This window comes from Helianthus annuus, chromosome 10 (assembly GCF_002127325.2).
Source record: "Helianthus annuus cultivar XRQ/B chromosome 10, HanXRQr2.0-SUNRISE, whole genome shotgun sequence".
Lineage (NCBI taxonomy): Eukaryota > Viridiplantae > Streptophyta > Magnoliopsida > Asterales > Asteraceae > Helianthus > Helianthus annuus.
Window position 1 is genome coordinate 26,535,675 of NC_035442.2, and position 144,179 is coordinate 26,679,853.

Here is a 144,179-nt window from a genome sequence, read left to right on the forward strand (position 1 = left end):
ATGTATATGTATGTATGTATGTATGTATGTATGTATGTATGTATGTATGTATGTATGTATGTATGTATGTATGTATGTATGTATGTATGTATGTATGTATGTATGTATGTATGTATGTATGTATGTATGTATGTATGTATGTATGTATGTATGTATGTATGTATGTATGTATGTATGTATGTATGTATGTATGTATGTATGTATGTAGTATGTATGTATGTATGTATGTATGTATGTATGTATGTATGTATGTATGTATGTATGTATGTATGTATGTATGTATGTATGTATGTATGTATGTATGTATGTATGTATGTATGTATGTATGTATGTATGTATGTATGTATGTATGTATGTATGTATGTATGTATGTATGTATGTATGTATGTATGTATGTATGTATGTATGTATGTATGTATGTATGTATGTATGTATGTATGTATGTATGTATGTATGTATGTATGTATGTATGTATGTATGTATGTATGTATGTATGTATGTATGTATGTATGTATGTATGTATGTATGTATGTATGTATGTATGTATGTATGTATGTATGTATGTATGTATGTATGTATGTATGTATGTATGTATGTATGTATGTATGTATGTATGTATGTATGTATGTATGTATGTATGTATGTATGTATGTATGTATGTATGTATGTATGTATGTATGTATGTATGTATGTATGTATGTATGTTATGTATGTATGTATGTATGTATGTATTGTATGTATGTATGTGTGTGTATGTGTGTATGTGTGTATGTGTGTAAGGTATTACATTATGTAAGTAAATGGGACTTGTATGTATACACGTATGTATGGAATTTAGATGTAAAGGTGTATGTGGCTAGAACTTGTATGTATAAATGTGTTATGATGTAAAGTGTATGTGTATGTATGTGTATGGATAGAAAGCTATGTATGCTCATGTTGGAAATTAGTATATGGGAACGAATGAAACTTGTATATATGTATACATGAGTTTTAATACAAATGGGACTTCATGTCACACCCCAACCGATGGCGGAAACATCGGAGTGAGACGAAAATGAGACTGCAAGAGACTTCATGACATTAAAAGTGACAAGTATTTAATAAACAATATTTCATTTCATTGCTAACATCAAGTACATTGTTCGAAAAAAAAATTACAAGTTTGAAACAAATAAAATAAAACAAGTACTAAAGTTTAAAGTGGGTTTCTAGTCCATCCTACTAGATTTCGTTCATCATCATCATCAAATTCCTGCAACACGTATTAAAGTATAGATCAATACAAAAGTATTGGCGAGTATACTAGTTTGATTACTAGCATAAGTATAAGAGTTTAAACAAATCCACATGGCATAATTGTTATCTAGAATTAACGTACAATACTAGCATGCAACTATAAATGTCAACCCAAAGATTCCCACTAGCGTAATCTTGTCGTAGCAACGACAAGACCGTTATGATTAACTTACCATGACCTCAAGAATACGGGCGGTGCGTTACTCCTATAGCACTATACATGTTAAGGGAGGCGTGTACGAAGTTAATGACAAGTATAAAGTATAAGAATAGTCTAGCATATACGAATTCAAGCATAATGTATTAAGCATGATATTGGATTTTTTGTTTATGTTTTAAGAATAAAGTATGTGATTGTGTGAGTTTGATAATGTATACGTATGCACCCGAAAAGTGTTAAAATAAAAAGGGTCATGTACACTCACGGTTTTACAAGCTTTCCGATTTAAACCGCAAAGTTGACAAGTTGTTGAGATTAGAACACCGAAGTTACCCTACATGGGGGAAACGAAGGTGTATGAGTATTCAGAGTTTGTAGAAGATTCGGATTCAAGATTTAAGTATATAAAAATATAAGTACACGAAAGTATATCTTACCTAAATACTCGTTTTGACACTAAGTTCGTATGTGATTTCGTGGGTCCTAATTTGCCCATTAGAATCATAAATGTTAGGCCCTAAAGTGTGAGACTGACGCATCAAATTAATACAACGGGCTGTAGTTACGAACTGGGCCTTACCGGGTTAGTTTATATTAGGTTTTGGACCTTTACAGGTCACTTGGGCCAAGCAGGCCCAAGGGGAGCCCATGTAGGGAAGTGGGCTTGAGTTAGTATAAAAACAAGTTTCTAACTTGTTTTTAGGTTTGAACTTTTTGAACCTCTTGGAACTTCATTGTTACAATATTCTAGAAAGCTAGAGAGGGAGGCGATTGATTGGTAGTGGTGTACTCATACCAGACGTTTTTGCTTGTTAAAGTAATCGAAACGTGTGTGAGTTAAAAGTTATTTCGGTGTTTTTGATTGTTTTCATCTTATTTCTTGAATCACCTATTGATTGGATTCCGCACAATCAACAGGTTGTTTGATATCATTGAAAGATCCGGTTTACGGGACTTACAAGTGGTATCAGAGCCATTAGAACCTGTTTCTAGGCTCGGTGTGATATCAAAGATTCAAGATTTTCGTAATTTTTGGGTTGGTGTTCTTCGTGTTCTTCGTGTTCCGCACAATCAATAGGTTGTTTGATATCATTGAAAGATCCGGTTTACGGGACTTACAAGTGGTATCAGAGCCATTAGAACCTGTTTCTAGGCTCGGTGTGATATCAAAGATTCAAGATTTTCGTAATTTTTGGGTTGGTGTTCTTCGTGTTCTTCGTGGTGTTCATCGAAAATTTATCAAAAATCACTATATTTTGGTGTTTTGATTTTTTTTAAAGTTGTTAAGATTTGAAATTTTTGATAAGTTTGAAAGAGGATTTAATTAATCCCAACATTTACGAAAAATCTGGTTGATTAGTTTGTTTGAAAATTATTTGTTTCCTTATTTAAAAAAAATAAAAATAAAATATATTATCAGTTATCATATTTCAGTCTCGAGTTATCTCTTTCATAGTCTCGAGTCGCAACCACCGTTCTGACTCGTCCGACTCGCAACCAAACTTTTCAATTCTGAGTTCTCGAGTCGCAACCTCCATTCATCTTCTACAAGGTCTCGAGTCGTATTCTCCGGAGTCGCAACAAAGGTCTCGAGTTGTATTCTCTTTAGTCGCAACCGTCATCATCATCTTCATCGTTCCGGTCACTGTTGTACGAGTTGATCATCTCCAACAACGACCTGTTTCATCTTCTCCGACGTGACGTCCGCCACCATCACCGTGAACCATCGTTTCGAGTCATCGTCGTTCTTCATCACCTTTTTCGTCCGCCGATATCATTCTCCGTTCATCATCTTCATCGTCGTATGGTCCGACACCGCTCATCTGATCACCGTCGTTCAACGTTCCTCCGTAGTTCTCCACTGTCGCCGTTGTCGTTGATTATCGATTTGCAGAAGACGGGTAGTAGTTGTTGTAACTGCGGCTGATCTTTCGAAATTAGGGTTCGGTGGGTTTTGAACGAAGAAGACAGACATACAGACGTCGTTTAGGTTTTAATATATAATAATATTTTTTATAATAATAATTATAATAATCATTGAATCATCATTACTTAATCATTAATAATAATAGTATTAATAATAATAATAATAAGAAGTATTCTTTTATAATAAAAAAATATATATATTATATTCTTATTTAAAAAAAATTCTATAAATAAATAAAAAAAAGTTTTGTTTGGCTTGCGATAACGGTTTTGACATATTTTTTGAGGTGCGGTTTAGAAAGTGGGTTCGTTCTTTCGCGTGCAAAGGGTTTGAGTTAGCGAGTACACGGGTTCTCGTTTGGTTTGTGTTTTGAGGAGAAAAAGAAAAGTAACAGCCACCCACTGAAATTATGGCATTTATGTTTCACAAACCAGTGGCTCAAGAAATTACCAGAGAAGAGATACTTTCTGTCTTTTGCACTCCTGAATGTAGAGAAAGGATTGAGGCATATCATTCACACAACGCTGAGCTAATACAAGATTATCAAGACATAAAAAATAAAAACTTTGCTTTATCGAAAAACGAAAAACTTTATAAAGAAAAGATTGAAGCTCAGCGAAAAGACATCATCAAACTCAAAGATGATGGAAGTGTGAAAACAACTCAACTCTTATATGCTCAGGAGAAATTATGCAATGTGACTAAAGAACTGGAGGATATCAGAGATAGATATCAAATAAATGAACTCAATATAAAGAAATTTGATTCTTCCAGCAAATTAGTCAAAAACTTGTGTGATCAACAGCTCGCATACAAGGAAAAGAAAGGGTGTGGTTTGGGTTACAATCAGGCTCCTCCTCCCTATAATGATAATTATAGTTATTTACCTATGACTGAGGAGGAGATGATGAATGAAAGTAAAATGACTTATGGTCCCAAAAACAATAAGTCATCATCAACTGACAGACCAATTGAGAAGCAGAGGTCTACTCAAACAAATTTTGTTTCTAAAGGCTCAATTGATCCTAACACTTCATCTTCATGTGCAGATAAATTTTCTGAAGTAAAGTGTGGAGATGTTCTTGGGAGTGAACCGGTTGTTCATTCTAATATTTCTAAAAATTATTTTGAACAAACTGAATCTGATATTGCTTTTGGTAGAACTTTGTTTGAGTCGTTTTGTGCTTATGTGTCGTCAAGTGAGCCTGATGGTTGGGGCAAAACTGATGATGTTTGTGTTGAATCTTTGAACAATAATTGTGGTGATGATTGTGTTTCAGTTAATGCACGTGATTGTGATGTTTCTAATATTTCAGTTGTTGACAGTGTTACAGGTGAGGTTCCTCAGGACACATTCAGTGAAACCACTAAAACTTATTCTCAAGAAAATCAAGAGTATCCTGATTCTTCTTCTGAACCTGTCTCAGTGGGTGTCCCTAATGTTGAATCTAGTGGGACCCCATTGGAAACTGTAGATGAAAGCAAACCTAAATCGGATTCACATGATACATGTGTTAACAAAACATGTGTTGATGAAATTTCAACTTGTTCTAAAATTGAAACTGAATCTAAATCTATTAAAGAAGAAAAAGGAGTTGAAATAAATGAACAGTCACCGAAAAATGTTTCTGAAAATAAAGATAAAATTGAAACACCAGTTTTTCAAAATGATCATGATAAAAGTGAGAAGGATGAATCTCATCATCAGTCTACATCTCATGCTTGTGCTAGTTCTGATCAACATGTACAGAAGAACTCAGAAAAGGCACATGGAACACAGGCAACGCAAGCTCGGTCATCTAGACCCATCAAATCAGATAATGTTGCTAGCTCTCAGAATCTCCATACATTGAAACGACAGACATGTTTCAACTGTGGAATTCCTAGACACATTACTAGAAATTGTGTTCATTGTCCAAAAGTGCAACGAAATGCCAACACTCACTCGTGTGCTAATGTTTCTGAGCTGGTTCACAACACACAAAAGGAGCCAAAACGAGCAGATAAACATCAAGGATATAAGAAGTCTGCTCATCAAGGGCAATCACGATCTCATAAGGCTCGTGACAAGGTGAATGAAAGATCCAATCAGGAAGAAAAGACGAAGAATGGTGCTCATAGCAACAAGAGTTCTGCAAATAGCAAATATAAGCACCCAAATTCGTCTTCGTCTGAAAGTCATGTGCAGGCGCATCCAACACGGAGAGGACCGGTTTGTCCTTCAGGACCTGCTAGAGCAAATCAGGCTGCTCAAAATTTCTTTCCGATGAAAAGACAAACCTGCTACAATTGTGGCATTGCGGGTCATATTGCAAGAAACTGCACACATCGTCCCTACGTATCCTATTATATGCAAAATCAGAGAGTTACACCAAAGGGTAACTACCATTCCAAGCCGATGAAGGTATCTTCACCTAAGGCAATGAAGAATGTGAATCCCAAGGTTAAACCTTCTGATGGGGATTGGAATGCTGCTAAAGCAAAAAGAAAACAAGCTTTGAAACCTACACAAGTTTCGAAAATAACAAGGTTGATAAGCCAACTGTTTTGCCAAAGGCATCTAAGAAACTAGAAAAGGCTAAACAAATTTGGAGAGCAAAACAAAAAGCAGCTACATCTCCAATTCTTGAGACAAAAGGGGACTTGTGTTTAAAGGAAGTGTCTTATTTTGATGCTTTAGGAAATCCCAGGACCACGATGGCCTGGGTACCCATGTCTTACTAATATCCTTATTTTTCAGGAAATCCCAGGAGCTGTTGACAATCTCTGGAATGTTGATAGCAGTTGTTCCAGAAATAAAACGGGTAACATTTCACTATTGCAAAAAGTTCAATTTTTTTTACAGATGATATGTTTCCTTTGGAGGAGATAAGAGAAGTAAGAAATGATCAGCAACAGGTACCGTTTAAATTCAGTACTTTGATTTGAATATTGATTAGTCTTCAATCTGATGACAGAACGGTTAAGCAAAAATATTTTTCTCTCTTTTTCTTAGTTTATTACTTTGTACATAAAGTGTCCTTTCTCTAGTAAATGGTAAATTTGCGCAAAAATACAAGATTTATGCACAAATTTAGGGGGGGGGGAGAGGGACATATAGATAGATATAGAGTTTAGGGGGAGAAAACTCAGAAAAGAAAAATACAAAAAGAGTTTGCTGTATATATATGCATTGTTTTAGGGGGAGAAAATGAGAAAAATACAAAACCATTTGAAAAATGAAAAAGCCAAAAAGATAAATTGCATGATATGGGAAGTGAAATAAATGTTCGTGTTAAAGGGTTTGACTAACACATGTAAGGTGCCATAGCTGAAAAGACTAGGATCTACTGCGATATGTCGATAGGCTTGACTCTCAAAATGATAAAAGATATTAAGTGATATAAACATAACGAACTATGTACCATGTGGGTAACATACCAACGGCGTATGATTTTATGGTCTTAAATCTTGCGTTGATAGATAGCCAACATCTGAGGTTTCGGGTCTTTATATTGTTGAATCATCCGAGGATATCTTGGCTGTCCTTCTGTTCAGAACTAAAATTGTACATGACCCCAGGAAAGAAAGTCACTTGGAATTAGCTCATTTCTATTTGAATGTCTGTATGTTGTCCCGATACACACAATTTTGATCTAATTCTGAAATCTTCTCTGAAAAAAGTCGTGTATCTCCTCTGCTGCATCCAGATACATGCTGACCTGGAGGTGCTAGGCAGCGACAGCTTCTGTTGCATCCAGATACATGCTGACCTAGCTGTACGTTGTCGCGCTATAGATCTAACACACCCGAAAGAGGCCCTCAAGTGCCCAAAAGAAACCCAAGAAACCTATATCAAACTGAGAAAAACTCATTTGATCTGTATATTATACCATCTCTGCAAAAGATCTATTTTGTTCTCTTCTCAACCTATTCCCAGTTAAGATTTCAGAAATCTGAATTGGACTTGTGAAATATGTGGTAGGGAAGATACTTGCATGATATAGTGTGCTGTTTATATTTCCGGGATTTGATTAGTATTTATTTGGGTGTTCCTTATTAAGAAATCAAAACATGATAAAACAGATTATATGCAGACCTAGACACAGTCAGGATATCTTAAAAGATCCCAAAGAGGACAAAAACCCTAAGGAATAAAATCTCAAAAAGAGAAAATTCCCAATGCTCAAATAGCCAAATTCGTACCAAAATGGTATTTGCCTCGCCCTCGTTGGACAAAATCATTGGTCGCTCTGCTGTACAAAAGTACTGACCTGTCACCAATGGTCTAACGTTGTAAATAAAAAGGATGACATCAGTATACTCACCTGTTACGATGAATCGTTGTGCTTACCTTGATCGCGGGGGTATGCCTTGGAATGGGACACACGGGTATAATAGTATATAATATTACCTTAAGCATATCACGAAGTTGAAAAATTGAAAGTTGAGCGTTAAAGTTTAAGTGGACAAACATATTGGCAATCGCATAGACCAGTTTGATTAGGCTCGTACTGAAAAGTGTTCCTTAGTCTGCCTGAGAACGAATTTTGATCCCATTGCAATTGTAATTGTATATTATGGTAGTTGTTTATATTTTGAGTTTCTATTTGTTTTTAGTTCTTAAAAATTAAAAATTAAAAAAATAGAAAAATTCAAAAATACAAAAATAGTGTCTTGTTATTCCATAAACCAAAAATCCAAAAATAGAGTGATTATTTGTTTTTTTTTTTCTTAAAATTAAAAAAAATTATAACCGTTCTTGAAGATTAGACTGATCATCAAAAGTTGAAAGAATTTAAGTTGTGAAATCCGAGTACAAGTACTTGGATGTACCTAGTGTTCATATGGTACTCTCCCTGTTGCATAAGAAATGTTTGCTTATGAGTTTGTGAGCATGTGCAGAACTTGATTTCAATAAAGAACAGGGGTTGTTGAAGACTGAGATGTTGTTAGCTGCTGACGAAGCACGGAGCATCACAACAACAAGATGTACCTGAGTCAGAAGAACCGGATACGAAACGCCGTCTGACAGTGAAAGTACATTTGAAGAAGTACCATGAACCTGCTTGAAAGACAAAGATTGTAGAAGAAAAGAGCTGTTGAGAATCCTCCTCTCACATTCTTTTTGTGACAACTCGAGTTTCTGACTTTCACTTTCGCATTAAATGCGCGTTGACTTTGACTTTGACTGTTTAGTTGTTGGATTGTGGACTTGAATTATACGAGTTGTGTGTTAATGAAAATATATATATATATACGTTTTGATTATTTGATCGTGCATAGTTGTTTGCTACATTGTGAAACTTGTAAACTAGTTAGCATGAAACACATTACATTACACAAACAACCTTCGAAGGATGTCCACGAAACATGGTGCATGAATCGAAGGATGACGAAACACATCCTTCGATCCGGAAGATCATCCTTCGGATTGATAAGTCTCGAAACATATCATTCGGGCCATGAAGGAATCCTTCGACATCCTTCGGCCCAGTCATTTAATGGGCTTGGCCCATTCCGATGATACGTTTATAACTGAAAATACATGTATCGGTAATGATTATTCTAAAAACCCTAGAGCATCCTTGTGACGGCAATCACAGACTTACGGAGACTCCTTGCTGATCGATCCACTTGTTTACAAATTCCGGTTAGTGTTCAAGGTGTACATGATGTCATGGTTTATCAATTATTTGCTGTACGTGGTTTGTATGCTAACCGGTTACGAATGCTAATGGGATATGAATGTTATAACTGCCTAATCGTTTTGCAATATGTGTTTTTATGATCGGATTTGTACGGTATGAATGTTACGATGGGTTAGCTAGGATATTTGTATTAAACTGCCATGATTGTTATGATATTGTTATTAATCGGCTAACAAATCGAATCCGTTGTGATAATGTATAATGATAAGGTTTGTGGGTTGGTTGTGATATTGTACAATTCGATTTGTGTTATTGATTCGTTGCTCTTGAAATCGGATCGTATAGGATTAAATACTGTTATGGTTCATGTGGGTGAATTTAGGGTTCATAATGTTTATGAAAATAATCCCTGTTTGATCAATTTTTAGGAAACAGAAATGATTGAAATCGTGTTGGTTGATTTTCACGGATAAATTGGAAACTTGAATAAAACGTAACTGATATTATCGAAAGATAATGTATATGCCGAAAGATAATAGTAGTGACCGAAAGATAGTTTGACCGAACCATAATTTGACCGAAGGATAGATTTGATCGAAGGATAGCATGCTTCGAAACGTGACAAAACTGTTGGTCGAAAGATGACTAATGAATCGAAAGATATTAGGGTTTTGATAACGCTTTGAACAGTGGAACATATGTTGAATTAATTTACATGCCATGCTTGGTAATGAACATATTCGTGTAATACTACGTGTTGTACTGATATGCAAACTGACTGCTATGTGAACCAATTAATTGCATGCGTAACATTTCGAGCATGAACTGATTTGCTATACGTGTATACATAGGACGTGATTAATTAACTGTGAGCACTTATTTAGCATACCGAGCAAACCAAGGTGAGTTCACACTCTTACCAAGGCATGGGGTTCCCGGGGTGTTGGGAATGGGATTGAAAGGTTGATTAGATACTCTATTGACACTATGACTAGACTACCACATCACTATCCTCGGTTGTGAAGGATACCTATAGCTACGAGTAGTCTAGTGGTTAGGAAAACGTGGAACACCACCACAGGAAAACGTGGAACACCACCACAGGAAAACGTGGAACACCACCACAGGAAAACGTGGAACACCACCACAGGAAAACGTGGAACACCACCACAGGAAAACGTGGAACACCACCACAGGAAAACGTGGAACACCACCACAGTAAAATATACAAACGGCCCAGTAGAGCCACCTATTACAAATGAACTTACTATTACGCATTTCCTTTATGTGAACTCGCTCAACTAGTTTGTTGACCATTCTGTTACATGCCTTGCAGATCGTTAGGTACTTGGAGCTTGCACTGGAGAAGCGGGTCGTTGTGGACAAGGATTCGTGGTTTCTATGCTGAACCATTATAACATTTGAACTATTTACTATTTACTATTGTTGGATTATTACTATGCTTCCGCTACACTTTAAAACAATAACATGTTTTGAACACCTTTTGTATTGAACGGATGGTTTTCTTTTATCTTACTTAATACTATATGCATGTTCAATATAATTGGTGGCTTGATCCTGGTCAGTCACGCTCCCAAGCGGTGATACTCCGCAGGTGGATTTTGGGGGTGTGACAGATTGGTATCAGAGCCATTGGTTATAGAGAACTTGGTTTTAATATGGGAAAACGTTTTTATTAAAACCAGACTATAACCAGAACAGTGCTCTCAACGATCCACAACGACGCTTCGCTCCACGTGCAAGACTCAACTTCCTAGGTAATAAGGTTTATGTTTATTGCCTACATGCTAGAATTTGCTTAGAACTTTGCTCGTAGTATGCTTACATTACCTTGCTCACAACATGTCATTGCATGAGAATATTTATGTGCTTACACTCTTCTGTCATCGCACTATTCGCGAACCTTTCTCACTTATGTTGCCTTTGATGTGAAGATCAATGGCCGCACGAATTACCATGACTCAAGCCCAGCTAGAGGCTCTCGTTGCTGCGGCAGTTGCAGCCGCCCAAGCAGGTAGTATACCCTGCAGTATAGACACTAGGATCTTTAGATCCTACATTAATTCTCGTACTTAACTTTGCCCTATTCGTACACAATAGGTCAACCCGCTCAGCAACAGCCTGGGTGCACCTTCAAGAACTTCATGGAATGTCGTCCTAGTTCGTTCAGTGGCACGGAGGGAGCAGTTGGACTCCTCCACTGGTTTGAAAAGCTCGAGTCGGTTTTCGAAATGTGTGAATGCCCTGAGGCTCGCAGGGTGAAGTTCGCCACTGGCACACTTGAAGGGATTGCGCTCACTTGGTGGAACGCACAAGTGCAGATTTTAGGGTTGGCAGCTGCTAACGCCACCCCATGGAACGACTTTAAGGAACTCATCAAGCGTGAGTACTGCACGCGTGAAGATATTCATAAGTTGGAGGATGAGCTTTATAATCTGAAGATGGTCGGATCGGAAATTGAAGCGTATACTAAACGGTCGAACGAGTTGGCTGTGCTATGTCCAACCATGGTAGACCCCCCATACAAGCGCATTGAGTTGTATCTCAAGGGGCTTGTACCAGAGATTCAGAGCCACGTTACCTCGGCTAACCTCAACAACATTCAGGAGATCCAGCGTCTCGCTCATCGCATCACCGATCAGGCAGTGGATCAGAACAAACTGCCAAAGCGTATCAGTGCTACTGCTACCGCTACTGCTTCTACTACACTTGCTACTCCCAGTGAAAGTAAAAGAAAATGGGAGGGGGATTCTAGCAAGGGGTCAGCTTCAGTGCAGGCGCAGTCTCAGCAGCGAAAGACGGACAGCTACCAGAGTCCAAGTCAGCACTCCTCTAGCAGCCATAAACAAGGAGGGTATCGAGGAAACCTTCCAAAGTGTAACACCTGCAACAAACATCACAGTGGCCAGTGTAATAAGGTTCGTTGTCAAAGATGCCTCAAGATGGGTCATGAGGCCAAAGACTGTAGGAGTCCACGGCCTGCAAATCAGAACCAGCAACTCCCGCCGCCAGCTCCACAGAACCAGCAGCAGCAACCACAGCGTGGAAACCGGGGATGTTTCCAGTGTGGGGCAGAAGGACACTACAAACGCGATTGTCCTCAGTTGAACCAGAATCAGAACCACAACAATAACCAGGGCAACGGGAACAACGACAACAACGGGGGAAACAACAATAACAATGGCAACGAGGCAAGAGGTCGAGTTTTCATGTTAGGAGGAGGAGACGCAATGAACGCTAATTGAACTTATGACTTCTTTTTGGGGTTTTTCATTATTATGTTTCCGCTATTCGAACAAAGTTTGGTTTGAACATCAAATGTTTTGGGTTTTATGAATTATTTCAACTACTATATTTTATGATTGATGTGATAAATGGTTTGATATTATTGAACACACCCGCCGTATTTATGGACATTACGAACAGAGTGTGCAAACCCTACCTAGACAAAATGTTCTTGACTCCATCAACGACATTCTGATCTACTCCAAGAGTCAGGAGGAGCACGAGCAGCATCTTCGTCTTATTTTGGAACTCCTTCGGAAGGAACAGTTGTACGCCAAGCTTTCTAAATGCGACTTCTGGCTTCGTGAAGTCCACTTCTTAGGCCACGTAGTGAACAAGGATGGGATACATGTCGATCCATCCAAGGTAGATTCGATCCGAAACTGGCCTGCACCGCGTACACCGACAGAAATACGTCAATTCTTGGGTCTGGCAGGTTACTACAGACGGTTTATTAGAGACTTTTCAAAGATCACGCAACCACTTACGCTACTGACACAGAAGGATGTTACCTATCGCTGGGGAGAGCCCCAGGAGACTGCTTTTCAGCACCTAAAGGATAGACTTTGCAGTGCACCTATCCTCTCATTGCCAGAGGGCACAGACGACTTCGTGGTTTATTGTGATGCATCCATTCGGGGACTGGGATGTGTGTTAATGCAGCGCGACAAGGTTATCGCTTACGCCTCTCGTCAACTCCAGGTTCACGAGCGCAACTACACGACGCACGATTTAGAGCTGGGAGCTGTTGTTTTCGCGCTTAAGATATGGCGACACTACCTGTACGGTACCAGGTGCACGATTTACACCGATCACAGGAGTCTCGAGCATATCCTTAAGCAGAAGGATTTGAATATGCGTCAACGACGATGGGTCGAGTTACTTAACGATTACGAATGCGCTATCAAGTATCATCCAGGCAAAGCCAATGTTGTGGCGGATGCCCTTAGTCGAAAGGACACTTTACCACGGCGCGTGCGAGCGCTACAGCTTACGATTCAGTCTAGCCTTCCTGCGCAGATACGAGCTGCTCAGACAGAAGCCCTGAAGCCCGAAAACGTCAAGGCTGAAGCCTTACGCGGCTCACGACAACAAATGGAACAAAAGGCGGACGGCGCCTACTATGTAACGGGGCGTATTTGGGTCCCACTTTATGGCGGTTTACGCGAACTTGTAATGGATGAAGCTCACAAGTCTCGCTATTCGGTACATCCAGGGTCGGATAAAATGTACCACGACATCAGCACTACTTATTGGTGGCCTAGTATGAAGGCCCACATCGCCACCTATGTTGGCAAATGCTTAACCTGTGCGAGAGTCAAGGTTGAATATCAGAAACCAGCTGGTCTACTTCAGCAGCCCAAGATACCGCAGTGGAAATGGGAAGAAATTTCCATGGATTTCGTTACGGGCTTACCTAGATCCCAGCGTGGGAATGACACTATTTGGGTGATCGTTGATCGGCTCACAAAGTCTGCTCACTTCTTGGCTATCAAAGAAACGGATAAGTTTTCTACCCTAGCAGACATCTACATGAAAGAAGTTGTTTCGAGGCACGGAGTGCCCACCTCTATTATTTCGGATCGCGATGCACGATTCACGTCAGAGCTTTGGCAAGCGATGCACAAATCTTTCGGCTCACGTTTAGACATGAGCACAGCATACCATCCTCAGACGGATGGGCAGTCTGAGCGAACTATCCAAACTTTAGAAGACATGCTTCGAGCGTGTGTTATCGATTTCGGCAACGGCTGGGAAAAGCACCTCCCTTTAGTGGAGTTTTCATACAATAACAGTTACCATACCAGCATTCAAGCCGCTCCATTCGAGGCATTGTACGGACGTAAATGCCGGTCACCTCTCTGTTGGGCAGAGGTGGGGGATAGTCAGATTACGGGTCCAGATATTGTTGTGGACGCCACAGAAAAGATAGCACAGATACGACAACGCATGGCGGCAGCACGCGACCGTCAGAAAGCCTACGCGGACAAGCGTAGGAAACCATTGGAATTTGAGGTCGGGGACCGGGTTTTATTGAAAGTTTCACCCTGGAAGGGTGTGGTTCGATTTGGTAAACGAGGCAAACTGAATCCGCGGTACGTCGGACCATTCGAAATCTTAGAAAAGATTGGCAAAGTAGCCTACAGATTAAAACTACCAGCTGAACTCGGTGCAGTTCACAATGTATTTCACGTGTCGAATCTGAAGAAATGCCTATCAGATGAGACCCTTATAGTTCCTTTTAAGGAACTCACTATCGATGAGCGGTTGCAGTTCGTCGAGGAACCAGTTGAAATCACGGACCGGGATGTTAAGGTCCTCAAACACAAGAGAATCCCTCTTGTTCGAGTTCGTTGGAACTCCCAGCGTGGTCCAGAGTATACCTGGGAACGCGAAGATCAGATGAAAGAAAAGTATCCCCAGTTATTCGAAACCAATGCATCCACTGCTGAGGCTGAAGCTACTACTACTGAATTTCGGGACGAAATTCCAAATCAACGGGGGGATGATGTGACACCCCAGGAAAACCAGTGAACAATGTAACTTACCTAGCTTCCTCAGTGAGTGCGTACCAAATTTCGGGACGAAATTTCTTTTAAGTTGGGGATAATGTGACAACTCGAGTTTCTGACTTTCACTTTCGCATTAAATGCGCGTTGACTTTGACTTTGACTGTTTAGTTGTTGGATTGTGGACTTGAATTATACGAGTTGTGTGTTAATGAAAATATATATATATATACGTTTTGATTATTTGATCGTGCATAGTTGTTTGCTACATTGTGAAACTTGTAAACTAGTTAGCATGAAACACATTACATTACACAAACAACCTTCGAAGGATGTCCACGAAACATGGTGCATGAATCGAAGGATGACGAAACACATCCTTCGATCCGGAAGATCATCCTTCGGATTGATAAGTCTCGAAACATATCATTCGGGCCATGAAGGAATCCTTCGACATCCTTCGGCCCAGTCATTTAATGGGCTTGGCCCATTCCGATGATACGTTTATAACTGAAAATACATGTATCGGTAATGATTATTCTAAAAACCCTAGAGCATCCTTGTGACGGCAATCACAGACTTACGGAGACTCCTTGCTGATCGATCCACTTGTTTACAAATTCCGGTTAGTGTTCAAGGTGTACATGATGTCATGGTTTATCAATTATTTGCTGTACGTGGTTTGTATGCTAACCGGTTACGAATGCTAATGGGATATGAATGTTATAACTGCCTAATCGTTTTGCAATATGTGTTTTTATGATCGGATTTGTACGGTATGAATGTTACGATGGGTTAGCTAGGATATTTGTATTAAACTGCCATGATTGTTATGATATTGTTATTAATCGGCTAACAAATCGAATCCGTTGTGATAATGTATAATGATAAGGTTTGTGGGTTGGTTGTGATATTGTACAATTCGATTTGTGTTATTGATTCGTTGCTCTTGAAATCGGATCGTATAGGATTAAATACTGTTATGGTTCATGTGGGTGAATTTAGGGTTCATAATGTTTATGAAAATAATCCCTGTTTGATCAATTTTTAGGAAACAGAAATGATTGAAATCGTGTTGGTTGATTTTCACGGATAAATTGGAAACTTGAATAAAACGTAACTGATATTATCGAAAGATAATGTATATGCCGAAAGATAATAGTAGTGACCGAAAGATAGTTTGACCGAACCATAATTTGACCGAAGGATAGATTTGATCGAAGGATAGCATGCTTCGAAACGTGACAAAACTGTTGGTCGAAAGATGACTAATGAATCGAAAGATATTAGGGTTTTGATAACGCTTTGAACAGTGGAACATATGTTGAATTAATTTACATGCCATGCTTGGTAATGAACATATTCGTGTAATACTACGTGTTGTACTGATATGCAAACTGACTGCTATGTGAACCAATTAATTGCATGCGTAACATTTCGAGCATGAACTGATTTGCTATACGTGTATACATAGGACGTGATTAATTAACTGTGAGCACTTATTTAGCATACCGAGCAAACCAAGGTGAGTTCACACTCTTACCAAGGCATGGGGTTCCCGGGGTGTTGGGAATGGGATTGAAAGGTTGATTAGATACTCTATTGACACTATGACTAGACTACCACATCACTATCCTCGGTTGTGAAGGATACCTATAGCTACGAGTAGTCTAGTGGTTAGGAAAACGTGGAACACCACCACAGGAAAACGTGGAACACCACCACAGGAAAACGTGGAACACCACCACAGGAAAACGTGGAACACCACCACAGGAAAACGTGGAACACCACCACAGGAAAACGTGGAACACCACCACAGGAAAACGTGGAACACCACCACAGTAAAATATACAAACGGCCCAGTAGAGCCACCTATTACAAATGAACTTACTATTACGCATTTCCTTTATGTGAACTCGCTCAACTAGTTTGTTGACCATTCTGTTACATGCCTTGCAGATCGTTAGGTACTTGGAGCTTGCACTGGAGAAGCGGGTCGTTGTGGACAAGGATTCGTGGTTTCTATGCTGAACCATTATAACATTTGAACTATTTACTATTTACTATTGTTGGATTATTACTATGCTTCCGCTACACTTTAAAACAATAACATGTTTTGAACACCTTTTGTATTGAACGGATGGTTTTCTTTTATCTTACTTAATACTATATGCATGTTCAATATAATTGGTGGCTTGATCCTGGTCAGTCACGCTCCCAAGCGGTGATACTCCGCAGGTGGATTTTGGGGGTGTGACACTTTTTAATAAGATTTTCAAGCAAATGCTGATCAAGATCCTGATATGAAGCTAACCACAAGAGCTGAAGAAAGAGACCCAGTGCTGAGAGTTCAGAAGTCAAAAAACTTCCACAACATCTGCAGCATAGCGACAACCATAGATTTCGTTGAAGACGTTGCTGAATTCAAGTTATGAAGACAATTTGATGGCATCAGTCTAGGGGGAGATTGTTAGGCCCTAAAGTGTGAGACTGACGCATCAAATTAATACAACGGGCTATGGTTACGAACTGGGCCTTACCGGGTTAGTTTATATTAGGTTTTGGACCTTTACAGGTCACTTGGGCCAAGCTTTAGGCCATGTGGGCCAAGCAGGCCCAAGGGGAGCCCATGTAGGGAAGTGGGCTTGAGTTAGTATAAAAACAAGTTGCTAACTTGTTTTTAGGTTTGAACTTTTGGAACCTCTTGGAACTTCATTGTTACAATATTCTAGAAAGCTAGAGAGGGAGGCGATTGATTGGTAGTGGTGTACTCATACCAGACGTTTTTGCTTGTTAAAGTAATCGAAACGTGTGTGAGTTAAAAGTTATTTCGGTGTTTTTAATTGTTTTCATCTTATTTCTTGAATTACCTATTGATTGGATTCCGCACAATCAATAGGTTGTTTGATATCATTGAAAAATCCGGTTTACGGGACTTATGGGGTTCACTGTGTATCAGATGGGGTTGTGTTAGATATCATTGATATCATTGAAAGATCCGGTTTACGGGACTTATAGGTTGTTTGATATCATTGAAAGATCCGGATAATATCTTAGCCTACGCGTCATATATGGGGTTCACTGTGTATCAGACTGATGTCAAGACAACGTTTCTATATGGAGATGTGAAGGAAGAAATCTTTGTTGAGCAGCCACCGGGTTTTGTTCATCCAGATCATCCAGAATATGCCTACAAGCTTACAAGGCATTGTATGGATTGCACCAAGCACCACGAGCTTGGTATGCTACTCTAACTGAGCATCTTCTGGCTCATGGGTACGCACGTGGCACGATAGACTAGACTCTGTTTATCAAAAGAGTGGGTAAGGATCAAATCTTGGTTCAAATTTATGTCGATGATATTATCTTCGGGTCTACAAGTGAGGAGCTGAGCAAAGAGTTTGAGAGAGTTATGGAAAAGAAGTTCGAGATGAGTGCACTCGGTGAAATGACATTGTTTTTGGGTTTACAAGTTAAACAAGATTCACGGGGCATTCTAATTCATCAAGGGAAATATGTGGATGATGTGCTGAAGAAATTCAAGTTCACTGACGCTAAACCGGCAGAAACTCCAATGGAAGAAAGACCGTTGTTAACTGAAGATGCTGAAGGATCCCCTGTTGATTAACGACTTTATAGGTCTATGATCGGATCGTTGATGTATCTGACAGCTAGTCGTCCTGACATCATGTTTGCTGTCTGCAATTGCGCACGATATCAGGCTAATCCTAAAACTTCTCATCTTACTGCTGTTAAACGAATCTTTCGGTACCTTAAAGGCCGACCCAGGTTTGGTTTGTGGTATCCGAAGGATTCGAATTTTGATCTGTTTGCGTTTTCTGACAGTAATTTTGGAGGCACTGACAAGGACAGGAAATCCACCTCAGCTGGATGTCAATTTTTGGGTGACAGGCTCATTTCTTGGCAATGCAAGAAGCAACAAACGGTAGCTATTTCCACAGCTGAAGCAGAATATGTTGCAGCTTCGGCGTCTTGCTCTCAAGTGGTGTGGATGCAACATCATTTGCAGGACTACGGTTTGACTTATCTTAAGACTACCATATACTGTGATAATGATGCTGCCATACAAATTGTGAAAAATCCTGTTTTCCACTCAAAAACCAAGCACATTGATATTAAAGTTCATTTTATCCGCGACTGCTTTGACAGAGGTCTTATCAAATTGGAGCAAATCGACACAGATGCAAATGCTGCCAATTTGTTCACCAAACCTGTCAACAGTTCGAAATTTCAAGTGCTTGTGGATTTTCTGAAAAATGATCCGTTTTACTGACTGAGCATGTTTTTGTTTTATTTCGTAGGTAAATTTGTTCATAAAGTTTTCTATTCTTAGGTAGTTTTTATTTATGCTCAAATTTAGGGGGGGGGGAAATTATGAAAAATACAAAAACATTAAAAATTGAAAAATACAAAAAGAAGTTGTGCATGACATGGGAAATGAAATGAATTTTCACATCATGATAGAGGGCTGACTCATGTAAGACCAGTATCCAAATGGTTTGACTCTAGTATGATGTGTTGGTAGGCTCTATCCTTAAGGCTGGAAACATTGGCTGTTTCTGCTCAGAACTAAAACTGTGTATGACCCCAGGAAAGAAAGTTACTTGGAATTAGCTCATTTCTATTTGAATGTCTGTATGTTGTCCCGATACACACAATTTTGGTCTGACTCTGAAATCTTCTCTGAAAAATTCGTGTATCTCCTCTGCTGCATCCAGATATATGCTGACCTGGAGGTGCTAGGCAACGACAGCTTCTGCTGCATCCAGATACATGTTGACCTAGCTGTACGTTGTCGCGCTATAGATCTAATACACCCGAAAGAGGCCCTCAAGTGCCCAAAAAAAACCCAAGAAACCTATATCAAACTGAGAAAAACTCATTTGATTTATATATTATACCATCTCTGCAAAAGATCTATTCTGTTCTCTTCTCAATCTATTCCCAGCTAAGATTTCAGAGATTTGGATTGGACTTGTGAAATATGTGGTAGGGAAGATACTTGCATGATAGAGTGTGCTGTTTATATTTCCGGGATTTGATTAGTATTTATTTGGGTGTTCATCGTTAAGAAATCAAAACATGATAAAACTTGTTACAGGCAGTTATTTGGAAAAGGTCTAGGGAGGTGAGTTTAAGTGGACAAAAATACTGGCAATCGTTTAGATCATTCGGCAGTAGATCAGTGTCGATAAGTGAAGTCAAGCCCGAAACCTCGTGATTTGATCCCTGAGCAATTATATTGTTTCCTATTTATTTTTGTAAATAATAGTTTATATTATTTATTTTTGTTTTAGGTTTTGCATTCATAGAATGTGCTCAGAAATTAAATCGGGTTATTAAAATGAAAATTGGTTTTTTTTAAAGGATTTTATCTTAATTAAAATTAAGCAAGAAATCCTTAAATTTCATGTGAAATGGTTTTAGCCCAACTCTGGTCTCGGCCCATAATTCAAAGGCCCAGTCCTTATTAGGGATGAGGTATAAAAATCAGGTCTCGAGTCGAGACCTCATTTCTCACTCGAGGCCAGCCGAAATTCTCTCATTCTCTCTCAAAACTCCGGCAACCTTTCACTGTTTCCGACGTGACTTCCGGTCTCGACTCGTCCATATTTAAAGGTTTGAAGGTATTTAATGATTTTGTTGTTGAAGTTCTGCAGGTGATTTGAAGATCTGATGATGAATTTTTGAAGATTTGAAGATTAATATGAACCCTAGTTTAAATATGTTTTGGTCTTCAAGGAAATCAAAGGGTGTTTATGGGTTTTTGATCCAAAAGTTGGACAGATGAAAGTGTTTGTGTGGTTTCGACTTAGTAATACTTGAAGACTCGAGACTAGTAGTTGCGAGTCGCAATCTCTTGGTCTCGACTCGAGATCTCACACTCTTGATTCAGGGTCTCGACAAGAAATCACAAGGTCTCGACTCGAGACCTCCTGGTCTCGACTCATGGTCTCGACTCAAATAAATGGTCTCGAGTCATGGTTTTGTTGACCTGTCCAGATTGTTGACTTTAAAGTTTGAGATTTCTATATTTGATTCAAGTATTTGTTGAACTCTTCATGTTCCTAAGAAATTTGTGTTTGATGCAGAATATGGATTTGAAGTTTATTTCAACACGTAATCAAGCAGGATACTTAGCACTTCCTCCGGAAAAACACAAGAAGATGTATACTTCATTGATGAAAGGTCTCAACAGTTGCCGTGTTGTTCATGCATTACGAGAAAATCCTGTTATCTACGAAAGTCTCATTCAAGATTTTTGGAAGAGTGCAAGTTTTGATGCTCTTGAAGCTAATGGAAAAGGGGTCATTGTTGCTGAGATTCAGAAGAAGGTAGTCATTGTGACAGAGCAGATGATTCGAGAAGTACTGCAGTTCAATGATCAAGAAACAGATTCTGTTGAACTTCCCGCTGGCACTGTCGAAGCTATACTGCCTAGATTGAGTTATGAAGGTAAGTATCCACCTCTGATAAAGAATTTTGTGCATCCTTATTGGCGTCTTTTGGTGCACATGTTTATTCTATGTATCACAGAAAACAGAGGAGGTACAGATCAGTTGAACATCACACAGTCTGCTGCTTTTGTTGGTGTGATAACAAACGAAGCTTTCAATTACTCAAAGTATGTTTTTGAAGCTATGAAGAGAAATGTGATTGGAGTTAGAAAGGACAAGTTTCTCATGTACCCAAGATTTCTGTAAATGATTCTCAATGCTAGTTATCCAGAGCTGGAAAGATCTGGAAACACATTGGAGCTGAAACCCATGGGTCCGGCTTGTTTTGGTGCTCTCACTCCAAAGAAGGGTACGAAAAAGAAATTTGAAGGTTTAATTCCTTTAGAGAAATTTGGTCAATTTGCAAAGACTGAAGATGTAGCTGCTAATCCAGTAATAGTGCAACCTATTCCAATGAATGCTGCGCAAATGAACGCACCTGCAAATGCTATAGTTGTTGAAGAACATGATACTCAAGGTGTCATTGAAGATGAGCCTGAGACAGAGATTTTAACAATCAACTCTGACGATGAGGGCATAGAGATTATGTGTGATTCAGAAGACGATGAAGAGCTTCCTCCTGAAGTTGAAGCTGATGGTGCTGTTTCTGCTGTTCCGTCTGTGATTACTGCTGAGAATTTGGCTTTGTTGTTAAAGTCTGTGACTGATAAGATGGGAAATCCTCCTTCCAATCTTACAGTATCAAATGAAGAGCCTAGTGAGAACCCAAAGGATCCTGATTCATTGCCACTGGAGCGGAAAAGGAGGGATCCTCGACTCGGAATGTATGTTGAGCAAAACAAAGATCAACTCGTGAATGTTGCTGAAGATGATGAAGGTTTGTATGACTTCGACTTTGAGTGTCACTGATACCACCTCTACTGGAGAAGACATCTTTGAGTTTAATGTTGAAACTCAAAGAAGTGTTTTGGAGACTACCTCAACAGATACACCAGTTGCAAATGTTGTTTATGAGCATTTAATTGAGACAATGCCATCTATTACTTCTGAAAATGCAGGTCCTTCTAGGACTGTTCATGATGAACCTGGCAGTTCAAGTGGTAAGAGAATTGAAGAGCCATTGAGGATGCTTTTTGATGATGATTCTAGTGATGATGAGTTTATTAGCATGAGGGAGATGAAGAAATGAATGGTTGTGCTCGAGCAAGATTCCATTCATAAAGACGCCAAGATTGTCCAACTTGAAGATACTATAGTGAAGAAAGATCAACAGATTAAACAGCTTCAAGGAGATGTCAGTTTGTTGTTCAATATGGTGTATGATTTACGTGGAAAGCTGGAGAAGAAATCTGGGCATGAATTTTCTGATCCAACAGATGTAGAAAACAGAAGAAAAGCCTTTGATAGAGATGATGCTGAGCGAAGTGCTGCTATGGAAAAATACTTCGAGTGGGTGACTGATCCAGTTGCAGAAAAAGAAAAGGCTGAAAGAATTAAGAAGAAAGGGGAGTTTGTAATACTGAAGAACAAGAATCTTATCCTGATGATGATGATGCTCAAGCAACTCATCATTTAATGGATGTTGGTGAAACTCTCTATGATAAAGTTGGAAATAGATCTGGTGTGGTTAGCTGGGGATTTGATCATGATCGTCGTAGATGGTGGATAAAGAGAAAGGTTGGACCTGTTGAGTGGTACAAGAATCCAGCTCAGTTTCAGACTTTTACAAAGGTTGATTTGACAAACTTGTCTAATTCACCTTATGTGGATGATAAGCCTGGAGGTCGTGGATATTTGTTTTTCGAGAGATTGAAGAGGGAGGTTCTTCATGGTTTTCCTTCCATGCACACTGCAGAGTCTCTTGTTAAATCAGCTAAAGGCGTTAGAGATCCATACACAAACAAGAGAATGAAGATTGTTCACTGGCCAGCTACTGACAAAGAAAAGGTGATTCCTTTGGTGAAGAAGATTCCAAAAGGTGCTTTGAAGTCATTGCATTTTTGGGCTTATGATGAGCGTTTAGGGCAGGCAGTGATTGTTTGTGATGACAATGTGAACTTTCGTTTGGTGGATCAAGTTGATTTGTTGAGTCTTGCTCTTGAAGACTTGGAAGTGTTAGCTCGAAATCAAATTAGAGCCACTGAAAAGTATGAAGAAATTGCAAAAGGATGGACTGCTGCTGTTGCTTCAGCCATTCATATTCGCACTAAAGGGTTTGGTGGACTCAAGGATCGTTTGGGTGGTAGCAGTGGTCGTTGTAGGATCGAATTCTGACCCGAATGAGTCGTTCAGAGGTGTTCTTCTCTGTTTCAAGTGCGGAATAACAAGAAACGGAGGTAGAAATAGCTGAATCTTCACTTAATCTACTGATTTTATTAATTTGACAACGTTTACAGCTCGATCTTCACACCGGCAGCACCTCGGTATGGAATTCAAGAAAGTTACAAATGAGTTTGCTTATAGGATTTATATAGTGTTAAGGTTCCGCTTATACGTACATGACCACAGAAGCGGAACATCATGTGTACGTATAAGCGAAACTACCTTGTATACATAAGCGAAACCTGTTCTAGTGTTCCTATAAGCGAAACTATCTTTCTAAACACATACATTCTCCTGTTTTCTCGTAAATCACGCCCTAATCTATACAATACACTATATGACTCGATCCAAGATGAAGTCGACAGATGAAGTGCACCAATAGACTCCCCCTCAGATGTTGACGGAGTCGTCCATCGAGTCACGACAATGCTGAATCTTCACATCTTCAATCTTGATCAGTCTTTGGGCTTTTCTTTCTCTCTATCTTCAGACTCCCCCTCTCGATTTGCTGGCATTCCTTTGTTCTTCAGCAAAATCTGAATCAGGATCGTTGTCTGGCTTTTCTTCAATCAAAATCCTCATGTATCGCAACCTGACTTTCGTTCAGTTTCAAGATCAAAACTTGGCTATCTTCTAGCTTGAGTCTCTGGATCAACCTGACACAACTTAACCTGCAAAGACTCAACCCAGAAATAAATTTTCTAGATTTAACAAACTTAATGCACCAACGGTCTGACATAATCAGATAACACTTTCTCATAACATGTACACCAACAACACTCTCTCTTAGTTCACACACACATGATGAACCACTTTTTGATTTAGACAACATATTTGGATATTTCAACCACACTCCCCCTCACAATAATGTCATCATGTTTAGCACTCGGAATTTTGAAAATCAGCTTTCCTACATCAGTTGTCAAAAATCTTTTTGGATTTTTTAAACTTTAAGCTAAAACACACTGAAAATCTTTTTGGATTTTGTAATAAAGAAATATGAAATGCAGTAAAGAAATATTTACAAACAATATTTTTGTGAGTTCGTGTAAGAGGATCATATCAGTTTTTAAGACAGGTCACCAACACCGTTAAGCTTGATTACATTTTCAGTTCAAAACAATTCACCTAGATTGTCAGTATATCGGTCCACTGAAATTCTCACACAAAGTTCAGTTGATCCGAGATACGATGTTAATGTCTTAGATACTAGCTTATTCGTGTGTCTCACTACTTGAATATACTCCCGTATCCAGATCCCAATATTCAGTCTTACAGGTGAGTATACCACAGATGATATATGTTCAGGGGTTAAATGCGAGGGCCGTGAGAGCTCAGGTCGATACTTCCGTATACGCAGAGAGATGACGGCTTCGACTTTTCGGTGTGTCCCCTTTAGAAGATCTTTTAGATTTCAACAGCAGCGACTATCAATTTTATTGTTTCATCAGCATGCTGAGGGCGAAGCTATGTTTCAAGCTTTTTGCGAAAAGCATTATCCGGGGACTAGGTCAGTACTTTCATACAGCAGAAGTCCCGGGATAATACCCCAGATATCACTGAGCATAAAGACCTAGTATCTCAGAATAAGGGACATTTCAAACAACATTTCAGGGGTTACCTATATATCCAAGTTTGTGTTAACCCACAGAACAAGCAAGTTTGAAATTTTGTTTATATCTCGTCACAATTTACTAAGTGTGTAAAAACCTACTGGCACATCCTCAGTGAGATTGTTTATCACATTTTATCTTTACATTTCTTTAGCCTACTGATGTACTATCATTTCCTCTTTTTACAACGGAACTCATTTTTGATTTTATCATGTTTTTGTCTTTTTCAAATTTTCTAATGTTTTTGGATTTTTCTGAAATTTCCCTACTCCCCCTAAAATGCAAACACATTTCAAAAGAAATTTGAAAACTTCTAGACTCTTGACCCACTTGAAAAATAAAAAGTAAAACAAAACTATACAGAAACATGACAACTGATATCAAATCGCCTCAAAACATCATTCACTATGCATAAACATTCAGAACTCCCCTATCAACAAACCATTTTCTCATTTAGATCTCAAAACACTTAAGTTTGTTTTAATCAAAATGATTTTTCCGGAAAATGAATTTTTTTTACCACTTGTAAGTTAGCATCATATTCGGGGATGTGGTTCATCATCTTGTCTATTTTAACCATATTTAGTAAATCAAGTACAACTTAATGTCTCTGATTTACCATTCACAGTTCAGAAACCTCTGTACCACTTGTAAAAAATGACTACTTGTAAGATCACAAACAATATTACTTGTAGGTATGGCAAACCAATACCACTTGTAGAAATGGTACGTCCACATGTATCATGTTACCAATCAAGATGCCGATTCCTGCTTCACACTTACCAATCTGGAAGCTCCGGCGTAGTCCTACAACCTGTAAACATTCAAACATTATCAAAGATTTTCATACAAAACCATCAAAAACATGATTGATGCCGATTCCTGATCCACGATATAAACTTGGGATCTCCGGCATAGTCCTAAGACTTCATGGGAAACAAACTTCCATCCAAGTCTTTTCAGACTTGATGGCTTTCAGTTCTTGCGCAGTGGGGTTGTATGTTGCCTTTTTAGTTGCATAGAAATCTTTAACCCCTTTTGCGTTCCCATTCAACATTTTACCAAAAATTTTCTTTACACTTCCATTAAATGTTTTCTCGACATCAAATTTAGTGTTTTCATTGTAAAATTGATTCGAGATTTCAACATTCCCAACTTTCTTTTTAACTTCTTCAAATTTCAGTGATGGAAAATCATCATCATTCACTGAAATTTTCTCCTCAACCTGTGGCTCTTCTGGCTTTGTGGAACCAGATTCATCGCCGACATTCACATCAACTTTCTTAACAACCCACATTTGGTTGTCTTTTCCTTTCTTTTCATAAAAATTCCTCTTCGAACATTCACCAACCTCATACGTTGAGTTTTCAAAACTTTTAAGTCTATTAGTTGGTGGTTCAACATCAACAACTTTTTCTTTTAATTTCTGAGAAACTCCCTGTTTTGTTTTTGCATTTTTTGTACAATTCCATGCAATGTGACCAGCTTCATTGCACTTGTAACAGGTTCGAGTCTCTCTTTGATAAAACACTTCAGTTCCATTCTTTCTCTTCTCAGCAAGAAACTCTTGGTTTCACTGTCTCCAAAATGGTTTCTTATGTTCCTCATCTGAGCTTCCACCTGACATAAATTCTGTTTTTGTTTTAGAATTTTTATCATTTTTATAATTTTCTGGTGGAACAAATCCTAAACCTTTCTTTTTGTAGCTACCATTTTGGTTAGGTTTCTTTTGAAAACCAGAACCAGAATTGTAACCTTTTTTCTTGTTTAATCGTTGTTGAACTCTTGAAGTATATTTTTTAGATTTTTCAAAATTTTTCAAAACTTTCAATTCAGGAATATTAATCTCTATTAGTTTGAAAGTTTTGTTAATCAATTCCGTTTTAATACTCATTATTGGAAACTCTTTATTGTAATATAATTTGTCAGAACCATTCAAAGTATAAACAACTTCAAATGTTTCATCATTCAAATTTGCTTTTGATAACAAAAATTCTTTACTGTAAGACCATTTAACCGACGAATTTTCCCTGTTGACTGACGAATTTGACTTTCCAGACTCAGACTTTGACTCGGACTCCTCATCAGTATCCAACACTTGATCGACCACCTTTTTGATTAACTCAGACTCATGATCAGTATCGGACGAAGAAAAGGTGACATCAATGTTATCTGGTAATACATCAGTTGTGTCAGTTTTAAGCTTTATATTGACTGCTTTTTCCAGTTTCTCCTCATTTGGTTTTCTAGGAGAGTACCCTTCCCAAATTGGAGGCGGACATTTGTTATAGCTAACAGTCGGTTTCTTACCACAATCTTTTTTCTTCTTCGGCTTCACGTCTTGAAAAGCTTCCATTCCTGCAACAGTTGGGTAAATACGATCAATGAGATAATCAGAACTAGAATAACTTTGAAGTAAACGTCTAATTCTCTCATTCTCAATCTTTTCTGTTTCCAACTCTTGCTTCTATTTAGCACTTTCTTCGATGTAAAAATTTATGGCTTTTTGCTTTGACATCATGACTGCATTCATCATCGTCAGTGCTTGTTCTCTTTCTGAGTTTGTCTTTTGGAGAACAGTTACTGTTTTGTTCAAGACATCGTACGATTCTTTCACGTAGTTGAGGTTGAACAGTAACTGCTCTTTCTTCTTCTCATATTCAGCTATTATGTGATCTTTTGCTGCACATTCCTTGCAAGCTTCCAAACACTTTGTGCAAGGCTTGACAACTTCAACAATCTTCTCAACCTCGATTGTTTTCACAACTTCAATCACCTTTTCTTCTTCTTTTACCTTCTCAGCTTCAATTACTTTCTCAACTTCAGTAATCTTCTCAGCAACAATTTCAACATTTTGAAGATCATCTTCAGATTTCTTTTGTTGTTCTTTAGCAACTCTTTTCTCCTTTAGTTTCTCAGATTTCAACATTTTGAAGATCATCTTCAGATTTCTTTTGTTGTTCTTTAGCAACTCTTTTCTCCTTTAGTTTCTCCAAGCGTTCTGCAAAAATAGAAATGAAAACTTTCAGGAGAAAGATGAGATTTTGCAAAATTTATATGTTTTTCTTCCTCATCATCACTGCTACTATCAACTGGTGACTGATCAAACTGTACAGACTTTTCAGAATCAGCATCCGACAAACTAGAATCAGATGGTGTTTGATCAAATACAACTTCTTTTTCAGAACTAGCAACATTTTGAACACTCTCATCTGAACTCTCTAAACTTTCCTCAACATTTTCCGAAAGTTCATCAACACTTTCTGAATTTTCATCAGACGTAACAGATTTTTCATCCTCACTCGTCACATTCACTCCAATAGACTTCATCCAGGTAGCAAACATGTCTGGCTCTCTGACAATCTTGGCGATGAAGGCTTTGAACTCTCCTTTTTCATCAACGAACATATCCCAGCTGAAACCTTCAGGTAGTCTCTCATCATCTTGATCAACTATACAGGCTTTGCTGTCAAGAGATATGTATTTGTCCCAGCTGAAGTCCACTAAACACGCTCTCTTAGAATCTTCAATCTTCCTACCATGAGCCGTCTGTGAATCTTGTGATTGACCAACTTGCTGATAAATGGCTTTCCGGTAGTAATCATCTTTTCCGAACGGATTCTGAGCTCCACTAGCTTCTTTACCCTTGCACTCCCGTTTGAAATGGCCTTTCTCCCTGTAACGAAAACAAGTAACTTTAGATTTATCAAAACCTAAAGTAGATACATGAGCATCAAGAAAGTCATTTCTCCCGGTGATTGTTTTGAACTTTTCAGCACGTCGAAGAACACTTGCAAGACACCATTTAATATCCATTAATTCCATCTCTTCGGCGTCTATTTGGTCGTAATCCTCTTTGGTGAGCATGGGATTTCCAATCCGACCAGCTACTAGACCCTCATAGGATAACAACACTGAACCAAGAAGAGCCATATGGTCTTTAGCAGTGTCTTCTGAGAAGCTTTGACCTTCTGGAAGATTTAGAGCTATGTTACACTGAATCACATAGCCATTTCCAGTTTTCGTGCTTTCAGACTGAAAGCTTGTGTTTGATTCTTTAGGATTGACACTTTGATTCTTTGCACGTTTTCAAATACAGTGACAAATAAGCGAAACTAGGTAAGTGTGCACAATAAGCGAAATCCTCTGATGTCCTGATAAGCGAAACTTCAAAGTACAGATAACCGAAACCTTGATGTAATCTGAAGTGAAACAACAAATTTTCTAGAAGCGGAACTGTTGATGTATCAATAAGTGGAACCACAGATGTGCACTAGGAGCGAAATCTTTAGGTGCACTTGGAGCGAAACTAATATGGTTCACAAGAGCAGAACCTTATAAGCGGAACCTTGATTACTTTGAAGCGGAACCTCACTTAAGATGACACAGAAGCGGAACTAGCACGCAATTTGGAGCGGAACCTTTGATCTTTGTGACACACAAGCGGAACTAGCTGTTCAAATAAGCGAAATCACTCAACTGTATGATGTCACTGAAGCGAAACTATATACTGTCCAAATAAGCGGAACTAAGTTCGAAGGTCATTTGGTCCACTTTTAGTCCATATTTTGGCATGAAACTGTCCAGGGTTTATCTTTGTTCTATTGCACACAGTCTGAGAAATTTTGAGCCAATTCTGACCGTTACAACTTTCCGAATTGAAAATAGAAGGTGTAGAAGAAAGAAACAATGATGAAATCCAACTAATTTCTATAGAAAACCTCCTCCCAAGCTCTGATACCACTTGTAGGATCGAATTCTGACCCGAATGAGTCGTTCAGAGGTGTTCTTCTCTGTTTCAGGTGCGGAATAACAAGAAACGGAGGTAGAAATAGCCGAATCTTCACTTAATCTACTGATTTTATTAATTTGACAACGTTTACAGCTCGATCTTCACACCGGCAGCACCTCGGTATGGAATTCAAGAAAGTTACAACTGAGTTCGCTTATAGGATTTATATAGTGTTAAGGTTCCGCTTATACGTACATGACCACAGAAGCGGGACATCATGTGTACGTATAAGCGAAACTACCTTGTACACATAAGCGAAACCTGTTCTAGTGTTCCTATAAGCGAAACTATCTTTCTAAACACATACATTCTCCTGTTTTCTCGTAAATCACGCCCTAATCTATACAATACACTATATGACTCGATCCAAGATGAAGTCGACAGATGAAGTGCACCAACAGTCGTTGAAGTCTCAAGATCCTCTATGCATAAACCTAGGGGGGATTGTTGGAACCTAAAGGTTTATTCATAGAGGGTTACATAGTTCAAGGGTTAATGTGTTTGTTTTGTTCATTTTACTTTTGGGTCGATATGTTTAAGTGGGTTTTGTATAAGTTTTCGAGTGGGCCTAAGGGTTTTGACCCATATGTTTAGTATTTAAGTAAACCTCTACCATCAGGTTGAGGTTGATCAGTGCGTAGAAAGGCATAGGCAACCGAAAACTTTGTGAAGTCTTGTATCAGTCTCGTTAATCGTTGAATGCAAGATTTTCTGGTTTGTTTCACTTATATATTGTTTCGGTTTTGTTTGTTTATTCTTGAATCAACTTGTGTTTGATTTCCGCACATTCACAAGTACCTGTTTGATATCATTGAAAGATCCTCTCGGATTTTACAATGATATCAAACAACCTATTGATTGTGCGTCATATATGGGGTTCACTGTGTATATGGGGTTCACTCATAAACGAGGAAGTTAGAACAAAGATAAAAATATCCTAAGTTCATAACACCTAACAACAAACCGGTTAGCATCATGAATTCGGTTAACTATATATATTTTATATCTTATAGTATTATTATATCAAGCATTTTCATAGAATTCATGTAAGTCAAGCATGGAGGTATGAACACCTCATTGTATGATTCACCAAAGCACAAAGTTTACCAACTTAGTTGGTAAACCCGGTCGGTCATGAATGGAAGTAATGTACAACTATTTTATTAACATACTAAGTAGCCAAATAAGAACTATCCGGGCGTGTCATACCCAACATGGCAAATGTTGGAGGCGAGGCGGGGTTAACTTACTTTAGGACTAGGAAACTACTTAGTGAATATGAATAAAAACATCAAGTGAGATGGTGGAACAAGTTAGGATAGCCAAGGCTTCCAAGGTTCACATATTTACCAAAACACAAGTCTTGCCATATGAACTATGGTAAACTTGGATGGTTTCAACACTTGTGGGTTGTCTAAACCCTTTCAAAACTGAAAGTTTAAATGGTGTTTGCACCTCTAAACTCATAAGAATCAACCATACACAAGCTCTCAAACCATGGACTTGATTAGAGGAAAGGTAGGTACAAGATTGTGTAAGTTTAATAAGTTCATAAAGATTTAAATAAAAGTTCTTCCAAAACAGAAAGTTTGGACTTCAAAATGGTGAAATTCCACCTTAGTTTACCATGGTAAATTTGTGGAAACAGTCATAGAGGTGTTCCAAGCTTTGTAGTGGAAGAAAAGATGAAGAAAATGTGAAGAAAGTGAGGTAGAAGCTCACTTTTGTTACTTGGATAAATCTGCCACAAGTTGCTAAAACAACTGATTGGAGAGTGTTTTGATAGTGTAGGAGAGTTGGAAAAGTGAAAATTATGAGATGGAGGCTTGTTTATATAGAGAGGAGGTAGGGTTTTGTGTTAAAGAAAGTTAAATGGTGATTGGGGAGGAGAAAGTTGGCCAATCCATGAAGGGGAAACAACAATCTGCGGATCAAGAGTCTAGCCCACGACGGGAAAGAAGGGAGAGTGTCGCGGCTCGCGGCGCTCCCTTTTGTCCGTCCAAGTTTTGTTTATTGCATTTGGGCCCCTGAACTTTGATTGTCTTATCATTTTATGCAATAACTTAGTGTTTTGACGTGTGTTTAAGTACGAAATGCGCATGTTAGTATAATTTCAAGTATCGTGAATGCATGTATGAATAATTGCATGCATAATAGGTGTTGGTTTGCATATAAACACGTATTTAAATGATCAATTGTACGAATAACAAATATGTATAAAATAAGAATTTCAATATGATCAAAGTCTCGAATTACAAAATGGAAATGGAATACGAACATGATACGAATACAAGTTTCCATAAATAGAAATACAGTTAAACTTTCTAAATAAGGAAAGTATAAATTCGAAGCGTTACACTTCACGATGCTAACCATGTTGCTATTGAGAATGAAATGGAAGCGCATTAATGAAGGATTATTTTGTTGAGAATCCGGTCTACAATGCCGAAATGTTTAGAGATCGGTTTCATTTACCAAAAGATTTATCTTTAAAGATTGTTGGAGACATCGAAGCAAACGAAAAATGGTTTCAAGAACGTTACGACGGGAGGGGCAAACGGGGTTTCACACCGATACAAAAATGCACATCCGTCATTCGCCAACCAGCGACAGTTGTTTTATTGTTAATTTGTAATTTTATTGTTTTATTGTTAATTTATAATTTTAAAAATTAAAAAAGAAAACTATCACTAGTGATGGACATTTCCACTAAAATCTATTACTAGTGATGGAATAAAGCTCGACAACATGCCGAAACTTTATTGGATGTTGTGAGTGATGGAATTCCATCACTAATGAAACGCCTCTACCCCTTATTATAGTTTCATAGATGTATTTCCTCTTATTAAACTAAAACATGGTATGTTACATTGATACTTTATAACATTTTCGCTTTTTTCAAAGCTTTCATTTATTATTATAAGTTGCATTTGTATGATTTATCGGTAACTCCAACAAAATTATCTAAAGTTCAGTTTATAGAATGTGAGTGTTTTTTTATCGGTTCATGTTGGCTCTATACTATGTTGCTTTGTACGATTTTCAAAGTTGAAATGTTGACCAGTCAATGTAGACACAAAGATTTGTTTATACTTCCTCAACCAAACCCGATCTTATTAATTAAATCACCTAAAAATTACCTCGAATTGGTTAATTATTAAAAATTATTAATAATAGATAATGAATATATGAAATAAGAAAAATACTAGAATATTTGTTGACCAACACTAAATGAAGTTGGATTCCACGTTGAAAGAAAGGAATCCAAAGGTTGCTGTGAACTGAAAGATGACATGCAACTCAATTATATATTTTAAAAAACGTGCAACCTACAAAGTAATCGAGTTGCATTTGAAAAAACTTGTTTGCACGTATTCACCAGAGTAAAGGCTTTTTATGTAATTATAACACTTGGTTGCATGCACACGTCTAGTGCAACTGATGTTGGACGAACGAAAAATAAATCTTCCAACCCGTTGGATGAATTAGTTGAACAAGGTTCAAAAACATAACCATTAGACCGGTGGGTGTGGTGAGCGCCACCCGCCACCTCAGCCTTCATAGCGCCCCTGGGGCGTCATCGTCCACACCGAGCAAATGAAAGGGAGGCGCCATCCTTGTCCCTCGCAATTGTATTAACGGAAGAAAAGGGGGTGCAGGTGGGGCCCACCTCTTTTCAACCAATATTTTTTTTTATTTTGTTTAATAGGTGGGCTTTATATCACACCCTGCAAGTAAAAGGAAGGAGCTTTAAAACACCCTGTGTGACGTGACGCTAACGTAGCGTGATAAAGCCCATAGAGGCTTTATACCACACCCTCCAACCTTATAATGCAAAAGTGACCAAATGGCACCTGCATTGGAGTTCTTCATACTTGGTCAGTCATGTGCCAACATATTATTCTTTGTCAACTCTTCCACTAAACGAGTTTCTTGATCTAGATAATCTACTTGCATATGGATGACCCTCCATATGTTGTATAGATGATGATTATGTTGATCACACAATACCCTTTTCGTCCAACCATCATACTCTCTAGAATACTTACATGAGGGTGTTTGGGTTAGCTTATTTTGGAAGAACTCATAACTTATTGACTTATAAAAGTTAATAAGTTGTTTTTATAGTGTTTAGGTTAGCTTATTTAAGTTGTTTTTGTGTGTTCAGAAGTTGAAAATAATAAATTGTTTTTTAAAAGGAATCCCAAACACCCCATGTTAATTAAAATTGATAATTAATTTTTTGGTATTAGAATTTTTACCATGATCACATATGAGTATGAGTATGGACACGTAGCTACTTGATATTGTCTTTGAATTGTTTAACTTAGGTTGCATGCTGTATTTCAGTGTTTTTCACCTAATCCATCAACTCTTCATAGGATTTGGACACCTAAATTAATGAGTTTTTTTTTTTTTTTTTTCTAAACTAGTGTTGGTGGAGAAAATATTTAACAAAATGGTGTTTCTTGAAGTATTTACATTTAATTTTGTAAATAGTGTTTTCCATTTAATTTTGTATTTGCATTTTATTTTTAACATACATATTGAACTTCTTTTTATAGATTTCTGGTCAAATAATTGATTCTCATTTTTTAATCTATTATTTTATTGTTTTTGTTTCAATCAATCCATTTTCTTTATTTCTATGATTTATCCAGTCAGCCCATCACATTTTTTTAACCAATAATTCTTTTCTTTTTATTGTTTTTTCATTCAACCCTAAATCTGTATGCGAACGGAACAATCAATGAATCGTTTGGCGAAAACTTCGTTTACGTTCAATTTATTTAATAAATAAACACATGAACACATTTTATTAATTTGATTAAATGAACGGACATGAACACGTATCTTGTTTGTTCAGTTAAGTTCGTAATTTCTGTTGATTTACATTCGTCTATATATGTCCATTCCATTAGATGAACGAACATGAAATGAATGATTAAGTATAATTTTTTATTTAACCGTGTCATCAGACATTTTATCTCTCATATTCTAATTTTTTTCTCTCATTTCAATTTCATTAAAAGTCTAGGCATGTAAATTTAATTATTTAATTATTTAAACAATTAAACATATTCATTTTTTTTACAGATCATGAACATATAAGTATATAATACTGTTTGTTGTGTTACTTTTAAAAACCCAAACCATTTGTTATATGCATTGTTTGTTGGCTAAACCTCAGTGTACAGTGTACGGTTACACATTTAGCAAACATTTGGATTAGTTCTCAACAATTTGTTAAAGGTGGAGAGAAACAAGATATCTTGTGTTGTCAAAAAACAATTATTGAATCGATTAATTAAAAACATTAGAAAGTTTAATATAAGAATAAATAAATAGACAAACAGAAAATGAGTTGATTGAACAGAGATAATACAATAGAAGGCTAATATGTTGTTTGTCTAAGAAGAGAATGAAAATACAAAATTAAATACAAAACATTATTTTGCTAAATAAGCAACACCATTTTGGTAAATATTTTACCCATCAACACTAGTTTGAAAAAAAAAAAAAAAACTTAAATTAACTTATTTTTGTTAACCATGGTAAGATGTGCTTAATGATTTAGTGAGTTTTTTTTTTTCCAAACTAATGTTGGTGGGAAAAATATTTATCAAAATAGTGTTCTTGAAAAAGTATTTACTAAACTAGTGTTTTTAAAAACTTACTTGTTTTCCACCCTAATCTCATTGGATAAAGTCTAATGCAATAATGACTAAATAAAAAAAAGTTTAAAAGTAAACTTATTTTTTTTAAGATTCATAAAAAATATATTTTATGTTTATATTTTAACTACAAAACTAATATTAAATTTAAGACAATTAAATATTTCTTTCTCAACTTTATGAATATATATGGAAAGCGAATTCAATATAACATTTGGATATAATATGTATTTTGCAAAATCTGTAGAACGATGATATTAAATCACTTCACTTTTTTATAATTAGAAGATAAATAAATATATGAGAAAAATGCCCGGATAGTCCCTGTGGTTTCGCCTTTTTTCACCTATAGTCCCCAACTTTCTAAAACTACCTGAATAGTCCCCAAGTTTTCATTTTTTGTTCCCGGATAGTCCCTGGGTCTAACTTCAGTTACTTTTCTATGTTAAAATGATGTGAAATGAAAAAAATACCCTTTACTTAAAAGGCCAAACCATAGGGACTATCCGGATATCTTCTTCATTTTTATTTATAAAACTCCACCACCACACTTCATCTTCAACCTCCACCCACCATCACTAAAGTCTAAACCACCACCACCATAACTCCATCCCACCCCCACCTTCCTCTCTCTTTCTCTCTTCCACCTTCCTCTCTCTTTCTCTCTTCGCTGCAACTCCATCCCAATTAGTAAATGGTATCTAGTAAAAATGGTACTGCTAGTATTTGAACAATAAATTCTCCGTCCATGAGCAAGATTTGTTGCAAAGCAGTTACCCAGATCAACCAAACACTCCGACTAGCAACCTTAATATACGAAATTCAATAACTTTTAAACTTAAGAAACCTAGACAATGCTGTCAGTCTTGCACCTTCTCACCCAGTTCAGTTCCATCATCCTCTGTCTTCCCTGCAACTCCATCCCAATTGTTTTCTCAATACCCAACCTCTGTAACCAAAAACCCAAAACCATGGTTTAATTATCAATATCAACAACAAACTGAGATCAAAATCAATTTACAATTTTTAACCAAATTAAAATTTTGAAACCAAATTCTGCATCTTGTTCTTCGTTCTGATCTATACATATTAACCACTTGTTCAATGCACACACAAGTGTGTGTGAGAAAAAAATGTTAGAGAGGGAGATAAAGACATTCTAGATAAAGAAACTCCGACATTCTTATTGATTTTCCGGCTTTGTTATCGATCCTCCTCGACGTACTTCTCAAAATCAATAGCATTGCTTCCCGCTTCTTCACATCCCTCTTAAACACCAGAACCACCAGGTCCACAACCTTTCCCCCATCGGGTTCGATCAACCAGAATGAGATCCAGGTCGATTGATGGGTTTTGAGTTGCAGGTTTGAACGGGGAAGAAAATGACGGGGTTTGGGAGATTGAGTTTGTGGGATTTCGGTAATGGGTGGAGTGAATTGGGTATTGATATATGTATGCAGAGGAGGAGTTATGGTGGTTATGGTGGAACTTGCAGAGAAGGGGATAGGGGTAGGGTGGGTGACGGCGGGATGGAGATGTTATTGTGGCGGTGGTTTAGACTTTGGTGATGGTGGGTGGAAGTTGAAGATGAAGTGTGGTGGTGAGGTTTTATAAATAAAAATGAAGAAGATGCCCGGATAGTCCCTATGGTTTGGCCTTTTAAGGAAAGGGTATTTTTGTCATTTCATATCATTTTAAAAGAGAAAAGTAACTGAAGTTAGACTCAGGGACTATCCGGGAACAAAAAATGAAAACTTGGGGACTATTCAGGTAGTTTTAGAAAGTTGGGGACTATAGGTGAAAAAAGGCGAAACCACAGGGACTATCCGGGCATTTTTCTCTAAATATATGCAAAATATGTAGAAGGGTGATATTAAAATCACTCCATTTTTTAGTTAAAAAATAAATAACTAAATGACGCAAAGCTTATATAGGTCCCTAGATGTAACACCTTGTAAAATCGCGTCCAATATAATAAATACACGTGTCATGAACTTTAAACGTGTTATAAACCCGTATCATGTTAAGGGATAACTGGAAGGATTAAAAGTGTCCACATGTTAAATTGTTACCTCTGAGTGACCTTTTAACGTTTCCAGACTTTTGTAAAAACATTAATACACCCTCTTGGGTATCTGATAAAGAATTTTATAAATATCCGGTTAAATCTTGTGTTTAATATTCAAAGTTGAAAAGATTGGAATCCTAGGTGTTGTTTCGACAAATTTTTCATTCACATGATTTCTACAAGACTCCAAAACAATACTTATGCTTGACAACACTTCCAAAAGAGTTCAGGTCTGATCTTGTGGTCCCCTCCTGCTGAAAAGGACATTAGATTCGAGTTATGGTGATTGCATGGTCAAAATCTAAAAGTTCTCAAAGTTTTGTCTTCTGATCAAAGGCTTACGGACCGCAAGGCATCTGCTTTACGGACCGTAAGGAGGCTTAACTGGGTGATAAAATTTAAATAGCGGATACGGACCACAAGGCCCTGGCTTACGGTACGTAAGAACTGTAACTGGGCAGAAAAATGGACAGCTGCAGGTTCAACCAGTTCCACCACCTTTATAAGCTAGTTTTTCGATTCTATGGACTGTGCAACTGGTTTTATCCGCCTAGGGACACTTGGGAACATCTGGAAACAGCCTAGGGACACATGCTTTGATCTTAGGACTTGCAAAACACTATATAAAGGCCATGACTTGAGTTCTTCATTTGCACACTTGAAATATTTTCACTTCAAACTCATCTCTGGAACTTCCTGGAGCTCAAGCAAGTGTTCTTAAGTTCCTAATTCGTGCTAAGAGTCATTGTAAGCATTCTTAGCTTCTCTAGTTCAAGTTTTATTAGCTTAATGACCAAAAGTCAAAGCCGTTGTAATTACGTTTTGACTTAGTGATTAATCACTAATGGTACAGCCATTGTCACGACCCCCGACCCCATCCTAGCCGGAATCGGAAGTCGCGAGCACTCCAGTGGTACCGGTGATTATTTTGAAAAACATTGCAGCGGAAATTTCATCAGGACCGTGAGTTAGGAAAAATATCAGAGTTTAAAAACACCGGATTTTATTTATTAAATAGATGGAATAAACCCATGTTTTACAAAGGTAGCTTTTAATATAAAAACGATATTTCTTAATTTTGATTTAATTAATGAAATAAGCCACTTCTTGAAGTCTTTCAGTGCTGGATCTAATCCTTACTCCAATCTACTTGTAATTACCTGAAACGCGTTTTAAAAAGGTTTTGTCAGCGGAAAATACTGAGTGAGTTTATTCATTTTACTGAAAACGACACATTTGTTATAATTCACAGTATTAAGAGTTTTTACATATGTTTATTATCAACCAACATTTCAAGAATAGGTATTTGTCACAGACCAGCTCTGTGACTGTGGTCATATCACCATTGGCTGGCCCAATGAGTGACGTATATCACTTTCTTTTAGGCTCGCCCACCTAATGTGATTAAAACAATAATAATACTGTGCACAATACCCCACATACCGGCTGTAATTTGGTGATTACATAAACTTAATCACTGTAACTATAACTTTGAAAAATGATTTGGAGTATTGTAAAACAGTTGATAAAAAGAGAATGACTCACAATATAAGCATGCAGTATTTGAATTAACAAGCTTTATGGTTCAGATTCTTCTGAGAATTATCATCTACTTTGATTGTAAGTGTATTGAGACTAATAATCCTAATTTAGGAAATGATGCACACAAAACCGGGTTAATGATCAATACAACAGTTACGATAATTTACGAGATTAAATTCTCCCAATGAATGCCCAAGTGCAATACTTCAACTCATTTATCAAAATGACAAACGACAAAGTATAGTACTTCAACTCATTTATCGAATTATCGACAAACGACAAAGTACAATGCTTCAACTCATTTATCGGATTACCGACAAACGACAAAGCATAGCCCAATGTGGGCGGCACTTAGACATTCTTTGGATATATTGATCCCGGAAATGAATCGTAATAGCGATCAAGTTAATACCCTGATTGAGGCAGCATTTCGTGAATCGTGTGTGTTTGTTGTATTGTTTCTGCCATAACTCGACGTACACAACGAGTTTTTACGTCGTTCCAAAGACAGAATTCAAGTCCCAACCCCCTCTATTTATACCCGAAATTTGACACCGTCGTGTAGCGCGAGGGGTACCCCCTATAGGTGTCGCGCTACGCGAGTGGTAACCTATGTTCATAGGGTAGCTACGTGTGTAACTAGGCTTGCTGTGTCGACAGTTTTTCAATTTTCAAATTTGATAGAGAGTTATGAAGATAATTGTTGGCTAGGGTTTATCCCCCCCTGAGTTTTAGGGCCCTGATCCTGATTCTGATTGTTCTGGAAATTTTAGGGTTAGTGCAGAATTACTTGGGTTTCTTAATTAGGGTTTCCTTAATAGCTAATTACCATCCTAATTATGGATTTTAGTGACAGTTGTTACATCCTCCCCACCTTAAGAAAAATCTCGTCCTCGAGATTTACTAGAATAGATGAGGGTACTTTCGCTTCATTTTCGATTCCAGTTCCCAAGTGTATTTTGGCCCTCTCTTTGAATTCCACTTGACTTTGACCAACCCAGTCGTTTATGCTTGAGGAATTTTGACTTTTCGATCTTCGACAGCCAATGGTTTCTCTATAAATTTTAATTTTTTTATTTACCGCTATATCTTGAAGAGGTACTACCAGGGATTTGTCTGATAGACATTTCTTGAGATTGGATACATGAAATACATCATGTACTCCAGCCAATTCTTCTGGTAGTTGTAACCGATAAGCTACTGGTCCTATTCGTTGAATCACAGGGAATGGTCCAACGTATCTCGGACTTAGCTTTCCTTTCTTACCGAGTCGTACTATACCTTTCCAAGGAGAAACTTTTAAGAGTACCTTATCTCCTACATGAAATTCTAAAGGTTTACGACGATTATCTGCATAGTTCTTTTGACGATCTCGAGCTGTTTTCAGTCTTTCCTTGATTTAAATTATTTTGTCAGGGGTTTCTTGTACAATTTTAGGATCTGATAATTAACTTTCTCTTATTTCTGCTTATCAAACTGGGGTTTTGCACTTGCGTCTGTACAGTGCTTCGAATGGGACAGTTTCGATACTTGAATGATAATTATTGCTATAGGAGAATTTAATTAAGGGTAAGTGGTTATCCTACTTGAATGGTTATTACATATGCTCGCAGCATGTCTTCCAAGGTTTTGAATGGTTCTTTTACTTTGTTCGTCTGTTTGGGGATGATAAGCTGTACTTAAATTTAGTCGTGTTTTCATTGCTATTTGGAAACTTGTCCAGAAAGGAAAAGTGAAACGACTATCTCTGTCCGATACAACGGAGAGTGGAACTCTATGTAAGGATACTGTTTCATCTATGTACAACTTGGTTAACCTTTCTATGCTAAAGGTTTCTTTCATAGTTTAGAAGATGAGCTGATTTGGGTAAATCGATCCATGATTACTCAAATCGGTTTATTACCTTTTCTGGTTTTGGGTAACTCAGTAACAAAATCTATTGTTAAGAGTTCCTATTTCCATATAGGCATTTCTAATTGTTGGAGTAATCCTGAAGGTTTCTAATGCTCTGCCTTAACTTGTGAACAAGTGAGACACTTAGATACATGACTGGCTATGTCCATTTTTATTCCTATCCACCAAAAGTTATTTCTTAAATCTTGGTATATCTGATTGTTACCTGGGTACATGGTATACCTAGATCTATCTAGAATCTTATTTCTTAATTTTCCCTGCTTAGGTACCCAATTGTTTTCTTAGGGAATCTCCAAATTCTATCACTTCCTTGTTTTAATTCTTTGGCTTGTCCTTTCATTCCTTTAGCATCGTCTTCGATTGCTGTTTCTTGAACTTTCTTTAGTTGCTTCATTAAATCTAACCGTAGATCTTAATCTAAGAGCATGGACTCACTCTTGCTTTTCATGATACTTATGACTTAAAGCATCTGCAACTACATTTGCTTTTCTTCGTGATACTGGATATCACAGTTGTACTCATTTAGGATTTCCATCCATCTTCTTTGCCTCATGTTTAGTTTGTTTTGCCCAAATACGTACCTTTATCTTTTGTGATCTGTATCTACAGATAATGTCTCCAAATCTTAAGGGCAAAATTATAGTTCCTAATTCTCAATCATGAGTTGTAAAATTTTCCTCGTGCTTTTTCAAGTGCCTGAAGGCATACGCAATTGCCTTTTTGCGTTGTATCAACACACATTCTATTCCTAATTTTGAAGTATCACAATATATTTCAAAATCTTCAGTTTCTTCTGGCAATGCTAAAATTGAAGCACTTGTTAACCTTTGATTTAATATCTTAAGAGCTTCTTCTTGTCTAGGTCCTCACTCAAACTTAACTATTTTACAGGTTTAGCTTAGTTAAGGGTTTAGTTATCTTAGAAAAATATTTAATAAGTTGTCTATAGTATCCATCTAAACCTAAAAAAAAACTTTGAACTTTTATGGCTGTTTGCAGAACCCTCTATTTAGTAATTGTTTCTAGTTTTAGAAGGATTCACATAGATACCTTCGTGATTTTCTACATGACCTAGGAATTGCACTTCCTGTAGCCAGAATTCATACTTCGAGAATTTGGCGTACAACTTCTCTTTTCTTAACAAAGTTAAGAGTGCATGCAAATGCTCACAATGTTCTTTTTGACTGTTGGAATAAATAAGTATGATAACTTAATTTATATACATTAAATGGTTATTATTATGGTTGGATATTGGTTAGTGCTGCCTTGTTTAAGCATAGGTGATCAGTCCATGCCTAACTAAGGCTAGGCTACTCAATATCTGCTCCTGACAATAACCAGAGTATTTAAAATACTGATATATTATTACAAATAATGAAACTATCATAAACTTAAATGGGAGTATATCGGAATAGGAGGTGAATTTGTGTATCATTATTTGAGTATATGATTGTTTTAAAATTGCTGATATAGAATAAATTAATAAGGCAAATTTAATATAAATAATTTTAAATAAATAAATAATTAAATCCGAGATTAGCGTAATCTTCAGATTTTGTGGAAATGTCACCAGAGGGTGATCGTGATCAAAGAAACATTTTAGTGAAGTCGAAGGCCAAAAACATGTTATAGTTTCAAGAGAATCAAAGTGCTTATTGGGATTATTTTGGATTTGAATATGATGGCTTAAAATATCATATGGGACCTGGAATTGAATACAAATTACGAACAATTTAATTGGGTTTGAACAAAACGAGTTGTAATAAGGAGGTTCGGACATTATTACAACAGAAACCCTGGAAAATCGAGTTTTTCAAGAAATTGATTTGATATTAAAGAGTCATTGCTTTGTAAAACAAAGTTTTACTATGCAAAGATCAATTATAGCGAAATGATATTTGAACTTTTGATAAAACAACAATTGGTATAATGTCTTCCTATGGTCTTCCTAATTTGAATGAACCATATGTACAATGAACGTGTGGTTTTACCAAGAAATGGAAAAATTTGCTACTATGAAAGAAATCCTCATGGTATGATGCCTATTAGAAAGAGTAGAAACACGAAAGTTAACTTACTATAGGCAGAAGTCAGAATTTTAATAATATAAAAACTTTACTTGGATTTCCGTGTGATAACTAGTGTGATGTTATTATGGAATATCGAAAATAAAATAAAGAATTTACAAAGGTATGTGATTCCTTTTTGCAGTGTGATTATGGTTAAACTGTGTACTGATGTTTGTGAAATCTCGTTACAACGTACCTTAGCGATATTTGTTTCGTTTGTAGAATCGTGTGGCAAGAGTGTTTCTTTCTAATTAGTCGTTTTTCTACTGGCGGAAATAGTATTGATGTCATAGTGCCCAATTTATAATTTCCAAAGGTCTTGCCTTGGAAGTCGTATGTGATAAATTTCGACGTTTGTGGACATATAATTTAATAAGATTCATGTGCTTTTTGCATTAGCACAATTCGTATATGGTAATTCTTTTTAGAATTTCTTTTACTCTTAATGATGTCCTGACTTAATGGGTTTCCATTGTCAAACGAGCTACGAGACAATTGATCAAACGGAAAAAATGTTTGATATCGGAAAAGAGATTCCTGATAAAGAAATCTAGACACAGATGTTAGTGCTTTATTTCAAATTGTCAATCCTTATGGTTTTTGGATTTTCTTATAGATATACCTATCTATATAATCACATATTTCATATGCTGAAATAAACATACCATTTATCAGGTCAATGTATTTAATAGATTCATATTTCCAAGAACCATTCAGGTATTTGGTCATGATACTATTTAGGGAAATCTTGTCACTGATTTGACATATCATTTACCCCGTCTTATCCGGTTCGCGTCGGAGCGGTAATCTCAATATGTCCGGACAAGCTGGAGAGTCTGCTACTCTACACCCAGTTTTGCCGGAGAAAGTTTTCTATTTCCCATAAATAGTATCTTTTCAAGATTTTTAAAAGTGCCTTTTTCATTTAGGGCTTTTATCCAGAATCAAGGAAATTTGTATTTCCCTAAATCAAATCAATAAGCGAGAAGCAATGATATTGCCTGCTAATCGTCATTTTTATGGAATACCAATATCCATTATATTGTACTTATATAAGTAATTTACCTTTAAAGTTTATTTAAGGCAAAATTCTTAAATTCAAGTCTAAATATTATCCGGAGTGCTATCAGATAATATTAAGCTTCTAATTTTCCGTTTAAACTTAGGTATTATTATAATATCTAATTGTGTAAACCAGTGACTTAGCTTATACTAAGGCATCTTTTCTTATGTTCAAGTCTAACTGTTATCAGATGTGCTACCAGTTAATAGCAATCTCCTAACTCTTTTAAGCTTAAGTATTATTATCACAACACTTATAGGCTTAAAGCAATGGCTTAGCTCTGATACCACCTTCTGTCACGACCCCCGACCCCATCCTAGCCGGAATCGGAAGTCGCGAGCAGTCCAGTGGTACCGGTGATTATTTTGAAAAACATTGCAGCGGAAATTTCATCAGGACCGTGAGTTAGGAAAAATATCAGAGTTTAAAAACACCGGATTTTATTTATTAAATAGATGGAATAAACCCATGTTTTACAAAGGTAGCTTTTAATATAAAAACGATATTTCTTAATTTTGATTTAATTAATGAAATAAGCCACTTCTTGAAGTCTTTCAGTGTTGGATCTAATCCTTACTCCAATCTACTTGTAATTACCTGAAACGCGTTTTAAAAAGGTTTTGTCAGCGGAAAATACTGAGTGAGTTCATTCATTTTACTGAAAACGACACATTTGTTATAATTCACAGTATTAAGAGTTTTTACATATGTTTATTATCAACCAACATTTCAAGAATAGGTATTTGTCACAGACCAGCTCTGTGACTGTGGTCATATCACCATTGGCTGGCCCAATGAGTGACGTATATCACTTTCTTTTAGGCTCGCCCACCTAATGTGATTAAAACAATAATAATACTGTGCACAATACCCCACATACCGGCTGTAATTTGGTGATTACATAAACTTAATCACTGTAACTATAACTTTGAAAAATGATTTGGAGTATTGTAAAACAGTTGATAAAAAGAGAATGACTCACAATATAAGCATGCAGTATTTGAATTAACAAGCTTTATGGTTCAGATTCTTCTGAGAATTATCATCTACTTTGATTGTAAGTGTATTGAGACTAATAATCCTAATTTAGGAAATGATGCACACAAAACCGGGTTAATGATCAATACAACAGTAATTTACGAGATTAAATTCTCCCAATGAATGCCCAAGTGCAATACTTCAACTCATTTATCAAAATGACAAACGACAAAGTATAGTACTTCAACTCATTTATCGAATTATCGACAAACGACAAAGTACAATGCTTCAACTCATTTATCGGATTACCGACAAACGACAAAGCATAGCCCAATGTGGGCGGCACTTAGACATTCTTTGGATATATTGATCCCGGAAATGAATCGTAATAGCGATCAAGTTAATACCCTGATTGAGGCAGCATTTCGTGAATCGTGTGTGTTTGTTGTATTGTTTCTACCATAACTCGACGTACACAACGAGTTTTTACGTCGTTCCAAAGACAGAATTCAAGTCCCAACCCCCTCTATTTATACCCGAAATTTGACACCGTCGCGTAGCGCGAGGGGTACCCCCTATAGGTGTCGCGCTACGCGAGTGGTAACCTATGTTCATAGGGTAGCTACGTGTGTAACTAGGCTTGCTGTGTCGACAGTTTTTCAATTTTCGAATTTGATAGAGAGTTATGAAGATAATTGTTGGCTAGGGTTTATCCCCCCCTGAGTTTTAGGGCCCTGATCCTGATTCTGATTGTTCTGGAAATTTTAGGGTTAGTGCAGAATTACTTGGGTTTCTTAATTAGGGTTTCCTTAATAGCTAATTACCATCCTAATTATGGATTTTAGTGACAGTTGTTACAGCCATTATTCAATTAAAAGTGGCTATGAGTTGATAATTATGTGGGTAATAAGTCCTTAAAAGCGCACCCTCTAATTTCCACTCTAACTTGGTCAATTGTCTGGTCAAACCTAATATTAAAAAGTCAACAGATGCAACTTTTACAAATAATTTCATAATTAGCAATGTAGAAGTTATGAAACCTGTTTTAACACTAAAATAACTTAGTAAATAATGTAAGAACATGTCTAAGCATGTTCCACCCGATAATTCTGAGTTTAGGCTCGGTTCGGAACCGAAAGTTGCAAAAGTAGACTTTTGCTTTGACTTTCAGTTCTGACCCGATTTAGCTTGTTTTAGATGTGCCTTAAGGTTCCTTTAGGACCATGTTATAAGTTAGTAAAACCCTCTGAGGTTATACTACATGGTTCCTTAATTATCCGATTCATTGGCATGTTTCCGTTACTTGCTTAAATATTGACCGTTATGCCCCTTTTAATATTAAAATGAGATTTTTGAAAATGTGAGAGGACAAAACTTTTGTTACTGATTTATAAACATGTCCTTAAATTTTCACATCAGTTCGTGGTCTAAAATGGGAGTTATGCTCAATATCGTAATTTGAAAGCTTTTTATTAATTAAACGGCATTTTTAGCATAAAGCCTATTTAAACCCAAATTTCGAAACCAAACTTTTTACCCACTGATGTAATATAATATTTTGGGATTTTTAAAGATTTTTATTTATTTTTAAACTGATCATAACATAGGGTTATTGCTTTGATTCGGTAATTAACGGTTATACCCTTTTTGCTAATAAAATGAGTTTTACATAACATTTTGATACTAAACCATTTGCTACTGATATTATATGAAAAATAAAATACTTTAAGCCCTTTAGACTGATAAAAATCTCAGCTTTTCTTATATAACCTGAAAATCGCTTAAAACCAACTTTTTACGTGTTTTAAACGCATAGTATGGATTAAAACTATTTTTGACATATAAGAAGACTTAATACCTAGTGATGTTTTAAGTAAATTTTTATACTTTAACAGTAAGCAAAAGTTTTGAACTCAGATTTCCAAATTTGACCTTTAAAACTTATGTAAAATTACCAAAATGCCCCTACGGTGCATAGTTTGATTATAAATGATAAATTTCAAATATATGCAATACCCTACTGATATGACTTGCAAGAATAAATGTTTTTACTAATCATTTCAGACCAGAAGCTCAGATTAATATTTAATCTCTTTTATAACCTTTAAAATGACCAAAATATCCCTACGGGGCTTAATTTGAGTTTAATTCTGTTTTGGGCATAATTGTAACACCCCGAAAATGCAAATCATTTATTTTAAATATAATGTTGGTAAATAGACTAGTGAACTAACTAGGATTAAAATAACCTAGTTAGGTAAAAGCCTTGTAGTGACTTACAAATGGGTTAAAACACTAAAAATTAGAACCAAATGGTAGTTGAGGGGCTAAAAGTGTTTAAATTGAAACTAATATTATTAAAACAAAAATTAAAACCCAAAACACACTTGTGGGCGTGTGTTGAGATCGAACCAGACAAGGGGGGCGACCAGGGTTCTTCAAAACCCAAACTTCCACAAATCTCATAGATTGAAGGTTCAAATCTGATCAAAAACGAAATCCGAGCTAAGATTAATGATCCCCATCGAAAGGAGATCATAAGGTATGCAAAATTTGATAAAAATTCTCTACTTGAAATTCTCATGAATTTAGGGAATTCGAAATCTGTTAATGCATGTGTGTTATGTAGATGAAATAAGAACATTTAAGTGTCTAGGAGTAAACCCTAGACAATTACATGTTGAAATCATACCTAATTCTAACAAATTCATGAACACCATTGTAGGTGGTTAGTGGGTTGTGTAGAACTTGATAAACCCTAGGAAAATTGGGGTTTGTTCTAGTGAAATTTGACATGTATGAAGTAATTTCAGAATTTTAGAGATTTATATTTATGTTAGAAGGTTGATTTTTGAAAAATTAGGGCTACATGACAAGTTATGAACTTGTTTATACATTAAGTAAATTGCTGCCCTTAAAGTGTTTGTATAATTGTCTCAAAGAAGGCTTAAAACTGAAATTTAAAGTTAATCCGCGTAATTGTGATGTTTTGGAAAATTATGCGATATATGATTGAAAAGGAGTTCTAAACATGCTATGGTTGAACTCTATAGGAAAATATATCGGAGCGTCGAGCGGACAAGCCGGTGGTGACTTGCGTTTGAAGGGTGTGCATTGAAGGTATGTAACTCGACCCGTTACATTAAGTGAATTGTTGTTAAACTATGTGTAGTCGCAATGTAGAATAGAAGTTGCGTTGATTTTAGTGACCATGATCGTTACTTGAGTTAATAGGATTAGAATTGGTAAGAAACCGTTTGGTAGCCATCATATTGGAGGATTTCCACAAGATGAGCCAACGGGTCGAATAATGGTGTAAATTGTAGTACAAGTGTTTTAATAGTTAGCAATGGCGATAACAATCACAAGAGCATTAAGCTATGGGATTGGTAAGGAAATTCGGGTGATGAAAAACCCTGGATGGTGGGTATAAGGCGCCATAGGCTTACTAGTGAAACGGTAATAAAATAGGTAAGGTTAGAATGGGTCGAATAATTGCATAGTGAATTTTAGTCGTTCGGCTTGCAAATCAAATTTTCGGTATGATAATTGTAATGGGCACGTCCATAATGAATTTACAGACGTATAGGAAAAAGAATCACCTAAAATGGACTTTCACGTCAAAAGTTATGGTCAATTGAAGTTAAAAATCTGAATTTCCACGGAGCTGGCAGCAAATGCAGGTCACAAACCTGCATCTGCTGAAAAATTGGTTCCCCCGCGCCACGCGACAAGATCATTTAGATCCGCTGCGACACGCAGGAGCTGCCGCGGCACGCGATAGAATAAACAGATCCTGCCGCGATGCGCGGCAGGACAAATTTTGTAATTTTGTTTTGTTTTTCATGTTTTGATGCTAGAACTTGTTTATATGCACTATATTAACGTCAAAACTAATACTTTAAGTGGTTTTGACCATTAGGTGACTTTGGGGACTTTCTGGGTGGCGATCAAGAATTTTTGAAGAACCAAACACGCGCTTTTGAAGCTTCCGCATTAACTTAACTTTATTAGGCAATGTTTTTGGATGTAAAAAAATTGTTAATCATGTCATGAATGTTTAAGCTAGTCGGTAGTTGACTAGTTTACGGTTACTTAGAACTTGTTTTGGTAACTTATGTTTTAGTTAAGATACCTTTTCTATAAAATCCTATGAATTATTATTAAAGTCGAGTAGTAATTAGGTGGATGTTACAAGTTGGTAATCAGAGCTTAAGGTTGTCAACAAAGTGTTCGGTTCAAGCTTGATCGATCATCCGGTAAGAATGAATTTATTATTTTAGTAGATTATATCTTATGTAAGAAATGAGATGCGAATTAATGTGCATGGGAAGAACGTGTTAACACACTCAAACCCGGAAAGTGCACCAAATGTGAACGGTTAAACCAAGTTAGGAACTTGGCTAAACCAAAACAAATGAAGCTATGTTATAAATGAAATGTTTAACGTTTAATGTAAACATTTCAGTTTCAAGATGTCGGAAAGAAACGATGATGATCCGGTGCAGACAAGCACCGAACAAATGAAAGAGATAATTGCGGAAGAAGTGGGGAAGGCAATTGAAGGTAGTCTATCTGGATTTATAGACAAAATTCAAAACACAGTGTATTCACTTGTCGAAGAACGAGTCAAAAGGTTGGAAGATAGTGTCAACCTTATGAAAGAGAAATCGGGAGAACGTTAGGGAAGTTCGTACAATGAGTTTATGGCGTGTAAACCGCCAATCTACAATGGGGAGGTTGACCCGATAATTTGCCAAAGATGGCTGAGTGACGTTGAAGGGGTGTTTGAAAGGACCCACTGTGATGTAAGTGATTTTGTTGTTACGGAACGGCTTAGTTGAGGGGTCAAGCCAAGGATTGGTGGGATAATAAAAAGAATGAAATAGGAGCTGAAGCGGCGAGGGCCATGACCATAGACAAAATAACGGCGAGACCATAGGAGTTTAAGACGCCGTTTCTTAAACATCATAGTCCCAAGGCGGTCATTAATAGAATCAAGGAAGAGTTCATGCAACTTAGGCACAAGGGCGAGACCATCGACAAAATTACGGCGACGTTTATGGATAAGATGAAGTTTTGTAATGAATTGGTGACGAATGAAGAACAGAACATATACTACTACTATAACATGTTGAGCGCCGAGTATAGGGAGTTTATGACTCCTTCAAAATACGAGACCCTTACCGAGATCATAAACGTTGCTCGGGAACGGGAAATTGAATTGAAGAAACAAGTTGAAAGGGGTGAACGAAGGGTACAGGATGTGAATCCAAGCCCAACAAAGAAAGCTCGAACTGTAGAATCGGGGAAGAAGATGGATGCTAAAGGCGGGTCGCCAGGTTGTAAAGTGTGTGGAAAAGGGCACAAGGGGGAGTGTCGTTTAAAAGACAAACTGTGCCCCATATGTGGTAAAACGGGGCACACGACGTCGCTATGCCTGGGTAAGGTTTTGGTTTGCTAAAAATGTTATCAGCCCGGCCACAAAAAGTCCGAATGCCCAGACTTGGTTGGAAGGAGAGACGTTAAAGAATCTCCAGCAGAAGCTCCAAAGGCGAAGGCTAGGTCCTTCCAACTTAACGCGGCTGAAGCGAAGACAGAACCCGATGTGGTCTCAGGTATATTCACAATAAACTCAATTCCTGCTCGTGTATTGTTTGATACGGGTGCAAATAAATCCTTCATTTCACATGGATTTATTCGACATCCTTCATTTGTATTAACGAAATTATCTATGCCCTTAGAAGTTGAAATAGGGGACAACAAAATTTTATAGTTTGTGATATTTGTCGAGGCTGCAAATTAAGCATCGATGATGAAGAATACTTGATAGACCTAATCCCGATGTCAATGGGCGAATTTCAAGTAGTTGTTGGGATGGATTGGCTATCTCAGCACCACGCAAAGGTTGTGTGTTTCCGTAAGGAGATAAAGCTAACATCACCGAGCGGAAAACACGTCACTATCTATGGCAAAAAAGGAGGTAGCCCCATAATATGCTCAATGTTGAAAGCTCACAAGCTTATGAAGCAAGGATGTAAGGCGTTTATGATATACGCGAATGAGCCCGAGAAAGAATCACTGAAGATTGGAGACGTACCGATAGTACGGGACTTCGAAGATGTATTTCCAGAAGATTTACCAGGGATACTGTCACACCCTGGCTTTGCGGAAGCGTGGGTTTATTTGGTGTGACTTCTTAATACCATAACTTAACCACAACAAAGCTATATGAAAGTAAAACCATGATGATCATCCATTACTTCAAGTTATAAAAGTAAAATACGACAACATTGTTTAAAGTTGACACTTGCAACGAGTTACAACCCAACAAAATAAAAACATTGTTCATAAGACACAACCACAAACATAAGATAAACACGGTTTAAGACTTGTGACTCGTCCAGGTAAAAGTCACAATCCCTAAACGTGGATGACATCACTTCTCTACGCAGCATGAAGACATAGCATACCTCGCCAGATCCCTAATTCCCTAAAACACATGTAAGTTGAAAAATCAACAAAAATGTTGAGCGAGTTCATGTGAAAGTGAGTATGTAAAACCTTTGTAATACATTTGTAAGTATAAAAATCCCTGGTATGTAGCAAATAAGGAAATAAAGAGATCACCAATGGTTTGCAAGGCCATTGATATGTGTGAAGTGCAGTAGGAAGACTCAAACCTAGCAGATTTTTGCGTCGGGCTCAAAGTCACCCCGAGGTCCATTCTGTTGGGCCTGGAGTTGGGCTCGCTACACCCAGATAGATATACCGCTAATGACCCTCTGTCCTACAATGAGGATTAATGGCCTCCAGTTTCCACCTACCCACTCACATGATCTAAGTAGTAATCCTCCTTACGCTAACCATACCATGTAAAAAGTATTCGTAATCATAGTAACATGTATTTCACCCCCGAAGTATAAAAACTGAAAACAGTTAAGAGAAAAAGGGGATATGAACTCACAGAAGTGCGTCTCGAAATAGTAAATCCCGATCAACCTGCTGCGTGATGACCTACACGTACTAATTTCTATTAGACGGACGGCCGTGCCTTGGCTTAAGGTTTATCGTCATCATCTATCCACACATTGCGGGTGTGCGCGTATCGTGGATCAATATGGGTCGCGAAAGGTGCGCGGTCGAACATCACCGGCACTGGATCAGGAAGTGGTGCAACAACAGGATCCTCTAACAGAAGTGGAGCATCAACATGAGCATCAACAGCATGATCATCCACTAATGGTGGAGCAACAACAGGATGATCGTCAACAGGTATATCATCAGCAAAAGGAGCAACAGCAGGTGCATCGGCGTGATCAGGGTCATGCTCCAATGCGGGGTCAGGAGCAACAACTGGCTCAAAGGCCACAGTCGGCTCCGGATCAACAAACTCCATCTCAAAATCAGCTGGATTAGCAAACAAGGGATCGACAGGGGCTATAGGATCCTCCAGGGGCTGGTCTATGTTGGGATTGAACCCTATCAAAGGAACAGATAATAAAAGCCAAAACTGGATCACAGCAGTAGATTCAGAATAAGCAGATGTTTGGTTGCAAGTCTCTCCCCTTGAAAGTGGTTTCAACATCTGCTGACCTCCTATCTGCTGATCAAGCAAACTGCTGACCTACAACTGCTGATCAAGACAAAGTCTGATAAAAGAACTAGAGCTTTGCTGCTCAATCTACTTCCATGCTTCAAGCACTGCTGATCATGACAAGTACTGCTGGGATTACAGCAGTGGAAGGATGCAGCAGCAGTTTATACTAGTTTATGTAATGAAATGTAATATCAGTAGTTAGCATAGCAGTGTTTGTTTAGATCAGAGATTAGAGTTTGTTAGGAGGTTAGATGTCACTTTCATGGTGACGTCAGCTTTGATGCTCAGTGGTTTGCAAGTGCCTATAAATAGAATAGTACTCTGTACTGTTCTGTTTAGCTCTTTCACCATCTTCTTTCTGCACGAACAAACACTGAGCTCGGGCTGAGGGGGAGTTTGCATATCATACTTGCATTCTAATCAAAGTTTAAAAATAAATTTAATCATTTGATTCCTTGTTGAAAATGTATGATTGGAAGCATTTCTTCTGTTTGATTGTGAAAAGTTTGTTTCCATATAATTTCCGCTGCACTACTCTTTCATATGTTCATCTAATTTCAAACACAAATCACAATCAATCCAAACTCAGATCCTAACAATTGGTATCAGAGCTAGGACAGTCAAATTTGATTTAACAATCATTTTGACGTAAATAGTTCAGCTCAAAATTGTTGATACTAATAGTTTGTTTGTTGTGTTGAAAAACAGAGTAAGGGTTAATCACCGATAAAGTTGATTGATCAGTACCTGTAAAACAACCAGAAAGATGTCGCAATCACAAGATGATAAAAACAACATTGGCTCTTTGTTTAGACCACCTATGCTGAAAAGAAATGAGTACAACATCTGGGAGCGAAGGTTGTGTCACATCCTCGCTCAACAAAACATCGGATGTTGGAGGTCTGTCATTTTCGGTCCTCATGTTTCTATGGTGCCAAGTGCAGAGGACGCCAAAAAGTCGGTTCCTAAACCAACTGAAAATTACACTGAATTGGATTTTCAGAAGTTTGAACTGGATGCCAAAGCGTTTAGCATCATAGCCTCTGCACTCCCTAACGAAATCTATGCTGGATTGTTACATTGTAACAGTGCAAAAGAATTGTGGGATGCATTGAAGGAACAGTTCGGAGGAACGGATGAGGTTATCGAAAACAATAGGGAAATTCTGAATCAGCAGTATGAAACGTTTTGTCACATCAAAGGGGAGTCACTAACCCAACAATTTGAACGTTTCAGTTGTCTCATCAGTGAATTAAGGCTTGTTAAGGTTACATTTCCAAATGCAACCCAAAATAGCAGGTTCCTTAGATCACTGCCTGAAAAATGGGACACAATTGCTTTTGTCACCAGAAACTCTGCTGAGTTCAAAGATCTGACCCTGACCCAACTCCATGGTAGACTCCTAACTTATGAAAGGGAGTTAAACCGAAAAGGAGGTTGCAAGAGTCTGGAAAGGTTGCTGATGACTATTCATTTGGCAGCACAACTCTTTTTGGTCAGGAAGAATCTGGTAGCAGCAGTAAGGATCAGAGTTATGATCACTTTATTGACATAACTGTTGGGGGTAACTTTAACAACTCTGATTCTCACTCTGCAAATTATGCTTTCACTGCAAATGCTGAAAACCAGATGTCAGATAACTTATGCTTTGAACTAAATGATTTGCAGCATTTTGATCCAACTAACTTAGAAGAAATGGACATTTTGCATCAATTGGCCTTGCTTAGTGTAAGAACAAGCAAGTTCTACAAAAGAACAGGGAGAAAATTTCCAGGGCTTCATGGAAATTTGAGGGTTGGGTTGGATAAGTCGAAAATCAAGTGTTATAAGTGTAATAGGCTAGGTCATTTTGCTAGGGAATGCAGGAGTCAAACTACTGGTCCCATAATTACTCACCCTGGCTCAAATCCTAGACCACAATAACAAAACACTGAGCACTATACCCAATATGCCCCTGCAGCACATGTTAACACTACATTATGTTCAAACCACTGTTCCACAAATTCAGTATGTTCAAGCCCCTGTCCCTCAGGCACAAGTGCACCCTGCTGCACCCCAACAAGCTGCTCCAACAACTACACCACCAGATCAGTAAAGCTTTTTCACACAAGGCTTTGTTGATTGGAGCAGCATGCCTGAAGATCTTAATGATGAAAATTTTGCTCTCTATGCTACTAATGATAATTTTAATGATGAATTTTGTTTGATGGCATTAGAGTCAATACCAGAAGGGGTTGAAACTGAAGGTGAACAGCTAAATGCTGAAACAGTGGATGAAAGTGCAGAAGCAGTGGTTACAGCAGTTGCTGGTGAACTACTGCTGGGAGAAAATTTAGAAACCCTGATTGAACCACTGACTGACCTTTGGTCACAAGATGACAAAGAGGAAGAAGATTTGAAGAAAGCTGGTGAAGAAGAAGGAAGAGCTGATGAAGATAATAATCATCAATGTGATTGTGCCATGATGGCTGCTGCTAAGGTATCACCTCAAGTTCTTGAAAAACTGTGTTCAGACAAATGTATTATTGCATTTGCTAACATCAAAGAGGTAAATGAAAACCTTAGAAATAAAGTCCTATCTGATGAGGTCAAATTTGAAAAGTCAGTAAAAGAACTTAGAAATAACTTGGCTGAAAAGGATAAGGAGATCAGCAGCTTAAAAGAAGAACAAAGCATAACCAAAACTCAACTCCAAACTATGTAGAAAAATACCAAGTTTGCAAAAAGGAGTTAGAGTCTACCCAGATCACTTGTGAAAGATGGGTAGAATCCTGCAAAGGGTATGAGGTTATGCTTGAGAAACAGCTTAAAAGCAATGTCAAGTTTGGTATAGGTCATAGAAAATATGATGATATTGTAAGCACTGCTGCAATACAAGCTGTTTCTCCTGAAATCATACCAACCAACAAAAGTGGCCAAGAAGTTAAAATAACTGATAAACTTGGTAACAAAATTACTCTGGAAAGATCTGTGGGATCCTCAACTTTTGAGGAATTGAGAAATACCAGTTTAAACCCACATGGTCTGATGAGTGTGATATCCTGGAAAATTTCAAACCAATGGATTTCACAACCACTGATGGTGTAAAAGCTCCAAAAGCAAGAGTCATTCCTATCAAAGATATCCCAACAGAGGTTCAAAACTCTGTTGCAAAGGAATCTGAGAAAAGGAAGAAAAGAGAAAAAAATTAAAAACCTGGTTTGTGATTTCTGTGAAAAGAAGAATCATCTAACAAAAGATTGTTTTCATCTAAAAGCACATGATCTAAACAAAACAAATGTCATCGCTCCTGCTGAAAGCTGCACCATCTGTGGTAAAAATAACCACAAAACTAAGGATTGTGTGTATCTCAAGAACTTTGATGAAAAGAAGAAAGAGTACACAACAAAAACATCCTTAAGTTCATCAGCATCATCTATTAAGTTCACCAAGAAACAACCACTGTTTGTCCCTGTCCAAACTGCTGTCACAAAACAGCTGAACCAAACTTCTGTTCAAAGGGATGTACAAGTGACTGATGCCCCTCCAGCCAATCATTTCAGAAAAGGCAAGGAAAAGGCATCATACCAAGGGATTCCACACGTTTATGAGGCTTACAAAAAACCCTCTAAACCAAGAGTGAACAGGCATCCTTTCGGTTATCAACAGATGATGGGTCAAGACCCCAAAAAGGTGGTTAGAGAAAAACATTCCCAAAAATGTTCAAACCCCTGAGCTAACCACTGTCCATAAATTTGCTTCCATCCCAGACATTGTTGAGACCCCATCCAAAGCCCTGTTGGCTTTGGAGACTTTTATGAACTAATCCTTTTACTTCATGTGCAGGGAGCTTCTGGATGCTTAGATAGTCTTTGGTATGTAGATAGTGGAGGCTCCAGGCACATGACAGGATGTAAAGCCCTTCTTCAAGATTTTAAAACTCATGGAGGGGGTGATATATCCTTTGGTAATAATAGTAAAGGAAAAGTTCTGGGGTCTGGTACGGTAAAGTCTGGAAATGTAAAATTTGAAAATGTCAATCTTATAGACAATCTAAAATTCAACCTCCTGAGTGTGTCTCAAATGAGTGATAAAGGGTTTGGCTCATTTTTCACAAAGGATTGTTGTAGGATTGTTGGACCAGAAATGGTTAGTAAGATTGAAGCAATAATCAAGAAAGGCACAACTAAACTTGTTGCTCAAAGAAGTGGCAATGTTTATGTTGTTGGCATGTCAAGAGAGTGCCCTAGAGCTGATGCCTGTCTGTTCTCAGCTGCCTCTAACAAAGAGACAGAGCTTTGGCACAGAAGACTAGGGCACGCAAATCTCAAAACCATCACTGAAATCTCAAAAAATGGCCTTGTAAGAGGACTACCAAAAAAAATGTTTTCATGTCCTGAGCACTGCATTTCCTGTTTAAAAGGAAAACAGCACAAAAGCTCTTTCAAGTCCATTGAAGAGTCCAAAACAACCCAGTGTTTACAAATGTTGCACATGGATTTGTTTGGCCCAGTTCAAGTCATGAGTCTTAAAAAGAAGAGATATTGTCTGGTTATTATTGATGACTTTTCTAGGTTTACATAGACTTTCTTTTTGCACTCAAAAGATGAAACTGCAGGCATTTTGCAAGACTTTGTGACACAGGTTGAAAAGCAATTTGACCTTCCAGTAAAAGTCTTCAAGAGTGACAATGGCACAGAATTCAAAAATAAGGAGTTGGATGCCTTCTGTGTGAAGAAAGGGATTGTAAGGCAGTACAGCATCCCTAGAACACCAGAGCAAAATGGGGTTGTTGAAAGGAAAAACAGAACATTAATTGAGGCTGCCAGAACTATGCTTGCAGATTCAGGTTTGCCATTAACTTTTTGGGCAGAGGCAGTAAATACTGCTTGCTATGTCCAAAACAGAGTTTTAATCAACCCCAGGCACAAAAAGACTGCTTATGAAATTCTGTATAAAATCAAACCACTGATCTCATACTTTAAAGTATTTGGCTGCCCATGTTTTATCTTGAACTTAAAAGATTCCATCTCAAAATTTGCAGCCAAAGTAGATTGTGGTTATCACCTGGGATACTCAACCACTGCTAAGGCCTACAAAGTGTTTAATACACGGACCAAGGCAGTGAAAGAGACTTTGAATGTAAAGTTTAATGAACTTTCATCAATGAAAATCCCATCAAATCCTGCTGATTTGTTTGATCTTGATAAATTCACCTTTGAAAATACTGCTGTCAAGACTAACAGTGTAGGGTCATCAGAGGATTCATCACCAGACTATGGATATGAGATCATCATTCCTCAAAGGTCTGCTTCAAAGGGAAGAGCATCAGGTGTTCAAAACAGCTGTCAAAGCTCTACCACTGCTACCTCAACAGTTGTTGACCAAAGTAGCCCCTTAACCCCTGCTTCTATCTCATCAAACACTGCTGACAAAAGTCCTCAAACAGTGGATCAAAATCAGCAGTTGTCCACACCTTTACCTCCAATGCCACCACCTTTTGAAGCCACTGCTGGGTCATCAAAGTCACCAGCAGTGGTTAGCTCAGATGATATACATCTGCAGCCCTCACCTCAAAACGCCATTATTCCATACCAAGGAGAGCTCATCTTCTTGAAATCTCATCCACCAGATCAAATCATTGGCAACATCAATGAAGGGGTGCTTACAAGAAAGCAATCCCAAAACATTTGTCTTTTTGCTGGCTTCCTATCACTCCATCAGCCAGTCAAGTACCAAGAGGCACTTAAAGACAACAGCTGGGTAGAAGCCATGCAAGAGGAGCTCCAATAGTTCAGAAGACAACAAGTGTGGGAGCTTGTACCACTGCCAGAGGAAGTAAGTCCTATTGGCACAAAGTGGGTCTTCAAAAACAAAACTGATGAAAGGGGTATTGTTGTCAAGAATAAAGCCAGGCTTGTAGTTCAAGGTTACAAACAAGAAGAGGGTATTGACTATGATGAAACCTTTGCTCCTGTAGCGAGACTTGAAGCGATCAGACTCTTTCTGGCCTTTGCTGTCAACCACAACATCAAGGTGTATCAAATGGATATCAAATGTGCATTCCTCTATGGTAAGATTCAAGAGGAGGTTTATGTTTGTCAACCTCCAGGTTTTGAGGATCCATTTTATCCAGATCATATCTACAAGCTAAATAAAGCTTTGTATGGCTTGAAACAAGCACCAAGAGCCTGGTATGAAACTCTTTCCACCTTTTTACTTTCCATTGGTTTCACCAGAGGCAGGATTGATAAAACACTGTTTTTAAAATGGAGAGGAAAAGATTTGATGATTGTCCAGATTTATGTGGATGACATCATTTTTGGAAGCACATGTGATAAAATGTGTGAAGAGTTCAGACAACTCATGACAGCTGAGTTTGAAATGAGTGCAATGGGTGAACTCCAGTGCTTTCTTGGTCTCCAAGGACAGCTGCAAAATGGTACTTTCATCCATCAAGGCAAATATGCCAAAGAACTTTTAAAGAAATTTGATATGGATGATTGTAAGCCATGTAGTACACCCATTGCCACAAATAAATTGGTCATGTCTGAAGAAAAGGATGATTTGGTTGATCAGACCTTATATAGAAGCATGATTGGGTCTTTATTGTACCTAACTGCATCTAGACCAGATATCATGTTTGCAACATGTGTCTGTGCGAGATCCCAATCAGCCCCTAGAAAGTCAAACCTTGTTGCTGTAAAAAGGATATTCAGATACCTCAAAGGTGCTCCCACACTTGGTATCTGGTATCCAGCTGATGGTAAAATTGAGCTTTCAGGTTTCTGAGATAGTGACTTTGCTGGATGTGATAAAACAAGGAAGTCCACTTCAGGAGGGTGCCAATTCCTAGGCAACTGCTTAATGTCTTGGCAAAGCAAAAAGCAAGCAGCTGTTTCTACATCCACTGCTGCGGCAGAATATATAGCTGCTGCAAGCTGTACAGCCCAACTGCTCTGGCTTCAGAATCAGTTACTGGATTTTGGTATCACTGCCTTGAAGACACCACTCATGTTGGACAACCAGGCAGCAGAAAATATCATCAAAAATCCAGTTTCCCACTCAACCACCAAACACATCGACATCAGACATCACTTTGTGAGGGATTGCTATGAAAAAGGTTTGATTTCTCTGCATCATGTTCCAACTAAGGATCAGCTGGCAGATGTGCTAACCAAAGCATTAGACACATCCACCTTTGAAAGCTTGATCTCTAGGATTGGCATGCTCAACATGGAATAACAGGCAAAATCCTGTTTTTCTATGAATAAAAGCATTAAAATGTTTTCAGAAAATCAAAAATCCATCCTTAAAAATAGCTAAAATGAATTTTTCATTATAATCCTAAAAATCTGCCATAACCACTGATGGTTTCAAAAGTCTGTACTACTACAAAAAGTCTGTCCACTGCTGAAAGTCATCCCCTGCTCTCATTTTCTTATGTTAACCACTGATGGTCATAATCAGTGTTGTATCCACTGCTGAGCTATCTACTGATAGCGAAAAGCATCCACTGTCCTCCATTATCATTACAACTATTGTCTTCACCGGTTGTTTTCACAAACTGTACTGTTCAAAAGTACTGTCCTTCACTTCACCAGGGGATGGCATGCGAACAATACTTAGTGGTCAGACCTTTTGTAACTGCTGCCACGTCAGCATTCACTTTTCCTCTATAAAACCCCCTTTCAAAACCCAAACAGGGTTTCACTGTCGAATTGAATTCTTCAAAATTCTCTTCTCAAAGCAGTTTCCAATACATTCCATCAAATTTCTCCACATTCTCATCTTCAATTCTCATCTTCAAAATGACAAAATCGAAATCATCCGCAAAAGCTTCCAAAGGGGCCTCTCAAAAGGCTACCTCCACCGAAATCCCACACAAACCATCTCACAATCTACTGGGTCTTCTCACAAAACTCGGCAACATCGATACATTTGATTCCATCCTCGACATGATCAACACCTCAAAGTACAAAACTTTGTTAACCGTTGATGCACCAATTTACCTGCAAACTCAGAGAGAGTTTTGGAAAAATTATACCCTTGAAAAACAAGGAGAAGATGTCATAGCCATTAACTCTACTCTCCAGAAGAAATCAGTCCGAATAACACCGCAATCCATATCTGAGGTCTTTCAGCTCGCTGATCAGGAAGGTACAAATTCTTTCCTTAAAAACGAGTTAAAAGTTGACTTCATTGAGCGAGGGTATGCAGACACAATGATGATGAGGGATACCTTAGAAAAAGGCTTCTTCCCTTCTGCAACAAGATTTTTATTCCATACCCTCCTCGCGTGTGTTTCAAATAAAACCACTTCTTTTAATGAAATACCACTGAAGATTCAAAACTTGGGATATGCTATTTTACATGGAGAAATTTTAACTATTCCAAGGTAATCTTCAATGATTTGGTTAAAAATGATATTGCGGTAATAAATCAAGATGACTCTTTTCAAATAAAAAGCTTAACGACTGAAACCTTTACAAGAATGTCAACACCTTGCAAAACACAAGCAGAGGTGCCTGAGCAGATTTTAGCAGAAAACACTACTCCTCAGGTATCTGCTGCTGAGCCCACTGCTCAAGGTGATCAAGGTAGCAAAACAACTGCCTTGAAACCCACACCTAAAGTCACCAAAAAGCCACAGAAAAAGAAAAATCAAAAACCCCCCAAACCATCAAAAAGGCAACTCTGGAGGATGAGATACCAGAGCAACTGCCTGTGACTGCACAAAAGTCACAACAAACCATTGCTGCTACTTCCTCACAGCAGTTGGCAAAAATATCTCAACCCATAGCCGACACTCTTCCTGTCTCTTCACAAAAAGAACAGGTTGTGCAACACGGGTCACCACATCATGAGGCTCTGGAAGCACTCGTTTCCATCCTCCACAGCCCAATACCCAGGGAAATTCCGCTTTCTAAACCTACCTTCACATCCCCAATTCCACCAAACACCAAACTGCTGTTGGATGCATTTGATTTGAATCTAGCACAAACCAGTCCTTCTCACTCACCTGTTCATGAGAATATACCTCAACATGAGACTGGGCTTGATGTATCAATCTTTGCTAACCCACCAACACAGCCTGAGGAGGTTACACCCCTTGAGTTACAAGTAACTCTTGGTGGTATTCCAAGTCAAGCAACCACTACAAGTGTTGAACCTACAGGTTTACACTTGGACAGTGGTTACATCCATAAGACTTCCTTGGAGGCAATTCCTTCTATAACACCTCTGTTATCTGCCAGTGAGTTTGCATTAACCACTGGAAACATTAAAAGATTATCAAGTGTTGAAGGAAGAAGACCCTAGTACCAAGAAAAAGGGGCATCAGTTGTTGATGTTTGGAGTACACTCCCTACCTCAACATCTGATAAAACCACTGCTAGTGGGAAATCAGATGATCCCATTAACTTGGGTGATGGTTTACAGTACCATGAATTGACGAAACGTGTTGAAAAACTGGATGCATCTGTTGAAGAAATTTAAGAAATGCTGCAACAGTTGTTAACAGTTCAAAAGGTACCTTCCACTGCTGTTCCACCTCAAACACCTGCTCCACCACCTGCAGATGTTACAAATGAGCTCTGGAACCTTTTTCAACCTTTTCTCCAACAACAGCATCAACTGGCTGAACAGCAACATGCAAAACATGTTCAAGATCTCAAAACTGCAATGGAGTCTAGGTTCAAGGATACTAAAGATGACATCTTGGCTCCCAAGGCCCATTTGTTGACAACCACTGGCACTGCTCCTCCAACTGTGCTTTACATTTATGAACTCCCTGCAGATAATGCCAAAAAGGGGGAGAAAGTTAAGGAGTGGATAAAGAAAGGGATTGATAATGGGCTATATCTTGATACAATAACAGGTGCAATGCTTAGAGAAATTCCCCTGCCAGATGGTAGTAAGAAGGTTGATGTTACCCAGAATGCACTTGATGATGCTGTCATACGTGTAAAAAGGGATAGAGTGGCAAAGGCCTTGTCAAGGTGGAATGAGGAGAAGAAAGCTTTCATGAAGCTGAATGCGCAGGGTTGTTCTGGTGAAAAGGATGTTCAAAATCCTGCTACTAAAAGAAATCTTACTAAAAAGTAAGAAACCCAAATCCACACCATCCAGTCTTCCAAAGCATACTCCAAAACCACTGTCCAAAAGCCACCAACATCAAACCTCCATCCAAACAGTTGCTGAAACTCCTGTTGTATCAACGTCTGCTGGTACCTCAGTTGTTACAACAACTGCTCCCACTTCAACACACACCACTACCACTGCCTTACCACCACCATCAGTTCCTACCCCAAAGCAGAAGACAGCATATGTTAAAACATTTGTTGTAATGACAACAGCGGTTGAAACACCAGTTGTTTCAACAACTGTTAGTCAGTCACAAACGACTGCCACTCAAATCACCTCCACTGTTCCACCCAAAACATCATCTGCCTCTCCTAGAATAAAAAGGAGAAGGGTTATCATATCAGATGATGATTCTCCATCACCACCACCAACAGCTTCAAAATCCCAAGCACTTTTCACAATTCCAAAACCCATTCCTCTCTCTTCAGCTCAAATTTACAAACCCTTACCTCCTGCAGGTGTTCAATTTCCTCTTGAACTCATAACAGTAAGAGATGAAATTAAGTCTTTCTACTATGAGGATGACCCTGCCAAAAGGAGCTTGCCATCGATTGAAGGATATCCCAGGCCAACTAATATTGAAGAATACTTGAAAATCAAGGCCAAGCAAGCAGAGGATATCTCAATCAAAAACAAACAAGGGAAATCTGATAGAGAGTATCAACAAAACTATCAGTTTCTACTCACACAGGTCAGAGCTTTGGAACAGTTTGCAAAAAATGTATGTCAGCAAATCTCTGAGAAGGCAGATGAGTCCTTGAGAAAAGACTACATTGAAAACATCATGACCTACAAGACATACAAGGGGGAGAAACACATGTACAGAAACTGGACCATTCCTGAGCTTGAAAAAGAGGTAGCCAGGATTCATGAAATGATCAAGAATAAGGTCAAGTAGACTCCCCCTTAAAATTCAAAAAGGTTGAAGCTGATAAGGCTTTAGAGCTGAAGAGAATGAAAGAGGAACTGATAATTGCTGAATATGGGTCAAAGAACTCTGTGTCTAAATGGGGAGAAGCGAGGGTCAGGGCCACCTATAAAAGGTTGGAAGAGCTTAGGAAGAAAGATCCAACAGCTCCACAAAAACCTGATTACTCCAAAACAGATGTTTCAAAAAGATTATCAAAGCTGCAACCCAAAAGAACCACTGCTCCTGCTGGTACTACCATCTACAAAAGAAGGAGACAAAGCCAGTTGAGTGCTGAAACAGTTCAAGATATACTTACTGGAAATGCCATTGTGAAAAAGGGCATTTTGTTAATGTTGAAAGAAGAATCTGAACTGGAACAATCTGCAAGTACTGCTCAGCCAGTTATGAACAGGCCAGCATCACCAAATTCCTCATCAAATAAAAATCTCCCAAGAAACCCATCAGACTCAAAAATACTAAACTGGAAAACTGATAAACAGACCCACGTATTGATATTGCTCAGGACTGATGGAAAAGAGAAGAAACTAACAAAGGAACAAGCTCTTGGCCTGAGTCTTGAAGATTTGCAGGATCTCCTTGATCATCCTCTTAGCAGGGATGATGATGATTATACAGATGCCTTAACTTTTGAACTGCAATTCAAAGGGCAAATAAGGGAACTGTTATTGAGGCAATAAAAATCTACAATAATGAAGAGTTTTGGCATTATCTGTTCCAGGGGAGATTGTTGGGATTGAACCCTATCAAAGGAACAGATAATAAAAGCCAAAACTGGATCACAGCAGTAGATTCAGAATAAGCAGATGTTTGGTTGCAAGTCTCTCCCCTTGAAAGTGGTTTCAACATCTGCTGACCTCCTATCTGCTGATCAAGCAAACTGCTGACCTACAACTGCTGATCAAGACAAAGTCTGATAGAAGAACTAGAGCTTTGCTGCTCAATCTACTGCCATGCTTCAAGCACTGCTGATCATGACAAGTACTGCTGGGATTACAGCAGTGGAAGGATGCAGCAGCAGTTTATACTAGTTTATGTAATGAAATGTAATATCAGTAGTTAGCATAGCAGTGTTTGTTTAGATCAGAGGTTAGAGTTTGTTAGGAGGTTAGATGTCACTTTCATGGTGACGTCAGCTTTGATGCTCAGTGGTTTGCAAGTGCCTATAAATAGAACAGTTACTGTTCTGTTTAGCTCTTTCACCATCTTCTTTCTGCACTAACAAACACTGAGCTCGGGCTGAGGGGGAGTTTGCATATCATACTTGCATTGTAATCAAAGTTTAAAAATAAATTTAATCATTTGATTCCTTGTTGAAAATGTATGATTGAAAGCATTTCTTCTATTTGATTGTGAAAAGTTTGTTTCCATATAATTTCCACTGCACTACTCTTTCATATGTTCATCTAATTTCAAACACAAATCACAATCAATCCAAACTCAGATCCTAACAGTCTAAGTGAATGAACTCAATGTCATGGTCTGGATCAAAACCAAGTGGAAAAACAGGATCTGAATCATCATCAACATCATGATCAAACTCAAAGCTATGGGCGGGAACCGGTGCAGCTGACGATGCCATGTCCGGGTCGGCGTCGTGTGAGTGGTGCTGCACTCCCTGTGTATGCAAAGATGTGGATGCCACAGACTCAAAGGATTCTGGAACAGGTGAATGAACAGGGCCTCCTCTGCAGGAGCATCATCAAGAAGTAGGATATCACCAGCAGCAATAGGATTCTCACCCTCAAGGTCATCCTCAAGTGGGTCCTCCTCAAACAAATCGACGTTGTCGTCGGAAACAATATCGATGGGCATATCAACAACAGGATAAGCAGCAAGGGGCACAGGAGCAGGGATCACCGCGAGTGGTAAATTCCCAACGAGATGGCCATCAGCAGGCTCGGCTACGACATCAGGCAGGGCAAAGGGCTGGAAGTCGTCATCGTCTGTGCTGGTAGTATCGGAAGTGTGAACCTCGTGCTCCGATGAAACTCTGTCATCTGATACTATAGCCATGGGATCTGTAGTGTCTGAAACTCCAGTATCTGATGAGGAAGGCATGATATCTGTAACACAAACACACATATGCACAAACAATCAATCATATAATCAAATAAACATGTTAGTCACCAATAAGCAATCAAATAGTTCTCCTAGTCCCACTAGCCTACCCTCCCAGCCTCTCAGACTGAATCTCCTAGTCTCTCAGACTAATTCCCTAGTCTCCCCGACCAAAACCACCCCAATCTTGAAGATTGCCCCTCAGTCTCCCTGACTGAATCCCTAGTCTCCCCGACCAACCTCCCAGCCTTTAGGGCTGACTCCCTCCGTCTCCTCGACTGAACCTCCCAGCCTTTAGGGCTGAACTCCCTCAGTCTCCCCGACTGAACCATAAATTTTGAAAAAGTGTTCATACTTTTTGTTTGTAAAAATGTTTTGTATCTGGGATCTAGATGTAATGTATGCAATGTAAAAATGTTTTCGTGAGAGCCCTAGTGATCATAGTCTAGACTCGAGAAGGAATCCTAGTTCGCTATGATCAAAGCTCAGATACCAAGTTGTCACACCCTGGCTTTGCGGAAGCGTGGGTTTATTTGGTGTGACTTCTTAATACCATAGCTTAACCACAACAAAGCTATATGAAACTAAAACCATGATGATCATCCATTACTTCAAGTTATAAAAGTAAAATACGACAACATTGTTTAAAGTTGACACTTGCAACGAGTTACAACCCAACAAAATAAAAACATTGTTCATAAGACACAACCACAAACATAAGATAAACACCGTTTAAGACTTGTGACTCGTCCAGGTAAAAGTCACAATCCCTAAACATGGATGACATCACTTCTCTACGCAGCATGAAGACATAGCATACCTCGCCAGATCCCTAATTCCCTGAAATACATGTAAGTTGAAAAATCAACAAAAATGTTGAGCGAGTTCATGTGAAAGTGAGTATGTAAAACCTTTGTAATACATTTGTAAGTATAAAAATCCCTGGTATGTAGCAAATAAGGAAATAAAGAGATCATCAATGGTTTGCAAGGCCATTGATATGTGTGAAGTGCAGTAGGAAGACTCAAACCTAGCAGATTTTTGCGTCGGGCTCAAAGTCACCCCGAGGTCCGTTCTGTTGGGCCTGGAGTTGGGCTCACTACACCCAGATAGATCTACCGCTAATGACCCTTGGTCCTATAATGAGGATTAATGGCCTCCAGTTTCCGCCTACCCACTCACATGATCTAAGTAGTAACCCTCCTTACGCTAACCATACCATGTAAAAAGTATTCGTAATCATAGTAACATGTATTTCACCCCCGAAGTATAAAAACTGAAAACAGTTAAGAGAAAAGGGGGGCATGAACTCACAGAAGTGCGTCTCGAAATAGTAAATCCCGATCAACCTGCTGCGTGACGACCTACACGTACTAATTTCTATTAGACGGACGGCCGTGCCTTGGCTTAAGGTTTAACGTTTTTGGGAAATAGTTAGGCAACTATTTCGTATTTACACTTCTTAATTATTTACAAATATATTCCTTCCCAAGGAAATTTTATAATAAAAATCATGGCGAATTTAGCGTTTTATTATGAAATATATATTCTAAATATATATTTAACAAGATTTATTTACGAAAATCCACCTCCGACACTTGGAAATTTTGTAATAAAAATCATGGGGAATTTTGTTTGGAAAAACAAGTTAAAAATATATTCATAACACTTGTTACAAAAATATTTCCAAGTGTTACATTTCTGGAAAAATTTCGCCAGAGTTTCCTCTGTAACTAGAGGTGGCCACGCTTACTAGCGTATCATTTTCTTTTCAAGATTCAATCAACAATTTTCCAATCATCAATACACAATATTCAAGCATCAAACTACTCAAAAATAAGCATAAATCGCAAACTCATGAACTTGTAGGTTTTGTAAAAATATGTAGCAACCTCTTAACATATTTAGTGGATCTCGTCATCTTTAAAAATAAAATTAGTTTCTTGCAAACTTTATTTTTAAAGAATAAGTGATTTTACAACTTCTAGTCAAAAATTACGAAAATATTTCTTTGTTGAATCTTTTGTTACACAAGTGTTTACATACTTGCTTTTTCACTAAAAAGCTTGTAGTTTATGCAAGATCCGGTTTTTAAACAAGACTTGTATATTTTACTTGGTTCTTCCAAAAATCCACTTGTAGGTCTTTAGATCTACTAGTTTAGAATTCTATTTTACAAGAAAAATCACTTTTACACAAGTTCATGTTTATGTGTGGAAGGGTTCATCATCTTGCATCTTTTACACTTAACATATCACTAGTTCATGTTCCATGAACATGATCTAGCATGGTTAGATGACGATCCGTTCCACTACTAGCAACAAACAACATAAAATAGTCACAACTAGTCAAGATTTACAAGATTTACACCATTAGTTACTCTTTAACCAACTAGTTCATCATTCCTTCAAGACTTTTAGTTTTGATCTTGTTTGTTCTTGAGTTTTAACCGTTAAATCTCTTATTAACCACTTTAAACAAGAACAAGAGAGTGTTTAGAAGCACTTACAACTAGCTCGAGGCTAGGGAAGAATCAAAGCGTAAACAAGGTGGATAAAAGCAACGCAGAGAGGTTCTTGAGTTTCCGAGAGCACCGAGCCTCCTTGTATGTCACCTTTCACCTTTGTGTGTATGTAATATTGCTAGAATCAAACTTGATGATGGGTGGATGTGGGATGGTGGTCTCGGCCGTAAGCAAGGCAAGAGAGGGAGAGAGAGCAAATTTTTGGTGAAGTGATTATGTGAATGTAATGGTTAACTCTTGAACATTCTTATAGACCATCCAACTCTAATAACCACTTGGTAATGTGTTCTCAAGATATTAGGCAAAACTAATAAAATAATCAAACAAATGAGGGTGTGTCCCCACATGGGGAACCGATCGGATGAGGGGGGGGGGGTTATTGGTTAGATTTCAAATGTATGGTTAAGTGTCTAGTTAGGTTCCAAAGATATTTATTTGAGTATTATGTGTGTTATGTAATATAACGGGTGTTACGGTGTTCGGGGACCCTAACTAGCTCAGAAAAGTGTAAACAATGTCATTGACAATATTTTTATGTTCCGGGTAGCGTCCGGTTGTTCGGTTGGATATTAATCCGTTAAAGTGCTAAATAAGTATTTAAAGTGTCTTTAATAGTGTTTTTAGTAACACAATCAACTCCCGACACTTTTGAAAGCGTCTAGTATTATTTTCCCATGTTTTCACACTTTACTAATTAAGTTAAATGCTGAATTTTTGTACAATGTGCAGAATTTTGTATTTAAAGCATGTTTTAGGCACATCCGGTCACTATAACTATCACCTAGTGACGCAGTTCTACAATCCTCACCTCCCTACACTCCCTACTAGTGTAGTAATCTATTCCCGGCTCATACTGGCCTTAGAGACAGTGTCTGTCTAGTGCTGGCTACGTCAGCATGTTCACTGGGTTATCCGTTCACTATGCTAACTGTGCTTTTGTGCATCAAGTTTGTCACTATAGTTCTGTGTGTAACTAATGGAGTGATAGTAATGAAGTATGATGCATGATTATGTATGTGTCAGAAATCATGTAGCAGTTTAACCACAATTGTATGCAAGCACAGTAATTAAGCATTGATTAAATATTAATTAATTTGTACGGATACCTGTTTTGGTGAAGGTTGTCACAGATACCGCCCGAACGAGAAGTAGAATTCGGAATCAAATTGATTCCGTGCGCAAAACCTGTAGCTAAAACACCGTACCGGCTCGCGCCGTCGGAATTTCAAGATTTGATGTCACAAATTCAAGACCTGCTCGACAAAGGATTCATAAGGCCGAGTGTGTCTCTTTGGGGCGCACCGGTGCTATTCGTGAAAAAGAAAGACAGAAGCATGCGCATGTGTATCGATTACCGGGAGTTAAACAAACTCACGGTGAAGAATCGATACCTGCTTCCGAGAATAGACGATTTATTCGACCAATTACAAGGTGCGAACTGGTTTTCAAAAATTGACCTTAGATCGGGGTATCACCAACTAAAGGTCAAGGAGGAAGATGTGCAGAAGACGGCTTTCCGCACGCGATACGGACATTACGAGTTCCTCGTGATGTCATTTAGGCTAACAAATGCACCCGCGGCTTTCATGGACCTCATGTACCGGGTTTGCAAGCCAATGCTGGATAAATCGGTTATCGTGTTTATCGATGGTATCTTGGTGTATTCGAAAAGTGAAGCTGAACTTGCACACCACATACAAGAGGTGTTAGAGACACTTAGACGAGAATGGTTGTATGCGAAATTCTCTAAGTGCGCCTTTTGGTTACGAGAGGTGCAATTCCTCGGCCACATCATAAGTGCCGATGGAATATTACTAGATCCGTCAAAGATCGAGGCCGTGTCAAAATGGAATCCCCCGAAGAACCCTTCGGAAATTAGAAGCTTCTTAGGGCTTGAGGGATATTACAGGAGATTCATTCAAGACTTCTCCAAGATTGCGTCACCGTTAACTAAGTTAACTCGGAAAGAGGAGAAATTCATTTGGGGTGTCGAACAAGAAAGAGCGTTCTAAGCTCTAAAAGAGAAACTAACTCAAGCTCCGGTATTAACGTTGCCGGACGGAGTCGAAGACTTGTTAGTTTATTCGGATGCCTCACTATCGGGACTCAGATGCGTTTTGATGCAACGAGGCAAAGTTATAGCTTATTCCTCGAGGCAATTGAAGATACATGAAAAGAAATATCCCACGCACGATCTCGAATTGGTTGCGGTGGTATTTGCGTTAAAAATATGGAGGCACTATTTATATGGGGTAAAGTGCACCATATTCACCGACCACAAGAGCTTAAAATACTTCTTCGATCAGAAGGAGTTAAATATGCGACAGAGGTGATGGTTAGAAACGGTGAAGGATTTCGACTGTGAAATACACTACCATCCCGGAAAGGCAAATGTGGTTGCAGATTCTTTGAGCAGAAAAGCTGACTATGTACCAATACGAGTAAGGTCAATGCAGCTTGTGGTGACCTCGGGTATACTTAAACGTATCCGAGAAGCACAAGTAGAAGCAGTGAAAGAGGAGAACTGGAAGAAGGAAAGAATAATCGGCCAGTTAAAAGATTTGTTGGATGGAAAGAACGGGTTGAAGACTCGATCTGGAAGAATATGGGTTCCAAATACTTGTGGGGTTAAGGCGCTTCTACTCGATGAAGCTCATAAATCCCGATATTCTATTCATCCGGGTGCGACCAAGATGTACAACAATCTGAAACAAAATTATTGGTGGCCCGGAATGAAGAGGGATGTGGTAAAATACGTGGAGAAGTGCTTGACTTGCTTACAAGTCAAGGCGGAACACCAGAAACCATATGGAAAACTACAACCCTTGGAGATCCCGGTTTGGAAATGGGAACATATCACTATGGACCTGTTGACCAAACTACCTAAAACAATTCGGGGATTCGACGCTATATGGGTGATTGTGGATAGATTGACGAAGAGTGCTCATTTTATTCCTATACGCGAAACATATACTTCGGAAAAGATGTCCGAGGTATATACAAACGAGATAATGGCACGTCACGGAGTACCGGTATCCATTGTGTCGGATAGAGATACCCGGTTTACTTCAAACTTTTGGCGAGATTTTCAAGAACAAATGGGAACGAAACTTTTTATTATCACCGCCTACCATCCTCAGACGGATGGGCAGAGTGAAAGAACAATACAGACCCTAGAGGATATGTTGCGGGCATGTATCATCGACTTCGGCGGAAGTTGGGATGTTTATCTACCCTTGGCCGAATTTTCATATAACAATAGTTACCATTCGAGTATTGACATGGCACCTTACGAGATGCTATATGGTAGAAAGTGTAGAACCCCGCTTTGTTGGGGTGAAGTGGGTCCGCGTGAATTGGCACATAAAGACATAATTCAGGCCACTAATGAGAAAATTGAAATTGTACGAGCGCATCTGAAAGCATCCCAAGATAGGCAAAAGTCTTATGCCGATAAGAGACGAAGACCGATTGAATTTCAGATAGGCGACATGGTTATGTTAAAGGTTTCCCCATGGAAGGGCGTAATCAGATTCAGAAAAAGAGGGAAACTAAGCACTAGGTTTATCGGGCCATTTAAAATCATCGAACGGGTTGGCAAGGTGGCTTATCGCCTCGAGCTACCGAAAAAGTTGAGTGGAATACATGGCACGTTCCACGTGTCACAGCTACGAAAATGTCTAGCGGAGGAAACCGCTTATATCCATTAGAGATTTTAGATCGAAAGGTTAAGCACTTGCGAAATAAACAAATCGATCAAGTTAAGATCAAGTGGGAGCATAGGAAAGGTTCGGACACTACATGGGACTCCGAAAAGGAGATGCAACGTCTCTACCCTACCTTATTTGGTACGCACTATGGTTTCGGGGACGAAACCCTTTTAAGGGGGGTGGACTTGTAACACTCCGAAAATGCAAATCATTTATTTTAAATATAATGTTGGTAAATAGACTAGTGAACTAACTAGGATTAAAATAACCTAGTTAGGTAAAAGCCTTGTAGTACAAAATGGGTTAAAACGCTAAAAATTAGAACCAAATGATAGTTGAGGGGCTAAAAGTGTTTAAATTGAAACTAATATTATTAAAACAAAAATTAAAACCCAAAACACACTTGTGGGCGTGTGTTGAGATCGAACCAGACAAGGGGGGCGACCAGGGTCTTTCAAAACCCAAACTTCTACAAATCCCATAGATTGAAGGTTCAAATCTGTAACGCCCGTATTAATTTAATATGAATTTACTACTAAATAAGCATTTACTTTGCGTAAAATACGGGTTAACAAAAGTTGTTACGTTTAATATTCTTACACGATTAGAGTATTTAGGATTGACATCCCTACTAGTTTAAAACATACAAAAGTGACGACAAAAGTTACATATTCACATTTAGTTAAAACAAATTATATTAACGTGGAAGCTTCAAAAGTGTTGTGTTCGGTTCTTTAACATATTGCTTGATCACCATCCGGAGTATCGCCAACATTACCTAACATCAAAACCAAATTAAATGTTAGTTTTGACAACATATAAATAAGTATAATCAAGTTCCAATATCAAACAATGGAAATAAAAATTAAATTTCCAAAATCACGCCTCCCGTGTGTCGCGGAAGGCGACCTTTAACCTGTAGCGTGTCGCGACACCTGTCGCGTGTCGCGCCCCATATATGGGATTATGTCGCGTGTAGCGGGGAAACAGGTTTTCCAGCGGGTCCAGTTCCTGGACCTGCATATTTGCCCAGCACTAAATTTTCCAACAATTTCAACTTTAAAAGTTCATAACTTTCTATCTAGACGTCCGTTTTAGGTGATTCTTTTTCCTACGCGTCCGTGATTAAATTACCAATGCATCTATCAAGATTATTATATCAAAATTTGGATGTACGGGCTGAAAGTCTATAAATGCCTTATGTATTTATTTGACCCGTCTAGCTTTTGCGAGAATTTAACCACTAACAAATTTTTTATGTTCGTAAGACGTATTTACCCAACATCCGGGGCTTATGATCACCGGCATTTCATTACCCAATCTATGGTTTCACACTTTTGTAATCCGTCATTTGCCAAACGCTATTCTAAGCACACTTTTACTACTTACTAAACAATTATTCGACCCGTTTGGCTGTTTAATGGAAACCACCATTTTACAACACACCAAACTTATTCTAACCAGTATTTGACTCGTTTATTTATATAGTGATCTTCGTCACTTTATTTTCATTCCATACATGACTACTTTAACAATATTATCAACAAACAAATCTAATTAACTAGTTTGACCTGTTTGGTTGTCGAGTGAGTTACATCACTTCATTGACATCCAAACATGCTTTGACCGTTTATTTTGTCCCGTTTGGTTTGTCGAGTGAACTTCATCACTTCATTGGCTTACCAAACTCGCATTTTACACTAGAATTCCATTAATATTTTTAATACTATTATTTATGCATAATGTAACGAAACCAAAAGTTACGTACCTTTAGTGCTTTTCCTTCAAGCACGTATCAACTCTGGCTCTTCCGCTTGAAGATTCAATTCCTTTGCCTATAGAGTTCAATCAACGACTTGTTTAGAACTTCTTTCATGTAATATAACGCATAATTCACAACATCATTCAAATTTGTTGTCACACCCCAACCGATGGCGGAATCATCGGGGCATGGCATTGAGCGAAACAGATTGTCCAGAAGTCTCCATAACATTTATCATTACTATTCAATTTAAATAATACGTCCCACACCGTACCTCAAACAGTAAAATAAATTATTACAGACATAAATCCAGGCAAATATTCTGTTCCGACAACTCAGATTTAAATATACAGCAATTGTTTATCTGCTTCTAGAAACCCTTAATTTGACCACTACGGACAACTATTTGTTGGGCTCTAGAGCTTTATTCTAGCCACGCTTTCCTAGCAGATAAGCATCTTAAACACATGTCACATACGTTAAAATAATGTCAATACATAAAATGTAAAGGTGAGCATACAAGTTTGATAATAGCATATAGAGTTCGAAATAGTTTACGCATAACCAGCACGTACACAGAGGAAAACGAAGCATGTTAACTATCGACATGGATCTATCGATACCAATGACTGCGGGTTGACTGCCCGAGGCAATTCGCAATACATGATTACCACCGTAATCCATGCAAGTAATTGTCCTTAACAACCCCCGTGTGAACGGGTGCTGAGTCCAAACTATAGTACTATCATCGTTAAGGCAGGTAGACAGCATTCCACGTGTAAACATAACAACAAGCATTCATTTAGTCACGTAATACATGCGGTATCGGTTAGCGTTTAAAGTAATTGAGTAGTGTGTTCGATGTGATTTCGTATAAGTAACGTATGTAACACCCAAAAGTGCTGAAAGCAAAAAGGGATCGAGTATACTCACAGCGGATGATGGATTGAAGGGAGCGCTTGAGAGTAGGGTTAGCCTGAATAGTTTGATAGCATAACGATAAGCAACGTGTAAACGGAAAACATGTGTTGGAGGGTCAGACAGCTGCTCGATCGGACGGTAGTCCGATCGGACGGCTGACCGTTCGGTTGACTGTCCGCTTGGACAGTTGTCTGGTCGGCTGGTAGGTCGATCGGATGGCTGTTCGAGTGGATTTTTTCTTCCTTTAAGGAGGATGTGTTTGAGTATGATGGTTTGACTTTTGAAGTTTTTGTTGTAGCATTTGAAAACATTGAAGTATCTTTACCTTTCAGGTCTGTCGATCGGACGGTCGTTCGATCGCCGGCAACCCGATCGGTTAGGTACTCCAGCAACCAAGTTCTTAGCAGGGTGTCACCTGATCGAACGACTGCTCGATCGGGTGGCACTCCTAGTGCATTGAACATGTTGAAAATCGACTATGTGTTGAAGTATAGTATCTCATGATCCGAAGAGTAATCCAATCGGACGGTAGTCCGATCGAACAGTAGTTCGGTTCAATACACTACTTCAATGAATTGTTCAAGTGTGGGGCCATGTGCTAGCCGATCAGCTGGCTGGTCGATCGGCTGACTGTTCGATCGGCTGACTGTCCGTTCGGACAACAGTCTGATCGGTCAGCATCCTGACCTGGTTGACCTGTCCATCTAACACTTGGCTGTTATGATTTGTCTGTCGTTTTATCGAGGTGCTTTGACAACGAGTCGAACCATAGAACCCTCGCTCTTACTTGTTTCTCCTGATCGGACAGGAATCACCCAAATCTGGCCGGTGAACTGTTTGGAACAGAGTTTAACGTTTAACCCGAAATCGGCGAACCTCGTGGATAGAATCAGGATCTTGAGTCATGCAACCACCAGAATGATTAGCAAGTCGGCACAAGCCCCGTTTCTATCGGTTTTGAAGGCATTGAGTGTAAAAGAGTTGAAAGAAAGTTGGTAAACCATCATTCAATCCTTTTCACCGTGTAAATGTTTAGATCTATAACAGATCTTTGTTTGTTTATGTGGAAATTGGCTAGATCCAAGTTATTCTTGGTGGATTGAGGCCAAAACATGAAGTTATTCAAGAACCCGTGATGACATCATCCTAGAACACTTGAATCTTGATGATTTCACGGTTAAAAGTTAAGATTTGAAAGATAGAAAGGTGTAGGAGTGCGTGTAGATCAAGAAAGTACAAGATTTAGGACGAAATCTTACTGGAATCGAGAGAAATCTGAGAAAAGGATGAGTTGAGCGTGCTGGTCGGACAGAGGTTTCCACAAGTGGAAAGGATAACAATGACAGGGGTATTTATAGGATGCCAAATGAGGAAAGGGCTGGCCGATCGGCCAGGCAGCTCGATCGGACAGCCTATCCGATCGGACAGCAGTCCGATTGGCTGGCTGTTCGATCGGCTGGTAGCCTGATCGATCAGCTGCACGATTCGAGTGTTCGGTGCAACGATTTTTGATATTTCGATTTCGATTGCGATTGATGAGAATACGATAGAGTTTCCTATTCAAATTACTTTTAATCCCAACTACTATATCAACATACAAGCTTCTATATCTCGCACTGTTTCTTCTCCATCAATTATCATAATTCGATTTCGATTGAGTTTGATTGGGTTTCGATTTCGATTCGAGTTTCGATTGATTACCACACATAACATAAAGTAAACATGCACAAGTAACACATAAGGCACACACACACGTATAATAACACCAAAGTTGCACAATTCGAGTTTCGAGTTCGATGATGATTAGATTAGCTCGATTATTGATTAATTGACTTTATCGCATTGTTACCTCCTACTATTCACAGTCGTAAAGCGATTCTTATCGAGAAATATACTTCGATTACTTCGATTGTAAATACTTACTCCACATAATACAACTAACGTAAACGTATAACAGACTAATTACAGTCAAAGAAGTCAAAACAGTAGTTGAGCCAGTAGTGATAGATCAATTAGCAATCTTTTCCTCCTTTGACTTCAATCTTGACTTTGACTTTGACTTTCGAAAACACGGGGTGTTACATATGCGTTTTGTTCGGAATTTCAACATTTAGCCTTTCTTTTAGGCATTCAACGAACACCTTTAGGGCATAATTTTACTAAACCAACAATCAAGTTTCATGACTAATTATTTAGCCAATTTTAAACATTTTTTTTTAAGTTCATATATAAATTTTCACATCACATTTTGGATTTACTTCATGTAATTCAATTACACTCGTTACAACATCAAATCCCTAGTATTCTTCATCATTCTTAAAAACCCATTAAACACCTAAGTAGTGATTATGAGTTTTATCAACATGCAAACAATTTCAATAGTTTATTAACTAGGGTTTGTTTCTAATCATACATTCATTCTAATTTCACCCAAATAACTATCATTCAAGCTCAATTTTTCGAATTTCAAGTGTTCATCAAGAACTTGAGATAGATGAAAATGGTGGAATTTGACATACCTTATGATCACTTCACTGAGGTGATCACTAATTCATGCTTGGATTTCAATTTGGGTGTGATTTACCCTTCCAATTGCTTGAATTTTAGCTTGTTAGGTTTTGAAGGTGAAGCTCCTGGCTTCTGTGGATATTTCGACCAGAACACACACTCAAGGTGTGTGTTTTGGTGTTTCATGTTTTATTTAATACAAAATTGTTTCAAGTTTTTCACACTTGGTCCCTATGCTTTACCCAAGTTGCATATAGTGTGTTTTAACCAAATTTTCTTATTATTACAAGACTTATATCTAACTAGGTTGAACATCCCTAGTTAACTTAGTGGGCTTGGGGAAATCATAACCCATTTTATTTTAAGTCCCGTTAACTCGGACCTCTTATGTATTTTATTTACTCAAAAGCGTTTATTCCCTTTTTATTTAATACGAGGTTTATTTATTTAAATTCTAATAATTACCGGGTTAATATTTACCACCTACGGTATTTTACCCGTTCATTAATATTAACGTGGTTTGATTACTAAAACCCGTTTTTGGGGTGTTACAAGTCTCCCCTCCTTAAAGAGGTTTCGTCCCCGAAACCTTCTTTATGTAGTTCATTAATTTAGACCGAACGAACTTAGTTTCGTTTCTATGACATTCTTTCTTTCCGATATAAAGTTGTCATCCGTATTGACATGTGCGTCTTTTAGGTATATATCCTCATGGACCGTAACCTTTTACCATCTATTTCCTTTTCTCCCCCCCCCCTTTTTTTTGTTGCCTATTTGACCGAGTTGTCTTTTGACCACTCGGTTACTGAGTCCGTTAGCACATTTACTTGACGCTAATCCTACATTGACGAACACTTTACATAGGTCATAACATTACTTTGACTATAAATGGTTTTACCGGCTAGACTGATTAAATGTGACAACTCGAATTTCTAAGATTGATTTCATACGTATTACACGAGCATGTGTTTGACTAATTACTTAATTGCACATTTGATTGATATGAAAGTATATATATACATGTTTGATTGCTTGATTGTGCATAATTGTTTGATTGTGTATAATGGGTTCCATATTGTGAAACTTGTACTGTATGTTAGCTAGTTAGTGTGAATCATGGCCCAACCTACGAAGGATGTTCCACGAAACATGATGCATGAATCGAAGGATGTCGAAACATATCTTTCGATTCGAAAGGTCCTCCTTCGGATTGAAGGTCTCGAAACATATCCTTCGCGCTCGAAACATATCCTTCGATATGTTTCGGCCCAGTCATTTTAAATGGGCCTTGGCCCACTGCCGATTTAATATAAGTTGGATTAGAGACTTTACGTAATAACATTTTTGATCGGCAAAACCCTAGAGCTTTCGGTTTCCTTGTGTGTGTGACGGCATATAGCAAACCTACTCTCTGTTCGAAGGATTTCAGTCCGTAATTCAGATTTCCGGTTAGTGTGTGATGTTGTTTACAATGCCTTGATTTCATGATTAACAAATTGTTTGGCAATATATTGTTAGTATGTTAATCGTTTCTGTTTTCGTGATGTTCAATGATAATGATTTGTGATCGGCTATGATAACCGGATATGTATGATAGTATTGCTATATGTTGTATGCTAACCAGGCACGTATGTTAATTGAATATGAATGTTAATCGGATATAGGTGCTAATCGGAGGTATATGTTAATCGGATATATATTGTGATGATGTTGATTATGGAATCGTGCTCGTATGATACTCGTTATGTAGATGTACTGTTAAGATTTGGTACTTGTTGTCATTTGTTTGGGCATGCATGATTGATGATGACGGCTGTAGATGATTAGGGTTCTGTTTCTGTAACTGGCTGCGTGATAAACGTAACTGCTATTCCGTAACTGATATGTATCGAAAGATATCAATGGCTCGAAACATAGTTTGACCGAAAGATACTAGTTTGACCGAACCATTATTGGATCGAAAGATAGTTGGACCGACAGATAGTTGGACCGAAAGATAGTTGGACCGAAAGATAGGTTGGCCGAAAGATGACATAGGATTCGGAACATAGCATTGGTCCGAAGGATAATTGTGATAATTGCTTCCGAAAGATAATTGTGATTACTGTTGTCGAAAGATAGTGACTGGATTCGAAGGATGTTAGGGATTATGAACATACTTTGACTGATTGATTATATGTTGATCTAATTGACATGCCATGCTTAGTGATGAACGTGCAATACTACGTGCCGTGCTGATATGCAAACTGACTGCTATGTGAACATTAAATTGCATGCGTATCGTTGTGAACATGAACTGATTTGTTATACGTGCATACGATAGGACGTGAATAAATTACTTGTGAGTGCATAACCTAGCATACCGAGCAAACCAAGGTGAGTTCACACAGCCAAGGCATGGGTTCCCAGGGTGGGAATGGGTTGGATGATTACTTGTGCATACTTTGATACTGTAACGAACGATTAAACTGTTGATGCTTACGAACTACTCAACTGCCTTCGCACCCACCCTGGTCGGTAAAGACTATGGTCGCGAACGAACTGATAAACTGCCTTCGCACACACCCTGGTCGGTAAAGACTATGGTCGCGAACTAACGAACATAATCTTCGCACACATGCCTGTGAGGCCGCGATGGAACTGATACGATACGAAACTTAATTGAACAAACGCACTATTACCCAAACTAAACTATAAACTGTGAACTCGCTCAACTAGTTGTTGATTATCTGCTGCATGCCTTGCAGGACCTTAGGTACTTATGGAGCTTGCACTGGAGGAGCGGGACGTTGTGGGCAGTGGGTTAAGAACGCTATGTTTAAACATTTCGAATAATTGAACTTATGGTTTACTTGGGTTATTTACTTATGCTTCCGCTACTGATACTATGATTGTTTTGAAACGTCAATTGTATTGAATGGGGTTTTACGTATTACTTTATTTGTATTATGCTATGTTCAATATGATTGATGGCTTGATCCTGGTCAGTCACGCTCCCAAGCGGTGATACCCCGCAGGTGGATTTTGGGGGTGTGACAGATTGGTATCAGAGCCATTGGTTATAGAGAACTTGGTTTTAATATGTGAAAAACGTTTTTATTAAAACCAGACTATAACCAGAACAGTGCTCTCAACGATCCACAACGACGCTTCGCTCCACGTGCAAGACTCGACATCCTAGGTAATAAGGTTTATGTTTATTACCTGCTTGCTAGAATTTGCACAGAACTTTGCTCGTAGTATGCTTACATTACCTTGCTCACAACATGTCATTGCATGAGAATATTTATGTGCTTACACTCTTCTGTCATCGCACTATTCGCGAACCTTTCTCACTTATGTTGCCTTTGATGTGAAGATCAATGGCCGCACGAATTACCATGACTCAAGCCCAGCTAGAGGCTCTCGTTGCTGCGGCAGTTGCAGCCGCCCAAGCAGGTAGTATACCCTGCAGTATAGACACTAGGATCTTTAGATCCTACATTAATTCTCGTACTTAACTTTGCCCTATTCGTACACAATAGGTCAACCCGCTCAGCAACAACCTGGGTGCACCTTCAAGAATTTCATGGAATGTCGTCCTAGTTCGTTCAGTGGCACGGAAGGAGCAGTTGGACTCCTCCACTGGTTTGAAAAGCTCGAGTCGGTTTTCGAAATGTGTGAATGCCCTGAGGCTCGCAGGGTGAAGTTCGCCACTGGCACACTTGAAGGGATTGCGCTCACTTGGTGGAACGCACAAGTGCAGATCTTAGGGTTGGCAGCTGCTAACGCCACACCCTGGAATGAATTCAAAGAACTGATCAAGAGAGAATACTGCACTAGAGAAGACATTCACAAGTTGGAGGATGAGTTGTACAACTTGAAGATGGTGGGTTCAGAGATTGAAGCTTACACCAAGAGGTCGAACGAGTTGGCTGTGCTATGTCCAACCATGGTAGACCCACCATACAAGCGCATTGAGTTGTATCTCAAGGAGCTTGTACCAGAGATTCAGAGCCACGTTACCTCGGCTAACCTCAACAATATCCAGGAAATACAGCGTCTCGCTCACCGCATCACCGATCAGGCAGTGGATCAGAATAAACTGCCGAAGCGTGTCGGCGCTACTGCTACAGCTGTTACTACAGTCACTCCCACTGCTGCTACTTCTGCCACACCCAGCGAGAATAAAAGAAAGTGGGACGGGGATTCCAGCAGGGGATCAGCGTCTGTTCAGTCCCAAACTCAGCAACGTCGCACCAACGATTACCAGAGTCCGAGTCAGCAGTCATCGGGCAGTCAGGGACATAGTGGTTATAAGGGAAATCACCCGTGGTGTAACAGGTGCAACAAACACCACAGTGGAAGATGTCGCAGGAGTCAATGTCAAAGATGCCACAAGATGGGCCATGAGGCCAAAGATTGTAGAAGCGCGCGACCAGTGAATCAGAACCAGCAACTTCCACCGCCAGCTCCACAGAATCAGCAGCAGCAGCCACAGCGTGGAAACCGGGGGTGTTTCCAGTGTGGGGCTGAAGGTCACTACAAACGCGATTGTCCCCAGTTGAACCAGAATCGCAATAACAACAACAACCAGGGCAACGGGAATAACAATAATAATCAGAACAACGGGGGAAACAACAACAACAACGGCAATGAAGCTCGTGGTCGTGCTTTTGTGTTGGGTCGAGGAGATGCAGTGAATGATCCCAATGTGGTTATGGGTAAGTTTCTTCTCGACAATATTTATGTTACTGTCTTATTTGATTCGGGTGCTGATACAAGTTATATGTCCTTGAAAATGAGTAAATTATTAAAACGTACACCAACACCTCTAGACACCAAACACGTCGTAGAACTAGCAAATGGTAAAAGTGTAGAAGCCGCACAGGTAGTCAAGGGTTGTAGTATTGTTCTAGCGGGTCAGACTTTCTCGATTGATCTCATACCCATAGTTTTGGGTAGTTTCGACGTCGTCATCGGTATGGATTGGTTATCCCAACATCATGCGGAGATCTTATGCAAAGAAAAAGTTATTCGTATTCCTCGCTCCAGTCAGGAACCTCTCGAAGTACAAGGTGACAAGAGTGGTGCTGTGGTTGGCATCATCTCTTACTTAAAGGCGCAGAAATGTTTACGAAAGGGACATACTGCCATTCTGGCACTTGTCACTGGCGCATCAGCAAAGGAAAAGAAGCTGGAGGATATACCAGTTGTGCGTGATTTTCCTCAAGTGTTTCCTGAAGATTTACCTGGTTTACCTCCTCATCGTCAAGTCGAGTTTCAGATTGAGTTAGCTCCTGGAGCAGCACCAATAGCCCGCGCACCGTATCGTTTAGCTCCAACCGAACTGGAAGAACTGTCGAAGCAGCTACAAGAGCTCTTGGAAAAGGGCTTTATTCGTCCAAGCTCTTCGCCTTGGGGAGCTCCAGTGTTATTTGTGAAGAAGAAAGACGGTACGTTCAGGATGTGTATCGACTACCGTGAACTCAACAAGGTGACGGTGAAGAACCGTTATCCTCTTCCACGCATAGATGACTTATTCGACCAGTTGCAAGGGTCGTGTTACTATTCCAAGATCGATTTGAGGTCAGGGTATCATCAGCTGAGAGTCCGGGATGAGGACGTCTCCAAAACTGCTTTCAGAACTCGCTACGGTCACTACGAGTTTCTGGTCATGCCATTCGGGCTTACAAACGCACCTGCAGTCTTCATGGATCTCATGAACAGGGTGTGCAAACCGTATCTCGACAAGTTCGTCATCGTTTTCATCGACGACATTTTGATTTACTCCAAGAGTCAGGAGGAGCATGAGCAGCATCTACGTATTATCTTGGAACTTCTTCGAAAAGAGCAACTGTACGCAAAGTTTTCAAAATGCGACTTCTGGCTTCGTGAAGTCCACTTCTTAGGCCATGTGGTGAACAAGGATGGGATTCATGTCGATCCATCCAAGGTTGATTCGATCAGAAACTGGCCAGCACCACGTACACCGACGGAAATACGCCAATTCTTGGGTTTGGCGGGTTACTACAGGCGATTTATTAAAGACTTCTCCAAGATCGCGCAACCACTTACTATGCTAACACAGAAAGGTGTCGTTTACAGATGGGGTAATACGCAAGAGACCGCTTTTCAGTACTTAAAGGATAGGCTTTGCAGTGCACCTATTCTTTCATTGCCAGAGGGCACAGATGACTTCGTGGTATACTGTGACGCATCTATACAGGGTCTTGGTTGTGTATTGATGCAGCGGGATAAAGTTATCGCATACGCCTCTCGGCAACTCAAGGTTCATGAACGGAACTACACGACGCACGATTTAGAGCTGGGAGCTGTTGTTTTCGCGCTTAAGATATGGCGACACTACCTGTACGGTACCCGGTGCACGATTTACACCGATCACAGGAGTCTCGAGCATATTCTTAAGCAAAAGGATTTGAATATGCGTCAACGAAGATGGGTTGAACTACTGAACGACTACGAATGTGCCATCAAGTATCATCCAGGGAAGGCCAATGTTGTGGCTGATGCCCTCAGTCGGAAAGACACTCTACCTAAGCGCGTGCGAGCGCTACAGCTTACTATTCAGTCCAGTCTTCCTGCACAGATACGAGCTGCACAGATAGAAGCACTAAAACCCGAAAACGTCAAGGCTGAAGCCTTGCGCGGTTCAAGGCAACAAATGGAACAAAAGGAAGACGGCGCCTACTATGTGACGGGGCGTATTTGGGTCCCACTTTATGGCGGCTTACGCGAACTTGTGATGGATGAAGCGCACAAGTCTCGCTACTCGATACATCCAGGGTCGGATAAGATGTACCACGATATCAGAACAACTTACTGGTGGCCAAACATGAAAGCTCTTATCGCAACTTACGTCGGCAAGTGTTTAACTTGTGCAAGGGTTAAAATCGAGTACCAGAAACCATCAGGCCTACTTCAGCAACCAGAAATACCACAATGGAAATGGGAGCAAATTTCCATGGATTTTGTTACTGGCCTGCCTAGATCCCAGCGTGGGAATGACACTATCTGGGTGGTCGTTGATCGGCTCACAAAGTCTGCTCACTTCTTGGCTATCAAAGAAACGGATAAGTTTTCTACCCTAGCAGACGTTTACCTTAAAGAAGTTGTTTCGAGGCACGGAGTGCCCACCTCTATTATTTCGGATCGCGATGCACGATTCACGTCAGAACTTTGGCAAGCGATGCACAAATCTTTCGGCTCACGATTAGACATGAGCACAGCATATCATCCTCAGACGGATGGGCAGTCTGAGCGAACTATTCAAACTCTAGAAGACATGCTTCGAGCGTGTGTCATCGATTTCGGCAACGGCTGGGAAAAGCACCTCCCTTTGGTGGAGTTCTCGTACAATAACAGTTACCATACCAGCATTCAAGCCGCTCCATTTGAGGCATTGTACGGACGTAAATGCCGGTCACCTCTCTGTTGGACAGAGGTGGGGGATAGTCAGATTACGGGTCCAGATATTGTTGTGGACGCCACAGAAAAGATAGCACAGATACGTCAACGCATGGCGGCAGCACGCGACCGTCAGAAAGCCTACGCGGATAAGCGTAGAAAACCATTGGAATTTGAGGTCGGGGACCGGGTTTTATTGAAAGTTTCACCCTGGAAGGGTGTGGTACGTTTTGGCAAACGGGGCAAACTAAATCCGCGGTACGTCGGACCATTCGAAATTTCAGAAAAGATTGGCAAGGTAGCCTACAAGTTGAACCTACCAGCTGAACTCGGTGCAGTTCACAATGTATTCCACGTGTCGAATCTGAAGAAATGCCTATCAGATGAGACCCTTATAATTCCTTTTAAGGAACTCACTATCGACGAGCGGTTGCAGTTCGTCGAGGAACCAGTTGAAATCACGGACCGGGATGTTAAGGTCCTCAAACACAAGAGAATCCCTCTTGTTCGAGTTCGTTGGAACTCCCAGCGTGGTCCAGAGTATACCTGGGAACGCGAAGATCAGATGAAAGAAAAGTACCCCCAGCTATTCGAAACCAATGCATCCACTTCTGAGGCTGAAGCTACTACTACTGAATTTCGGGACGAAATTCCAAATCAACGGGGGGATGATGTGACACCCCAGGAAAAACCAGTGAACGATACCTAGCTTCCTCAGTAAGTGCGTACCAAATTTCGGGACGAAATTTCTTTCAAGTTGGGGATAATGTGACAACTCGAATTTCTAAGATTGATTTCATACGTATTACACGAGCATGTGTTTGACTAATTACTTAATTGCACATTTGATTGATATGAAAGTATATATATACATGTTTGATTGCTTGATTGTGCATAATTGTTTGATTGTGTATAATGGGTTCCATATTGTGAAACTTGTACTGTATGTTAGCTAGTTAGTGTGAATCATGGCCCAACCTACGAAGGATGTTCCACGAAACATGATGCATGAATCGAAGGATGTCGAAACATATCTTTCGATTCGAAAGGTCCTCCTTCGGATTGAAGGTCTCGAAACATATCCTTCGCGCTCGAAACATATCCTTCGATATGTTTCGGCCCAGTCATTTTAAATGGGCCTTGGCCCACTGCCGATTTAATATAAGTTGGATTAGAGACTTTACGTAATAACATTTTTGATCGGCAAAACCCTAGAGCTTTCGGTTTCCTTGTGTGTGTGACGGCATATAGCAAACCTACTCTCTGTTCGAAGGATTTCAGTCCGTAATTCAGATTTCCGGTTAGTGTGTGATGTTGTTTACAATGCCTTGATTTCATGATTAACAAATTGTTTGGCAATATATTGTTAGTATGTTAATCGTTTCTGTTTTCGTGATGTTCAATGATAATGATTTGTGATCGGCTATGATAACCGGATATGTATGATAGTATTGCTATATGTTGTATGCTAACCAGGCACGTATGTTAATTGAATATGAATGTTAATCGGATATAGGTGCTAATCGGAGGTATATGTTAATCGGATATATATTGTGATGATGTTGATTATGGAATCGTGCTCGTATGATACTCGTTATGTAGATGTACTGTTAAGATTTGGTACTTGTTGTCATTTGTTTGGGCATGCATGATTGATGATGACGGCTGTAGATGATTAGGGTTCTGTTTCTGTAACTGGCTGCGTGATAAACGTAACTGCTATTCCGTAACTGATATGTATCGAAAGATATCAATGGCTCGAAACATAGTTTGACCGAAAGATACTAGTTTGACCGAACCATTATTGGATCGAAAGATAGTTGGACCGACAGATAGTTGGACCGAAAGATAGTTGGACCGAAAGATAGGTTGGCCGAAAGATGACATAGGATTCGGAACATAGCATTGGTCCGAAGGATAATTGTGATAATTGCTTCCGAAAGATAATTGTGATTACTGTTGTCGAAAGATAGTGACTGGATTCGAAGGATGTTAGGGATTATGAACATACTTTGACTGATTGATTATATGTTGATCTAATTGACATGCCATGCTTAGTGATGAACGTGCAATACTACGTGCCGTGCTGATATGCAAACTGACTGCTATGTGAACATTAAATTGCATGCGTATCGTTGTGAACATGAACTGATTTGTTATACGTGCATACGATAGGACGTGAATAAATTACTTGTGAGTGCATAACCTAGCATACCGAGCAAACCAAGGTGAGTTCACACAGCCAAGGCATGGGTTCCCAGGGTGGGAATGGGTTGGATGATTACTTGTGCATACTTTGATACTGTAACGAACGATTAAACTGTTGATGCTTACGAACTACTCAACTGCCTTCGCACCCACCCTGGTCGGTAAAGACTATGGTCGCGAACGAACTGATAAACTGCCTTCGCACACACCCTGGTCGGTAAAGACTATGGTCGCGAACTAACGAACATAATCTTCGCACACATGCCTGTGAGGCCGCGATGGAACTGATACGATACGAAACTTAATTGAACAAACGCACTATTACCCAAACTAAACTATAAACTGTGAACTCGCTCAACTAGTTGTTGATTATCTGCTGCATGCCTTGCAGGACCTTAGGTACTTATGGAGCTTGCACTGGAGGAGCGGGACGTTGTGGGCAGTGGGTTAAGAATGCTATGTTTAAACATTTCGAATAATTGAACTTATGGTTTACTTGGGTTATTTACTTATGCTTCCGCTACTGATACTATGATTGTTTTGAAACGTCAATTGTATTGAATGGGGTTTTACGTATTACTTTATTTGTATTATGCTATGTTCAATATGATTGATGGCTTGATCCTGGTCAGTCACGCTCCCAAGCGGTGATACCCCGCAGGTGGATTTTGGGGGTGTGACAGATTAGTCACCGTTTTACCTCATACCTCATCATTTGGGTATACTATTTTGCTGTCATTGGCACTTTGCGTGCTTATAATATCATATCTAGTAACTCACATTACAACGTGGTTGTATGCTATATCACTTTCTGCGTCCGTAATCACGTCACGTCATGTTTAGTTTTATGCGGCTTTTAATTTAAAAAAAAAATCTTTCTTTTGTATGCATCGCCCCACACCCATCGGTGTTAAGACCTATATTCTTTAGTAGTAACCATTTTCTAATTTCTCTCGTAATATTTGTATTTGTTAATACGTTGTCTCTTACTAAAACTGAATTTTAGTTTAACGTTTTTCTCTTTATCGCATGTCAATTAATCATGTCGAGAAATTGACAACAAGAATTATTCTTTTCCGTTATTGTTTTATGCGGGGAATTATAACTAGTTCCCACGCCTTACCCAAGTGACCTGTAGGTTCTTTCGCTTATCCTTGTAGGCTATTTCTTTTAGTTTTCACCTTTTTAAAGTGAGACCCCAATAGTACATTTCTTTTTATTTATGACCCAAGGGTCTTTTTGGTCCCGTAGACCTTATCATTTGCTTATAATCCCGAAGGTTATTGTCACACCCCCAAAATCCACATGCGGAGTATCACCGCTTGGAGGCATGACTGACCAGGATCAAGCCACCAATCATATTGAACATTATAAGTATTAAATAAATTCAACCACACAATATGAAAGGTGTTCAAAACAAACGCATAGTTAAAGTATTCAGCGGAAGCATAAATGTAAAACCCCCAAAATATAAGTAATAAGTTTATAAGGTGTAAATGTTTAACATAGATATCAACAGTCCATGTTTCCCACAACGATTTTACCTCCAGTGCAAGTTCCAAGAATACCTAACGACCTGCAAGGCATGTAACAACGAGTCAACAACAAAGTTGAGCGAGTTCACAATTGGTTGTTTAGTTTTACCAGTTTGTTTTGAAATCATAAGTTGTTTCGTAAACCACGAGTTAACCAATGCCTTTGTTTCCCAAACCATAACCATAAGTGGTGGGGGGCTTCCCCTGTGAACCACTAGACCGTACCATATCGACTACTAACGAAATATAAGTTGTGCCCTACATCAGTGTCTATCATCACTGACAGTTCGCCATAGTCCATTAGTACACGCCCATTCGAACGACACGGTGTGAGGTTTGTTAAACCTAATAGCGCTATTAACTAATAACCCGCTCGCCATCGGCCACGGCGATTAAGTCGATATAAAGAGGAGGGACTTCATGATAGAGTTTTGTCTAGTAAGTAAAGGTTGTTGTCCTACCCAAGGAGGACGAACGTACGTAGTTCTACCCAAAGAGAATACGTAGGAGTTATAGTGGCATCCTACCCAAGGAGGATGGCCATACATATCCTACCCAAGGAGGATATGTAGGATTCCGTTTTAGTTTATTAACCCATTCCCAACCCTTGGGAATCCCATGCCTTGTAGAAAGTGTGAACTCACCTTGGTTTCCTCGGTAAGATTAAAATATGTGTTCACAGTTTAATCAATCCAATCCTAGTATAAATTTCAATGCCAGTCAGTTACGAACACCCTTAATTCACATATTCCTATTATGTAAGTATGAACAAGTACGGCACATATTATCACACAAGCTAAGATGCAAATTTCACATGTATTTTCCACATTACTAGCTCATTCATCAAAACACCACATGTTAACAGTTCGTTCTTAACTCAAAGAATCATACACACACTCTATCATCATATGATAAATATTTGATTTATATAAAAAAAATATTCATGTCACTAGCTCATACTTACAAAACTCATGTTCACTAAATCAGTAATTCCCTATGGTGCGGCCCAAACGAGTTAACAGCCCAAAATCTTACAGCCCAGCATAAAGGTAATGCGTAAGGCCCAAATAAGTCGATCAGCCCATTTACATATTGAGCGATATTTAATTTGTGTGGGTCAGCGTTTAACTTTTGATTTCTGATCGTAAGTGGTCCCCATGACCATTACATATGAATGAATATTATATCCTGGGTGTTACCCTACCTCCAATACCTTTCTCCTATACAAAGCACCACTTCAAATATTTGCTACACATGCAAGCGGCTACTGACAAACTTATTAAATAACTTCATGGTTTGACTAGACCTGCACATGGGCCGCCGTTTCTATTACAAAGCCTATAGAAAGTGTGTGAACTAGCTCTATATGATTACCATTACTTTTGGATCTCACATGGACCGTGTATATTTGATTATATTGGACCGACAAGACAGTTGGTATCCCAATTCCCTAACATGCAGCAAGTATGAATGTATGTACATCACTGATTTAATTTAATATCATAAATGGTTTCTACAATTATCACATGGCCGACAAAACTGTTATTATTTTTCATGTGACTGGACCGAATACAAGGACTCACACAATTAATCAAAATAGCAATTATTAAATCATACCATCACATCCTTATCAATAACAGTTTCAATCAAGTATTACCCTCATACAGTCATCATGCTCATCGCATACTCTCACCAAATTTATTAATTAGATCTCATTCAATAAAACATATAAACAATATGTAAATTTGAATAGCAAAAGACAAAAGCCACTAACCAAGACTTCAACTGAAAGATGATAACTCGAGTGGGGGAAAAATATCTGCCGTCGCCAGCCAATTCGAGGAGGGAGTTGGGGTTTCGTGTATTATCTAATAGGTTTGGTGTATTATATAGTTGCTGGTGAGGGGTATGAAGAAGTTACGTAGCCCTCAAGTATATGGCCAAACCCAAAAGTGGGTCGGTGGTCATGAATTCCTTAGGACTGGGCCGAAACTATTAGCATTCACAAGGGTGTGCATTGGGCTGTGGTGTTTAGTACATGGCCTAGATTATGTGTGGCCCAAAGCGTATATATGTGGCCCAATACATTAATTAATATTCCATCATGTTAAATCTAACGAAATTAAATCCAATCAGAAGGTTTAGCATAGACATTAGATAAACGCTACTAACCTTGAAAGTTCGGGTTGTCACATCATCCCCAACTTGAAAGAAATTTTGTCCCGAAATTTAGTACGTGGTTACTGAGGAAGCTAGTTGTGTTGTGTTGTTTCCTGGTTTTCCTGGGGTGTCACATCATCCCCCCGTTGGTTTGGAATTTCGTCCCGAAATTCTGCAGTAATTTCAGCCTCAGTAGTAGTTGCACTGTTCTTGAACAACTGGGGATACTTGAATGTCATTTGGTCTTCTCGTTCCCAGGTGAACTCTGGGCCACGACGGGAGTTCCAACGGACTCTAACAAGAGGTATTCTGGTGTGTGCTTGAGAACCTTAACGTCTCGGTCTGTGATTTCAACTGGTTCCTCGACGAATCACAATTGATCGTCGATAGTGAGCTCCTTCAAAGGAACTATGAGGGTCTCATCTGACAGACACTTCTTCAAATTTGACACGTGAAATACGTTGTGAACTCCACTGAGTTCTGCGGGTGGATTTAGTTTGTAGGCCACTTTGCCTATTTTCTCTATGATCTCGAAAGTCCCAACGTATCACGGGTTAAGTTTGCCTCGTTTGCCAAAACGAACTACACCCTTCCAAGGTGAGACTTTGAGTAGCACTCGATCCCCAACCTGGAACTCGAGTGGTTTCCTGCGCTTATCAGCGTAGCTTTTCTGACGGTCACGAGCTGCCGCCATTCGTTGTCATATCTGAGCAATTCTTTCCATTGTGTCTACTACAAGTTCTGGACCCTGATCTGACTATCACCCACTTCTGCCCAACAAAGAGGTGATCGGCATTTACGCCCATACAATGCCTCAAATGGAGCGGCTTGGATGCTAGTGTGGTAACTGTTATTATACGAAAACTCCACTAACGGGAGATGCTTTTCCCAGCCGTTGCCAAAATCAATCACACATGCCCTAAGCATGTCTTCAAGGGTTTGAATAATGCGCTCAGACTGCCCATCCGTCTGTGGATGATAGGATGTGCTCATGTCTAAACGGGAGCCAAAGGACTTGTGCATTGCTTGCCACAGTTCAGAAGTAAAACGCGTATCGCGAACAGAAATAATAGAGGTTGGTACCCCGTGCTTCGAAACTACCTCCTTTAAGTAAACGTCTGCTAAGGTAGAGAACTTGTCTGTTTCCTTGATGGCCAAGAAGTGTGCGGACTTAGTCAATCGATCTACTATCACCCAAATAGTGTCATTTCCGCGTTGAGATCTAGGTAGGCCAGTGACGAAATCCATGGAAATTTGCTACCATTTCCATTGTGGTATTTCTGGTTGTTGGAGTAGGCCTGATGGTTTCTGATATTCAGTCTTGACCCTTGCACAAGTCAAGCACTTGCCAACTTAAGTTGCTATGTGAGCTTTCATGCTAGGCCACCAATACGTAGCTCTGAGATCGTGGTACATCTTATCTGAACCAGGATGTACTGAGTAGCGAGACTTATGTGCTTCATCCATCACAAGCTCTCGCAGGTTGCCATAGAGCGGGACCCAGATGCGTCCTGTTACCTAGTAAGCGTCGTCTTCCTTTTGTTCTAACCGCTGCCTTGAGCCGCGTAAGGCTTCAGCCCTGACGTTTTCTGGTTTCAATGCTTCTACCTGAGCATTTCGTATCTGGGAAGGAAGACTAGACTGAATGGTGAGTTGTAACGCTCGCACGCGTCTAGGTGTAGTATCCTTTCGACTGAGGGCGTCGGCCACAACATTAGCTTTGCCCGGATGGTACTTTATCGCGCATTCGTAATCATTCAATAGCTCGACCCACCGACGTTGTCGTATGTTTAACTCCTTCTGCTTGAAGATATACTCGAGACTCCTGTGATCGGTGTAAATGGTGCACTTGGTACCATACAGGTAGTGTCTCCATATCTTGAGCGCGAAAACAACAGCTCCCAGCTCCAGATCATGTGTAGTGTAGTTTCTTTCGTGAACTTTAAGCTGGCGTGAGGCGTACATAATGACTTTATCTCGTTGCATCAACACACAACCAAGGCCCTGAATTGATGCGTCACAATAAACCACAAAGTCGTCTGTGCCCTCTGGCAATGAGAGAATTGGTGCGCTGCAAAGTCTGTCCTTTAGGTGCTGAAATGCTGATTCCTGCGCATTACCCCAACGATAGGTGACGCCTTTCTGCGTTAGTGAGGTGAGAGGTTGCGCAATCTTGGAGAAATCCTTGATGAACCTTCTGTAATAGCCCCCAAACCCAAGAATTGGCGGATTTCCGTTGGCGTACGAGGTGCAGGCCAGTTCTTGATTGAGTCTACCTTGGATGGATTAACATGAATCCCATCCTTGTTTACCACATGGCCTAGAAAGTGAAATTCACGAAGCCAAAAGTCGCATTTTGAAAACTTGCCGTATAACTGTTCTGTTCGAAGGAGTTCCAAGATAAGCCGTAGATGATGCTCGTGTTCCTCCTGACTCTTAGAATAGATAAGGATGTCGTCGATGAATACAATCACAAACTTATCCAGGTAAGGCTTGCACACTCTGTTCATAAGATCCATGAAGACTGCAGGTGCATTCGTCAATCCGAAAGGCATAACTAGAAACTCGAAATGCCCATAACGAGTTCTAAATGCTGTCTTAGATATATCCTCATCACGGACTCTCAGTTGATGATAGCCTGACCTCAGATCAATCTTTGAGTAGTAGCTCGATCCTTGCAACTGATCGAATAAGTCATCAATGCGTGGAAGTGGATAGCGATTCTTTATAGTCACCTTGTTGACTTCGCGGTAGTCGATGCACATTCTGAAACTGCCGTCTTTCTTTTTCACAAATAATACTGGAGCTCCCCAAGGCGAAGAGCTAGGACGTATAAAGCCCTTATCCAAGAGTTCTTGTAGTTGCGTGGACAGTTCTTCTAGTTCGGATGGAGCTAAACGATAAGGTGCACAAGCTATTGGCGCTGCTCCAGGAGCTAGCTCGATTTGAAACTCAACCTGACGATGGGGTGGGAGACCAGGTAATTCCTCAGGGAATACCTCAGGAAAATCACGCGCAATCGGAATATCTTCGATCTTCTTTTCTTTCTTCGAGGTATCAGTAACGAGGGCTAGAATAGCAGTGTGGCCCTTTCATAAATACTTCTGCACTTTAAGAAAGGAAATGACGCCCACCATAGCACCACTCTTGTCACCATGAATCACTAAAGGTTCTCCATTTGGACGAGGAATGCGGACGATCTTCTCCTTGCAAATGATCTCTGCCCGATGTTGCGATAACCAATCCATACCAATAACAATGTCGAAACTACCCAAGACAATAGGAATGAGATCGATAGAGAAGGTCTGACCAGCTAAGATGAGATTACAACCCTTAACTACGTGTGTGGCTTCTAAACTTTTACCGTTTGCTAACTCTACGACATGCTTGGTGTTCAAAAGTGTTGGTGTGCGCTTTAACATTTGACTGACTTTTAAGGACACATAACTGTTATCGGCACCCGAATCAAATAAAATAGTAACATAAAAGTCGTCGAGAAGGAACTTACCCATCACCACGTTAGGATCATTCCTTGCTTCACCCTGCCCGATCACGAACACACGGCCCCTGGGCGCCATTGTTTCCATTGTTTCCCCCGTTGTTATTTCCGTTGTTGTTCCCGTTCCCCTGATTATTGTTGTTATTATGGTTCTGGTTCAACTGAGGACAATTTCTCTTGAAGTAGCCTTCAGCACCACACTGAAAACACCCCCTATTACCCTGCTGTTGTTGCGGCTGATTCTGTGGAACTTGCTGTTGCTGTTGACGATTCTGATTCGCAGGTCGCGCGCTCCTGCAATCCTTGGCTTCATGACCAAACTTGTTACACCTCAGACAACGGCCCTTGTTGCACAGCCCACTGTGATGCCTGTTGCATCGGTTGCACTTGGGGTGGTTTCCCCTGTATCCACCCTGCCCTCGACTACCAGAAGATTGCTGACCAGGACTCTCGTAGTCATCAGTCTTTCGCTGCTGAGACTGAGACTGAGCTGATGTCGAACCCTTGCTTGAGATCCCATCCCATTTACGCTTGTTGTCGCTGGGGGCATCAGAGCTAGTAGTAGCAGTAGCACCAATGCGCTTGGGCAGCCTGTTCTGCTCAACTGCCTGATCAGTGAGACGATGAGCAAGTCGAGTGACTTGCTGGATGGTGGCGAGGTTTGCTGCTGTCACGTGACTCTGGATCTCTGGCACTAGACCTTTGAGGTACAACTCGATTCGCTTGATGGGGAGGATCCACCATAGTAGGACACAAAATTGCCAGCTCATTTGACCTTTTCGTATACGCTTCAATTTCTGACCCCGTCATCTTTAAGTTGAAGAACTTGACTTCCAACTTGTGGATGTAGTCGCGACTACAATACTCTTCCTTGATCAGTTCCTTGAAATCATTCCATGGGGTGGCGTTAGCAGCAACAATCCCCAGCATTTGAACCTGAGCGTTCCACCACGTGAGCGCCATTCCTTCAAGAGTACCAGTAGCATACTTCACCCTGTGTGCCTCAGGGCATTCACACATCTCGAAAAAAGATTCGAGCTTCTCAAACCAGTGGAGGAGGCCTACCGCTCCTTCAGTGCCGTTGAAAGTAGTAGGTCGGCAGTCCATAAAAGTTTTGAAAGTACACACAGGAGGCTGTGCAGGTTGACCTGTCGTGTGTGTAAGAATAAACAAGGTTAAGCACAAGTGTTGATTTACGTGAGTAGGATCTAAAGATCCTAGAGTAAGTTGCAATTGCAGGTTATACCTCCTGCCTGAGCGGCTGCGAGTGCTGCAGTAACTTGTTCATTGATCAGAGCCGTTAGCTGGGCTTGAGTTAGGTTAACGCGTCCACTCATGATCTTCATATCAAAGGAAACATGAGTGAGAGATGATCGTGAAAGTGCGATGACAGAAGAGAGTAAGCACACATATGTTTTCAAACAATAGTTGTTACGTTCATCTAAGCATACCATGAGCAAAGTTCTATGTAACTAGCAAGTAGGCAATACAAACATAAACCATACCCCCTAGAATGTTGAGTCTTGCACGTGGAGCGATGCGTCGTTGTGGATCGTTGAGCACTGTACAGGTTATAGTCTGGTTTTAACAAAAAAATTTCCCCTTATAAAAACCAAGTTCACTATAACCAATGGCTCTGATACCAATCTGTCAGACCCCCAAAATCCACATGCGGAGTATCACCGCTTGGAGGGGTGACTGACCAGGATCAAGCCACCAATCATATTGAACATTATAACTATTAAATAAATTCAACAACACAATATGAGTGTAAAAACCCCAAAATATAAGTAATAAGTTAAAGTATTCAGCAGAAGCATAAATGTAAAAACCCCAAAATATAAGTAATAAGTTTATAAGGTGTAAATGTTTAACATGGATATCAACAGTCCATGTTTCCCACAACGATTTCGCCTCCCGTGCAAGCTCCAAGAATACCTAACGACCTGCAAGGCATGTAACAACGAGTCAACAACAAAGTTGAGCGAGTTCACAGTTGGCTGTTTAGTTTTACCAGTTTGTTTTGAAATCATAAGTTGTTTCGTAAACCACGAGTTAACCAATGCCTTTGTTTCCCAAACCATAACCATAAGTGGTGGGGGGCTTCCCCTGTGAACCACTAGACCGTACCATATCGACTACTAACGAAATATAAGTTGTGCCCTACATCAGTGTCTATCATCACTGACAGTTCGCCATAGTCCATTAGTACACGCCCATTCGAACGACACGGTGTGAGGTTTGTTAAACCTAATAGCGCTATTAACTAATAACCCGCTCGCCATCGGCCACGGCGATTAAGTCGATATAAAGAGGAGGGACTTCATGATAGAGTTTTGTCTAGTAAGTAAAGGTTGTTGTCCTACCCAAGGAGGACGAACGTACGTAGTTCTACCCAAAGAGAATACGTAGGAGTTATAGTGGCATCCTACACAAGGAGGATGGTCGTACATATCCTACCCAAGGAGGATACGTAGGATTCCGTTTTAGTTTATTAACCCATTCCCAACCCTTGGGAATCCCATGCCTTGTAGAAAGTGTGAACTCACCTTGGTTTCCTCGGTAAGATTAAAATATGTGTCACAGTTTAATCAATCCAATCCTAGTATAAATTTCAATGCTAGTCAGTTACGTACACCCTTAATTCACATATTCCTATTATGTAAGTATGAACAAGTGCGACACATATTATCACACAAGCTAAGATGCAAATTTCGGATCACATGTATTTTTCCACATTACTAGCTCATTCATCAAAACACCACATGTTAACAGTTCGTTCTTAACTCAAAGAATCATGCACACACTCTATCATCATATGATAAATATTTGATTTATATAAAAAAATATTCATGTCACTAGCTCACACTTACAAAACTCATGTTCACTGAATCAGTAATTCCCTATGGTGTGGCCCAAACGAGTTAACAGCCCAACATCTTACAGCCCAGCATAAAGGTAATGCGTAAGGCCCAAATAAGTCGATCAGCCCATTTACATATTGGGCGATATTTAATTTGTGTGGGTCAGCGTTTAACTTTTGATTTCTGATTGTAAGTGGTCCCCATGACCATTACATATGAATGAATATTATATCCTGAGTTTTACCCTACCTCCAATACCTTTCTCCTATACAAAGCACCACTTCAAATATTTGCTACACATGCAAGCGGCTACTGAAAAACTTATTAAATAACTTCATGGTTTGACTAGACCTGCACATGGGCCGCCGTTTCTATTACAAAGCCTATAGTAAGTGTGTGAACTAGCTCTATATGATTACCATTACTTTTGGATCTCACGTGGACCATATATATTTGATTATATTGGACCGACAACACAACTGGTATCCCAATTCCCTAACATGCAGCAAGTATGAATGTATGTACATCACTGATTTAATTTAATATCATAAATGGTTTCTACAATTATCACATGGCCGACAAAACTGTTATTATTTTTCATGTGACTGGACCGAATACAAGGACTCACACAATTAATCAAAATAGCAATTATTAAATCATACCATCACATCCTTATCAATAACAGTTTCAATCAAGTATTACCCTCATACAGTCATCGTGCTCATCGCATACTCTCACCAAATTTATTAATTTGATCTCATTCAATAAAACATATAAACAATATGTAAATATGAATAGCAAAAGACAAAAGCCACTAACCAAGACTTTAACCGAAAGATGATAACTCGAGTGGGGGAAAAAATATCTGCCGTCGCCAGCCAATTCGAGGAGGGAGTTGGGGTTTCGTGTATTATCTAATAAGTTTGGTGTATTATATAGTTGCTGGTGAGGGGTATGAAGAAGCTACGTAGCCCTCAAGTATATGGCAAACACAAAAGTGGGTCGGTGGTCATGAATTCCTTAGGACTGGGCCGAAACTATTAGCATGCACAAGAGTGTGCATTGGGCTGTGGTGATTAGTACATGGCCTAGATTATGTGCGGCCCAAAGCGTATATATGTGGCCCAATACATTCATTAATAATCCATCATGTTAAATCTAACGAAGTTAAATCCAAGCAGAAGGTTTAGCATAGACATTAGATAAACGCTACTAACCTTGAAAGTTCGGGTTGTCACATCACCCCCAACTTGAAAGAAATTTCGTCCCAAAATTTAGCACGTGGTTACTGAGGAAGCTAGTTGTGTTGTGTTGTTTCCTGGTTTTCCTGGGGTGTCACAGTTATGATGACCCCGTAGATTCATCTTTTACTCATGTCATTATTAGAATGTATATCAACACATATAGTGTCAAGGAGCCCCTTGTTATGTTTGGAATCATTCACCCTTTTTTTTGAATTTTATTGACCTTGACTGTAGTCCAAGGCTACATTTGTTTTCATTCGGACTATTCTTCCGATTCTATGACTTCTTACGTCGTTTCGCGTCGGTTTATCCCACTCATTCTGTTGTTTGGTTTATGCCCCTACTTCCTTTCAACCCATTACCCGGGTTCTTTATCTTAATGTTTTTTAATACTTCGGTTTCATTGGTTTGCATTTTCCTTTCCATAATCTTTTACGACCTATCACGTAGATTCACATATATTTCGCACTTTCACTATTCGGTTTGCGCTCACTTGAAACATCAAGTACTATACTTTATTTCAGCCCGTCCAACATTGGAATAGTTGAACATAACTATCGAAATTTCTGTTTTGCAGAATTTCATCGGCTTTTAGTCATAACTCTTACTCTGAGTCTTTTAACTTTTAATCTGCGTCACCTCTCTTTTATCAATGTCCCGAAGGTTCATTTCTTAGGCCTTGTTTGGCAAAACAATTGCTATCGTTATATGGCTCTTGGGGTTTACCCGTTTTCGTTCTAACACATCTAATATGTTTATTTTACTAATCTTTTATTCAACTACACTTATCAATGTGATTATCGTTCTTCCTCATACAGGTTTGATTAATAATATGTTACTTGGATGGTTACCCATACCCAAGTTTCTAAATCCACATTTGACGATACTTTCTTATTCGTAGTGGTGAATAATATGTATCATTTATTTGGTTTTCCTTGAGGATATTTTCTGCCCAAGTCTTAATTTCTCATTCTTAGCCTCGGTCCATTGTCTAATTGTTGCCCAACGTTATCTTAATGAAATTTTAATACGTGTACCCGCAATACTCACCCCAATGGGCTTTCTCTCAACTCGTTAATCTTTCTTTCTTTGCCGTCATTATGGTGACTTATAGCCTTTCCTTTATTCCGGGTTAAACGGCTTCTATAACCTTTCCGATTTTCCATAGATTCTTTCGTGCATCTCCTCAGTCATGAGGGATACCGTATTGTCGCCAACTATGGTTGACATCATTCCATTATAACAATAATGGAAATCCATTCATTTCATTTTTATTATTCCATGTCGTTGTATGGAATTTTTCTCACATCGTTTATCAATATAAGATGTTCCTACATATTTTATTTGGTTTGACCAAGTGTATAACCTTGTCCTTGCCATTCACTACAATTACAATTTTCCGGGTTCGGGTGTAAGTACACTCCTTCCCAACACAACATTTATTCACTTCGTTAAGTTCCCGGGTTCGAGTGTACACACACTCTTTCCCATTATGACACTTGTCTTTCATTGCATTCCCGGGTTCGAGTGTACATGCACTCCTTCCCGTTGAAATATTTACCGAGATTACTTTTACCTCGATTTCACATACTCGCCATTATATATATATATATATATATAGGGAGAGGATTATGAGAAAACTACATCGAAATGAGAAAACTAGAAAACTAGCTAAAAAAACCTAAAAAAAAGCCATAAAAACATACCAATTTTTTTTTATAATTTTTTATAAAAAAATCGCTACTTTTTATACATAAAAAAATTTTAAAAAAAAATTGTTGTATTGCACATGTGCATTATATGTGATTATATGTGTACTACACATGTACTACACATATTCACTATATCCGTAATAGTGCACATGTGTAATACAAAAAAAAAGTTATTTTCTTAATTTTTTTTTTTTTTGAAATTTTTTTCCATGTATAAAAACTAGCGATTTTTTATAAAAAAAATGTAAAAAAAAAATTTTGGTATGTTTTTTAGGCTTTTTTTAGTTAGTTTTTTGGTTTTCTCATTTAAACTAGTTTTCTCATGATCCATCCCATATATATATATATATATATTACATAATTCATTCATTTCACTAATCATGCTCATATGCAACTATCGTCCATTATGTGAATTATTGCATTCTACTTATCTTATCGTAATTGATATTCGCCCAGATGTACTCCGTTGTCTCAAGTCATCACTTGATTTGAGTTCTTTGTTAGCATGTTCTTTGTCATGCTTCCAAACCTTCCTTCATTTAGATTATTTATCTCCCGTCATCTTCAGATGCGGTTATCATATCATTCAAACATTTCCAATTTATTATTAGTCTTGCTATTCAATGTTGCTCGTATTATTATACAAGGCATTTAAATATACTTATTTCATAAGTACTTATTTTGTAATCAATCTATGGTTAGGGTTCATACTACCTAATCATCTTTTATCAACACTAGACATCTCGAATCCGTAATGTTTATGTCACTATTAAACATTTCGGTCTATAACATACGCATCATTCACTTTAGTTTAGTCAAGTTCACCACTTGCTTAAACCATTCATGTTTTGTGCACTTTCCGGGTTTGTGTGTGTTAACACGCTCTTCCCGTGCACGTCAAATCAATTTCCTTTTTCTAATATTCAAATAAAATTTACTAAATGACTAATTCTTACAGGATGTTTGATCAACCTTGAACCGAACACTTTGTTGACAACCTTGAGCTCTGATTACCAACTTGTAACGCCCGTATTAATTTAATGTGAATTTACTACTAAATACGCATTTAGTTTGCGTAAAATACGGGTTAACAAAAGTTTTTACGTTTAATATTCTTACACGATTAGAGTATTTAGGATTGACATCCCTACTAGTTTAAGACATACAAAAGTGACGACAAAAGTTACATGTTCAGATTTAGTTAAAACAAATTATATTAACGCGGAAGCTTCAAGAGTGTTGTGTTCGGTTCTTTAACATATTGCTTGATCACCATCCGGAGTATCGCCAACATTACCTAACATCAAAGCCAACTTAAATGTTAGTTTTGACAACATATAAATAAGTATAATCAAGTTCCAATATCAAACAATGGAAATAAAAATTAAATTTCCAAAATCATGCCTCCCGCGTGTCGCGGAAGGCAACCTTTAACCTGTCGCGTGTCGCGACACCTGTCACGTGTTGCACCCTATATATGGGATTCTGTCGCGTGTTGCGGGGAAACAGGTTTTCCAGCAGGTCCAGTCTGGACCTGCATCCTTACCCAGCACAAAATTTTCCAACAATTTCAACTTTGAAAGTTCATAACTTTCTATCTAGACGTCCGTTTTAGGTGATTCTTTTTCCTACGCGTTTGTGATTAAATTACCAATGCATCTATCAAAATTATTATATCCAAATTTGGATGTACGGGCTGAAAGTCTATAAATGCCTTATGTATTTATTTGACCCGTTTAGCTTTTGCGAGAATTTCACCACTAACAAATTTTTTATGTCCGAAAGACGTATTTACCCAACATCCGGGGCTTTATGATCACCGGCGTTTCATTACCCAATCTATGGTTTCACGCTCTTGTAATCCGTCATTTGCCAAACGCTATTCTAAACACACTTTTACTACTTACTAAACAATTATTCGACCCGTTTGGCTGTTTAATGGAAACCACCATTTTACAACACACCAAACTTATTCTAACAAGTATTTGACTCGTTTATTTATGTAGTGATCTTCGTCACTTTATTTTCATTCCATACATGACTACTTTAACAATATTATCAACAAACAAATCTAATTAACTAGTTTGACCTGTTTGGTTGTCGAGTGAGTTACATCACTTCATTGACATCCAAACATGCTTTAACCGTTTATTTTGTCCCGTTTGGTTTGTCGAGTGAACTTCATCACTTCATTGGCTTACCAAACTCGCATTTTACACTACAATTCCATTAATATTTTTAATACTATTATTTATGCATAATGTAACGAAACCAAAAGTTACGTACCTTTAGTGCTTTTCCTTCAAGCGCGTATCAACCCCGGCTCTTCCGCTTGAAGATTCAATTCCTTTGCCTATAGAGTTCAATCAACGACTTGTTTAGAACTCCTTTTATGTCATATAACGCATAATTCACAACATCATTCAAATATGCGTTTTGTTCCGAATTTCAACATTTAGCCTTTCTTTTAGGCATTTCAACGAACACCTTTTGGGCATAATTTTACTAAACCAACAATCAAGTTTCATGACTAATTATTTAGCCAATTTTAAACATTTTTTTTGAAGTTCATATATAAATTTTCACATCACATTCTGGATTTACTTCATGTAATTTAATTACACTCGTTACAACATCAAATCCCTAGTGTTCTTCATCATTCTTAAAAACCCCATTAAACACCTAAGTAGTGATTATGAGTTTTATCAACATGCACACAATTTCAATAGTTTATTAACTAGGGTTTGTTTCTAATCATACATTCATTCTAATTTCACCCAAATAACTATCATTCAAGCTCAATTTTTCGAATTTCAAGTGTTCACCAAGAACTTAAGATAGAAGAAAATGGTGGAATTTGACATACCTTATGATCACTTCACTGAGGTGATCACTAATTCCTACTTGGATTTCAATTTGGGTGTGATTTACCCTTCCAATTGCTTGAATTTTAGCTTGTTAGGGTTTGAAGGTGAAGCTCCTGGCTTCTCTGGATATTTCGACCAGAACACACACTCAAGGTGTGTGTTTTGGTGTTTCGTGTTTTATTTAATACAAACTTGTTTCAAGTTTGTCACACTTGATCCCTATGCTTTACCCAAGTTGCATATAGTGTGTTTTAACCAAATTTTCTTATTATTACAAGACTTATATCTAACTAGGTTGAACATCCCTAGTTAACTTAGTGGGTTCGGGGAAATCATAACCCATTTTATTTAAGTCCCGTTAACTCGGACCTCTTATGAATTTTATTTACTCAAAAGCTTTTATTCTCTTTTTATTTAATACGAGGTTTATTTATTTAAATTCTGATAATTACCAGGTTAATATTTACCACCTATGGTATTTTACCCGTTCATTAATATTAACGTGGTTTGATTACTAAAACCCGTTTTTGGGGTGTTACAAAATCTGATCAAAAACGAAATCCGAGCTAAGATTAATAATCCCCATCGAAAGGAGATCATAAGGTATGCAAAAATTGATAAAAATTCTCTACTTGAAATTCTCATGAATTTAGGGAATTCGAAATCTGTTAATGCATGTGTGTTATGTAGATGAAATAAGAACATTTAAGTGTCTAGGAGTAAACCCTAGACAATTACATGTTGAAATCATACCTAATTGTTGGTGCATTCATCTGTCGACTTCGTCTTGTATCGAGTCTAGTATTAGAATTGTTAGATCAGGGCACGATGTACGAGTAATAGGATTTAATGTTGATTCCGCTTGAAAGTATGTGATTTCGCTTGAAAGCGTTATGTGCATCTTCAAGCGAAATCAAAACATTAGTGATTTCGCTTGAAATGATCACAGACACTTTCAAGCTAAATCAGAACTCTATAACTAGCATTTTAAGCGAGATCATTTGTAACTGTTCATGTTTCCGATACCGAAGTGTTGCCGAAGTGCCGTCTGATTGTAAACTGGTTTAAATCAATATACAAGGCAATTTAAAGTGAAACAAGTTGTTTTTCAAGTCCGTTTCTTTGTTTCCGCCTCTGAAACGGATAAGAGCTCTTCTGATTGACTCGTTTGGGTCACGACACGATCCTACAAGTGGTATCAGAGCTCAGGAAGAAGAGTTCTTGCCAAAAACAGCCATTTTTCTGACTTCTACACTTTCTTTTTGAAATTGAACTAGTTTTCAAGGTCAAAAAGTTTTGAATTTCACATATTAAGTGCGTAACAGTGTTTTAATGAATCCTTGAGAATTTTGGACCTAAAATCAGCTTAAAACGTAATCAAATTCTTAATTCCGTTTGAAAACTGATCGAAAATGATGACGTCAGCAGTATTTCAAGCGAGATCAGGTCCTAATTTCGCTTGATATTGTATTTCCGCTTGAAAGTTTGACTTAATTCCGCTTGAAAATCGCTGATTCCGCTTCAAGGGGTAATTTCGCTTGAGCCGTTTCAAGCGAAGTAAGGTTATTTCACTTCAAGGTGTGATTCCGCTTGAGTTGATTCAAGCGAAATTAGTTGTTTTCACTTCAGGGTGTTATTCCGCTTCTAGGTGATTCCGCTTGAGTGTTGTTTTTGCTTCAAGGGTGATTCCGTTTGAAACTTGATATTTTTGTGAAAAAAGTTTCCGAAACATGGCTGAAGAATTTTACAATGCGTTCGCGACCCCGGTTGCTCCAGTTACTGCTGCTGAAACTGTGTACAATGAGAATGAGACAGGAACTTATCAGAAACCGCCAAAGCTCATGTATATTGAAGATTTTCAAGGATGGAAAAATCGATTCGAGAACTGGGTGCAAGCTTACAAATTTGATGCATGGTGTTCTTTGTTGAAAGATTACGAGAAACCAAAGAATGAACGTGGGATTGAAAAAGCTATTGTTGACTATTCAGAGGGTGACAAGTTAAAATTTACAAGTGAGAAAATGATGATCAGTATTCTTCAACAAGCAATAAAAGAAGATATCTTTGTTTTGCTTCAACATAATGGTACAGCTAGATCAATTTAGGAGGCATTGATTCAGAAATTCAGAGGAAGTGCAGATATGATCAAAAACAAAAAGGCATTATTGAAGAAATCGTTTGATATGTTTTCAGCTTTTGATCATGAAACAACTAAGCAGACTATTGATAGATACTATCATCTGGTATTGGAAATGGGAAGATTGGATATTAAGAAAGAGGATGATGAGTGGGTCGATAAACTAGCTGAAGCGTTACCACAGCATAAGTGGGGAACTTATTTGATGATTGTGAAACTCATGAGGAAGTCTGAGAGTATGAATTCGGCACAATTCATTCAAAAAATTGAAGAGCAAGAATTAGATATTCAGAAAACGGCTATCATGACAAATCCAAATGCTAAACAGGATGTCAGTTTGTACTACCGAGGGAATAAGTTTGAGGCTACCCCCAGCCCAAGTCCAAAGATTAGTACTGCTTTTAGTGCTGATGGATCCTCTAGTCCGAATGTTAGAACTACAACTCATAGTGGTGGATATTCTTCATCATTTTCAAGTTTTGATCCAAACAGCACAACATCAAGTCCTCAACAGCAGAATCCTACAAATCTGCAGTGCAATGTTACTTTAAACATTCAAAATGGTCACAACTTTTCTCCTGAAATTGCTAAGCAGCACATGGCATCACTCGTTGCTATGTTAGAATCATACGAAAATTTGATTGCTGGCAAAATTGGAAATCCGATGCTTACAAAAGAAGATTATGACCAAATCGATGCAGAGGAACTTGAGTTGATGGATGTGAAGTGGTGTTTAGCCAGTGCGTGTAGGAGACCTGAAAAATTTCAACAAATCACTGGCAGAGATGGTTTTTGTGATCTGGCAAATTCTGCTTTAGGATTTGACAAATCAAAAGTGACTTGTTTTTGTTGCAAAGGAAAAGGACATTTTAAACGAGAGTGTAAAAACCAAGAAGCAACTGGGAATCAAGATAAGAAAAATTATTATCAGAAATCAATTTTTCATCAGATTGAGCAACAACCATCATCATCTCGTGCCATTGACGATGGAAAGAAGAAAGCTTTAATTATTCATCAAGATGATGAAAAAGTTGCCGAGAGTTTTAGTTGGGACAAATACATACCTGGTTCAGCTCTTGTTGCTAGAATTCTGGGTGAAAATGAGACTAGTCAGAAAAGAATCTCAATTTTTCCAGATCTAGGGAGTGATGTTGATACTGATGATGAGGAAGAATATCTTAACAAAGCTAGAAAAGGTATTGATCCTGATAGTTTCAATTTGTTTTTTGCAGATAAAATAGAGATGCTGAATCAGAAGAAGATTGCCAGATTGAAGAGAGAGCTGGAAGCAGCAAAGTTACTCGCTGATGAAAAGGCAAAGACAGAAGCTAGAGAAACAAAAGTTGAAGCAGTGACTGTGAATGTAGTAGAAAAAATTGTTGAAGTGGAGAAAGTGGTAGAGAAAATAGTTGAAGTTGAAAAAGTTGTCGAAGTAGAGAAGATTGTCGAAATAGAAAAAATTGTTGAAGTCGAGAAACTTGTTGAAGTTGAAAAGACTGTCGAAGTTGAGAAGATAATTGAAAAAGTGGTTGAAATTGAAAAACCATGTTTGAAATGTTCAGAATCTTGCAAAGCTTGTTAGGAGAAAGATAATAAGGTTGCTGAATTAGAGGAGATTAAAGAAGATTTATTGTCTGATGTAAAGTATGTGAAAGAGTTATACGATGTGCTGAATAAAACAGTGGATAGATTGAAAAAGACGAATTCAGAAATCGAAAATGCAATGGAGAAAATGAGCTCAACATTGATGATGAAGCAGAAGGTCATCAATGAGTATATTGAAGACTGTGCTAAGCTCAAACAGGAGTTAGAACTTGAAAAGATTGAGAGTGAAAGGATCAAACGATTACTGTTGAGTTATACAACATGTGAATATTTGATTCATCGTGTTTATCCTACTGTTGCAGGTCTGGAGTCATTCAAAGAGGAAAAGACTAAAGATACTGACATTGGTAAGAAACAAAGTGTCAAGTATAACAGATGTCCGCCCCCAATCTTTAAAAGTTACTGTCCCAGATATCCAAATGAGGAACGTGTTAATAAGGCTCTCAACATGAAGTTAAAGTTTGAAATCATTGATGAATTACCAGACAATATTGATGTCACATTCACAGCCTCTGACACTGATCATGAGTCTGAGTTAGTAAAGAAAGTTGTCGATCAGGTGTTGGATATGGATAAAGGGTCAAAGTCGGAGTCTAAGTCAGATAGTTCGAGTTCGTCTGAGAAGAGTCCGAGTTCGCCGGTCAAGAGGGTTTACAATAAGGAATTTTTACTATCAAAATCTAATTTGAATGATGAATCAATCAAAGTGGCTTATATTTTGAATGATTCAGACAAATTATATTCTGATAATGAATTTCCAATAAGAAGTGTTAAAACTGAAATGATTAAACAGGTTTTCAAATTAACAGAAATTAACATTTTCTGAAATAAAAGATTTAAATCTTGAGGGAAAACCTAACAAATACACTTCTTCAAGAATTCAACAAAGAGTAAACAGGAAAATGGGTTACGGTTGTGGTTATGTTTTTTAAAAGAAACCAAACCATAATGGTAACTTCAAAAAGAAAGGTCTTGGTTTCATTTCACCAGAAAATTATAAAAATCAGAAAACTTATAAACCAAATACAAAATTTGTTGCAGGTGGAAGTTCAGAAGATGAACATAAGAAACCTTTCTGGAAACAGTCAAACCAGGAGTTTCTTGCTGAAGTAAAGAAGAATGTGAGAATGTTTGCTAAAAAGGTTGACAGAAGAACCTGTTTCAAATGCCAAGAAGTTGGACATACAGCTTGGAATTGTCCCAAGTCCAACTACAAAGAATAGGGAGTTTCTTCTAACTTTGATTCGAGAAGAAAATTTGTTGATAAGACAGAAATATCTTTGAAAAAGGATAAAATGTTTGAAAATTCTAGTTCTGAAAAAGGTGAAAGTTCAAAACGGTTTTACAAAAGAAAAGGTGATATGAATAAGCAAAAATGTGTGGTTAAATCTGAGAGCAATTCTGACACTGAATCTGATTCCATAAAATCAAAGGAGTCTTTGGTTGAGAAAAAGATTGTGGATTCTGTTCCATAGGTGAACGATGAGAATTTTCCTCCATTGTCAAAGGAAAATCTAAAGTCAAAAATTGGGAAAGTTGAGATCTCAAATCAGTTCTTCGCTGATAAGAGAGAATTTGATGTTGAGAAGGCTTTCAATGGAAAAGTCAAGCATATTTTCGGTAAGATGGTTGACAAAAAGGTAAAAGGTGCCAAAGAGTTTTACAAATCAAAATGTTGGTGGGATAGGTGTGTACCAGAATCTCCAAGGCTGGTCAGGCTTGGGGGAAAGTTTTTCCTAACTAAATTCCTGACTTGCCGGAGCTCCCAAGTTGATAATCGTGGAGCATGAATCGGCATCATTCTTTATATATGTTTGGTTGGTTATCTTACGAGTGGTACAGAGGTTTATTCTGTCAAAGTGATTAACCAAGGTCATTAATTTGAACTTGATGTTATCTTCATTCAAGAGATTAAAAACAAGGTGATGTGATGACCCCGATCCTACATGTGAAAAAATCAACAAAACTAATTTTCCGGAAAAACAATTTTGATTAAAACAAACTTAAGTGTTTTGAAATCATAATGGGAAAATGGTTTGTTGAAAGGGGGAGTTCTGATTGTTTATGCCAAGTGGATATAGATTTGAAGTGATTCGATATCAGTTGTTATTTTACTTGTACAGTTTACTGTCAGTTTCCTTTAGATGTTTTTGCATTTTAGGGGGAGTAAAATTTCAGAAAATCCAAAAACATTAGAAAATTTGAAAAAGATAAAAACATGATAAAAATTACAAAAAGAGTTTTTTTGTATAAAAGAGGAAATGATAGTACATCAGTGGACTATCACAGCACGCTAAAGATACGGAATGTTTAATGTGATAAACGGTTTCTCTGTGGATATGTCAGTAAGTTTTTTACACATTTAGTAGATTGTGACGAGATATAAACCTAAAATTTCGAACTTGCTTATATCGTGGGGAACATGTCTTGGATATATAGGTAACCCCTAAAATCTTGTTTGAAAGGTCCCTCTTTCTGAGATACTAGGTCTTTATACTCAGTGATATCTGGGGTATTATCCCGGGACTTCTGATTTTGCGGAAGCAATAGCCTAGTCCCCGCATAATACTTTCTGCTTTTGCTTGAAATATAGCGCTGCCCTCAGTACAAAAAATGATGAAACATTAAAAAATGCTAATCATGTGCTGTTGAAGAAAAGAATCTCTAAAGGGGACACACCAAAAGTCAAATCGTCATCTCTCTGCTGAACGGAAGTTCTGACCAGAGCTCTCACGGTTTCGCATCTAACCTCTTACAGATATCATCTAGGTATACTCACCTGTAAGACTGAATATTGGGATCTGGATACGGGAGTATATTCAAGAGGTGGGACACGTGGATAAGTTTAAGTGCTTTAAACATTAATATCATATCTCGAAACAGTTGAACTTTGTGTGAAAATTTAAATGGACCAGTATACTGACAATCTAAGTGAATCGTTTAGAACTTAAAATGTTTAAAGCTTAACGGTGTTAGTGATTTGTCTCAAATTCTGATATGATCCTCTTACACAAACTCACAAAAATAGTGTCTATAAATATTTCATTTCTGCTTTGCATTTCATATACAAAATTCCAAAAAGAGTTTTAGTTTGTTTTAGCATAATTTTTTTTTGAAAAATTCAAAAAGATTTTCGACATCTGATATTGGAAAGCTGATTTTCCAAATTCCGTGTGCTGAACATGACGAACTAGTTTGGGAAATGTGTTATAAGAGAAAGTTGTTTTTGCAAGAGGTCATCAGATGTTTTAAATTGATAAATTTTTTTAAAATTTGATTCTACAAATGGTAAGATAAGATTAAAGTTTGTCAAATTGTGAAATTTGTAAATCTTATGTTTTGGGTAGAGGATGTGCAGGATAGCCTGGATTCTGATTGAGAGTATAGAGCCAGGTCGCGATCCTGTTTCTGCAAAAGCCAGACTACGATCCCAGTACATTTTGAGGGGGAGTCTGTTAGAGCTAAGAGTTTGATCCTGAAGATGCAAGAGATTGATAGAGCATCATTCGAAGAGGAGTTTAGCTGAAAAGAGAGTTAGAGTGAGTCAAGAACCAGATCGAGAATCTGGAAGCCCAAAGACTGATAAAGACTGAAGACGTTGAAGACTCGACACTTAAGACTCGTCAATATCTGAGGGGGAGTCTGTTGGTGCATTCATCTGTCGACTTCGTCTTGTATCGAGTCTAGTATTAGAATTGTTAGATCAGGGCATGAAGTACGAGTAATAGTATTTAATGCTGATTCCGCTTGAAAGTATGTGATTTCGCTTGAAAGAGTTATGTGCATCTTCAAGAGAAATCAGAACATTAGTGATTTCGCTTTAAATGATCACAGTCACTTTCAAGCGATATCAGAACTCTATAAATAGCATTTCAAGCGAGATCATTTGTAATCGTTCATGTTTCCGGTACCCAAGTGCTGCCGAAGTGTCGTCTGATTGTAAACTGGTTTAAATCAATATACAAGGCAATTTAAAGTGAAACAAGCTGTTTTTCAAGTCCGTTTCTTTGTTTCCGCCTCTGAAACGGATATGAGCTCTTCTGATTGACTCGTTTGGGTCACGACACGATCCTACAACTAACAAATTCATGAACACCATTGTAGGTGGTTACATTTGTTTTCATTCGGACTATTCTTCCGATTCTATGACTTCTTACGTTGTTTTCGCGTCGGTTTATCCCACTCATTCTGTTGTTTGGTTTATGCCCCTACTTCCTTTCAACCCGTTACCCGTGTTCTTTATCTTAATGTTTTTTAATACTTCGGCTTCATTGGTTTGCATTTTCCTTTCCATAATCTTTTACGACCTATCATGTAGATTCACTAATATTTCGCACTTTCACTATTCGGTTTGCGCTCACTTGAAATATCAAGTACTATACTTTATTTCAGCCCGTCCAACATTGGAATAATTGAACATAACTATCGAAATTTCTGTTTTGCAGAATTTCATCGTCTTTTAGTCATAACTCTTAATCTGAGTCTTTTAACTTTTAATCTGCATCACCGTCTCTTTTATCAATGTCCCGAAGGTTCATTTCTTAGGCCTTGTTTGGTAAAACAATTGCTATCGTTATATGGCTCTTGGGGTTTACCCGTTTTCGTTCTAACACATCTAATATGTTTATTTTACTAATCTTTTATTCAACTACACTTATCAATGTGATTATCGTTCTTCCTCATACATGTTTGATTAATAATATGTTACTTGGATGGTTACCCATACCCAAGTTTCTAAATCCGCATTTGACGATACTTTCTTATTCGTAGTGGCGAATAATATGTATCATTTATTTGGTTTTCCTTGAGGATATTTTCTGCCCAAGTCTTAGTTTCTCATTCTTAGCCTCGGTCCATTGTCTAATTGTTGCCCAACGTTATCTTAATGAAATTTTAATACGTGTACCCGCAATACTCACCCCAATGGGCTTTCTCGTTAATCTTTCTTTCTTTGCCGTCATTATGGTGACTTATAGCCTTTCCTTTATTCCGGGTTAAACGGCTTCTATAACCTTTCCGATTTTCCATAGATTCTTTCGTGCATCTCCTCAGTCATGAGGGATACCGTATTGTCGCCAACTATGGTTGACATCATTCCATTATAACAATAATGGAAATCCATTCATTTCATTTTTATTATTCCATGTCGTTGTATGGAATTTGTCTCACATTGTTTATCAGTATAACGATGTTCCTACATGTTTTATTTGGTTTGACCAATTGTATAACCTTGTCCTTGCCATTCACTGCTATTACAATTTTCCGGGTTCGGGTGTAATTACACTCCTTCCCAACACAACATATATTCACTTCGTTAAGTTCCCGGGTTTGAGTGTACGCACACTCCTTCCCATTATGACACTTGTCTTTCATTGCATTCCCGGGTTCGAGTGTACATGCACTCCTTCCCGTTGAAATATTTGCCGAGATTACTTTTACCTCAATTTCACATACTCTGTTGGGATTGAACCCTATCAGAGGAACAGATAATTAAAGCCAAAACTAGATCAGAACAATGGATTATGAATAAGCAGATGCTGATACACAAATCTCTCCCCTTGAAAGTGATTACAACTACTGATGACCTCCTATCTGCTGATCTTACCAAACTGCTGACTCATAAATGCTACTCAACTAAAGATCTGATGGAAGACTAAAGTCCTGCTGATTCAATCTACTGCCTTGAGTCAAGCACTGCTGATCCGGACAAGTGCTGCTGGGTTCACAGCAGTAGAAGGTTGCAGCAGCTATTCTAAAGTCTGTTTTGTAATAGAATATATTAGCAGTAGTTAACACAAGCATTGTCTGTATAGATCAGAGGTTAGAGTTTGTTAGGAGGTTAGATGTCACTTTCATGGTGACGTCAGCAAAGATGCTCAGTAGTTTGCAAGTGCCTATAAATAGTTCAGTACTTTGTACTGTTCTATCAGCTGTTTCACATCATTCGTCTTCTTTGCACGAACAAACTACTGAGCTCGGGCTGAGGGGGAGTTTGCATTCATACATCTATCTTTGTAATCGTTGTTGAAATTAAATTCAATCATTCGGTTCATTGTGTAAAAGATGTTTGATTAAAGTATTACTCTCATTTGATTGTATGCAAAGTTTGTTTTCATTTTAATTCCGCTGCACAACTCATCCATTTTCATCTTAACTTCAAACACAAAATACAATCAAAAAGAAACTCAGAGCCAACAATTGGTATCAGAGCTTGGACAGTCAAATTTGATTTAACAATCATTTTGATGTAAAAAGTTCAGCTCAAAACTGTTGATACTGATCGTTTGTTCGTCGTTGAAAAACAGAGTAAGGATTAATCACCACTAAAGTTGATTTCTCAGTACCTGTAAAACAACAAGAATGACGTCACAATCTCAGGACGATAAAAACAACATTGGTTCTCTCTTTAAACCACCTATGCTAAAAAGAAATGAGTACAACATCTGGCAGAGGAGGATGGGTCACATCCTCGCTCAACAAAGCACAGGTTGTTGGAAGTCTGTCATCTTTGGTCCTCATGTTCCTACAGTGCCAAGCGCTGAAGATGCTAAAAAACAAGTTCCAAAACCCGTTGAAAATTATACTGAAACGGATTATCAAAAGTTTGAACTAGATGCTAAAGCATTTAGTATCATAGCATCAGCGCTGCCCAACGAAATATATGCTGGATTGTTACATTGTGACAATACCAAAGAGTTGTGGGACGCACTTAAGGAACAGTTTGGAGGTACCGAAGAGGTCATAGAAAACTATAGGGAAATCCTGAACCAACAGTATGAAACATTTTGTCATGTTAAAGGTGAATCACTGACGCAACAATTTGAGCGTTTCAGTTGTCTCATCAGTGAACTGAGGCTTGTTAAAACCACTTTTACAAATTCAACTCAAAACAGCAGGTTCCTCAGGTCACTGCCCGATAAATGGGACACAATAGCGTTTGTCACCCGAAACTCACCTGAGTTCAAGGATCTGACCTTGACCCAACTCCATGGTCGACTCCTAACCTACTAAAGGGAGTTGAACCAGAAAAGGAAGTTACAAGAGTCAGGGAAAACCGTTGATGATTATTCATTCGGTAACACTACTCTTCTGGGTCAAGAAGAATCTGGTGGTAGTGGTAAGGATCAGGGTTATGATCACTTCATTGACATAACTGCTGGTGCAAATTTTAACAACCCTGATCCTCACTCTACAGGTTATGCATTCACTGCAAATGAAAACCAGATGTCAGACAATTTAAGCTTTGAACTAAATGATTTACAGCATTTTGACCCCACTGATCTAGAGGAAATGGACATCTTGCATCAACTGGCCTTGCTAAGTGTTAGAACTAGCAAGTTTTATAAAAGAACAGGGCGAAAATTCCCAGGGTTGCATGGGAATCTAAGGGTTGGGTTGGATAAATCGAAAATCAAGTGCTATAAGTGTAACAGGTTAGGACATTTTGCTAGAGAGTGTAGGAGTCAAACAACTGGTCCCATAATTACTCACCCTAGTTCAAATCCTAGACCTCAAAATCAAAACACTGTGCACTATGCCCAATATGCCCCAGCAGCACATGTGAACACTGCTCACTATGCTGTTGCTCCTGTGCCAGTGCATTATGTCCAAACAGCTGCTCCACAGATTCAATATGTTCAAACCCCTGCTCCCCAAGCACAAGTGCAACCTGCACCACAAACCACTGCTCCATTAGCAACACAACCAGATCACCAAAGTTTCGTTACTCAAGAGTTTGTTTAATGGCATTAGAGTCAATACAGGAGGGTGTTGAATCTGAAGAGAAACAGCTGGTCTCTGAAACAGTGGATGAGGTGATTGAAGCAGTGGCTACTGCTGTGGCTAATGAAGTACTGTTGGAGGAAAGTTCAGGTACCCTGATTGAACCACTGACAGATCTATGGTCTGAAGAAGATAAGAAAGAAGAAAAGGCAGGTGAAAAAGAAGAGAGAGCTGGTGATGAAGAGAATACTCAGTGTGATTATGCAATGATGGCTGCTGCCAAGGTATTGCCTCAAGTTCTAGAAAAACTATGTTCTAACAATTGCATTATTGCTTTTGCTAACATCAAAGAGGTGAATGAAAACCTTAGGAACAAAATCTTAACTGATGAAGTCAAATTTGAAAGATCTTTAAAAGAACTTAAAAACAAATTGGCTGATAAAGAGAAAGAGATTAGCAGCATGAAAGAAGAGCAAAGCATAACCAAAACCCAACTCCAAACTATGGTAGAAAAATACCAAGTTTGCAAAAAGGAGTTAGAATCCACCCAGATCACATGTGAGAAATGGGTGGAATCATGCAAAGGGTATGAGGTTATGCTTGAGAAACAGATAAAAAGCAATGTGAAATTTGGGGTTGGTTATAGAAAACATGACGATGAAAACACTGCTTTTGAAAAATCTGTTTCAACCACTGATGTAATTGCTGAGTACATCCCCAAAAACAAGAATGGCCAAGAAGTGAAAATCACTGACAAACTTGGTAACGAAATCACACTTGACAGACCAATGGGCCCCTCTGCTTTTGAGGAGATTGAAAATCATCAATTTAAACCAAGATGGTCTGATGAGTGTGATATTCTTGAAAATTTCAAGCCAATGGACTTTACATCAACTGATGGTGTTAAAGCTCCAAAAGCTAAAGTCATTCCTCTTAAGGACATTCCAGCAGTGGTTAAAACCTCTGCTGCAAAGGAGTCTGAAAAGAGGAAGAAGAAAGAAAAAATTGATAACTTGTTTTGTAAATTTTGTGAGAAAAGGAACCATCTAACAAAAGATTGTTTCCACTTAAAAGCTTATGATATAAACAAAACAAGTGTCATAGTTTCAGCTGAAAGCTGCATTGTTTGTGGTAAAACAAACCACAAAACTCAAGCATGTGTGTATCTCAAAAACTTTGACATCAAAAAGAATAAGTACCTTGCTAAAACATCCTTGAGTCCATCAGCATCACCATCTGTCAAATTCACAAAGAAACAACCACTGTTTGTGCCAGTTCAAACAGCTGTCACAAAACGGCTGAACTAAACATCTGTTAAAAGAGATGTTCAGGTTACTGATGCACCTCCTGCCAATCAGTTCAGAAAAGGCAAGGAAAAACAGTCATACCAAAGGATTCCACACGTTTATGAGGTCTACAAAAAGCCCTCTAAACCCAGAGTGAATAGGCATCCTTTCGGTTACCAGCAGGTGATTGGGCAAGACCTCAACAGTGGTTAGCAAGGAACAGTACTAAAACTGTCCAAACCCCTGACTTAACCACTGTCCATCATACTGCATCCATACCAGACACTGTTGAGACTCCATCCAAAGCCCTGTTGGCTTTGGAGTCCTTAATGAACTAATCCTTTTACTTCATGTGCAGGGAGCTTCTGCATGCTTTGATAGTCTTTGGTATGTAGATAGTGGAGGCTCCAGGCACATGACAGGATGTAAAGCCCTCCTCAAAGACTTTAAAATCCATGGTGGAGGTGATATATCCTTTGGAAATAATAGTAAAGGAAAGGTTTTGGGGTCTGGAACAGTGCAATCTGGCAATGTAAAATTTGAAAATGTCAATCTAATAGACAATCTAAAATTCAACCTTCTGAGTGTATCCCAAATGAGTGACAAAGGGTTTGGGTCATTCTTCACAAAAGATTGTTGTAGGATTGTTGGACCAGAAATGGTCAAAAAGATTGAAGCAATAATCAAAAATGGTCAAACTAAACTTGTTGCTCAAAGAAGTGGCAATGTTTATGTTGTTGACATGTCAAAAGAGTGTCCCAGAGCTGATGCCTGTCTGTTCTCAGCTGCCTCTAACAAAGAGACAGAACTTTGGCATAAAAGACTGGGGCACACAAATCTTAAGACAATAACAGAAATTTCAAAAAATGGTTTGGTGAGAGGCCTACCACAAAAATTGTTTTCATGTCCTGAACATTGCATTTCCTGTTTAAAAGGAAAACAACATAAAAGTTCCCACAAGTCCATTGAAGAGTCCAAACCAACCCAGTGTTTGCAAATGCTACACATGGATTTGTTTGGCCCAGTTCAAGTCATGAGCCTTAAAAAGAAAAGATATTGTTTGGTTATAGTTGATGACTTTTCTAGGTTTACATGGACTTTCTTTTTGCACTCTAAAGATGAAACTGCAGGCATTTTGCAAGACTTTGTGACACAGGTTGAAAAGCAATTTGACCTTCCAGTGAAAAGCTTTAGGAGTGACAATGGCACAGAATTCAAAAATAGGGAGTTGGATGCCTTCTGTGTGAAGAAAGGGATTGTAAGACAGTACAGCATCCCTAGAACACCAGAGCAAAATGGGGTTGTTGAAAGAAAGAACAGAACTTTGATTGAGGCTGCCAGAACCATGCTTGCAGATTCAGGTTTGCCATTAACTTTCTGGGCAGAGGCAGTAAACACTGCTTGCTATGTCCAGAACAGAGTTTTAATAAACCCCAGACACAAAAAGACTGCCTATGAAATTCTGTATAAAATCAAACCACTGATATCATACTTCAAGGTGTTTGGCTGCCCATGCTTTATTTTGAATTTAAAAGATTCCATTTCAAAATTTGCAGCCAAAATTGATTGTGGTTATTTTCTGGGATACTCAACCACTGCCAAGGCCTACAAAGTGTTCAATGCACGGACCAAGGTAGTGGAGGAGACTTTGGATGTAAAGTTCAATGAACTTTCATCAATGAAAATCCCAGCAAATCCTGCTGAACTGTTTGATCTTGAAAAATTCACTTTTGAAAACACTGCTATCAAGACTAACAGTGCAGGTCCATCAGAGGATACAACACCAGGCCATGGGTATGAATTCATCATCCCTCAAAGGTCTGCCACAAAGGGAAAAGCATCAGTTGTTCAAAACATCTGTCAAAGCTCAACCACTGCTACATCAACAGTTGTGGACCAAAGTAGCCCATTCACCACTGCTTCCACATCCTCAAACACTGCTGACAAAAGTCCTCAAACAGTGGATAAAAGTCAGCAGTGGTCCACTCCATTACCACCCATTCCACCACCTTTTGAAGCCACTGCTGGGTCATCAAAGTCATCAGCAGTGGTTAGCTCAGATGATACACATTTGCAGCCTTCACCAACAAATGCCATCATACCATACCAAGGAGATTTAATCTTCTTGAGATCTCATCCACCTGATCAAATCATTGGCAACATCAATGAAGGGGTGCTTACAAGAAGCCAAACCCAAAACATTTGTCTTTTTGCTGGTTTTCTATCACTTCATCAGCTAGTCAAGTACCAAGAGGCACTAAAAGACAACAGCTGGGTAGAAGCCATGCAAGAGGAGCTCCAACAGTTTAGGAGACAACAAGTATGGGAGCTTGTACCACTGCCAAAAGAGGTTAATCCCATTGGCACAAAGTGGATCTTCAAGAACAAAACAGATGAAAGGGGCATTGTTGTCAAGAACAAAGTCAGGCTTGTGGTTCAAGGTTACAGACAGGAAGAGGGGATTGATTATGATGAAACATTCGCCCCTGTTGCAAGATTGGAAGCTATCAGACTGTTCCTGGCCTTTGTTGTCAACCACAACATTAAGGTGTTTCAGATGGATATCAAAAGTGCTTTCCTCTATGGTACATTGCAAGAAGAGGTATATGTATGTCAACCTCCAGGCTTTGAGGATCCATTTTATCCTGATCATGTCTACAGGCTAAACAAAGCCTTGTATGGCCTGAAACAAGCACCTAGAGCCTGGTATGAAACTCTTTCCAACTTTCTACTCTCAAATGGTTTCAAAAGAGGTACCATTGATAAAAACACTGTTTCTTAAATGGAGAGGGAAAGATTTAATGATTGTCCAAATTTATGTGGATGACATTATTTTTGGAAGCACATATACCAAAATGTGTGAAGAGTTTAAAGAACTCATGACAGCTGAGTTTGAAATGAGTGCAATGGGTGAGCTGCAATGCTTTCTTGGTCTCCAAGTACAGCAATTGCAAAATGAAACTTTCATTCATCAAAACAAGTATGCTAAAGAACTTTTAACCAAATTTGATATGAATGATTGTAAACCATGCAGCACACCCATGGCCACAAATAAGCTGGTCATGTCTGATGAAAAGGATGAGCTGATTGACCAAACACTCTATAGAAGCATGATTGGGTCTTTATTGTACCTAACTGCATCTAGACCAGACATCATGTTTGCAACATGTGTCTGTGCAAGAAGTCAATCAGCTCCCAGAAAATCAAATCTCATTGCTGTAAAAAGGATTCTCAGATACATAAAAGGTGCTCCCACACTTGGTATCTGGTATCCAGCTAATAGGAATATCAAGCTTTCAGGTCTCTCAGACAGTGACTTTGCTGGATGTCACACCACAAGGAAGTCCACTTCAGGAGGGTGCCAGTTTCTAGGTGATTGCTTAGTATCTTGGCAAAGCAAAAAGCAAGCAGCAGTTTCAACATCCACTGCTGAGGCTGAATACATTGCTGCTGCAAGCTGTACAACCCAACTCCTGTGGCTTCAAAATCAGTTACTGGATTTTGGTATCACTGCCTTAAAGACACCACTCATGTTGGACAGCCAGGCAGCAGAAAATATCATCAAAAATCCAGTTTCCCATTCTACCACAAAGCACATCGACATCAGACATCACTTTGTGAGGGATTGTTATGAAAAAGGTTTGATTTCTCTGCAACATGTCCCAACTAAAGACCAGCTGGCAGATGTGCTCACAAAAGCACTTGATACAGCCACTTTTGAAAGCTTGGTCTCTAGGATTGGGATGCTAAACATGGAATAACAAGCAACATCTTGTTTTTCTATGAATAAAAGCAACAAAATGTTTTCAGAAAATCAAAAATCCATCCTTAAAAATAGCTTAAAATGAAAATTTCATTAAAATCCTTAAAAGTCTGCCATAACCACTGATGGTTCAAAAGTCTGCTCTACTTCAAAAAGTCTGCCCACTGCTGAAAGGCAACCTCTGTTCTCTCATTCCTTGATAACCACTGTTGTTCAAAAGCAGTGTCTTATCCACTGATATGCTATCCACTGATAGTGAAAATCATCCACTGCCCCCTTTCCACTGCTTTCATCAGTTGCTTTCACCAAAAGTACTGTCCTTCATTTTCACCAGTGGTTGTCACGTGGGCAGTACATAGCAGTCAGACCTTTTGTAACGGCTGCCACGTCAGCATTCATTCTCTTTCCTATAACATCCCCACTCACCATCAAAACAGGGTTTTACTGTCGAATTGAATTCTTAAAAATTCTCTTCTCAAAGCAGTTTTTCTTCTCATTTCTCACAAATTTCTTCGATCGTTTCGTTTCAAAAATGACAAAATCGAAGCTTTCTGCAAAACCCTCATCAAAATCATCGAAAACAGCCTCTCAAAAGGCAACTACCACTGAAATTCCATTCAAAAAATCTCACAATCTCCTGGGTCTTCTCACAAAACCTGGAACCACAGATGTTTTCGATTCCATTATCACCATCATGGCAAAATCAAAGTACAAAACTTTGCTCACCGCCGACGCACCCATCTATTTGGCAACCCAAAGGGAATTTTGGAAGAATGCAACCCTTGAAAAACAAGGAGACATTGCAACTGCAATCCAATCTTCCATAAAGGGTAAAGCTGTCCACATTACACCACAATCCATCTCCGAAGTCTTTCAACTCGATGACCAGGCAGGTAAAACTTCCTTCACTAAAAACGAGTTGCACATTGATTTCATTGAAAGAGGGTATGAAGCCACAATGATGAAGAAACTAACCTTAGAAAAAGGTTATTTTCCTCCTGCACCACGATTTCTATTTCATACCCTCCTCCTATGTGTTTCAAACAAAACCACTTCTTTTAATGAGATCCCTATAAAGATTCAAAATCTGGGATATGCAATTCTTCAAGAAGAAAATTATAATTATTCTCAAGAAATCTTTAAAGATTTGGTTAATAATGTTGAAAGCAAATCATTCTTACTATTCCCAAGGTTTTTAAGCTATTATTTTCAAAAGAAATTCAGTAAGGATGATTCAGCTTTAATAAACCAAGGTGAAATAACTGCAATAAACTGCCTAACATCTGAAACTTTTTCACGAATGTTAGCACCTTGCAAAACACAAGCAGGGGTACCTGAGCAGAATTTAGCAGCAACCACTGCTCCTCAGGTATCTGCTGCTGAGCCTACTGCTCTAGGTGATCAAAGCAGCAGACCAACTGTTTTGAAACCCACACCTACAAAACCCAAAAAGCTTTACAAAAAGAAAAATCAAAAACCCCCCAAACCAATCAAAATGGCAATTCTGGAGGATGAGATACCAGAGTTAATGCCTGTGACAACACAAATGTCACAAGAAACCACTGCTGCTTCTTCCTCACAGCAGATGGTACAAATATCTCAACCCATAACCATAACTCCTCCTGCTTCTTCACAAAAAGAACAGGTTGTACACAAAGGGCCACCACATTATGATGCTCTGGATACACTCGTTTCCATCATCCACAACTCAATGCCCAGAGCAAATCCGCTTTCTACACCCACCATCACATCCTCAGTTCCACCAAAAACACAACTATTGTTGGATGCAATTGATTTGAACCAGGCATTACACAGTCCTTCTCAATCACCTATCAATGAGAATATGCCTCAACAAATGACTGAGCCTGCTGTATCATTCTTTGCTAACCCACCAACACAACCTGAGGAGGTTACACCCATAGAGTTACAAGTAACTCTTTGTGGTAATCCAAGTGAAGCAGCCACTACAACTGTTGAACCTACAGGTTTACAGTTGGACAGTGGTTACATCCATAAGACTTCCTTGGAGGCAATTCCTTTTATAGCACCTCTGCCAACCACCAGTGGATTTATTTATCCTACTGGCAACATCAAAAGGTTGTCAAGTGTTGAAGGAAGAAGACCCCAGTACCAAGAAAAAGGGGCATCAGTGGTTAAGGTTTGGAGTAAACTCCCTACTTCTACCACTGATAAAACCACTGTTAGTGGGAAATCAGATGGTCCCATTAAATTGGGTGATGGTTTAAAGTACCAGAAATTGACGGCTCATATTGAAAAACTTGATAACTCTGTTGCAGAACTCAAAGATATGCTACAACAGTTGTTACAAGTACAAAAGGTACAATCCACTGCTGTTCCACCTCAAGCACCTGCTCTCCAACAGGCACCTGCTACAAATGAGCTCTGGAATTTATTTCAACCTTTTCTCCATCATCAAGCACAAATAGCAGATCAGCAACATGAAAAACATGTTCAACAATTGAGAAATGCTATGGAGTCTAGGTACAAAGACACTCAGACTGATCTAAAGGCTCTCAAAACTCAGATCTTGCACTCCACTGGCACTGCTCCTCTACCAGTATTCTTCATTGATCAACTCCCCGAAGATAATGCCAAAAAGGGGGAGAAAATTCAGGAATGGAGAAGGAAAGGAATAACAGATGGTCTCTACCTCGCACCAGAAAATTCCAATATGACCAAAAAGATTCCTTTGCCAGATGGGAGTAAGAAAATTGATGTTACCACAAATGCACTTGCAGAAGCACTTGCATGTGTAAAAAGGGATAGAGAGGCCAAAAAGAAAGCCATGGTGGATTATCCGGATCAGGGTACTTCAGGGTCAAGAGATGATGAAAATCTCATTGATGAAAAGAAGAAGCCTACTAGAAAAGTAAGGCTACCCAAATCCATTCCGGTCAGACGTTCAAAGTCTAAAACAACTGTTGTAACTCCTGGTGTATCAGCTGCTGTTGGTACTTCAGTAGTTTCAACATCTGTTCCCACTTCAACACACACCACCTCAACACACACTACATCCACTGCTTTACCTCCATCACCACCAAAATCACAATCACCTCCTGTCAAAAGGCAGAAGACAGCAGTTATTATAACTTCTGCTGTAAAGACAACAGTGGTTGGAACACCAGTTGTTTCAACAACTGTTAGTCTATCACAAACCACTGTCACTACAACCACCTTTCCATCCAAAACATCATCAGTCCCTCCTCAAATAAAAAGGAGAAGGCTAATTCCTAAAGATGATGTCACTGCACCATCCCAAACATCTTCAAAACCTTTAGCTCTTGTCAATATACCAAAACCAGTTCCACTTTCTTCTGTTCCAATGCTCAAACCCTTACCTCCTGCAGGTGTTCAATTCCCTCTTGAACTAGAAGCTGTCAGAGAAGAGATAAAATCCTTCTATACTGAGGATGACCCTGCCAAAAGGAGTTTGCCTTCGATCAAAGGATATCCCTGGCCCAAAAACATTGAAGAATATTTGAAGATAAAGGCCAAGCAAGCAGAGGATATCTCGAAAAGAAACACACAAGGGAAATCTGACAAAGAAGTATCAAGATACTACCAATATCTGCTCACACAAGTCAGTTCCCTAGAACGTTTTGCTAAAAATGTTAGTCAACAAATTTCAGAAAGAGCAGCTGAAACTCTGAAGAAAGACTACATTGAAAGCATTATGTTTTACAAGAAATACAAAGGAGAGAGACACATGTACAAAGAGTGGACTGTTCCAGAGCTTGAAGCTGAATCAGCCAGAATTCAAGTTATGATAAAAAGGAAAGTCACTCACACTCCTCCTGATTGGGCAAAGTTCAAAAAGAATGTACCTGAAAAGCAGTTGGAACTAAAAAGAATGAAAGAAGAATTGGTTGTTGCTGAATTTGGCACCAAAAGACAGGTTGCTAGATGGAAAGAAGATTTGGTCAGGTCAACCTACAAAAGGTTGGAGGAATTAAGGAAGAAAGATCCAAAAATTCCTCAAAAACCTGACTACCCTGAAGCAGCGGTTTCAAAAGGACCATCAAAGCTGCAAATCAGGAGATCCACTGCTCCCGCTGGTAATGCCATCTACAAAAGAAGGACACAAAGCCAGTTAGGAGCTGAAACTGTTCAAGAAATTCTTGCTGGAAATGCTGTTTTAAAAGAAGGCTTGTTAAGAACGATAAAAGAAGAACTTGAACAGGAAAACTCTGCTACCACTGCTCAGCCAGTGATGAACAGGCCAGCCTCACCAAATACTTCTGCAAATAAACATCTCCCAAGAAACCCACCAGGCTCAAAAATACAAAAGTGGGCAACTGACAAACAGACCTGCGTATTGACTTTGCTCAGGTCTGGTGGAGAAGTGGAGAAAATATCAAGGGAACAAGCTCTTGGCCTGAGTCTTGAAGATTTGCAGGATCTCCTTGATCTTCCACTTAGCAGGGATGATGAAGATACAGATGCCCTTGACTTTGAATTACAATTTAAAGGTCAGATAAGGGAGCTGTTAATGAGGCAATAAAATATCCACAAATAATGAAGGGTTTTGGCATTATCTGTTCCAGGGGGAGATTGTTGGGATTGAACCCTATCAGAGGAACAGATAATTAAAGCCAAAACTGAATCAGAACAGTGGATTATGAATAAGCAGATGCTGATACACAAATCTCTCCCCTTGAAAGTGATTACAACTACTGATGACCTCCTATCTACTGATCTTACCAAACTGCTGACTCATAACTGCTGCTCAACTAAAGATCTGATGGAAGACTAAAGTCCTGCTGATTCAATCTACTGCCTTGAGTCAAGCACTGCTGATCCGGACAAGTGCTGCTGGGTTCACAGCAGTAGAAGGTTGCAGCAGCTGTTCTAAAGTCTGTTTTGTAATAGAATATATTAGCAGTAGTTAACACAAGCAGTGTCTGTATAGATCAGAGGTTAGAGTTTGTTAGGAGGTTAGATGTCACTTTCATGGTGACGTCCGCAAAGATGCTCAGTAGTTTGCAAGTGCCTATAAATAGTTTAGTACTTTGTACTGTTCTATCAGCTCTTTCACATCATTCGTCTTCTTTGCACGAACAAACTACTGAGCTCGGGCTGAGGGGGAGTTTGCATTCATACATCTATCTTTGTAATCGTTGTTGAAATTAAATTCAATCATTCGGTTCATTGTGTAAAAGATGTTTGATTAAAGTATTACTCTCATTTGATTGTATGCAAAGTTTGTTTTCATTTTAATTCCGCTACACAACTCATCCATTTTCATCTTAACTTCAAACACAAAATACAATCAAAAAGAAACTCAGATCCAACATACTTGCCATTATATATATATATATATATATATATATATATATATATATATATATATATATATATATATAGGACCGCTAAAATGAAAACCACCTCTAGTTGTAAGAACCATAGGAACCACTTTCTAGCCCTTTGATCAACTAGATGGATGGATGAGATTAAAAGTAGTTAATATTCATATTAAAAGCTTTTTGTCTTATTATGTTTTTATATTTTATTGTTAAAGGGTATTTAGGTAAAATTGCTTTTTTTTGTCTTTTTATATATATTATTTTTAAATGTCTATTTTGTCCCATTCATTTATTACTTTTTATTAAAAACAGATTTTTATATTAAAACATATTTTAAATTCAGATTTTAATGATAATTTTTTTTAATGATTAAAAACCAGATTTTTATATTACGTTTTTTACGCCCCCGTTTTTTACGAGCGTTTTTTTACGAACGTTTTACTCCCTGTTTTTTTACGCCCCTTTTTTTACGAGCGTTTTTTTACGGAACGTAAAAAGTTTTACGTTAACGTTTTTTACGTTTTACGCGCCGCTTTTTTACGTTTCATGCGTCGTTTTTTTAAACGCGCCGATTTTTACGCCGGGCTTTTTCAAAAATCGTTTTTTTTTACGCGCCGTTTTTTACGTTAAATTTTTTAGGTTTTAACGCGCCGTTTTTTTACGTTTTACGTTAAAATTTTTACGTTTTAACGCGCCGTCTTTTAACGTTTTACGGTAAAAAGTTTTACGTAAGAGTTTTTACGTTTAACGTAAAACGGTTTACGTTTTACGTACAACTTGTTATGTTTTTACGGGTTTTACGTAAAACTTTTTACGTTTTACGTTTCCCATAAAAATTTTTACGTTTTACGTTCTATGTAAAACGTTTTACGTTCTACGTAAAAACGAACGCACCCAGAAAATCGCTACTCGGTAGGTGTCTCAGATAGATTGCTATCATCATCGACGCCTCAAAAAAATATAAAAACCCAACAAAAATCAAAAACAAAGGGTATCTCGAAAAAAAACGGGGTTTGGCTCAGATTATCCGATAATCAAGAGGCTGCAAAAGTGGGGTTGCAGGATCAAAAACCCTACCCTCCGCCGTCCTTGTCGCGCCATCGTCATCAAAATCTACATTGTTTTTTTCTTTTTTTTTACATCATCGCCACCCCCATCGATCGTATCAAAACCCACAGATTTAAATATCACAAATCAAAACCCACAGATCAAAATCCCCAACATACTAAACTCAGAATCAAAACAAATATCCAGATTAAGATCAAAAAGCACCAACAACCATATCACTGTTTGAAACCTATCAAAAAGCACCATATTCAAAACATTCAAAAAAGCACCATATACAACCGATTTAAACATCCAAAACCACCATGAACATCATTCAGATATATTCAATCAGATTCAAAATATTCAATAGATTCAAAAAGCACAAGAATCAAACAGAATCAAAACCCAAGATTGAAGCAGATAAAAACAAACCATCAAGAAAGTCAAAACCACAAAGATTCAACCCCAGATTCAGCAGAATCAAACCCGCAACAAAAAACAGTTACCAAAAAAATGATTGAAGCAGATAAAACCAACAAGTGGTGACAAAGGTCCAGAAGTTCAGATCTACAAAGAACTAAACGATATACACCTTTATTTACACATTCTTAACAAACCACCACATCACCGATCTCTGCCCAAAACCCCCATCGGTCTCCCACAAACCACCACCGCCTTCCGCATCTGCCGAACTCCCACCAAACCACCGCCCCACCACCGCCTTCCGCCTCTGTTTGGGGCCACCGGCGTCACGAGCCGCCACCACAGTTCGGGTGGCCGGTGATTTCTTTGGAGACGAAGGGGGGGTGTTTTGCTTGGTGGTTGTTGTCGGAAAACAAGGTGGGTTCAATCGTCGTCATCATCATCTTCGATTTACAGGAGACAAGAGAGAGAGAATGAGAGATGCTAATGGAGATGGGAGTGGGGCTTGGATTTTCAAGAGAGAGAGAGATGAATGAGACAGTCTGCAACTATTGAATATAAAGGAAAGAGAAAGGAGAGATGAACATTAAAAGAAAGACAGAGGAGAGAGAGGAATGATATGATATTTGTAGTAAATGACTAATATACCCTTATTGTTGTCAAAACCTGATTGGTGGAGACTGGTTCACATGGTTCTTACAACTGGGGTTGGTTTTCATTTTAGCGGCTCCCTATATATATATATATGGGAAGGATAAATTGAAAACCCCCTTGAGTTGAATAAACCCTAGAAACCCAATAATAGCCATTGATTAATCAGATTGATGGATAAGATCATTTTGGTCCTACCCCCTTTTTACTTTTTAATATAATATTAATGAGAGGTACAAGAAGGGTATATTTGTAAATTTTACAATTTCTCTCTCCTGGCAGAAAGTGTAACATCTGTCAACTTTCCTCTCTCTCCTGACAAAAGTGTAAATCTGTGTACTTTTCTCTCTCCTCTCTCTCTATAATTTTGTTCTTTTTTGTTTACTTTTGTATACGTATACTACAAAAAAAATATGTTACAAATATCATCTATTTATGTTTTTTTAGAATTTTTAAATTTGTAACTGACAAAACATATTAGAATTGTTACATTACTAAAACCCAGATATGTTGTTACAAAACAGTGGATAGATTGCTGAACAAAACAGTGGATAGATTTATTGTCTGATGTAAAGTATGTGAAAGAGTCATACGATGTGCTGAACAAAACAGTGGATAGATTGAAAAAGACGAATTCAGAAATCGAAAATGCAATGGAGAAAATGAGCTCAACATTGATGATGAAGCAGAAGGTCATCAATGAGTATATTGAAGAGTGTGCTAAGCTCAAGCAGGAGTTAGAACTTGAAAAGATTGAGAGTGAAAGGATCAAACGATTACTGTTGAGTTATACAACATGTGAATATTTGATTGATCGTGTTTATCCTACTGTTGCAGGTCTGGAGTCATTCAAAGTGGAAAAGACTAAAGATACTGACACCGGTAAGAAACAAAGTGTCAAGTATAACAGATGTCCGCCCCCAATCTTTAAAAGTTACTCTCCCATATATCCAAATGAGGAACGTGTTAATAAGGCTCTCAACATGAAGTTAAAGTTTGAAATCATTGATGAATTACCAGACAATATTGATGTCACATTCACAGCGTCTGACACTGATCATGAGTCTGGGTTAGTAAAGAAAGTTGTCGATCAGGTGTTGGATATGGATAAAGGGTCAAAGTCGGAGTCTAAGTCAGATAGTTCGAGTTCGTCTGAGAAGAGTCCGAGTTCGCCGGTCAAGAGGGTTTACAATAAGGAATTTTTACTATCAAAATCTAATTTGAATGATGAATCAATCAAAGTGGCTTATATTTTGAATGATTCAGACAAATTATATTCTGATAATGAATTTCCAATAAGAAGTGTTAAAACTGAAATGATTAAACAGGTTTTCAAATTAACAGAAATTAACATTTTCTTAAATAAAAGATTTAAATCTTGAGGGAAAACCTAACAAATACACTTCTTCAAGACTGTGGTTGAGAAAAAGATTGTGGATTCTGTTCCATAGGTGAACGATGAGAATTTTCCTCCATTGTCAAAGGAAAATCTGAAGTCAAAAGTTGGGAAGGTTGAGATCTCAAATCAGTTCTTCGCTGATAAGAGAGAATTTGATGTTGAGAAGGCTTTCAATGGAAAAGTCAAGCATATTTTCGGTAAGATGGTTGACAGAAAGGTAAAAGGTGCCAAAGAGTTTTACAAATCAAAATGTTGGTGGGATAGGTGTGTACCAGAATCTCCAAGGCTGGTCAGGCTTGGGGGGGAAGTTTTTCCTAACTAAATTCCTGACTTGCCGGAGCTCCCAAGTTGGTAATCGTGGAGCATGAATCGGCATCATTCTTTATATATGTTTGGTTGGTTATCTTACGAGTGGTACAGAGGTTTATTCTGTCAAAGTGATTAATCAAGGTCATTAATTTGAACTTGATGTAGTCTTCATTCAAGAGATTAAAAACAAGGTGATGTGATGACCCCGATCCTACATGTGAAAAAATCAACAAAACTAATTTTCCGGAAAAACCATTTTGATTAAAACAAACTTAAGTGTTTTGAAATCATAATGGGAAAATGGTTTGTTAAAAGGGGGAGTTCTGATTGTTGATGCCAAGTGGATAGAGATTTGAAGCGATTCGATATTAGTTGTTATTTTACTTGTACAGTTTACTTTCAATTTCCTTTAGATGTTTTTGCATTTTAGGGGGAGTAAAATTTCAGAAAATCCAAAAACATTAGAAAATTTGAAAAAGATAAAAACAGGATAAAAATTACAAAAAGAGTTTTGTTGTATAAAAGAGGAAATGATAGTACATCAGTGGACTATCACAGCACGCTAAAGATATGGAATGTTTAATGTGATAAACGGTTTCTCTGTGGATATGTCAGTAAGTTTTTTACACATTTAGTAGATTGTGACGAGATATAAACCTAAAATTTCAAACTTGCTTATATCGTGGGGAACATGTCTTGGATATATAGGTAACCCCTAAAATCTTGTTTGAAAGGTCCCTCTTTCTGAGATACTAGGTCTTTATACTCAGTGATATCTGGGGTATTATCCCGGCACTTCTGATTTTGCGGAAGCAATAGCCTAGTCCCCGCATAATACTTTCTGCTTTTGCTTGAAATATAGCGCTGCCCTCAGTACAAAAAATGATGAAACATTAAAAAATGCTAATCATGTGCTGTTGAAGAAAAGAATCTGTAAAGGGGATACACCAAAAGTCGAACCGTCATCGCTCTGCTGAACGGAAGTTTGACCTGAGCTCTCACGGTTTCGCATCTAACCCCTTACAGATATCATCTAGGTAAACTCACCTGTAAGACTGAATATTGGGATCTGGATACGGGAGTATATTCAAGAGGTGGGACACGTGGATAAGTCTAAGTGCTTAAAACATTAATATCATATCTCGAAACAGTTGAACTTTGTGTGAAAATTTAAGTGGACCAGTATACTGACAATCTAAGTGAATCGTTTAGAACTTAAAATGTTTAAAGCTTAACGGTGTTAGTGATTTGTCTCAAATTCTGATATGATCCTCTTACACAAACTCACAAAAATAGTGTCTATAAATATTTCATTACTGCTTTGCATTTCATATACAAAATTCCGAAAAGAGTTTTAGTTTGTTTTAGCATAAATTTTTTTTTTGAAAAATTCAAAAAGATTTTCGACATATGATATTGGAAAGCTGATTTTCAAAATTCCGTGTGCTGAACATGGCGAACTGGTTTGGGAAATGTGTTATAAGAGAAAGTTGTTTTTGCAAGAGGTCATCAGAATTATTAAAATGATAAATTTTTTTAAAATTTGATTCTACAAATGGTAAGATAAGATTAAAGTTTGTCAAATTGTGAAATTTGTAAATCTTATGTTTTGGGTAGAGGACGTGCAGGATAGCCTGGATTCTGATTGAGAGTATAGAGCCATGTCGCGATCCTGTTTCTGTAAAAGCCAGACTACGATCCCAGTACATTTTGAGGGGGAGTCTGTTAGAGCTAAGAGTTTGATCCTGAAGATGCAAGAGATTGATAGAGCATCATTCGAAGAGGAGTTTAGCTGAAAAGAGAGTTAGAGTGAGTCAAGAACCATATCGAGAATCTGGAAGCCCAAAGACTGATAAAGACTGAAGACGTTGAAGACTCGATACTTAAGACTCGTCAACATCTGAGGGGGAGTCTGTTGGTGCATTCATCTGTCGACTTCGTCTTGTATCGAGTCTAGTATTAGAATTGTTAGATCAGGGCACGAAGTACGAGTAATAGGATTTAATGCTGATTCCGCTTGAAAGTATGTGATTTCGCTTGAAAGAGTTATGTGCATCTTCAAGAGAAATCAGAACATTAGTGATTTCGCTTTAAATGATCACAGTCACTTTCAAGCGATATCAGAACTCTATAAATAGCATTTCAAGCGAGATCATTTGTAATTGTTCATGTTTACGGTACCGAAGTGCTGCCGAAGTGCCGTCTGATTATAAACTGGTTTAAATCAATATACAAGGCGATTTAAAGTGAAACAAGCTGTTTTTCAAGTCTGTTACTTTGTTTCCGCCTCTGAAACGGATAGGAGCTCTTCTGATTGACTCGTTTGGGTCACGACACGATCCTACAACTAACAAATTCATGAACACCATTGTAGGTGGTTACATTTGTTTTCATTCGGACTATTCTTCCGATTCTATGACTTCTTACGTCGTTTTCGCGTCGGTTTATCCCACTCATTCTGTTGTTTGGTTTATGCCCCTACTTCCTTTCAACCCGTTACCCGTGTTCTTTATCTTAATGTTTTTTAATACTTCGGTTTCATTGGTTTGCATTTTCCTTTCCATAATCTTTTACGACCTATCACGTAGATTCACTAATATTTCACACTTTCACTATTCGGTTTGCGCTCACTTGAAATATCAAGTACTATACTTTATTTCAGCCCGTCCAATATTGGAATAGTTGAACATAACTATCGAAATTTCTGTTTTGTAGAATTTCATCGTCTTTTAATCATAACTCTTAATCTGAGTCTTTTAACTTTTAATCTGCATCACCGTCTCTTTTATCAATGTCCCGAAGGTTCATTTCTTAGGCCTTGTTTGGTAAAACAATTGCTATCGTTATATGGCTCTTGGGGTTTACCCGTTTTCGTTCTAACACATCTAATATGTTTATTTTACTAATCTTTTATTCAACTACACTTATCAATGTGATTATCGTTCTTCCTCATACAGGTTTGATTAATAATATGTTACTTGGATGGTTACCCATACCCAAGTTTCTAAATCCGCATTTGACGATACTTTCTTATTCGTAGTGGCGAATAATATGTATCATTTATTTGGTTTTCCTTGAGGATATTTTCTGCCCAAGTCTTAGTTTCTCATTCTTAGCCTCAGTCCATTGTCTAATTGTTGCCCAACGTTATCTTAATGAAATTTTAATACGTGTACCCGCAATACTCACCCCAATGGGCTTTCTCGTTAATCTTTCTTTCTTTGCCGTCATTATGGTGACTTATAGCCTTTCCTTTATTCCGGGTTAAACGGCTTCTATAACCTTTCCGATTTTCCACAGATTCTTTCGTGCATCTCCTCAGTCATGAGGGATACCGTATTGTCGCCAACTATGGTTGACATCATTCCATTATAACAATAATGGAAATCCATTCATTTCATTTTTATTATTCCATGTCGTTGTATGGAATTTTTCTCACATCGTTTATGAATATAACGATGTTCCTACATGTTTTATTTGGTTTGACCAAGTGTATAACCTTGTCCTTGCCATTCACTACTATTACAATTTTCCGGGTTCGGGTGTAATTACACTCCTTCCCAACACAACATATATTCACTTCGTTAAGTTCCCGGGTTCGAGTGTACGCACACTCCTTCCCATTATGACACTTGTCTTTCATTGCATTCCCGGGTTCGAGTGTACATGCACTCCTTCCCGTTGAAATATTTACCGAGATTACTTTTACCTCGATTTCACATACTCGCCATATATATATATATATATATATATATATATATATATATATATATATATATATATATATGTGGGACCGCTAAAATGAAAACCACCTCTAGTTGTAAGAACCATAGGAACCACTTTCCAGCCCTTTGATCAACTAGATGGATGGATGAGATTAAAAGTAGTTAATATTAATATTAAAAGCTTTTTGTCTTATTATGTTTTTAATATTTTATTGTTAAAGGGTATTTAGGTAAAATTGCTTTTTTTCTCTTTTTATATATATTATTTTTAAATGTCTATTTTGTCCCATTCATTTATTACTTTTTATTAAAAAACAGATTTTTATATTAAAACAATATTTTAAATTCAGATTTTAATGATAATTTTTTTAATGATTAAAAAACAGATTTTTATATTACGTTTTTTACGCCCCCGTTTCTTTACGCCCCTTTTTTTACGAGCGTTTTTTTACGAGCGTTTTTTTATGGAACGTAAAAAGTTTTTACGTTAACGTTTTTTACGTTTTACGCGCCAGTTTTTTACGTTTCAAGCGTCGTTTTTTTAAACACGCCGATTTTTAAGCCGGGATTTTTCAAAAATCGTTTTTTTTACGCGCCGTTTTTTACGTTAAATTTTTTAGTTTTAACGCGCCGTTTTTTTACGTTTTACGTTAAAATTTTTACGTTTTAACGCGCCGTCTTTTAACGTTTTACGGTAAAAACTTTTACGTAAGACTTTTTAAGCTTAACGTTCTACGTTTCACGTAAAACGGTTTACGTTTTACGTACAACTTTTTATGTTTTTACGGGTTTTACGTAAAACTTTTTACATTTTACGTTTCCCGTAAAACTTTTTACATTTCATGCTAAACTTTTTACGTTTCACGTTAAACTTTTTACGTTTGACGTTAAACTGTTTACGTTTTACGTTCTACGTAAAAACGAACGCACCCAGAAAATCGCTACTCGGTAGGTGTCTCAGATAGATTGCTATCATCATCGACGCCTCAAAAAAAATATAAAAACCCAACAAACATCAAAAAACAAAGGGTATCTCGAAAAAAAACGGGGTTTGGCTCAGATTATCCGATAATCAAGAGGCTGCAAAAGTGGGGTTGCAGGATCAAAAACCCTACCCTCGGCCGTCCTTGTCGCGCCATCGTCATCAAAATCTACGTTGTTTTTTTTTTCTTTTTTTTTACATCATCACCACCCCCATCGATCGTATCAAAACCCACAGATTTAAATATCACAAATCAAAACCCACATATCAAAATCCCCAACATACTAAACTGAAAATCAAAACAAATATCCAGATTAAGATCAAAAAGCACCAACAACCATATCACTGTTTGAAACCTATCAAAAAGCACCATATTCAAAACATTCAAAAAGGCACCATATACAACCAATTTAAACATCCAAAACCACCATGAACATCATTCAGACATATTCAATCAGATTCAAATATTCAAGAGATTCAAAAAGCACAAGAATCAAACAGAATCAAAACCCAAGATTGAAGCAGATAAAAACAAACCATCAAGAAAGTCAAAACCACAAAGATTCAACCCCAGATTCAGCAGAATCAAACCCGCAACAAAAAACAGTTACCAAAAAAATGATTGAAGCAGATAAAACCAACAAGTGGTGACAAAGGTCCAGAAGTTCAGATCTACAAAGAACTAAACGATATACACCTTTACTTACAAATTCTTAACAGACCACCGCATCACCGATCTCTGCCCAAAACCCCCATCGGTCTCCCACAAACCACCACCGCCTTCCGCATCTGTCGAACTCCCACCAAACCATCGCCCCACCACCGCCTTCCGCCTCTGTTTGGGGCCACCGGCGTCACGAGCCGCCACCACAGTTGGGGTGGCCGGCGATTTCTTTGGAGACGAAGGGGGGTGTTTTGCTTGGTGGTTGCTGTCGGAGAACAAGGTGGGTTCAATCGTCGTCATCATCATCTTCGATTTACAGGAGACAAGAGAGAGAGAATGAGAGATGCTAATGGAGATGGGAGTGGGGCTTGGATTTTCAAGAGAGAGAGAGAGATGAATGAGACAGTCTGCAACTATTGAATATAAAGGAAAGAGAGAGGAGAGATGAACATTAAAAGAAAGACAGAGGAGAGAGAGGAATGATATGATATTTGTAGTAAATGACTAATATACCCTTATTGTTGTCAAAACCTGATTGGTGGAGACTGGTTCTGATGGTTCTTACAACTGGGGTGGTTTTCATTTTAGCGGCTCCGTATATATATATATATATATATATATATATATATATATATATATATATATATATAGTGGAGAGTTCAAATGAGAAGAAATTTTTTGTAAGAATAAAAAAGAAAAGAAATTTCAACCAATAAGAATGCTTTATTTAACTTTTGCATTTAATATTAGTGTAAGGGTATATTGGTAAACTTAGATGGATCATTAATTGTTAGTCTTCCTTTTTAATAGCTAACTAAATTAAATTTGTAACTTATTTTCAAAAAAACATATTTTTCAAAAAAAGAAAAAAAATATATAATTTAAATTGTAGCATAAATTATGAGGTGTGTAGGATGAATTACGAGATGTATAGGATAAATTTCAATACGAGTAGGATAAATTTCAAAACGTGTAGGATAAATTTTGATGTGTGTAAGCAAAAATTTAAGTGTGGAGAATGATAATGTTCATTATTAATTAATTAGTCAAAGATAATAATAAATGAGTTGAGAGAAAAACTATTTAATGTTTTACATTTGTACCATTTGTTCTTTTTCTTCTTAATTTAATTTTCTTCTCAAATGAAACTTCCCATATATATATATATATATATATATATATAGGGGAAGGATAAATTGAAAACCCCCTTGAGTTGAATAAACCCTAGAAACCCAATAATAGCCATTGATTAATCAGATTGATGGATAAGATCATTTTGGTCTTACCCCCTTTTTACTTTTTAATATAATATTAATGAGAGGTACAAGAAGGGTATATTTGTAAATTTTACAATTTCTCTCTCCTGGCAGAAAGTGTAACATCTGTCAACTTTCCTCTCTCTCCTGACAAAAGTGTAAATCTGTGTACTTTTCTCTCTCCTCTCTCTCTATAATTTTGTTCTTTTTTGTTTAATTTTGTATACGTATACTACAAAAAAAATATGTTACAAATATCATCTATTTATGTTTTTTAGAATTTTTAAATTTGTAACTGACAAAACATATTAGAATTGTTACATTACTAAAACCCAGATATGTTGTTACATAAAGATGTTACACAAAAAAGTGCAACATAACCAAAGAACAATTTACTTTTTGTTACATTATTATCACCCAATTGTTACACTCACAAGAATCATTAAAACCCAGCTATGTTGTTACATAGAGATGTTACACAAAAAAAGTGTAACATAACCAAAGAACAAATTATTTTTTGTTACATTATTATCACCCAGTTTTTACACTCACACGAATCCCCATGACTTTTGTCAACTAGCACATTTGTTTCATCTAACAATCAAAAACACATTAGAACTGTTACATTACTAAAACCCAGATATGTTGGGTTACATAAAGATGTTACGCAAAAAAAGTGTAACATAACCAAAGAACAATTTATTTTCTACTACATTATTATGACCCAGATCTGAAACAAATTTTACACAAAAAAAATTGATAAAATCAATAATAAAAAGCAAAAAAAAAAGGTGTTACATATATCATCTGTTTATGTTTTTTTTAGAATTTTTAAATATGTAACTAACAAAACATATTAGAGTTTTTACATTACTAAAACCCATCTATTTTTACAACAATCTGGAAAAAAAATATAACATACTTTATTTTTACAAAAATCTAAAAAAGTGTAATAATGCACTTTCGTAACTAAGACGCAAAGAATTGTTACATCCAACAATAATAATTTTTTAGATTCAACTATAAAATCAGTAATAAAAAAACAACATATTCAGAAAACAAGAACTTAATAACATTAATCTTCTTAAACAAGAAAATAACAAAAAAGTTGCAAATCTTCAAAACACAAAAAAATAAAGATCTACAAAACACAAAAAATTTGCAAATCTGAAAATTGCAAATCTGGATGGCCTTTTAGATCTGGAACACAAAAAAAAATTGCAAAATCTGAAAATTACAAAAAAAGTGAAGATCTACAAAACACACAAAATGAAGATCCACAAAAACACAAACATACTTATGGATCTGGAGGATCTTATAGATCTGGAACATCATGTTCAACATCAAACATCTTTTGGATCATCTTCAAAATCAAACCGTCATCTGAAACATCATCTTCAACATCGAACATCTTCAACCAGATCTGGAGCATCTTTTGGATCTGGTAACATCTTCCCGGAGCATCTTCAACCGGAGCATCTGGAGCATCTTCAACCGGGACATCTGGAGCATCTTTTTTTATTCGTAGCATCTTTTTGTTCGGAGCATCTGGAGTTTTGGTGGTTGATTATGAAGGATTTTGATAAGAAAAATAATTTTTTTTGTTTCAGATCTTAGATCTGGAATGAGGTAGAGAAGTGTTTACATGGAATGAGGTAGAGAAACATGGTGGATCCAGATCTACATGACGGTCCAGATCTAGATCTAGATGGCGTTTACATGGATATGATGCTCATCAGTTTCTTGATTTCATTTGTGATCTTGTTTTATATCTATTAGAACAAGAGAGAGATAGGGAAAAGTATAGTGGAGAGGATAGATGAATAAGGAGAGATACAGTGAGATCTGGTGAGTTTTTTTTGTATAAATTATAGAGAGAGAAAAGGTACAAAGTTGTCATTACAAATCTGCTTACATTTTCTGACAATAGGTAAAATGACGTATATACCCTTTAGTTCATCTTTGTGCATATGTGACGTGGCTGAATTCTAGCCACACATGTGGGTTTCCATGGTTTAGTCAACTATAGTGGGTTTTCTCCTTATAATTCGCCTATATATATATATATATATATATATATATATATATATATATATATATATATATATATATATATATATATATATATATATATATATAGGGAGAGGATCATGAGAAAACTACATCTAAATAAGAAAACTAGAAAACTAACTAAAAAAACATAAAAAAAAGCCAAAAAACATACCAAAATTTTTTTTTTTTACAATTTTTTTTAAAAAAATCGCTACTTTTTATACATAAAAAAAATTTCAAAAAAAATTTTTTTGTTGTATTGCACATGTGCATTATATGTGATTATATGTGTACTACACATGTACTACACATATGCACTATATCCGTAATAGTGCACATGTGTAACACAACAAAAAAAAGATATTTTCTTAATTTTTTTTTTTTTTTTGAAATTTTTTTCCATGTATAAAAACTAGCGATTTTTGTAAAAAAAAATGTAAAAAAAAAATTTGGTATGTTTTTTAGGCTTTTTTTAGTTAGTTTTTTGGTTTTCTCATTTAAACTAGTTTTCTCATGATCCATCCCCTATATATATATATTACATAATTCATTCATTTCACTAATCATATATGCTCATATGCAACTATCGTCCATTATGTGAATTATTGCATTCTACTTATCTTATCGTAATTGATATTCGCCCTGATGTACTCCGTTGTCTCAAGTCATCACTTGATTTGAGTTCTTTGTTAGCATGTTCTTTGTCATGCTTCCGAACCTTCCTTCATTTAGATTATTGATCTCCCGTCATCTTCAGATGCGGTTATCATATCATTCAAACATTTCCAATCTATTACTAGTCTTGCTATTCAATGTTGCTCGTATTATTATACAAGGCATTTAAATATACTTATTTCATAAGTACTTATTTTGTAATCAATCTATTGTTAGGGTTTATACTACCTAATCATCTTTTATCAACACTAGACATCTCGAATCCGTAATGTTTATGTCACTATTAAACATTTCGTTCTATAACATATGCATCATTCGCTTTAGTTTAGTCAAGTTCACCACTTGCTTAAACCATTTATGTTTAGTGCACCTTCCGGGTTTGTGTGTGTTAACATGCTCTTCCCGTGCACATGTTTTGTTGCATATAGTGTGTTTTAAACAAATTTTCTTATTATTACAAGACTTATATCTAACTAGGTTGAACATCCCTAGTTAACTTAGTAGGTTCGGGGAAATCATAACCCATTTTATTTTAAGTCCCGTTAACTCGGACCTCTTATGAATTTTATTTACTCAAAAGCTTTTATTCTCTTTTTATTTAATACGAGGTTTATTTATTTAAATTCTGATAATTACCGGGTTGATATTTACCACCTACGGTATTTTACCCGTTCATTAATATTAACATGGTTTGATTACTAAAACCCGTTTTTGGGGTGTTACAAAATCTGATCAAAAACGAAATCCGAGCTAAGATTAATGATCCCCATCAAAAGGAGATCATAAGGTATGCAAAATTTGATAAAAATTCTCTACTTGAAATTATCATGAATTTAGGGTATTTGAAATCTGTTAATGCATGTGTGTTATGTAGATGAAATAAGAACATTTATGTATCTAGGAGTAAACCCTAGACAATTACATGTTGAAATCTTACCTAATTGTTGGTGCATTCATCTGTCGACTTCGTCTTGTATCGAGTCTAGTATTAGAATTGTTAGATCAGGGCACAAAGTACGAGTAATAGGATTTAATGCTGATTCCGCTTGAAAGTATGTGATTTCGCTTGAAAGCGTTATGTGCATCTTCAAGCGAAATCAAAACATTAGTGATTTCGCTTGAAATAATCACAGACACTTTCAAGCGAAATCAGAACTCTATAACTAGCATTTTAAGCGAGATCATTTGTAACTGTTCATGTTTCCGGTACCGAAGTGTTGCCGAAGTGCCGTCTGATTGTAAACTGGTTTAAATCAATATACAAGGCAATTTAAAGTGAAACAAGCTGTTTTTCAAGTCTGTTTCTTTGTTTCCGTCTCTGAAACGGATAAGAGCTCTTCTGATTGACTCGTTTGGGTCACGACACGATCCTACAAGTGGTATCAGAGCTCAGGAAGAAGAGTTCTTGCCAAAAACAGCCATTTTTCTGACTTCTACACTTTCTTTTTGAAATTGAACTAGTTTTCAAGGTCAAAAAGTTTTGAATTTCACATATTAAGTGCGTAACAGTGTTTTAATGAATCCTTGAGAGTTTTGGACCTAAAATCAGCTTAAAACGTAATCAAATTCTTAATTCCGTTTGAAAACTGATCGAAAATGATGACGTCAGCAGTATTTCAAGCGAGATCAGGTCCTAATTCCGCTTGATATTGTATTTCCGCTTGAAAGTTTGACTTAATTCCGCTTGAAAATCGCTGATTCCGCTTCGCTTGAGCCGTTTCAAGCGAAATAAGGTTATTTCACTTCAAGGTGTGATTCCGCTTGAGTTGATTCAAGCGAAATTAGTTGTTTTCACTTCAGGGTGTTATTCCGCTTCTAGGTGATTCCGCTTGAGTGTTGTTTTCGCTTCAAGGGTGATTCCGTTTGAAACTTGATATTTTTGTGAAAAAATTTTCCGAAACATGGCTGAAGAATTTTACAATGCGTTCGCAACACCGGTTGCTCCAGTTACTGCTGCTGAAACTGTGTACAATGAGAATGTGACAGGAACTTATCAGAAACCGCCAAAGCTCATGTATATTGAAGATTTTCAAGGATGGAAAAATCGATTCGAGAACTGGGTGCAAGCTTACAAATTTGATGCATGGTGTTCTTTGTTGAAAGATTACGAGAAACCAAAGAATGAACGTGGGATTGAAAAAGCTATTGTTGACTATTCAGAGGGTGACAAGTTAAAATTTACAAGTGAGAAAATGATGATCAGTATTCTTCAACAAGCAATAAAAGAAGATATCTTTGTTTTGCTTCAACATAATGGTACAGCTAGATCAATTTGGGAGGCATTGATTCAGAAATTCAGAGGAAGTGCAGATATGATCAAAAACAAAAAGGCATTATTGAAGAAATCGTTTGATATGTTTTCAGCTTTTGATCATGAAACAACTAAGCAGACTATTGATAGATACTGTCATCTGGTATTGGAAATGGGAAGATTGGATATTAAGAAAGAGGATGATGAGTGGGTCGATAAACTAGCTGAAGCGTTACCACAGCATAAGTGGGGAACTTATTTGATGATTGTGAAACTCATGAGGAAGTCTGAGAGTATGAATTCGGCACAATTCATTCAAAAAAATGAAGAGCAAGAATTAGATATTCAGAAAACGGCTATCATGTGAAACTCATGAGGAAGTCTGAGAGTATGAATTCGGCACAATTCATTCAAAAAATTGAAGAGCAAGAATTAGATATTCAGAAAACGGCTATCATGACAAATCCAAATGCTAAACAGGATGTCAGTTTGTACTACCGGGGGAACAAGTTTGAGGCTACCCCCAGCCCAAGTCCAAAGATTAATACTGCTTTTAGTGCTGATGGATCCTCTAGTCCGAATGTTAGCACTACAACTCATAGTGGTGGATATTCTTTATCATTTTCAAGTTTTGATCCAAACAGCACAACATCAAGTCCTCAACAGCAGAATCCTACAAATCTGCAGTGCAATGTTACTTTAAACATTCAAAATGGTCACTACTTGTCTCCTTAAATTGCTAAGCAGCACATGGCATCACTCGTTGCTATGTTAGAATCATACGAAAATTTGATTGCTGGCAAAATTGGAAATCCGATGCTTACAAAAGAAGATTATGACCAAATCGATGCAGAGGAACTTGAGTTGATGGATGTGAAGTAGTGTTTAGCCAGTTCGTGTAGGAGAGCTGAAAAATTTCAACAAATCACTAGCAGAGATGGTTTTCGTGATCTGGCAAATTCTGCTTTAGGATTTGACAAATCAAAAGTGACTTGTTTTCGTTGCAAAGGAAAAGGACATTTTAAACGAGAGTGTAAAAACCAAGAAGCAACTGGGAATCAAGATAAGAACAATTATTATCAGAAATCAATTTTTCATCAGATTGAGCAACAACCATCATCATCTCGTGCCATTGACGATGGAAAGAAGAAAGCTTTAATTATTCATCAAGATGATGAAAAAGTTGCCGAGGGTTTTAGTTGGGACAAATACATACCTGGTTCAGCTCTTGTTGCTAGAATTCTGGGTGAAAATGAGACTAGTCAGAAAAGAATCTCAATTTTTCCAGATCTAGGGAGTGATGTTGATACTGATGATGAGGAAGAATATCTTAACAAAGCTAGAAAAGGTATTGATCCTGATAGTTTCAATTTGTTTTTTGCAGATAAAATGGAGATGCTGAATCAGAAGAAGATTGCCAGATTGAAGAGAGAGCTGGAAGCAGCAAAGTTACTCGTTGATGAAAAGGCAAAGATAGAAGCTGGAGAAACAAAAGTTGAAGCAGTGACTGTGAATGTAGTAGAAAAAATTGTTGAAGTGGAGAAAGTGGTAGAGAAAATAGTTGAAGTTGAAAAAGTTGTCGAAGTAGAGAAGATTGTCGAAATAGAAAAAATTGTTGAAGTCGAGAAACTTGTTGAAGTTGAAAAGACTGTCGAAATTGAGAAGATAATTGGAAAAGTGGTTGAAATAGAAAAACCATGTTTGAAATGTTCAGAATCTTGCAAAGCTTGTGAGGAGAAAGATAATAAGGTTGCTGAATTAGAGAAGATTAAAGAAGATTTACTGTCTGATGTAAAGTATGTGAAAGAGTCATACGATGTGCTGAACAAAACAGTGGATAGTTTGAAAAAGACGAATTCAGAAATCGAAAATGCAATGGAGAAAATGAGCTCAACATTGATGATGAAGCAGAAGGTCATCAATGAGTATATTGAAGACTGTGCTAAGCTCAAGCAGGAGTTAGAACTTGAAAAGATTGAGAGTGAAAGGATCAAACGATTACTGTTGAGTTATACAACATGTGAATATTTGATTGATCGTGTTTATCCTACTGTTGCAGGTCTGGAGTCATTCAAAGTGGAAAAGACTAAAGATACTGACACCGGTAAGAAACAAAGTGTCAAGTATAACAGATGTCCGCCCCCAATCTTTAAAAGTTACTGTCCCAGATATCCAAATGAGGAACGTGTTAATAAGGCTCTCAACATGAAGTTAAAGTTTGAAATCATTGATGAATTACCAGACAATATTGATGTCACATTCACAGCGTCTGACACTGATCATGAGTCTGAGTTAGTAAAGAAAGTTGTCGATCAGGTGTTGGATATGGATAAAGGGTCAAAGTCGGAGTCTAAGTCAGATAGTTCGAGTTCGTCTGAGAAGAGTCCGAGTTCGCCGGTCAAGAGGGTTTACAATAAGGAATTTTTACTATCAAAATCTAATTTGAATGATGAATCAATCAAAGTGGCTTATATTTTGAATGATTCAGACAAATTATATTCTGATAATGAATTTCCAATAAGAAGTGTTAAAACTGAAATGATTAAACAGGTTTTCAAATTAACAGAAATTAACATTTTCTTAAATAAAAGATTTAAATCTTGAGGGAAAACCTAACAAATACACTTCTTCAAGAATTCAAAAAAGAGTAAACAGGAAAATGGGTTACGGTTGTGGTTATGTTTTTCAAAAGAAACCAAACCATAATGGTAACTTCAAAAAGAACGGTCTTGGTTTCATTTCACCAGAAAATTATAAAAATCAGAAAACTTATAAACCAAATACAAAATTTGTTGCAGGTGGAAGTTCAGAGGATGAACATAAGAAACCTTTCTGGAAACAGTCAAACCAGGAGTTTCTTGCTGAAGTAAAGAAGAATGTGAGAATGTTTGCTAAAAAGGTTGACAGAAAATTTGTTGATAAGACAGAACTATCTTTGAAAAAGGATAAAATGTTTGAAAATTCTAGTTCTGAAAAAGGTGAAAGTTCAAAACGGTTTTACAAAAGAAAAGGTGATTTGAATAAGCAAAAATGGGTGGTTAAATCTGAGAGTAATTCTGACAATGAATCTGATTCCATAAAATCAGAGGAGTCTTTGGTTGAGAAAAAGATTGTGGATTCTGTTCCAGAGGTGAACGATGAGAATTTTCCTCCATTGTCAAAGGAAAATCTAAAGTCAAAAGTTAGGAAGGTTGAGATCTCAAATCAGTTCTTCGCTGATAAGAGAGAATTTGATGTTGAGAAGGCTTTCAATGGAAAAGTCAAGCATATTTTCGGTAAGATGGTTGACAGAAAGGTAAAAGGTGCCAAAGAGTTTTACAAATCAAAATGTTGGTGGGATAGGTGCGTACCAGAATCTCCCAAGGCTGGTCAGGCTTGGGGGAAAGTTTTTCCTAACTAAATTCCTGACTTGCCGGAGCTCCTAAGTTGGTAATCGTGGAGCATGAATCGGCATCATTCTTTGTATATGTTTGGTTGGTTATCTTACGAGTGGTACAAAGGTTTATTCTGTCAAAGTGATTAATCAAGGTCATTAATTTGAACTTGATGTAATCTTCATTCAAGAGATTAAAAACAAGGTGATGTGATGACCCCGATCCTACATGTGAAAAAATCAACAAAACTAATTTTCCAGAAAAATCATTTTGATTAAAACAAACTTAAGTGTTTTGAAATCATAATGGGAAAATGGTTTGTTGAAAGGGGGAGTTCTGATTGTTTATGCCAAGTGGATAGAGATTTGAAGCGATTCGATATCAGTTGTTATTTTACTTGTACAGTTTACTTTCAATTTCCTTTAGATGTTTTTGCATTTTAGGGGGAGTAAAATTTCAGAAAATCCAAAAACATTAGAAAATTTGAAAAAGATAAAAACATGATAAAAATTACAAAAAGAATTTTGTTGTATAAAAGAGGAAATGATAGTA